The sequence below is a fragment of the Neovison vison genome, chromosome 1 (assembly GCF_020171115.1).
Source record: "Neovison vison isolate M4711 chromosome 1, ASM_NN_V1, whole genome shotgun sequence".
NCBI lineage: Eukaryota > Metazoa > Chordata > Mammalia > Carnivora > Mustelidae > Neogale > Neogale vison.
In genome coordinates, this window is record NC_058091.1 from 295,479,739 (window position 1) to 295,612,506 (window position 132,768).

The following is a 132,768-nucleotide window of genomic DNA, read 5'->3' on the forward strand; positions in this document are numbered from 1 at the left end:
AATCATTAAAACACATTTATAGTAAAGGACTTGTATCCAAAACAAAGAACTCTTAGAGCTCAACAGTAGAACAAATAACAAACAAAAACTTAAAGATCTGACGAGGACAAAGATTTAAAGAGATATGAACCAGAGAAGAAATACATATGGCAAAGGAACATACAAAAGATGTGTGATATTCTTCATTAGCAAAATACAAATTAGAAGAACAAAAGAGATACTGCCATACATCTAACAGAAAGGCTGTAATAGAAAAGCTGACAATACCAAATGCAAGTAAGCATGCAGAGCAACAGTGACTCTTATTACCTGGTGGCAGGAATACAAAATGGTACATCCACTTAGGATCGTAATTCAGTGATTTTTTTTTTTTTTACAACATATATAGTGTTGCCATAGGATCCATCAACCACAATGCTTGGCATTAACCCAACTGACTTTAAAATTTATGTCTACACAAGAACCTGCATGCCAATATTTCCCAGCAGCTTATTCACAATTGCCCAAAACTAGACATAATCAGGATGTGCTTCAATAGATGAACAGATGAGCAAACTATGATTACATCCATGTGATGGAATATTTCTCAGTAATGAAAAGAATTGATTTATAAAGTCACATAAAGACATAGATGGACCTTAATGTATATTTTAGTTGAAAGAAACAGGTCTGAAAAGGCCACATACTGTATTATTCCAATGATACAATACCTGGAAAAGGAAGAACTATAAACACAGTAAATGGTCAGTGAAGAGAAGAAGGGGTTTGACTATGTGAAACATAGGGGGTTTTTAGGACAGTGAAACTATTCTGTGTGAACATGTATTTGCAGGTAAATTATACCACATACTTGTCAAAGCTCTAGATCTTTATAACGCAAAGTATAAATCTTAATAAGTGCAAATAAAAACTATTTCAGAATAGAAATCAAAATATTCTAACTCTATTACAAATACATAGAACAATCTCCTGAACAGAGTGGGAAAGAAGTAGGAAGGTATTAATTGGTTGACCTAAGAAACTTTTTAAAAGAATGAATTCTGTAAGGCTGAAGAAAAAGAAATAAATTTAAAAGTATATAAGCACTGTTCTTTTGTTGATAAAGTTGCTTCTCATCAGGGTACAAGTTAACAGACCTAGTGCTACTAAACATGGGTACTGAAACTGAAAAGTTAAATAAATACATGGAAGCCAGATTTCTTACTGTTGATGTGGAACTTTGCAAATATTTAAGAAGAAGGCTTGAAAGATCAATGTGGTAATGGAGTAAAGTTGAGAGACCAGTGTACACTCATTTTTAGCTTACTTAGACACTGATGTAGAAATATATTTTATACAGAGGCTAAATGCACATTTCCTTGCTTTGTCAGCTTACAGGGTCTAAAAGCAAGATCCTAGTAGTAACTGGCACAACTAGAATCAAAATCTTGGTCTCTACTGTTATCCTCCAATGAAAACAAAAACAAAAACAAAAGCAACAACAACAAAAAACACTACTCCTAGGAGAAATGACCAATACTAAGACTGAGGCAAGAAATTTACATGAAGAACCTAAATATTTGGCACTACAAGTATTTCTTATAGTGCCAGAAAGCAACAAGGTGTTAAATAAATAAATAAATACAAAACTTAATTGATGGAAATATATAAAAGGGACCCAGCAGCAGCCAGCTAAAAACTACCTAATGGACAATGCTGGAAAATTTGAGTAACAAAATTAATAAAGAAGTATTGGATTATAACCCAAAAGATAAGCGAAATATCCATTTATCATACTGATAAATAAATAATTGAATAAATATATGTGGGAGAACAGACAAATCACTCTCATGCAGAAGAATTATAAATAATTTATATAGATACCCTGCCTTCAAGAACAGAGAATATAAACCCCCATTCCATAAATGTAAACTGTACTAAGTTACCTCCCTCCAAAGTGTAAAAATGGAAAAGGAAAAACAAGGTAACTTTACAGTGGAGAAACCAGACAAATCGTATCTCAGCCAGGTGATTAAGGTCAATATAAGCACTGATAAACCATGTTGATAGTAGATACTCTTGATAGGACATGCTGAGATAGACTTTTACCTCTCCCATCTTCCACCTTAAAATCCTTAACCCTAGTCGAATCAGAAGAAAAACATCTAAATTACAATAGAGAAATATTTTATAAGATACCAGACCAGTCAAGGTCATCAAACACAAGGAGATTCAGAGATATGGTCACAGCCAAAAATAGTCTAAAGAAAACATGCAGTAAGTGTAATGTGGTATCCTGTGTGGGATTATGGAACAGAAAAAAAGACATTAGATAACCTGAATAAGTATGACTTTGATCATACTTTATAATAATAATGTATAAAAATTTATTCAACATAATAATGTATCAATATGTATTCATTATTTGTAACAAATCCTATAATAATATGAAGTGTTAGCACAGGAAACAGGGTGCAGGGTATATGGGAACCCTCTGTACTATCTTTTCAATTTTTCTGTAAATCTAAAAGTGTTCTAAAAGTAAATATATGATAAACAACAACAACAGTGTGTCTACCTGTTAGTTAACAGAGATATTTTGAAGGCCTATGAATCACAAAACAGAAGGAACCTCAGTCCCTGAGTCAACACACAGACATCCTGAAGGAATTTTGCTTGCAAATGTGTAATTAAACAATGCATTATTACATCAGCGTGAAATAACTGTGTATTGTTATGCCACGAAAATCTGGGAATTTATTTGCTCTAGTAGCTACAATCACCCTATGAGATATAATCTTATTATGATGTTCACTTTAATATATCTGGCTTCCTGTATATCTGGTCTTAGAGTGCAGATACTAAAAAAGCAAGAATATATCCAATAACTGAGTAAATGTATCTGGATGTAAAAGATAAAAATATAAATTTTGGATTTACTTGATCTTTCAAAATATAAAATTGAGCCAGTTTTATAAGTTTGATAGGCACGATATGTTAGTCACTGGGGATACAGTAATGAACAGAGAAAATACTTGCTCTTACCATTAGTATAGCAAAGTCATCAGAAAAGAAGGAAAAGAATATGGAGCTGGAGGGAAAGAAAAAGAGGAAAAGGAGGAAAGAAGTGGTGTTGGAAAAGAGAACAAGGGCCCTGGAGGAATCTTATCATGGGTAATTCTTAAACAGGAGAAAATATGGAAGTAAAATCTAAAACACTTTTTCACAGTATTTCTTCCACAAATTCCCTGCATCAATTTCAAACTGTAAAAGCAATGATGTTCTGAAGTGGAAAAGCTTTAAATAGTATCAAGGAATATTTAAACACTTACTTCCTTTAGATTTTTTGCACCTGTTGGCATATCTATAACTTATAGAAAGAAGATATATACTGAATGGTAGTACAAGGGGAAAGGAGGAAAATAATAATTCGTCTTTAATTTACAAATGTGGGTCTCTCATAACATAGGCTTTAAATGCCTGTATTCAACAGATGAATAGTGAAATACCTCCTAGGAAGAATATGACATGTTTTTACAGTCATTTTAGGTAGGTATATATCAGGGAAAGAAAATAGACACCATTTTTACACAGTTGTGGTTTTTTTCTGCTTAATAGGGAAAAAACGATTTCCTCTAGCTAGAGCCATATTTCATATTAGGCAAACAAGTAAAATGGTTTGTCCATAATATCTAATTAATTGATAGAGTTTAGTTTGTTTAAGGAAGGAATAACTAACTTGAAAATAAAATAAAATATATTAGGGTATGAAGAAATTGAGGTATGATAGGATGATTAAGCCACATGTGAAAAATTAACTTTAAGCCACTTCCTATATGAGCTTCTGTTTTTCATGGCATGTGTCACTACATAAGAAAGGCTGTCTGTTTATAAAGACACATTTTTATTATACTTAATCTCTTAAGAGATAATTTAAGAATGGGAAGCCTTATGTTAACCGAGACTATTTATGAAGCTGTTAAACGTGAAACAAGAAAATACTACTTAAGTTCAGGTTTCTTAGGAACTTGTTCTAAGAAGAAGAAAATAACTGAGTGAACTTTTTTTTAATTGCTTTCATGAACCCTTCATACAGTGTTTCTGAATAAGTTCAGATAAATTTCCCAGAAAAAGAAAAGAATGACCTTACACAATCAAGAAAATGAATAATTTTAAAAATTTATAAGCTAAAATATGACAGTAATTTTCTCAAGCAGTCAGGCACACTGCCCTCTTATATTACCGGGCCCAATGAATTATGAATGTTGGCTGAATAAAAAGCCAGAGGGTGACAACAGAGCCACGTTTTGTCATTTGCACTTACAGAATGTCTACGGCTCTAGCAGGATTTCCGAATCTTACCATTATCACCGCTGCTAAGGACATTGGGAAATACATGACTACTACTTCAGGGGTGGGGAAGATGAAATACTAATTGCTAACTATGATAATGAGTCTAAAACGTGTAGACAAGTTAGTTTTTTGAACTACATGAGAAGCCAAACTCTTCAAACTCCCACTGTCCTAACCGGTCTGAACACAGAAACAAAAATCAAAACGAAAAGGTACTTTTCAGCGTACATCTCAGCTGCAGGAATTATGAGTGGGAAGAACAGGTGTTCTGAGAGATTCTGCAGTGCTTCTGTTGCTAAGGAGACCACTTTCGTCAGTTCAAAAAGGCTGATAACCTGGACTTTTACTGCCAAATTGGTATTAACAAAGGTTGGAACTGATATAAACACGCACACACAGATGAAAAGCACATAGGTAGTTTTAAAAATAACTTAATGATAAGGCTGTATTGAGAGATAACTGGTAAAATCTTCATATATTAAGTGAGAATAGTTGCATAATTGCTAAAAAATTTGAAGCAGATTAATCTGAGCACATAATTCAAAGCAGAAGTATAAAAATAAAGTTAATTTATGTCCGTGATCTCAGTGGAAACAGTGTTAATGGAGCTAATGATATGTATGCCTTAATAATGATGCAATAAAGTTTAAATTATTTTTTACATGAAGTTAGTTCTATAAAATAGAGAAAAGTGAATACTAGATAACTTTTTCAGATGTTAATAAATACTAATTCATAATTTCTTGTACACGTGTGTATGAGACAAAGAAGTATCTATTAGTGGTGTGATATAACTGTATTATAAGGAGTAGATATGATTAATATATGACATATGACTCTCACAAAGATTTTATACAAGTAGAATATTATAAAAGTATTACAATCATCTTTGTTTGACCATTGAACTATTGCTTGAATGACACAGTATTGCATTTTTTTCCTTTTAGTCCCCAGGTAACATAAAGATGTATCAGAGATTAGAAAAAAATAGGGAATAGCAAGAAAGTATGAGAGAAATAAGTCTTTCCTCCTCAGGTTTCACTACTGCAAGATTTACCTTTAAAATATCAAGAAATATTACCAAAATTTAACATTTGGAGTCTAATAGCAAAGTATGATTATATTGTATTATATTGGATTGTAATGTACTATGTTATGTAATCTTTTATGTAGAAAGAGACATTGCATTTTTTACTTTGTGCCATTTTCATCACAAAGTCATTTGTTTTAGAAATACTTATATAACTGGCAAAGTTTGACAGAGCTGGCACATCTGCAGACAATGGTATGATTTGATATTTATAAAGTATCAAATTTTCTAGAAATATATGTTTCTAGTTTCCATGGAAATTGAGTAATCACTAGAGCTGATTTTTATTTATCTTCTTTTACTGGAATCGAATCATGTTATTTATATGGCTGTTTTTTAAAAGTCTGTGACAGTTAACTCTTTAATTAACCATTTTATAAAATTAAAAGCTCTTCCTCCATTTGTAAAGTCAACACATATATTTTAAGCCTATAACTGCAAAAAAATAAAAAATCCCATATTTAATTTAAGTGCTCAAGTGTAGGGACGCCTGGGTGGCTCAGTCAGTTAAGCGTCTACCTTAGGTTTAGGTCATGATCTCAGGATCCTGGGATGGAGCCCCACATCGGACTCCCTCTTAGTGGGGAGTCTGCTTTCTCTCTCTCTCTCTCTCTCTCTCTCAGCCCCTTCCCATGCTCTCTCTCTCTGTCTCTCACTCCCCTTCAAATAAATAAATACAATCTTTAAAAATAAATAAATGTTCAAATGGAAATTACTTAAATTGGTGCATTTTTTTCTCTTCTTTTCCTTTGTCTAACTTGATTTACTACTTAGCAAAACAAAAATATTAATGTAAACTACTTCATAAGGTTGTTGGAAGAATTAAATGAGCTTATACACGTACAGATTTATAAATATGCCTTGTGTGTATTTAAGTGTTACATAAACATTCTTTACTATAATGCAAGCTCTGTGAAGGAAGAGACTCCTGAGAATATCTGGCATATTTTAGAGAGTCAGTAAAATTTGTTAATTGACTATATTATATAATCCTTTTTGTAGAAAGAGACATTCCATTTTTTACTTTGTGCTGTTTTCATCATAAAGTCATTTGTTTTAAAGATAATGATATAGTTTTGGCAAAGCTTGACAAATATTGAGTTTATCAATTCTTTTTCTTCTTAATGTTTTTAAAAGAGTAAATATAAAATAGAACATCACATTTTATACTACTGGTCTTCAAACTGGGAAAGGTGCAATTCTGCATTTACAGAAAGACTTTCCAAGGTATATGTTAGTAGGAAGAGACAATCATAGAGAAGGAATTTTCAAACAGCCCACTATAGTAACTATTCCATATTACTGAAAAAAAAAAAAATCTGCCTATGGTGACTTGGCATTTTTTTATTTCTACTTCACACCAAAAACGTCTTTATTTCTCCTATTCCAATTAGTAGCACCATGGCCTTTGCCCTTCATTTTAAAAATATCCTTTGGGGGCGCCTGGGTGGCTCAGTGGGTTAACTCTCTGCCTTTGGCTCAGGTAGTGGTATCAGGGTCCTGGGATCGATCCCTGCATCAGGCTCTCTGCTCAGCAGGGAGCCTACTTCCCTCTCTCTCTCTTCCTGCCCCTCTGCCTCCTTATGATCCTCTCTCTTTCTCTGTCAAATAAATAAAATATTTAAAAAAATATCCTTTGTATTACAAAAATGCTGACATTTTATTACTCAAATTATTCCTGCTTCGGTCATTAGGAAACCTTCAGTTTGGCTCCTGTGTTTCTTCAGTATGCTTGCTTCTCCTTCTTCCTTCTCACCCTTTCCCCTTTTCCCCACTTCCCCTTTCTTCCCACTCCTCCCACCTCCTCCTTTACCCATACCCCTTCCCTTCCACCCCTTTCATTTTTCTAATCATGTTCTTACTTTCTGGAACCAAGAGATGTTCCAGACATCCTATATTATGTATGTCTGTCTCAGCCTTAGAATCCACTACTTTGACAAGGAGCCCTTGTTCCTTTTACTGGATAATGGTGCTCAGAAACCAAGGTAAAATATTTACAATTAGATGAGGGAACTTGAGGAATATAAGTGAACTCTTTGTACAATTTTGCAATATTCTTACGTAACGTTTTACAACATTTATGTTAACTGCAAAGAACTATCCGAAACTTCAGACATAAAACAAGAGGATAACTGGATGAAATTTTTAAAATCTTACTAAGGTGTACAAATAGACTCAAGCAAGAATAGGAAAAATGCATCTTTGATTTGTTATTTTTAATTAATATTTTGGACACTGAAATTGCTTGATAATTTTTAAATTTTCTAATTGAAAATATAACCTGAAGTGTTACTGTGTATTACAAATAATGCATTAACAAGGTTCGTATCTATTAGCAAGTTTAAATTAGCATGCCTTTGACTCACTGATGATAAAGGCTACATCCTCAACTTCTGCAATTATCCAGTAAAAGGAACCACAGCTTCTTGTGGTAGCTGTGCTACCAAACTGATTCTCTAATAAATGAGTCAATTTTTGACACATACTCATTCTATTTTTATTTTTTAGGCCCACGGTTTTAATTTTTTGAAAATTAGAGCTTAATAAAATTTTTTATTAAATACGTCACTGTAAACCCATTAAAAATCTTACCTTTTTAACACATATTTTGAATAAGGAAGAAATTATCATTGAATATGTAGTACTTCAATCTCCATTGATATGTTACAAATTCAGTAACCTTCAAAGTGGGAAAACAGGAGTGCTAAAATTTTATTTTATTTTTAAATTTTATTTATTTAATAGAGAGAGATCACAGGTAGGCAGAACAGCAGACAGAGAGAGAGGGGGAAGCAGGCTCCCCATCAGGCAGAGAGCCCGATGAGGGGGTTGATCCCAGGACCCTGAGATCATGACCTGGGCTGAAGGCAGAGGTTTAACCCACTGGGTCACCCAGGCATGACATTCTCTGGAGGTCCCACTGAGATCCAGCCAAGATCTCCTTACTCTCACTAGTTCAAAAGGACCTCCAAGGGTGCAGGTGAAAAGGAATAAAAGTCATCCATTGGGTTTAAGTTGCAATATGGAATTCCAAAATGCTTAGTTCATTTTATCTCCCAGGAAATAGAAACTTTTTAAATAATTATTTGATTCAATGATCATAGTTTAAAAAGTTTATGTTGGGAAAAATTTGCCCTGTTTCTAACAATACGACCATCTGTCTGTTTATTCTAATTTTCATCTGTTATGAGTTTAGAAGGAAAGAAATGGGAGGAGCTCAGCAGAGGGCTGACAGTCCATCCTTGGACCATCCCAAAGCCCTGATGGGATCCCAAGATCTCTTTGGACCAATATTCTTTATACAAACCTCACTTTGAATAAACTTTTCAAAAACATACAGACACTTTCTTTAGTGGTATCACCTATTTCCATGAGAACTGCTTTATGTAGTTTCCCCTGACCAACTCCAGAGTTCATTGGACACTCAGAGTGTAATGACATCTTTAGCAAGGTTTTGGAGACATGAGCTCGTACAAGCACACTTCTCTTTAATAACATCACAATTCTGGTATGCATACCTTTCTGACAGGCATAGTTCCATCAGGCAAAATCTGAACATGCAATGGATATTTGGGGGGAACTTTTGATTGTTCATGTGAGAGATGATTTGGAAGAGAAAATGTAATAAAGCTCTCTTAAGAATATTCTCTTTATCTGCTCTAAAAGATCACATTGATCAACATAAGGAATGTCCTCTTTTTTTCATTTCCATACCTTGGAATACATTTCTGTACCTTGCTTTTTTGTTAATCATACAGCTGATAAAACTGTAAAGGCACGTGTTATTGTTTAATCTGGGTATCTCTCGCTCATTTTTAAATTATTTGACAATTTCATTTTTGCCAGCTTCATTGAGAAGTAATTGAAATGTGATGTAACTTAAAGGTATGCAACAACACGTTGATTTTATATATTTGTATATTGCAAAATGACTACCAACATAGCATTAGCTAACTCTTTCATCATGTACTTATTATTATTTTTTTAATGAGAACATTTAAATCTACTCCCTTGGCAACTTTAAAGTATATAATACAGTATTGTTAGCTACAATTAGCAGGCTGTACGTTAGATTTGTTAATATTATGACTGGAAGTTGATATCCTTTGGTCAACATCTCCCCATGTCTCCCTCAGTTCTTACTAAGTACTCTACTCTCTGTTTCTCTGATTTTGGCCTTTTCAGCTCTACATATGGTGATATCATAGAGTATTTGCCTTCATAACTTTTTTCATTTAGCATAATGCCTTCAAGTTCATTCATGGTAGGATTTCCTTCTTACTCATGGCCAAATGTGTGTGTGTGTATGTGAGCTTCTTTATTAATTAATCCATTGGCAGACACTTAGGATGTTACCATTGGCTATTGTGAATAACATTACAACATGGGGATGCAGGTATCTCTCTGAGATTCTATTCTTATTACCTTTGGATATGCCAAAAAGTGGAGTTGCTGAGTCATATGGTAGTTCTATTTTTAATTTTTTGAGGAATCACCGTACATTTTTCCATAATAGATGCAGTAATTTACATTCCCACCAAAAGGGCACAAGTTTCCCTTTCTATACACCCTCCATCAATACTTGTTATCTCTTGTCTTTTTGATGATAGCCATCCTAATAAAAGTGAAGTGACATCTCATTGTGGTTTTGATTTGCATGTCCCTGATGATTAGTGATGTTGAGTACCGTTTCATGTTTCTTTTATATGTCTTCTCTGGAAAAATGTCTATTAAGTTTCACTGCCCATTTTGAATCAGGCTGTTGGGGGTTTTTTGCTATTGAGTTGTATGAGTTCTCTACATATTTTAGACATTAACCCCTTATCAAATATATAATGTACAAATATTTTCCTCCATCCCATAATTTCCCTCATCATTTTGTTGTTTATTCCTCTTGATGTAGAGAAGCTTTTAGTGTGGTGTAGTCCCATTTATTTAGTTTTGTTTTTATTGTTTGTGTTTTTGATGTCATATCCAGGAAATCAAGGCCAAGAGGAGCTTTGCTCCTATGTTTTCTTCTAGGAACTTTACAGTTGCAGGTCTTATATTTAAGTCTTTAATCCGTTTTAATTTCATTTTTATGTGTGGTGTAAGATAGGAGTAAAATTTAATTCTGCATATGGTTATACATTTTTCCCAGTACATTTATTGAAAAGATGATATTTCCTCAGTGAAAGGAAAGAGGATATATTACACCCTGATAGCACAAAATTTCGAAGGATCCTGAGAGACTGCTATGAATAATTATATGCCAACAAACTGAATAACCTAGAAAAAATGGATAAATTTGTAGAAACATACCACCTACCAAGACTAAATCATGAAGAAGTATAAAATCCAAACAGACAAACAAGAGGGTAGATCATAATCAACAACCCTCCAACACAGCCAAGTCCAGATTCCTCTAGTGAATTCTACTAATTCCACTAAATCTAAAGATTAACGCCAACTTTTTTCAAATTCCTGAAAAAAAAATGAAAATGAGGGACTATTCCCCAAATCATTTTACAAGGCCAGCATTACCCTGATACCAAAGTCTGACGAGGATACCATAAGGAAAAGAAAATTACAGGCCAATATCGCTAATAAATATAGATACAAAAATTATCAACAGAATATTAGCAAACTGAATTGAACAGATTTAACAAAATACAACATCCTTTTATGATTTATGATTAAAAAGAAAATGAAAAACACTTAACAAATTGAGTACAGAAGTAACACACCTCAACACAATAAAGGCCATATATGACAAACTCACAGCCAAAATCATACTCACACTCAATACTGAAAGACTAAAAGCTTTCCTCTACGGACAGGAATGAGACAAGGGTATCCATTCTCACCAACTCCTCTTTAGCATAATACTGGATATCCTAACCCAAGTAATAAAGCAAGAAAAATGAAATAAAATGCATCGAATAGACAATAAAGTAGTAAAATTTTCTTTGTTTGCAGGGGATATGATCCGATACAGAGAAAATACTAAAGACTGCACCAAACAAATTAACAAATTCAGTAAAGTGGTGGGATTAAAAAACAACAACAACACACAGAAAACTGTTTTTTTTTTTTCCATATACTAACAGCAAAAATCAGAAAAGGAAAAAGGGAAACAAACTCATTCACAATAACATTGAAAACAATAATACTTGGGAATAAATTTAACCAAGGAAGTAAAAGTCTCTCTTTTTTTGTGTTGTCAAAATGCATCTTTCTACAAAACAAAAACAAAAACAAAAACAAAACAACAATGACAACAAACAAAACTCTCCCTGATTGCACAGGGAATTAGCTTTTCACAGTGGTGATTTTATGTAAGTCTAAAATAAATTCCAGGTACTACTTCCTTGTGTTTTTCCAGTTCTTTTCTTCTTATTTTGTCTTCTTTTGAGAAACTTTGGAGATCAGACAACATAAAAATATTCTTCCATCATTATATGCACACTCTGGGAATATCTAGTGTGGATAAACTATATATTCTAAACTGTTTAAAAAGGAATTTTTCCATTATTTCCCTTTTGGAACCATACTGTAGAAGAAAAAATTTAATAAAGAACTGGTAATGGGTTTTCTTCCTAGGTAAGAAGTAAAAGTAGACACAGAGCATTTGGTCTGACTAAAGAATTTAAAGAATTCTTGATGTAAGAATATAGAGTTTTATTTTTGTTAAGATCTAGTCAGTGGGGCACCTGGGTGGTTCAGTGGGTTAAAACAGTCTGAAGGGTTTGAAGTGGCGGGGGGAGGGGGGGGTGGGAGGTTGGGTTACCAGGTGGTGGGTATTATAGAGGGCACAGCTTGCATGGAGCACTGGGTGTGGTGAAAAAATAATGAATAATGTTTTTCTGAAAATAAATAAATTGGGGAAAAAAAAAAAAAAAAAACCCTCTGCCTTTGGCTCAGGTCATGATTCCAGAGTCTTGGGATCAAGCCCCGCACCAGTCTCCCTGCTTAGTAGGGAGTCTGCTTCCCTTCCTCTCTCCTTCTGCCTGCTTCTCTGCCTACTTGTGATCTCTGTCAAATAAATAAATAAAATCTTTCAGAAAAAAAAAAAAAAGAGTCTAGTCAATATTTCTGATAGACAACTTTTCTAACAAATTTGAATAATCTCATTTTAGTTTTAAAATATATCTTGCCTTGGGGCACTTGGGTGTCTTAGTCAATTAAGCATCTGCCATCAACTTGGATCATGATCCCACAGTCCTGGGATCGAGTCCCATGTCAGGCTCCCTGTTCAGTGGGGAGCCTGCTTCTCTATCTCCCCCTTGCTCATGCTCACTTTCTCTCTCTCTTTCTTTCTCAAATAAATAAATAAATATATTTTTTAAAAATAGTGGTGCCTGGGTGGATCAGTGGGTTAAAGCCTCTGCCTTTGGCTCAGATCATAATCTCAGGGTCCTGAGACTGAGCCCCGCATCGGGCTCTCTGCTCGGTGGGGAGCCTGCTTCCTCCCTCTCTCTCTGCCTGCCTCTCTGCCTACTTGTGATCTCTGTCTCTGTCAAATAAATAAATAAATAAATAAAATCTTTTGAAAAATAAAATAATAAAAAGAAAATAAGTAAAAAGAAAATATTTTATATCTTCTAATAAATTGTACTATCATTTAGAATTATTTTAGTTGATTTCATTGTATATCCATATATTTAATAAAGCAGAAGCAAGAACTTTATTTTATCAATTACAATCAGTTACAGATGTGTGCAAATCTAAACCCACCACACCCACATACACACTGGCATGTTATTAAATAGCATAGTAAGATTGAAACAAAGACAATAAATGATAAAAAAAATACAAATACAAATTTGAGGGGGGGTGGGAGGTTGGGGTACCAGGTGGTGGGTATTATAGAGGGCACAGATTGCATGGAGCACTGGATGTGGTGAAAAAATAATGAATATTGTTTTTCTGAAAATAAATTAATTAATTAAAAAGAAAACAAATACAAATTTGAAATCACAATTCAAATTTTAAATGTTAGATAAAATCATCTACACTTGCCTAATTTTGTCTTGCTTTCAAATAATGGATTCAAGAGAAATAGTAAATTTTCTTTTTAAAAAGTGAAACTAGTTTAATGTTAATGGATTTAGTCACATAAGGAATGTTCATGAATATTACAAATCATTACATGGAAGAATGCAAAAAGTAAATTTAGTATTTGTTTTGTTACAAATGATCAGGGTTTTTGTGCTCGAAAACAGTAATCCATTTTATTCACTGAATTATTCTGTTAGTGCTCCAAACACCTGGTGTACTCTTGATTTATTTAGACCAAAATTCCTTATTAAAAAAACCTTACTAATTATTATTTTTGCTAGTTTTTGTTTATATTTGAAAATTTCCAGGAACTATTTCTTGTCTTCAGGTATGAAAACATAAAAAATTTTCAACTTTTACTGTTTGTAGGCCCTGCTCCTAGGCTCTAGGGAAACTATAGGTTAACATTTATCAAGGTCAAAATGACTCAGCAAAGCCTGAAAGTATTGGCTCTATTTCTGATCCAGGCACAAACTGCACAACTGCTTCATTTAAAAACAAAACACAACACAACAACCAAAAAGTTACATTTCAAATACAAAGACAAAGAAAAGGAAAAAATCTCCCTGGTTCCCATAAGATCAAAATCATATAGCCCTGCATATAATAGAAGCTTAAGATAAGGGTTGCAACTTTCTGAAATGTCCTAATGATTTGTAGCTTTTTATGTTAAAATGTATATAACCATACACCAAATGTAGCTTTGCCTGAGCACTTTCTTCTTTTGAATTTTTTGTATTCTGGGCAGCTTTCTTAATCTGACCTGGAATAAAACTTTAAAAAGTTCTAAAAGGTTTGTTCAGTTGGCATCAACAAGTACTATGACATTTGTTCTGATCTTATCTCCTTACAGGTCTTTTTTACTTTGCCTGTGACAAATTAATTCCCTATTTTGAATAATTATATATTTATTGACTACTGATTCCACTCCAGATAGAATAAACCCACTACTGCCCATCTTTCTTATTGATCATAACTAAAATCTCTGGACAAAATTTAAATAACTCTATGAAAACTTAAAATAATAAGCAAAATTCAGCAGATGGGGAGGAGGATGAAAACAAAGAAACTCATATAAAAAGTTGCTGTCTGGTTTTAGTTTGTTTCTGCTTTGATTTTGTTTTGTTATTTATTTTCCCAGCACTCATGGGTAAGAACCTAGCAGGACTGTGTTGCACAGCAAAACCCAAAGGAAACTTTCATTTTGGCCAGAGAACTAAGAAAAGTGCTCATATGCACTTGAAAGTTTAGGGAGAATCTCCTTTTTTTTGTTTGTTTTTCCTTTTATTTTACATTTAAAGCATGTTTGAATTTCCTGGAATTGTCACAGTGTATATAAAGATAGATTCCTTCACTTTTTGAAAGGAAGAATTAAAAAAGTAATAGTCCAGCATTCTCCAAATTTTAATTAACTCAAATTTAATGTGATTCTCTTTCATTTTTCAAATCTAAGGAAAAAAGTATCAATATATTTAAATGACTATCATTTTTAGAAACATAATACAAAGAATTTGCTTGGATACCTGCAAAGCTTATTACTTCCAGGAAGTTGTCTCATTTGAAGCCACTAAACCTAAAAGTACTGTGTCTGAACCCACAAACTCCTGAAGATACTGGCTTTGCTTTCAACTATGACATCTTACTCACTTGAAACCTTCTTTCATTGACAAATTTTAACCCGAAACCAAATATGGGAGGGAATTCTGAGAAATGTAGTTCTCTGGTTTAGATGGAAGTGATTATGATTCTGTATTTTAATTTATTTAAACAATTAGAGTAAGATAGCACATCAATAATTCACCAAAGATGACTTCCTATTAGTTGAAATTTACCATGAACAAAGTTGATGACTTCCTTAAAAATAATTCAAGGCAATTAAATTTTTATGGCATTTTTAACCCTTGGTAGGTATGTATTACACCAAAAATGAAACTATTACATAACAATTTCATATAATTGATAAGCTAGAAATATGATTATGCAAAACAAGGTATTTTTTTTCTAAAAACAGAATAGTTCTTAACTCTTTTGCACTGTAATTAATTAAAACCACAACTATAATTTTAAATAATTATATTACTCAAAAACAAATTATAATTTAAGCATTTATGAATTGTAATTGAAATATACATATATTATATTACATTATATATGTATCTCTTCTAAAATGTACATACATACATATATTATACATATAGTATATATGTATGTACATATATATTACATATATACTACCTATTCCTCCAAATCCAGTCCTTAGGTACAAGAATTGGTAAGTCTCCATAACTGGTTATTTTTTCTTTTCCCTTTTATTTATTTTTTTTTTTTAAAGATTTTATTTATTTATTTGACAGAGAGAGATCACAAGTAGGCAGAGAGGCAGGCAGAGAGAGAGAGAGGAGGAAGCAGGCTCCCTGCCGAGCAGAGAGCCCGATGTGGGACTCGATCCCAGGACCCTGAGATCACGACCCGAGCCGAAGGCAGCGGCCCAACCCACTGAGCCACCCAGGCGCCTTTCATTTAAATAAATAAAATATATTAAATATATATATGTATATATATTAAATATATATGTATATGTAAATTATATATAATCTTTGTACTTTTCAAAACAGTAATGTATTTTGACTATCTCTGTAAGTCAGTACATATAGACATCCCAAAATTCTTGAATGTCAAAAACTATATTCAGTATTTTATTATTAACATATTTGAATTAATGGAACTAATCCTTTTTTGGATAGGTATTGGGGTTGATTTTTTTCTTTTTTTTAAATGTTAGAGAGTACATATTGATAAATACATCTATACATATTTGGCTTATTTAGATTACTAATGAAGGGATTCCTGGATTCAGTTGATTAAGTGACTGCCTTCAGCTCAGGTCATGATCTTGGAGTCCTGGGATGATACCCACATCCTGCTCCCTGCTCAGCCGGGAGTCTGCTTCTTCCTCTGACCCCTCCTCCCTCTCTAGATCTCTCTCATGCTTTCTCAAGTAAATAAATAAAATCTTAAAAAAATAGATTACTAATAAATAAAACTTTTCATTCTCATATTAATGCAAAATTATGACATTTAAATATGAACACATTTCTAATAATTGTATTTTTTATCTTGTACTTGATCAATAGAGAAACCAGGAATGTGAATGAATATGAGACTTGCCAAAGATAGAATAAAAATAAAAATTAAAACTAAGAGCTAACATTTTTATTGTACTCACTCAGTGACTGATATTCTCTTAAGTGCTTACAACTTCTTAACCTGTATCAACTCAATGAACTCTCATGAGAAACCTATAAAATAAGCATGCTATTGTTATCCTCAATTATAGAGGACAAAACTGAGGTACAGAGTGAAGTAGAACCGAGTACTAGTCATGGTAACATAGGTTATAGTTATAGTTGTGGCAACAGCTGACAATTATACTGTACTTACGTGCCAAGCATTGTTTTGATAACTTCACTTGGTTATTCAATAACAGATGATCTGTTCAGGTAATCAGATTCATTGAGGTAAAAATGATTATTATGATTATATTACAGGGGAATAACTGAGGCCCCACCTTACACATGCTTTTATGTGATACCTACTAGGATATGGATCAATTACCATGTATTACTCACATTATCAGCATTATCATTCAGAGAAGACATCTATTCACTCATTTATTTACTAAAAATTTTCTAAACACCTATGGTACATGTAACCACTTTTGCTTGGGAGTTTTGAATTACTTTTTCTTCATTCTATATAAAAAGTCTATAAGAAGGTGTATTAAAATTTCATATCAATTTAATTACTTCTGTAAGGATTATATACAACTTTAGAAGTCTACATATTTTTAAATTACCTATATTAATTTACTTATAGTTATTTATATTAATGATGCATAGTGTTGTGCCTATATATGCAGTTTATTGTGTAATATAAAAATTACAACTATTAACATCAGTGCTATGGATTCTTTCTCTCTGAAATATATAAGGCTATGAGAAATATAATTTTATCAATTTAAGTTCTTTCTCTTTTATCAGTCTTTCTCTTTTATCAGAAGTTCTTTATGAAGATATATACAATGTACCTTAGATTCTAATCCACTAGTTTAATCTATTCTGGAAAAGAGGAAAAATGGCTTGGTTATCTATATTATGAATATATTAGAATATTTTATTGCCACATTAAATCAAACTAAGGAAAATTCACAGCAAAATGAAGTTTGTTGATATAAATGGCAAATTATCTTACATAGGATTAGGTTTTCTTAAAGGCAAATGCTACATTTGTGTCAAAAACTAATTTAATTGAGAAGAAAAAGTTAGACAAAGTATTTATGACATGAAAATGTGATAAAATAATAACAGATTGATGTGTAAAAGAGAATTTAGGCATACACAGAAAATATCTTCAACCATATGTTTGTGTAATGAAGCCAGAATATCATTCAAATTGTTTTAGCTGTGAGGAAGCTATTATATTTAAAACAAGTATTCCTTACTTATTTCAGCTGAATTTAATTCAATATATATATATTTTTTACTATTTACCAAACATTATGAGTTACTTGGTGAATAAAAAATTATACTTATTTAAGATGCTTAAATCTGAAGAAAAGTATAATCATATGAGAAAATTATGAAATAATTTCAATGCAATTGTGTAAATTTTAAGAAAGTAAAGGGAATAAAATAACTAAGAACATGTAACTTATCCAAATTGCTGGATTGTTTTTATTTTCTTGTTTTTAAATTTTTAATTTTAGTATAGTTAACATAACACTGTTGCATTAGTTTCAGGTGTCGTCAAACCATGGAGATTATAGAGATGATAAACAATCCAAATCTGAAGAATGAGAATTATAATTACTTAGTGTGCAGAGTGGTAGAATTGTTGGTTCTGTTGATTGTGTTAGCGGTGATGCTGACAGTGTATGTGTGGGTGTAATAAAGATAGCACATACAGAATAAAATAGAGAGAATTTCAGGAAATGTCTAAATTACTGTAGCATGTGCAAGAAAGTAAACATATTTGTTATTTGAGCATGAAAGTATTGTAAGAAGATCAAGTTAGAAAGCTGGTAGGCAATCTTTGGTAATGAGAGCAGAGAAGGCTTGAGTGTAAGTTCTAAGAAACTTCATATTTTCCTGAAAAATACGAGAAATAACTGAAGTGCATGGAAATAAAAGTAGTGGAACAGTCTTATCTGTGATATTTACAACTCATTCTGATCACCATATAAAGAACAGATATTTTATTGAATTTATTGAGATATTATTTACATTAAAGTGCATCTGAATGTAGGCACTTGCATAGCTAATTGCATAATTCTAAATGTTCCCTCAAGTCCCTTTGTGATCAAACTTACCCATCATCAGCCCCAAATAATCAATTATTTATAATAGTCAAAACTTGGAAGTAATCTATGGATAAAAGGTAGGATAAACAAATTGTAGCACATTTATGTAATGGAATTTTTTTAGCAATAAAAGGAATCAACCATGATACAGGCAACAACGAAGAAGAATCCCAAGAACATTGAACATGTTGCATGAAAGAGGCCAGGCAAAAGAATGCACTTTTATGTGAAGTTCCCAAACAGCAAAACTGATTATAAAAAATAGATCTATAAGCATGCAATAAGACTGCTTGAGGTAAGAAGAGTATTAAGATGGCTTGTCAAGAAGAGCCTTAATTACGGAGGCAATGATAGTTCTTGCTAAACAGATGTGAAGTATTAAATTTCCTGAAGATGGATATAATAACTGGAACCAAAAAACATTGCTTTAGAAATCAAGGATACTTGAAATTCAGATTTGAAATTTATTCTACCATGTATTAATCATAAACTCCTTACAAAGTTGTATCTTACTGAGATTCAGAATCCTATATAACCAAAATTTGACGTAACTTTTCTCACTGAGCTTTAGTAACTATGAAAAGACATTATCTATTTTGAAGAGCTTAATGGAGTAACTGGCTCATGGTGAACTAATTTCAAGTGAGTAGTAGGTAGATATTAAGATATTATTTCAGTACTCTTATGTTATGATTTTTTTTCTTTTTACCTTTTTAAACACTGAGGAAGCATCTGCTCTGTCTTTATGCAGACAGAGAACTAGTGACACTTTCCCTCCTCAACCTCTTCCTGGCAAGGCATTGAGATGACAAGATGAACACGGGGACCCAAAATATGGCCAGTCACTCCCTGCCTCCATTTGTAGGCTGGGATCAGGTCTGGGGGTATATCAGTAGGTAGCTTGTGGTCTTCCAGTGTGAATTTAATGAAGTTGTTGTCTCATACAAATTCCTCATCCAATAGCCTGCTCTAGTCCAATCTACCAGCTTCCAGACCTTCCCCAGCACATAACGGGCAACTTGGATGTCACCATGTCTCTTGTGGTACTGGTAATAATTATCTAGTCATTATCTTGCTGTTGACAGGACAGTGTTTAGAAGATAGTATATATATTGTTATAGGTGGACAAGTCCACTCTATGTCATTAATAAACCTCTGCCCATCCCTTCCTGTATTCCTGCCTAAACAAGCCTGTTAATACCTCCAGTCAAGGCACTGCCCTTCACAGCCTGGACGGCATCAAGGATGCCTCTGGAAAACCATTACCATCAACCTGGGGATATTGTTGGTTAACATGTCAACCATCACATCTCGCAGTTCGGGTTTCAAGGCCTGGAATCCAGTAAAGTCCTGGGTCTTCAGGAGTTCTTGCATTTTGAAGAGGCTTGGGAAATCACTGGGCAGATCTGATATTCCCACGCAATATTCTGGTAGGCCTCTCCCAGGTTGTTCACCTATTCTTTTTGTTCTCTTTACTGAAGACATTGGGCATCTCCTCCTTGAGGGAGCTAATGATGTAGGTAGGCATGGATGTTGGCCAGCCACACCCACTTTCTTTGAGTTTTCTGAGGACAGTATTTGGGGGCAGAGACTGGATTTCTTTTAATAGGCTCTGCTCCCTGGCCTAGGAAAGCCAATGGTTGTCAGGGACTGAAAGCAGGTGAAAGCAAAAGTAGTTGACCACCTCAAGGGTGTTGATCTTCCCCAGGGACCACAAGAGGCTCCCCTAGCCAGTGTAAGCTGATGGGTCTTTGTGTGGTGGACCTTGCTCACCAGAGCCCATATCTTGTCCTCCTGATCCTTAGGGCCATGATGACTTTTGATAACTCTTCAAAGATGTCTGCTTAAGGATTTCAAAAAGCAGTATGATGCAGTTGATACACTCTGTGGCCTACTCGAGGACCTCCACAAGTTGTAACCTCTGCTGATGCACTACTTCTTTCCAGACAGCACCCCGGATATGTCATGATGCATATGCTGTCCTGCACTGGGTTGGGCAGTGGGCACACATGAACCTGCCCAAGAATCCATTGCCAAAAGTGTTGAGCTAGCACAAGAGGCACCGCACATCCACACCAGCATGTAGCTGGGCAACATGCCCCTGGTGAGGCCTGTGTACCACCACAATGAAGGAGTCAGTGGTGTGTAAGGCCAGATGTGAGTTCCTGGGAAGTCCTGTTCAAACAGGTGCCAGATGAAGGTGGCCTGCCAGTACTGCACTGGCCCACAAGAAGTAGCATGGGTTTAAGTTGAAAGTCAGCATCCTTCAATGTGAGCAACAAGGACTCACAGAAGGGGCAAGTGCTTCCTTCAGGGTCAGAAGTTTCTGAATCAGCCCCTCAGTCACGTGGAAGAACTTCAGCTCCTTCTTGTGGTGGATGTCCTTGTTGATCTAATTGAACAAGCTGCCAGAGATGCTGACTCTAGCATTGTTGGGCTGAGAAGGACAAAGTGGTGCAGAGTCTAGACCATGAGCTGCTGGCCAGCGGAGGAGGGGCTGCGGGATTGGGGACCAGAGTGACCTGCACTGCACAGGTGCACCGCATGGCCCAGGAAGGCGCACTTGCTGAACGAACAATTTGCTGAGATGGAGGAGGTTTCTTTTGTTCTGTGGTGTTTTTTGGGGTTTGTTTTTTAATAAGAGTTTGGAGAATTTCCATTAAAAAGCGCAAGATAAATTCATCTGCATGATCTTGGAACATCTGTCATTTTGGTGAACACTGTGGAACACTGGGGGGAGATGTCTCTGCTTTCACCAACTTAGACAGTAGGAGTCAGACTTTTCTACTGCGATCATTAAAAAAAGAAAAAGGCACTAAAGTGAAATTTTGGAATTACTAAAAATCAAGGAAAACATCCTCACTAAATTTCAGATGCTCGGTTTATGGAGATGTTATTCAAAATGTAAGAATATAACTCCTTATATTAGCCCTACAAACCAATTTGGAGCTGAAGAATGCATACATGTATATGTGACAGAATTCATAATTTATTGCATTGGTTTCTTAATTTATTGTACTTGACTCAATGAAGTTTAATTGCAATGTTTAGTTATTTATTATTTCAAAGTATTTCATAAAAAAAAGAAATAAGAACTGGTGATAATTTATTAGTCTGGACTCAGACCAAAAAGTCCCTCTAATGCCTTCATCAGATGGTCTATCTGGCAACTTCAAAATGCTCAGGTTTAGTTAAATATCGGCAATGAACAATTTCATAGTCAAAAATCAACTTGCTAATTGTTCCCTTATAATTCCATCTAAATTATTCTGTTCTGAAAGAAATTATGTGCCATCAACTACTTGTAAATCTTGCTTTTTGTTTTTCTATCATGGAATACAGTAAAACTATGAAGTCATAGGTGTTTAATTTTAATATACATTAAAATTTTATAGCTCATGATGGCATTCTTCTTATGTATTTTTACATTTCCCAGAAATGACTCAGTGATATTATTTTTAGTGTGCCCATAAATATCTAATGAACATTCAATGAACCATTAAGAATAAAGTATATATGCCCTACTGCCCCGAATAGCATTTTATCTAAAAATAGTGAAATGAAAAATTGATAGATCAATAGGATTTTGATACAAAATTGGAATGCACAATACATTGTCAATTCACATGAAAAAATAATAATTAATTTAAAATGCTACTACATGACAATTTGATTGCCTTGATCCTATTCATATATAAGACTACTGTTCTAAAAGCCCAGAAATGACAATTATGATTTGTAAAAGCTGAATATATTCTAAATCAACTCTCAGAATATGAAGAATTATCTTGGATCAATGTTGTACTATAGAAATTCCTTTGATGATAGAAATGGTCTATAATTCTGAGTTGTCTAACATGATAGTCACTAGCTACAGGTGGCTATTAAGCATTTAAAGTATGATTATCGTGACTAAGGAATTGGCTTCTAAATTTGAATTAAGTAAAATTCAACTTTAAATAGCTATGTGTGGCAAATTAATAGGATTTTTCATTTGACACAAGATTAATGAACTGATTCCTCTAAACTTAAGCACTCTAAAAAACTTGGAACATACTTTACAAAGTTTTTTTTTTAAGTCTTTATAATTCATTCATATGATAAGAATTTTCCTTTTTGAGAATGGTATTGAGAATTGAAATTACTTGCATTAATATAATTGCTTAGCAACCTTAACTGAGAACTGAACCCACCCTCCTACCATTTTGACTCTTCTTGACTTTTTTCCCTAGACATTATTGGTCAAGAATTTAAGGCTAAAGACCAGTAATTAGATTTTGTATTTGATTCAGGGAAATCCTGTAAGACAATGTAATTTGCTCATTTCAGCAAATAGTTCTCCTAAAAAGAAAATTTTTGTTCACCTGAACAAGCAGTTGACTATCAGAAAACTTAAGATCATTTCCTGTCTTTGCTCATAATCCTAAACTTTTATGTCACAATATTCCTAGCCCCAACTAGTATCCCACATTCATAGACTTGAGTCTTGACGGGACACAGACCCTAAAAGTTCTTCAAATATATTTCATTGTCCTCCCCCTTCTGAGATTTACTAAGCTTTTATCAAAGCCTTGTTCATCATACCTGTGTTGAGTTAATAATTAGTTTGTTTGATCAAGAAACTTTCTGGTTGGGGCGCCTGGGTGGCTCAGTGGGTTAAAGCCTCTGCCTTCGGCTCGGGTCATGATCCCAGGGTTCTGGGATTGAGCCCCGCGTAGGGCTCTCTGCTCCGCAGGGAACCTGCTTTCTCCCCTCTCTCTCTCTGCCTGCCTCTCTGCCTACTTCTGATTTCTCTCTGTCAAATAAATAAAATCTTAAAAAAAAAAAAAAGAAAGAAAGAAAGAAAAGAAACTTTCTGGTTACCTATTTAGGAGGTCACCACTGCACTGAGATCTTCATTGGAATTCCTAGCTACTAGCAGTTAAAATTCACACTTTGTTCTTTCTGGAAAGGAATAGAGAGAAGTTCATAAAAGTCCAAATTCAAAGTTAGCCTCCTTTTATTTTGCTTTTCTTCTCTATAAAATGAGAATACTAATAGTATACTAATAGTAATACTAATAGTACCAATATCACATGGTTGTTATTAGTGTTGAATTAATTGATTCAGAAGATTCACTTAATTTCCTCCCATGTAAGTCCGCCTTAAGAGACATTGATCACTTTCAATATTTATATCTAGAAAGAAATAGCTCATGAAATTTTAGTATTCTCCCAATAGAATGAAAAATATCATTGAATGTTCTGATGAAGTAGGATTAATATATTATCATATAATATAACATACATTTATGCTATTATAAATATATAATAATTATATTTATATAATATAAACTCAAAGTTAAATAGAACCTTCCTATTCATATATATATATATATAAATATATATATATATATATATTTCCTAGAAATAGAAAGACTACTTAACTACATTTCAGGTGTGTGCTCCAGTCCTGATAACCAGAAAATGATGCACTTCTGATTTTAGACACTGGTCCAGTACATCGTAATGGCCCCAAGAAATTCATGGGAGGAATAATGCAGGATTTAACATGGCCTTCCGTGCCATAATGACAAAACTCTTTCCTTTTCAGAAAATTATTTCATGTACCACGTGTCACAGAGTTCCTCCATCAGAGAAAGATCATACTGGCCAATATCACATTCAAATTCATATAAAGGTTATTAGTAAGATGTTGAAAGTAAATGGGGAAAACTGTGGAATGAATGTGCTGAAGACTGGAACTGATTATCTATTCTGACAAATGAGAATACATTTCAATTAACATTTGCCAATTATGGGAAATCCAAATTCAACTTACTCAACACCTATATTAAATCCTTCAGGCCTATAAATTAGCTCCCTGGGACACATAATTCCAGGAAAGTTTAACAGCGGCATTTGTAATGATGTGTTAGCAGTCCCACAGTGTGCCAGAGAGTGCATTTAGGTGTCATGGGTTGTTCCAGCACTACTAGCGATGAACAAATTAACCAGCTGCAAAGCCTATGGAGTTCCACAAAAGAGTCTGTTTTAAGTTTTCATATACTTTGAGAAGAACTGGGAAGAATGCATGAAATGAAGAAGTTATCCAGATAATGGTAACAAATTTTACAATGCAAGAAACACCATCACTTCGTCATCTATTTTTATCTATCAATATAAGCTCTTTGTCACCATAGAAACTCATAACAATATTGTGGAATTATTTTAAGCTTAGCGATTGTCTACATAATAACAGGGGTTAACAACAGAGTCTAACTTCACTTAATATTGTAAGAGCACCAAAATATTTAATTTTTCAGGAATATGTAGACTCTAGTTTGGATATAAACATAATGCAAATTAAATATAAGCTACTATGGGGGCACCTGGGTGACTCAGTTGTTAAGCCTCTGCCTTAGGCTCAGGTCATGATCCCGGGGTCTGGGGATGGAGCCCCACATCTGGCTCTCTGCTCAGCGGGGAGTCTGATTCTTCCTCTTCCACTCCCCCTTCTTGTTTTCCCTCTCTCTCTCTCTCTGTCAAATAAATAAAAATCTTTAAATACAAGCTACTATGGAAAGGTAAGTGAACCCAGAATAAATTAATCTAAAACTTACACATTTATACTTGCTCTTTCACCAATTAGCATCTAAGCCTTATTATTCTTGTAGTACTGAAATATATTTATCATGGACTAAAGAACAAATCTTACCTAGCTAATATGAACATGAAAACAATGTAATTCTAACAGCTTACTATTAGAGGTAATTTTGCAAAGACAATTCTTCAATATGGAGTTGACAAAGTGTTTTTCACAGATGAAAGAAATTTTTTAAAAATTGATTTATTGTATTCCCAGAAAATATCAACTGCAAAAAAAATTGACAGTGTTTGGGGGCGCCTGGGTGGCTCAGTGGGTTAAGCCGCTGCCTTCGGCTCAGGTCATGATCTCAGGGTCCTGGGATCGAGCCCCGCATCGGGCTCTCTGCTCAGCGGGGAGCCTGCTTCCCTCTCTCTCCCTCTCTGCCTGCCTCTCCATCTACTTGTGATTTCTCTCTGTCAAATAAATAAATAAAATCTTTAAAAAAAAAATTGACAGTGTTTGAAGGACAAACAACAGAATGGCAAAATAAAACTTGTATGTAAGTTAAAATAGCTGAACCATAACCAATGAAGCATCTCGAAACCCTAAATATTGTATCTTCCATCCTCATAATTATTCCATGAAATAGTGTAACAATCAGATATTTTCAATATTTATTAAAAACTTTACTTCTGAATATTTTCATATTACCTTCAGAGAATAATCCCTAGTAATTCATTTTACCAAATATATATATATATTTTTTAATTTATTTTTTTAAAGATTTTATTTATTTATTTGACATAGAGAGATCACAAGTAGGAAGAGGCAGGCAGAGAGAGAGAGGGGGAAGCAGGCTCCCTGCTGAGCAGAGAGCATGATGTGGGGCTCAATCCCAGGACCCTAAGATCATGACCTGAGCCGAAGGCAGAGGCTTTAACTGACTGAGCCACGCAGGCACCCCCCAAATATATAAAGAATGTTAAAAAAAATTCTAAGTAAGTAGAAAACAAACCTGTTTAATAAATACAGATATTTTAATATATTAAATAACAATCAAACCTACTTGGGTGACTTTGCTAGATGTCCACTTGGCTAGTCTAAACTGCAGTTCTCAGAAATCTCTTTCTTGCTAATTTCCCATTCGGATGGGTCATAGGAGAACTTCTTATACAAGGTATTTGAAAGACAGAAGTGAAGCGACAGCTGTTTTGTAGATCAGATATATTGCTACTTATCTACTTGTTTATCTTATTAACATGACACAGCTACTGGCCCTGTAAATACATCACCTTTCCTAGGATCTGCCTTTAGTTTCTTGGTCCAGCTGTGTGTGTTCAGGTGGTTGATACAAGACACCCATAAAATCAAGGCAAAATGCAGTAAACTGACATCGGTGTCAGCTTGTCCCCACGTGCTTCTGCTCATGTTTGTGGACTCAAACTTGTTCTTGCTCTTATTTACTGTGGCCAGGGCTGGAATGTGGCAAACGAGGCACATAGGGCACACAATTTAAGGAGGCATTCGCTGTCAGTATTATGCAGGCACAGGCATAATGTTTCTTTCAAATATTCCTTTCCAAATTGGTCTCTAATAGAAAATAAAATTTATCGAATTAAATAAAGCAGCATGTAACATTATGATGATAAAGTGGGTGAAATAGTAGATCACAATATAACAAAATATTGTCTAATTATTCTAGATTTGAGATGCTGAGAATGTTAACACTTGTTATTTGTTTTTAAATTCAACGTATTAATGATAGTAAGTGATCAGTGTATCATACCTAATAAATAAATCCAACTTTATGTTTTTATGAAATTATATCCATGGAAGACCTCTGACCATTTGCATGAAAATTACTGCACTTTTTCAATAGTATTTTAATTTGGGGGTAGGTAGTTTTATTTGACACTATTGTCAAGGCCCATCAATAAAAAGCAAGCAAGTGTGAAAGATCCCAATTTTGCTGTAAACGCTCAGATCCTGCAAGAGTATCGTTTTACTGTTTGACGTATTGCACAGGATAATTACAGGATCTGGCACAGGAAACAATGTTTTCTTATTTGTTTACTTCTTTCCACCATGAGTCTCATTCTTATTTTGCTTTAGAATCAGGAATACTGGACATGTTTAGTTATAGACTTAGATGAGCTAAGCCCCAGACCCCAACTATATTTGGAAATAGGGCCCATGATCAGGTGGTAAAGGTTAAATGAGGTCATAAAGTTGGAGCCCTAATCCTCTAGGGACAGTGCCCTTATTAGAAGAAAAAGGGACACTAGAGCTCTCTTTCTCTTCATCATATGAGGACACAGTAAGAAAGCAGACATTTGCACTGCCAGGAGGAGTGTCTTCAACATGAAAAGAACCTGCCGGGGCACCTGGTGGCTCAGTGGGTTGAGCCTCTGCCTTCGGCTCAGGTCATGATCTCAGGGTCCTGGAATCAAACCCCACTTCAGGCTCTCTGCTCAGCAGGGACCCTGCTTCCCCCTCTCTCTCTGCCTGCCTCTCTGTCTACTTGTGATCTCTCTCTCTGTCAAATAAATAAATAGAATCTTAAAAAAAAAAGAAAAGAAAAGAACCTGTCAATACTCTAATCTTGGGCCACCCAGTGTCCAGAATTGTGAGAAATAATTGTTTAAATCACCAGTCTATGGTATTCTGTCATAGCAGCCTAAGCAGACTAAGACAGTCTTACCTCCCTTCTCTTAAAACACTTACTTAACATTAACTTGTAATTGCACATTCATTCTCAACTCTTTGAAAAAGTGTATAACTCCACTGAGAAGTCACTTGCTAGTTTTAAGCCCAGGGAACGTCTTCCTCAAGAACTTGGGAAACATCTCTTTGAAATGTAAACATTGTAGGAGATACCTTCCCCATCTTCCAGTCTCCTTAGAATGGCCTGAGTTTAACTTCAGTGTGTAACTTGCTCTCAGTTGTAAAACTATCTCCTGTCATGAAGATATTGAAAGTTTTTTAAAACTGGAGGAGAGTCAATGAGCAAGTACAGGTTGTCTACAATTTCCCTCATCCCAGCTCTTAAAATTCTCCAGTCTTTCATTTCAGTAGTATTGAGTTCAGTCCCTCTCCCCTATTTCAATAATCTTTTGAGTAAAGTCTTTCTTGCCTGTCTGACTTTGACAAGTGCTATTCCTAACAATATTGTTGGACAAGACCATGGAGAGGACGTGACTACTAGATGACCCAAGAGCAGGACCTAGGTGATAGAATGTTCCTCTCTCCTTCCTTGTCCTTGGAATGTTTGTTCTGCCCACTGTTCCCACAGTGAGAGCTATTTTCTGGATGCACCCTTAAGGGAACAAATGTGTTTTGAGAGCAACTGGAAGGTACCTATGACTGAAGCCCATTAAAGTCTCTGTATAAACTTTTTAAATTCTGGTGGGCAGGTGTGAAGATCTACAGTATGGAAGTTCTGCTGCTTTTTTAAATCAGCTATTTACCAATCTAGAATGGCCTGCCCATTTCTTCTTCTGTACTTGCTCTCCATGTCCTGTGGTCAGTCTCATATTTCAACTGGGAAAATCCCGAGGTTTTAAGCCAAAGATTGTCTAAAAGTATTTTTCAAGTAATTTCTGAAGTATCTAATGACACCCTGACTTCATTGTTTATAAGACTTCATTTAGGTCTAATTAGATTTTAAGACAAAATTTCTGCAATCTCCTTGAAAATGTTTTGTCCTATCACTTGAGCTATTTAAAATCTATTCTCAGAACCCGAGATATCCATGTAAGTTTCAGTCCTTCTTCGGATATTTCTTTTCCCAGTCATTGTCTCCATCCAAGTTTTGGCTATTAAAAGATCATCTAAATGATGTACTCAATTTTATAAATTCAGAAGACCAGGATTACAAGCTCCCAGAAGAATTCAGCATTCCTCTGATTTTTCCCCCTTAGTCTCATGAGTTTGAAAGATTTTTTTGACAGTATATTTCATATCTTGCAACAATGTGTTAAGACAGCAAACCATAGGTCATTGACCTTAAAAATGTATGCTGGGGGATAGAAAGAGGATTATTATTTTGAATTAAAATTCCATCTTGGAGGTAGGAGTAAATGTGGGGGAAAAGCTGGTCCTTTGAGATGACAGTTTCTAAGAATAGAGCTGTCTGAATTTTTTTTGTTTGTTTTCATATGTTTCACTAGTCTGCACCAGAAAAAAATCATTTAGAAAAGTCATTTTGGAGTCTAAATTAGGTTTTGATTTTTCTACATACCAATCAAAAAAGGCTGACTGTTAAATGTTAGATATTTTGTTGCCTTTTTGTTCTAAGGCAACTATTAGACAGTTTAAATCATATCAGAATTTCCTCAAAATGGCATCACAGTGCTAAGTTATTGTTGGTAAAAGTGTGCAATTTCAAAAGATAGAAAAGCTATTTAGGATGATGATGAGAGTATATGTATAAAGATGAGTTTGCCTGGGTAGGGGTGAGGACTCAACTGAGAAAACCCTGTGAGAACTGAGACAGTTGGAAAAAAATGTGTTGCTTTTATATCTCGTGTGTCTCTATCTTAACCAAATGCCAGCTGCCTCCATCAGTAAGTCTTACTCACTGCCGCTTCATAGTAGATAGAATCATCAAACCAATTCTCAGGGAAACAAGAAGAAGAAAGACAAGAGTCCACTTCAGGTCTTGAGTAATGACCCAAAGCAAATGTGTCCAAGGCATACAAGTGTACTGAGACAGTCTACATACTGGTCTTTGGGGCTATTTCACATTCTTGGGCTTATTAAGCATATTCTCCTACTAGATGTCACTCTCCCACTTTGGCAGCAATGTAAAATTCACAAATATAAAAGGGAAGCAATAGTTGAAAATAAAGATATATAGACCAGATTTCATTAAGGGACATAGGAAATAGGAATATCTAGGAATCTGATTAGATTTCTGAATTATATACGTAATCTTGGGAATAAAGACAAACAGCAGCCCAGGGTTTAAGGAAAACTTAGAGCTTGTATTCAGCATAAGAGTTCAGTTAAAATTTAGGTAGTGTCTAACAGCTGAAGGTAAAGGAGTCTCACATGTAAGTACTATTATTAAGTTCATCAACAAAGGCCAAGGACACACCTATGTTGCAACCAAAACCAAATTTATTACCAAAACCAAGTTTATCCCCAAGAGAAAGTACAACACAAATGACCCTTAGGTGTGACTTCTACTTATTTGCTATCTATGGAGAGATATTTCTTATCGTTTTACTTCAGACAGAGGTCGATTACTTATTCAGTATGATTTTACACATTTCCTTAATTTCACGTCTTATGCTCTAGTCACATTATTTTTCCTTTTTGCTAATACAACATTTCTCTAAAGCCAGTGAATAAATTCCGCAGGGCCAAGCTACATCTATTTTTAATGTTCTCTGTAGTTTCACACTTCTGTGTCTTGGCTTATGTTATTTCATGTGTCTGGGATAGCTTTATCCACTGGTATTCCCTCTTGAACAAAATCCCATAAATTCAAGCTGTGAAAATATTTGAGTATCTTGACAATATTTGATCTTTTGTACATCCGCTATACTGTGTTCTATGCTCAATTACGGCATTCCCTACTGCATTTTACTTGCTAATTTTTTGTTGCCTCCGTTTTCTGAGATACCTTAAAGTTGGCAGTTGAGTTTAATCCATAGTGTAAGTGCATGCCCTAGGCACTAAATACCCAAGTATGTGTTTTCTTGAGTATAAAAATTTGACAAGTATTGAACAAGAATACATTTATATACAACTTATTTCACTTAGCCAAGTATGATACATCTTCTGGAATGTAACCCTTTTAAACTAACAGTGTGGTTGATTATATGAAGTGTATCATTTTAGTTATACTTCTTTTTATAAGGGCTTCATATTTAATAGCAAGATGGAAAATGCTCCTTCCTACCTTCTGATTCTATATCCAATATTTCTATAAATTCTTCTTCTCTCATTAAACTGTTCTAATAAACTATAAACTGATTGGCAAAAGAAGAAATTGATCACCTGTGTGACTATATATATCCTCATTTTCAAGAAGTCAATATTACTATGTTGAATCTTTTTTTTTCCACTTTTTAATATTACTGAAAGTGTCTAACAGTCAATGGCCTTTGAAACTGCTATCAGAACAGCGTGTGCCAACTTAGCTGAATTCTTGTGGTGTGACTGCCCAACTATAAACTCTGAACAATTTAGTCAACAAACTAAGAAACAGTGAAAGCAGATACATGAATCCTAGTTGTTGTATGAAAACATACACTTGCAGGAAACATGGATTAAGTAGAACAAGTATCAAAACATAAGAGTGGATGTCGACAGCTTGGAAAAATATTGAAGACTTTTGGAAGAAAATCCTTAAACAGAAAACACTCCTTTAAAAAAAAATCCCTATTCTCAGAACTTTTTATTGAAAAGAGATAATACTGAATGTAAAAAAAATGTATTTTCTATTGCTTTGACTTAAAAAGTGATTCAGAAAATTTAGACTCTGTAAAGAAGTTTAGAAAAAATATTGTTTATTTTTTTTCATTATCCATACATTTTTAAATGATATATTTTCAATACTTATACATAAGTAAACCAAAAATACCTTTTTAATATAATTATTTTTATGAACATTTGCTTAAATCAACAATATTTTGTGATGTATAATATATGGTAAAGTACCATAAGCTTATTAAACACTTATACTATTCATTGTTGCTATCACCCAGACTAAAAGTGACACTACTAATAGTTAACTACAAACTTAAAATCACATATTTTTGTCACTATAAACAATGTATAAAATACACATTTGTACAAACCAATGGACACACACATATATAATTTAAACCTTATTTTGGAAAGGATTTGGTTGGAGATAATAGTCTTTTATTGCAGTTTTCTACCTATCTTTTTGTTCTTTAATTTCCAGAATTAATATTTACCCTTAAAAATTGTCCTTCAACTCAATATTTATTCTCATAATTGCTTTTCCAAATTCTAATAGGAAAATCAAATATTTTGGATAGTTTGATTTTCATTTTTCCCAATTTTAGTGAACCTGACGGGTTTTGTGTATTTTTTTTATTATTATTCTTATTTAAGTCCCTATTGATTTCCATGGTTTTTTGGAAGATTTTCTTTTTAATCAGAATCTAACTCATGACTTCGCTTTTTTTTCTGTTCACTTGGGTTAAAAATACTACCTCCAGAATTTAGCCACATATTATCAGGCAAATGCCATGACCATTATGATATGCTTTTATAAGAATTTTTGTTTTTTTGATGGCTGTTCCTCTATTTATATGTATTGACAAATTTTTGTAAAACATATCTTTACTTGAATAAATATATCAGAGAAATATATACTTTATAGAAAATAAATGAGAACTTTCATTGTACAAATGAGAAATATTAATTAAGGAGCTCCTGTGGAGCTCAGTTGGTTAAGTGTTTGCCTTTGGCCCAGGTCACGATCCCAGGGTCCTAGGATCAAGCCCCACATCAACTCCCTGCTTGTTGGTGATCCTGCTTCTACCTCTCCCTCTGCCTGCCTCTCCCCCTGCCTGTGATCTTTCTCTCTGTGCCAAGTAAACAAATAAACTCTTTTTTAAAAAAAGAGAAAAAGGAAATATTATTTTAAAATTTTAATATTTTATTACATTTTCTTTAGGTAATGCAGTATACCATGCACGCAGATTTCAGAGGAGACAGTCTCGTATTTTTTGCCCCCCCCCCTTTTTTTTTAATTGCTTCAAAAGTAACAGTGGTTCACTCCTCAGTTTCAGCAGAAACTGCCTAGTTGTTCTCCAACCCACTTTTTAAAAAACTGCTGGACAGAGTCAGATTTTATTTCCTCTGTCCCTGTCTGTGACCAGGTTGTGGCAAATAGAATGCTCTCAGAATCTACATGGGTCTCTTCTAGGCCTAGGCCTAAATACTTCTCATACATGATTATCTACCTCCCCTTTTTTTGTCACCCAACATACTGCCTGAATTCAGAGGATTCAGAGTTCTAAATCAGGATGGACCAAATTAGGGAAGGAGCCTGGGTCTCTGAATAGCCACTTGCAAAGCCATCTACTCACCAGGAAAACCTATTTTGGATGTCATGTAAGTAAGAAGAAAAGAAACTGCTGTTGCACTAAGTCAATGTATTTAGGGATTAATTTATTAAAAAAAACAACAACAATATTTTTCTTACTAACATAAATAACACATTGCTATCTTACATTTTTCATCCGTACAGAATTATGTGTCCCTTCAATCTTCCCCTTGTTACTTGGAGCTCACCAAACGTATGACATAGAAATAAACTAATCCAGTTTGGACTCATTCGATAGGGACTTTATTTTTTTTAGCATTTTATTTATTTATATGACAGAGAGAGACAGGGAGAGAGGAATACAGCAGGGGGAGTGGAAGAGGGAGAAGCAGACTCCCCACTGAGCAGGGAACCCGATGCAGGGCTCGATCCCAGGACCCCAGAATCATGACCTGAGTTGAAGGCGGATGCTTAAATGACTGAGCTACCCAGACGCCCCTCAATAGGGACTTTAATAGGAAACTAAAGGAAGTAGTATTGTCAGGCTCTCCAAGAACATAATTTCTTGTCTTCTCTTTGACCATAAAGACATTGCTGATTTTTCTTCTGGCTCATGGTTGAGCTGTATTTCTGCTCGGTCACTGACATTCTTTGCTGACTTATTTTCTTACCTTCTATTCAACTGATTTCAACTTTGGTCACAATAAATTTTACATGACCTTGAGATTCGTCACCTAGATTTTTAAATGTGACCTGAATATTGTAATCGAAATAATTATGGCATTTTAGTATTAAGCAGAAACCTTACATATACCATGTAAATGCAGTAATGGACACATTGTGATGGCTAATTTTATGTGTCAAACTGACTGAACCAGAAATTTTGCTAAATATTACTCTGGGTATTTCTGTAAGAGTGTTTCAGGTGTGATTAACATTCAATTGGCATAGTAAAACAACTTGCACTCCATAGTAGAGATAGCCTCATCTATCCAGTTTAAGATTTTATTTATTTATTCATTTGACAGAGAGAAAGAGAGAGCACAAGCAGGGGGAGCAGGAGAGGAGGAAGCAGGGTCCCTGATCCCAGCACCCTGGTATCAGACCTGAACCAAAGGCAGACACTTAACTGAGCCATGCTGGTGCCCCTGGTCAATCACATTTGAAGGTAAGTAAACCAAGGAAATTATAAGAAGGGTTATCTTCCTCTTAACAAAAGGAAACTGAAACAATTGGCTTATGTAACATTGCCTGAATTTTCTGGACTTTAAATTTTGTATCTTTTTTTTTTTTTTTTTTAGATTTTATTTATAATTTTGACAGAGATCACAAGAAGGCAGAGAGGCAAGCAAAGAGAGCGGGGGGAAGCAGGCTCCCTGCTGAGCAGAGAACCCGATGGGGGGACTCAGTGCCAGGACCCTGGGATCATGACCTGAGCTGAAGGCAGAGGCTTAACCACTGAGCCACCCAGGCGCCCCTTAATTTTTTATCATCTTGACTAAAGTTTACGATGATTTTGGATAGTATGTTTGGTTTTTCAACCTACTCAGTAGATCTCACTTTGCAAACTATTGCTACACATTTAGTTGCTTTATAACAATAACATGGGCTTGGTTCCTGATACCAATATTCTGATTTAGCAAGCATAGTTTATGGGGCAGAAATACTAACAATGTCAACAAAATTCTCAATGGATTTATACAACAAAAGTTTTTTGTTTTGTTTTGGTTTGGTTTGGTTTTTGTTTTTTATTCATATATCATGTCAAATGTAAGTTGGCAGGGGATACTGGCACATCTATCCTTCTGGGACATTGGATGATAGAGCATTTACTAGCTGTTTATGATATCACATGGGACATAACAACCTCCCCTGCATAGAAGGAGAGAAGGAATGAAGTGGTTAATGATAGCTAACGATTTCCCTGATTTTGGAGTTGAAAAACACTATTTCTGCCTGTAATTTTTTTAAATTTATTATTATTATTATTATTATTATTATTGACCAGAACCTTTCATATGGCCTAGGGTAATTTAGAGCAGGAAAGGATCCATATTTCTGTTTTAATAGGTATCTTGTATATTTTATTGAAAAATAAAACAATTTTGTTATTTTTAAAATATTTTTGTTAAATATTATCTTCATTTCTGTATATCTAGGAATTGTCCCCTATAGATTTATTGTATTTCTTATCATTTTTGTGGTATGCTATATGCATATTTCATTATCTCTTAATTATAAATTTGTGTTTCTTTTCAAATTCTTATATGATTTATTTTATCTTAGTTTTTTATTATCTAAGAATACTGGTTAGGATCTAGAAAATAGTGTTAGTGGCAATTCCTCCTTCTTTGAAATTATTGGTTTTATACTATTTTATCCACTCAAAATATTGCCTTTCAGAGTGCATTTATCCACACAAAGATATCTGTTCTAACTTCCAACCTTATGCCTCCATATTGTTGATTCTTATATTTCCAACCTATGTCTAATTCAAATTCAAAAATATAGACCACATGGATCAGCAAAAACCCAGAGGGAGATGATACTTCCAATAAATCTCTAACCTACTCATTTTCTTTATGGCACTTTTTAACTTTACAGGGATAGCCTAATGTTTTATTTTCTTATCATTGAGGTTTGATTTTTTTTCCCAATTCTGAATATAACCATAGACAGAAGTGTAATTTTCAAATATATTATCTTATTCTATGATTATAAATTTTATTTGTTTTATTTGTTTTGTTTTTAAGTAGACTCTATGCCCAGCTTGAACTCACAACCCTGATATCAAGACCTGAGTGAGAGAGCACCTGGGTGACTCAGAGTCAAGCATTTGACTCTCAATTTCAACTCAGGTCATGATCTCTGGGTTGTGAGATCGTGCCTTGTGCTGGGCTCTGCGCGCTACACATGGAAAAAGACCCGAGCTGAGATAAAGAATCAAAAGTCGGACACTTAACCAACTAAGTCACCCAGGCACCCCCATGACTCTTAATTTTTATAATGCTTCTTGAAGAGCAACCTATTTTATAATTGATAAAGTCTAATTTGTTACGATTTTTTTAATTGTGTTTTCAATGTCATATCTAAATATTTTCCAACTATCCTCAGAGCACAAATGTTTTCTTCCCATGTTTATTCTAGAAGACTTGTGGTTTTAGCTTTCACATTTAGGAGAATGAGTTATTTTTAGGTATTTTTTGTACAACTCTGTTTTTTTTTTTTAAATTTGAATATTCCAACACAATTTGTTAAAAAAAAAGTATCTTTTATTTCCTGTCAAGTTGAATTTCATTGAATTTTAATCACTTGACAAATTTGGGTAATGTTATTTCTGGGCTTTCTGTCCATTTTTTGGTTTATATGCCTATACCTTTTCCAACCACATTATTGTGATCAGTGAAACTTTAATGTAAGTCTGGTCATCAGATAGTTACAATGTGAAATTTCCAATTCTGTTATTTTCCAATATTGTTTCAGGTAAAGTAATTCATTGTCATTCCCAAAAGCTTTAGGTTTTTGTTGTGAAGGAAAGATGAGAATAATTTGCGTGTGTCCATTCCCTTACTATGGTGGTCAGTATTCATGCTGCCCCCGAGCTTGCGCCAAGAGTGACAGCTTCTCAGGACTCTTGCAATATTGTGTGTGTGTGTGTTTGTGTGGTATCATTCTTCAAGAAAAACCTGAGAGAGACTGGCAATTTTCTCAGTGTATAGGGCATTAAAATATTGTACAGTATTTTTCTGAGTCCTCTTACTGATTAATTAAATATTTTTCCAGAATTCTTACTGGTGTCTGGTCACCTTGTAACTTCAGTTCTTTGATGGACAATAAAAATTTGAATTTTTCAATTGATCAGTGTTCCTAATCTTTTTCTCCCTCCCTCTGTGTGTGTGTGTGCTTGTGTGTGCATGTGTGTGTTGCTTTGCTTTTGTTGCTGTACTCATAAGAGTGAGAGTGATGCAGTGTTGAGCTTTTTACATCCTGCACGGAAGCCAAAAGTCACACACACAGCTCTTTATCCACATTTTGGAGATTTTCAGCATCCTGCTATGCTTCCAGAATTCAACTTGGCTCTCCTCTGATTTAGCTAAGTGGGATAAATCTCCAGCCAACATGGATCTCCTTCTTATCTAAGCTGATTTTCCTAAGACTCCTTATAAGACTAGTAATAACAATGCTATTGAGGGGCAGAGGACTAGAGGTAGAAACGTTTGTAATGAGCCCAGATAAAAAAAAAGTTAATCTTAATGAAAAATATGACAATATGATAGAAAGAAATGGTGAGTTCAAGAGGCAGAAGGGAATTAATTTAATGATTTATTTATGTCTGAAATATTTAATAGACAGTGAGAAATGTGTTCATGTTTTTTCTGTGTGACTATGAAGAGTGTGAAAATCTTACATGTGGCAAGTTGTACATGTGAGGGAAAAGTTTTGAAAAGAACTCTTTTTTTTGAGCTCTTTTTTATTCACTGACTGTTGTTTTTCAAATATTATTTTAGTTAATCTTTAAAATTATCCTTTAGGATATATGTAATTTTTATGTACTTTCATGAATGAGGAAATTCAGTCTTGATAAAATTGAGTAATGTGGAGATTGCACAGCAGAGAACATACTGTAACCCAGGGTTTCTAAACCTTGGCCCTATGAACACTAGAGGCCCAGATAATTCTTATGAGGAACTGTCCTGTGCATTGTAGAACTCCTGGCCTCTACTCATTCAGTGCTAGTAGCAAGTGTTTCTCCTACTCATTTGTGACAACTGAAAGTATCTGTAAATATTGTTAAAAGTCCCCCAGGGAAGAAAAGATTTGTCCCATTTTGAGACCTATCCGTCTAATCTCCCTAACTCCAAATCCTGTGCTATTAACTGGCATTATATATTGCCTCCTGGAGTTCAGTATGAACCTTTGATTTTGACATTAATCTATAAGGACACTAACTCTAAATGAAAACCATAGTGCAAAATAGCTTATAATTATTATCAGAATTTAGGGAAAATAAATGAAATTTTCTTGGTCTGATGGTAATTTTAATATCTCTAGCATATGCCTAATTAGTGATGGTTAAGAATTTCACCTAACCCATTTTGTTCCATATTAGATTTTATTGGCACAATTAAGCTGCTCCTTAAGATCCATAAAAGTCCATCTGTTTGTAGTCTAGAGGCAGGCACATCTTTTTCAAGGTCATTTTATGAATTGATAATTAACCTTCTAAATATAGATACTTCATTCTGAAGGTCTTTTGCCATATTTAATTAAATGAAAACAACTACGTTTATATCTCCCACAAGAAATGCACCTTACATTTATATTAACGTTATGATTAAAATGATGGTTCCTTGGTTTTCCACAAAATAAAATGCTGGATGGAAACAACATCTATTATGATGTCAAGAAAGTGTTTTTAATTATATTTTTAATAAGCCTTTATTAAGCATAACATTGGACTGGATCAGAGATCTATAGGTTCCAAAAGAGATCACAGAGAAAAATATTGAATTAGAAAGACATAAGCAAACAAATGCTAAACATGAAAACACAAAAAGAAAGTCATTGGCTTATTGATAACATGGAATCTCAGGTTGGCTTTACATTGAAAAATTGGAATATAAAATATTCTGTACTATTGAGAAAAAAGCCAAATAGGCCCAGGTTAAAGAAAGATTAATTGGAATTCCTGTGGAAGTCTTGTTAATTGAACAACATGGTGAAATAAATTACCATGCAGGAATCAAAATGAAGATATAAGTAATAAATGTGCTCCCCTTTGGCTGTTAAGGAATAAAGCAAAGGTCTGGTTATTGTAGAATTGAAAGAATACAGTGAAAATATAAGGGGCCAGAATACAAAGAATACACTTTATTCTTTGGGTTTTAAAGTTGAACTGCCTTTATATTCAGGTGGGTCTATATATTCTAATTTAAGGTAAAAAAAAAAGTGATAAGTGTAGGAACTTGAAGAGTTGAAATTAGAGTTTCTTCATTGATAAATTGTGATGTCCATATATATCTTACAAGATTTCTATAAGGATTAAAAAGATTTATTGTTCCTACCTAAGGTCAGTTTTCACCTTAGTTTGGTGGGGATGAGGGGGTATGGAAAAGGATCAGTTTAGTTGCAGTAATTATAAGTGTTCAAGATAAAGGATATAAGCAATGCATTATATTTTCTTGACTACTTGCTGGTTGTAGGATGGGTAAATGTAAATTATTAAGTATAGGTTGACAGTATAATTTATACTCTAAACTAGGAAACATTTTTAATTCTTTTAAGAAAAATAAATAAATAAAATGTAGAAGGAATATTGCAATTCACCAACAATTATTATGCATGTTCAGTTTGCTTCGTCTCTATTCCTATCTAATTCCACTTCCCTGTTCCCTAATTAAAGTAAAATAAATACAAATGGGAGAATTATTATATTTTATTTAGATGTCTCTAAGAATAAAATGTAGCCTTAATAAAATTATCACATCAAAAAATAAACATTTCAATATAAGCAATTATAGAGTCATTGTCCAAGTGACGCAGATTTCTATTATAAATGCATTTTTTAATTTCTTTTTTTTTAAACAGTTTGAAGACAAATCTAAGGAGATCGGTGCATATAATTAGATTATATGACTCTCAAGAGTTTATTTTTATGGAAATTTTCTTTTTCTCTTCCATTCTTAGCTCTACCCAACTCCTATGATGATATCACTTATCCAACATGTATGTTTTCTTAGTTTTTTCAAGACAATTTTCATGCGATTCTAATAAGTTTTATAGATGTTAACATTCATTTTAAATAGATTTTTTTCTGGGTTTACTTAGGTTCCTTTCTAGTCATGTTTTAAAATTTTTCTTTACTGTAATTGGGGATTTTCTCTGTATTTTTAATATGCTTTTGTTTGCATACATATGAACTATCAATTTTTTAATGTATTTTTTCATTACTATTATTTTAGTAAGTTTTCCTATTTTTCATGGTGTTTTTCCTTGATTTGTTCAGACTATTACATTCTCCTATAGGGAATGTTCTTTTCTCTCAAATTTGTGTTTTTTTTTCTCTTGTCTAACTGCACTGACAAATGTTTCCCACATTGTTTTTAAAGAGCAGCGAAAAATGGGCCATTATGTATTTGACTTTAGCAGAAAAGTTTTTAATGTTTCTCTGTGAAACAGATCTTTAGCTGAAACCATATTATTCTATCAATTATTATTTAGTGCTTTTACCATAAATGGATACTTTTAATTTTTATAATTTATGAAGATTATCATATGATTCTTATGTTATTATGGTTGATTATATTAAAACAGTTAATATTTTCGAAGCCCTTGGATCTCTTAAGTTGTAGAAACTCCATTTGATCATAATTTTTAATCTTCTTACTCTTTCACTATGCTATCAATTTGTGTTTGCTATTTTTTTTTAAGATTTTATTTATTTATTTATTTGACAGAGAGAGATCACAAGTAGGCAGAGAGGCAGACAGAGAGAGAAGGAAGTGGGCTCCCTGCTGAGCAGAGAGCCCGATGAGGGACTCGATCCCAAGACCCTGAGATCATGACCTGAGCCGAAGGCAGCGGCTCAACCCACTGAGCCACCCAAGCGCCCTGTGTTTGCTATTTTTATTTAATTTTTCTGAATTTATATTCATAAATGATCATTGGTATATAGCTTTTTTGGAGTAGTTTTTCACAACTTGGGGACAGAATTTTATCATTTCATAAAACTAACTTAGAAATTTACTTGCTTTTCTGTATTCGAAATAGATAAAGTCCCATTGGAATTAACAATTTTGTAAAGGTTTTTACAGTACTTCAGGGAGCTAATTTGGGCACAACTAATAAGTTTGTCAGTTTTGTAACACAGTAATATGATGAAATTAATAATATACAAATATAAAATCCTATCAGTAAATTTGTAATGAACTGATCATATTTATAGACATCCTTGAGTATAATTTCTTCAAATTGACCACTTTGGAAATATATATGTGCTGTTTTATAATTTCTTGTTAAAGTGCTATTTAAGGGGTCCCTGTTTAGCGTAGGATAATTGTACACCTTTCGCTTAGGTCATAATCTCAGGATCCTGGGGTTGAGCCCTGCATGGAGCCGCACATCAGGCTCTCTGCTCAGTAGGGAGCCTGCGTCTCCCTCTACCTCTGTCTGCCACTCCCCCTACTTGTGCTTTCTCTCTCCCTCTGTTAAAAAAATAGACATAAATCTTTAATAAAATAAAAAATAAAAAGGCATTTAAGTAATTTTGGAATGGCATAAAAATATGTTTTATGTTATTTTTTAAATATGTCCATCTATTTATATATATAATACATTTAAGTTAGTGGATTTTTATAAATTATTTATAACTAATTCCATTATCTCATTCCTTTAGTCATGGATGTTTATGCTAATCCAACACACTCTGCACTAGTGTTATGTTATGGTCATGTGATAAGCACAGTTAGGATATTTAATGTTTATATCTTCTTTTTCCTGTTTTGAAGAATCTAAAAGTAGCAGGATACAAATTTATAGGCAACTCTATGGCCCCTAACAGTTGGTGAAAAACATAATGATACTATATTTCAGGTATCATATATTAATGAAATGATCCTCAGAAATGTTAATAATTTAAGCAATTTAGCCTTATGGGATGCTCTGCTGACACCAAGTTCAATACTTTGGGAAAGCATAATACTGTATCTTTTAGATTTTTAGCATGAAATTAAATATGAATATGTATAAAACCTTCTTGTTTTCAACAATATATTAGAAGAATACTCTCAAGGTGTTTAAATGTGATTGCAAACTCAGGAGTGACGAAATCATGAGTGTTAAATTTAGTTGGCTTGGGTTATAATAAAAGTTCCATCAATCTTAATTATACTAAAGACTTTGGCCAAGATATTTAACCTTTTCAAACATTTGATTTCCAATCATGAAAAATGTGACCCTAGTGAAAACTAGCTTACAGAGCTGGTATAAGAAATAAATATTCCTACCCCTTCGTAAGCAGTCAAGTGTTTGCTATATTTTTTCTTAATAAAAAGGCAAATGACTGATAAAATTTAACCTCCGTGTTCTAAGACCTTCAAAACCCAAGGAATTTTTTTTTTCTTCTTCTTCAGGTAAATTCTGCAAATTCAATGAATATTTCCAAATTATCAACAAATGGAATTTTACCTTGGGCACATTTCCCAGCTCCCCCAACTCTCACATGGCCCATTTGAAACAATTCTCTGAGGAAGATATTTGAGGAGAAGATCTAATAAAATACACTTTGAAAGTGTACAGCCCTCGTCACATCTGAGTTTGTAGTAAATATCTGGGATGGATACAACCATGTTTTTTTCTCTCCTTTCCTGATTTTTAAGATAAATGAGTCAGGAATTCTCCACTGCCTGCCTCCTCACTCCCACCATGATGCCCTTCACTTACCCACCTCCTACCGGGAGTGATTCTCCAGCTATATGAACATATAAGAGATAAGGGAGAAAATAAGGATAATACGAATTCATTATGAAGATTTCTTTTTTAATACAGTTCTTATCCTTACATAAAAAGCAAGTTTTCTGTCCAGCTATAGAAGAAATATGGTGATATTTTTATTCTCATTTGAAGAATATATTGATTAAATGAACTTCTAATTAATCAGAATTCATTAGGGAGAAATGTTAATTAATTAGGTTCCCCTGGACCTCCTACTGAGTAGAAATTAATTAAATAACAAATTAAAGACTGTTTTTTCACATTTTCAAGGTGGTATTACCACTTTGTAATTTTTTAGTAAATTACTTTCTTCTTCAGTAAATTACTATTGCTGCTTAACACACCTGTTACACCCCCACACCCAATTTCTAAATACCTCTTAATTTAATCTCCATTACAGACAAAAAACTTATTTCCCACAGGATATGTATTGCTTTTCCTCTCAAATTTACATGCTGAATATTTTTAAAAATTTTTTTATTAACATACAATGTATTATTTGCCCCAGGGGTACAGGTCTGTGAATCGTCAAATTTACATACTTCACAGCACTCCCCATAGCACATACCCTCCCCAACGTGTTGAATATTTTTAATGACTGTTCTAACTTTATTAAATCTTAGTTTGTGTTTCTTTCTCATTTTAGAAGCTAATATTGAAATAGTATATGCTGACAGAATGGGAGAAGATATTTGCAAACGACATATCAGATAAAGGACTAGTGTCCAAAATCTATAAAGAACTTAGCAAACTCAACACCCAAGGAACAAATAATCCAATCAAGAAATGGGCAGAGGACATGAACAGACGTTTCTGCAAAGAAGACATCCAGATGGCCAACGGACACATGAAAAAGTGCTCCATATCACTCAGCATCAGGGAAATACAAATCAAAACCACAATGAGATATCACCTCACACCAGTCAGAATGGCTAAAATCAACAAGTCAGGAAATGACAGATGCTGGCGAGGATACGGAGAAAGGGGAACCCTCCTACACTGTTGGTGGGAATGCAAGCTGGTGCAACCAGTCTGGAAAACAGCATGGAGGTTCCTCAAAATGTTGAAAATAGAACTGCCCTATGACCCAGCAATTGCACTACTGGGAATTTACCCTAAAGATACAAACGTAGTGATCCAAAGGGGCACGTGCACCCGAATGTTTATAGCAGCAATGTCCACAATAGCCAAACTATGGAAAGAACCTAGATGTCCATCAACAGATGAATGGATCAAGAAGATGTGGTATATATACACAATGGAATACTATGCAGCCATCAAAAGAAACGAAATCTTGCCATTTGCAACAACATGGATGGAACTAGAGCGTATCATGCTTAGTGAAATAAGTCAAGCGGAGAAAGACAACTATCATATGATCTCCCTGATATGAGGAAGTGGTGATGCAACATGGGGGCTTAAGTGGGTAGGAGAAGAATCCATGAAACAAGATGGGATAGGGAAGGAGACAAACCATAAGTGACTCTTAATCTCACGAAACAAACTGTGGGTTGCTGGGGGGAGGGGGGTTGGGAGAAGGGGGGTAGGGTTATGGACATTGGGGAGGGTATGTGCTTTTGGGTAAATTGGAAGGGGAGGTGAACCATGAGAGACTATGGACTCTGAAAAACAATCTGAGGCGTTTGAAGTGGCGGGGGGGTGGGAGGTTGGGGTACCAGGTGGTGGGTATTATAGAGGGCACAGCTTGCATGGAGCACTGGGTGTGGTGAAAAAATAATGAATACTGTTTTTCTGAAAATAAATAAATTGGAAAAAAAAAAAAGAAATAGTATATGCTAATTATTTTGTGTAGTAGTGAAATTTATTCTATAGTATATATATTACATATACATTATTACAGTACATATACAGATTTTATTGATATACAATTGTGATAAGATATTCATCATGTGTAAAAAAAAAAAAGGAGTATGGGCTATGGAGTTTGAGTAACATGCATTTCCTACTCTGCTTTGTCACTGACCATACAGATTGATGAAGGCCAATCACCAAGTCTTCTTATAAGTACTTCTACATTGATTCTCTAGGGTTAATAATCATTACTTAATGGTCTGCTGATACTATGTGTGACTATCTTGAAATAACATCTGGGTGGCTCAGATGGTTAAGCATCTGCTTTTGACTCTGGTCATGAACCCAGGGATTGAGTCCCATGTGGGGCTCTTGCTTCTCCCTCTCTTTCTGCCCCTACCTACTGCTTGTGCTCTCTCTTGCGCTCTCTCTCTCCCTCTCTCTCTCTCAAATAAATAAATAAATAAATAACTTCTCAAAAAAGAGAAAGAACACTGTATCCTGTCATAGAATTCCAATATTTAAATTGTCAAAATTGAATATCTGCTTTTAGATAATGAAAAGTGAAAATCTATCATGGAAACACTTTGGAGTGGTGTAATCTAGGATCATTTTATACCAACATGTGTAACATTTTGTCTGTGCGGAAATTAGTTTGTAATTGGATTTGAGAGCACGATTTTTTTTCTCTATATAAATTACCTAAAAATACAGAATACATAAATTACAAGAAAACAATAGATTCAGAACAGTAACTCCTAATAGTCTATTGCTTAATCATATAGGGGTCAGACTACAAATTGAATTACTAAACAAAACTTCTTGATTTAAAGTTAGATAAGCTCCTTCCAGACAGTAGGCCCCTGACCTAGCTTTTCTTAGAGCATTTACTTTTAAAAACAAGTTGAAAATTCATTCTTTGCCCCTTTAAGATGTAAATCTTTTGAAACTTTCTGGCCAGTTCTACAGTCCAGAACTGCCTTTTTAAAGGACCTGGGTGCTATCCCTTTGAAATATAGTCATCAAAGAAAATAATGTTCCCCCCATCTCCCAGGACTATTCTACTCAGCCAGAAGCTAGGTGACTTTCACACTTTATGTCCTAAATACAAAAATTCCAAATGGCAGAGTTTTTATATGTTGGTAAAAGCTAACATTTATCTTTTAAATTGTTTTATGGTCAAGCAAGAAATTAGAGCCTAGTGACACCAAGTACAAGGCAGCAAACTTTGGCACGCCTCAGTGGCTCAGTGGGTTAAGCATCTGACTCCTGATTTCTGCTCAGGTTACGTTCTCAGGGTTGTGAGATCAAGTGCTGTGTCAAGATCCCAGGCTTGGCATGGAGGCTGGTTAAGATTCTCTCTCTCCATCTCCCTATGCTCCTCCCCCTCTCAAAAAAGAAGGAGAAAGGGAGCAAACCTTATATGTTGCAGAATTGGGGGAGATGGAGCTTTAAATCTTAATTTATCTAATTATAAATAGACATTTGAAAGTCTTACTAAAAACTTATTAGTTATTTAGTGTGTGAATTAGTCTAGTAAAATATTAAGTATACATTATATTTAGACTTTTTTTTCCTAAATAGAGACATTCAGCTTTGGAGGGGTCGAATTCTTGATTGGTAAACATTTGCCATGTCTCTAGAACAAAAGTATTACTCCAGATAAGCAAATAAAACCATGATTTTTGTTAACTAGTACAACATGGATATAGTAGGCAATAAAATTTAAATTGTGGCTTGAATTTCTTAAACAAATTAAACAACTTCAAAGAATCTTTGAGTCTACAGAGCACTTATTTATGCTTTTGGGAGTACAATTACACCTTCCCCTTTCATTCGTTGGACGTTAATACATTAGTTTATTCAATAAATATATGCTGAGTGCATATAATTTGACAGAATGAACATGGTCTTGACTTTCTGACGGTAAACAAAATATATGCTTTTCATGCTTCTGGCCCTTGTAGTTTAGTGGAGACCAAGAATAACTTATTGATTATATACAAAAATATCTTCAAGTACTAAGCTCTAGGAAAGAAATGAATGTAGACACTGTGAGAGAAAGTAAGGAGTGGAGTGGTCTATGTAAATAAAGAGAGGAGGTAAACATTACAGGTTGTCTATCATACTCTGAAGTGTTGACTCCCTGTTTTTTATAACTTCTCTTCCACATTGTTTTAGTTCCTTTTTTGTATTCTACTTCTCTTGCCTGGAAAATCATTTAAGATTTTTTTTTTCCAGAAATGTATGTATTTCTAATGATACCTGAAGCCTTTCATATGCAAGAATGTCTTTCTAGCCTCATTGTAAGAATGACAACAAAAACACCAACTACAAGAAAAATGATTTTTATTCATTTGCTGGGAATGAAATTATTGGGTAATAACATTTTACAAATAAAACAGAATGGAAACTCTTCCCATTCTTGTGGTATTTATTATTGTTTACGAGTCTGAGGCCAGTAAATTTTGAAATGACTGAAGAAAATCTCCTCCTTCATTGAATACTTACAGGATATATTCTTCATCCTTATAGTTTAACACTTTACCCTGATAATATTCAGACTATATTGGACTCCTTTTGGATACCACTATAATTGACTAGCACAGCTAGCCAATTTTAAATCGACTGATTCAGAGCAAATTCTACTTATTTCACAGGGTCATCCTGCCAGCGTCTTGCCTTTGTGCCTCTTGCTTCCAGATTTATGGCCTCTCCATGTGGCACAACAGCCATTTACATGAGAATCCTCTAAATGCCACACTTACCCAATGAGGTAATGGTGGACAATGGATAAGTGTTTCCCTTTATTAGGCTCACCTCTGCTCAAAGTTCTGGGACTCCTTTCTGAGGGCTCCACAGACTGTCACACAATTAAACATTAGTTGTCAAGTTGTAGACCAACTTCCGAAACCATCTTCCATACCTAATTCTTGAATTTATCTTTTTGTTTTTGCTCCCTCCCTGCCCCACTTCTGTATCTCTCATTCCCGCTCCCTAATACATCAGGAAATAAGCTAACAAACCTTTGATTCAAGTTCTACCTTGAGGGAAGGAAGGGCAGTCATTGGCTAAGATAAATGTTCACTTTAGAAAAGCCTTTTAAATTCACACACACCAAAAATTTTGATCACTTATATTTGGGAATTGTTTCTTTTCAATGGTTTTGGAGACTGCTTTGCCACCGTCATTGGTTGGCATCCTGCGTCTTGATAAATTTTACTCATCGCTGCATAAGGCAACATCTGTTTAGAACAACAATTACCTAAAACAAAATGAATTACACTTTTTAAAGTCTACTGGCTTGCTGGGTGAATGGTCCTTCAAATCTAAAGGGGAAGGTAAATTAGTGTGAGCATTCTCTTCTTATTCCTCCTCTCTGCTAGTTTTTTCCCTTTGTAATCATGCTTTATTTATTTATTTATTTATTAAAGATTTTATTTATTTATTTGACAAACACACAAAGATCACAAGTAGGCAGAGAGGGGGAAGCAGGGTCCCCGCTGAGCAGAGAGCCTGATGTGGGGCTCAATCCCAGGACCCTGAGATCATGACCTGAGCCAAAGGCAGAGGCTTAACCCACTGAGCCACCCAGGCACCCCTGTAATCATGCTTTATTTAAAGTAATCCTACCTTCTAGCCTTGTTACATTTCTCTGATACTATGATTCAAGTTCAAGAGAAGCTACAACGTAGCCAATGTATTGTATTGTTGTCATGGCGAATAGGATTAAAACTGCAATATTTGTTTGTTCGTGGAAACTGCATCTTTCATATTCTACTGTGATTTTATTATCGTTTTTCCTATTTTCATACCGAGCTACCTTTTAACAACTAGACCATCTCTGAGGTTGCTGAGCAAGCCTGTACTCACTTGGGTCAAAGAATTATTGCAGGACAAGGGCAGAGAGGCACAAGTGCCCATCTCACTAATCAGGATAGACCCAGGACTCTGGATCTCTCCGTATTTGCTGAGCGCTGCTCTAAGTCCTTTGCATGCATAATCCTTGCAGAAAAAAAAAAAAAAAATCCTTGAAGAAACTGAGGCAAAATAAACTTAAATAATGTGCCTCCATGACACATAGCAAATGAAAAGTGGGTCCTTGAACATAGTCTGAATTCTGCCTTCAAATACACTTGGATTCCAGAGCTGATGTTCACTACCATGTCAGCATGTTTCCTCGTGATCATATTGGTCACTTATTGAGGGCTTTTTTGTGTTTCAGGCACAACTGGTAACAAATAAGGCAATTTGTAATAAAATAATTTATACAAAATTGTTGATGTCTTCTCTGTACAAGGAAATACATGAGACACTGGGAAAGATGGGGTGAATGTCTCTGCACTAATGCTCACTTAGGAATTATGTAACTCTTCAGTTCACTCCTGACCACCTCCACCTCTACTAATACAGCCCGTGATTTTCTGTCATTCATTTTACTGTTAGAGTAAGTTAACCAGAACACACGCTTCCATGTGCCACTTCCCCGATTAGTTCTCCAAATTGTAAAGACATAAAGTCAGATTTTAACACAGCTCATAAGGCCTTCAAATAGATCCTGTCTCTCTCTTTAAAGTAACGTATCAACATTCTTACTCTCAGGTTCTACCTTTTACCATAGTAAACGTATTCCATTTCTGTTTCATGCTCTGCCAGATACTGCGGTCTTGGCACATACTTTTCCTTTAGTAGACTGTGAAACTTTATCAGAGTTGGGACTACATTTCTAAAACAATGTACCACAATGCCTGCCACATATTAGGTACTCGTGAATATTTATTACCCAAGAGATTAAATGCCTAACAGCTAAACTCCTCCTTGTTATTCCTTTGCTCAGGTTTTAGCTTGTATGTCAGTTACTCCAGAAAGCTTTAAATCTCTTGCCCTAGAAGAAGCTCACATACCTACAAAGGCCTCGTATTCAAGAAAACCTAGTATTTTATTTTGTTCTTTTTTTCTCACTTTGTGTACTTTTTACTTTTTAATATATAAAGTAAGTTTTAACCAGCTGGATATCAAATGAAAATATCAACTATCGACCCCACTGTCCATATGTAAATATGGGATAGTAGGATGCATAGATCCAGGCTGATGTGTCCCTTGTCTATAGGAAGCAACCTTTGTCGGGCCTGTCGACCAGTGCTACGTGGGTGTTTGCTCAGTATTGTCACATCTTCCAGCTTTTCAAAGCAGTCTGGAAAACAGACATTCTCTCTAATATTAATTTTTAAATGTTAACAATTTATTCAAATTTTAAATAATTTAGGCCACTTTCCCAGTTTATAACTTCCAACGTAATTACATTAGAAGCCTAAATATTCCTTCTTTTTTGATCCCAGTTGTTCCTTTATGTAACTGTGGCATGTGGAATATTTCCTAGTGTTAAATTTTCTTCCTGCTAGACTGAAAGCTTTATGAGGTCAGTGGGATATATAGACAAGGTATCATTGATATAGATAATACATATAGATGTAGATAGTTAAAAATGAAGATACAGTCACAACTTTAGATTCAGTGCATAGCCAACAACCTAAAAGTAGTATATCCTTGATAAAGGACTCTTTAAAAAGTCATTAAAAATTGCATTCTAACACATCAATCCTAAATACATTATAAATTGATTATATATAATGCATTGGTAGAAGGTCCTTAAATCTAGTAAACTGGATAATATTCATTAGCAATTGTATAAAATATATACTTTCCACAGAAAATGTAATAGTTCTAATAATATTTATAACTGTCAATGTGTAATTTACTATCCTCTTTAGGCTACGCAAGTATAAAAGAATATGAAAGCTTCTCATTCCCTCTCCCCCACTCTTAAATGAATAAACTACTTTGAATCTTTTTTTTTTAAGATTTTATTTATTTATTTGAGAGAGAGAGAAAGAAATATGGAGGGGCAGATAAACAAGCAGACTCCCTGCTGAGCATAGAAGCTGATTCAGGGCTCAATCCCTGGACCCCAAGATAATGACCCAAGCTAAAGTCAGACACTAAACCGACTGAGCCACCCAGGTTCCCCATCACTTTGAATCTTTAGCTTATTTATTTTGGTCTAATTTTTGCAAGAGTTAAATTTGTAATTCTTTATTACAAACCTTGTTTTAACATTATTGAAATATTACAAATATTACAAATATTGGGGGAAATGTAAAAGATCAGTAAAACAAAATTGTGAATTATAAAAGGACTATTTTTTTTAAAGATTTATTTATTTTTTTGAGAGAGAGTGCATGCATTGGGGAGGGGCAGAGGGAGAGAGAGTCCCAGGCAGATTCTGCATTAAGCACAGAATCTGACATGGGGCTGGATCTCATGATGCTGAGATCATGACCTGAGCTGAAACCAAGAGTTGGTGGCTGAACCAACTGAAACAACCAGACAGACACCCCCATTTTCCCATGATTTAAATCATCTCTTCTACATACATGGTAAGTATCTCCTCCTAACCAGTATTCCAGCTTCTTGGCTCTTATTGGTTAAATACATGTTTCATTAGCTGCTACTGTGAGGAAGGAAATTCACTATTTTATATTATGAAGTGTCATAATATCTTCATTTCTATCTAAAGAAACTTTTATATCTTCAGCTCTAATCAGTAAAAGATTATTTCCAGGCAAAGATGTTGAGAATCTCTTCTATTGCCCTGCTACAGTAAAGCACATAATAGGAAGGAAGGAATAGACTTAACTCAGTCAAATATAGGAAAAGGTATGACATGAGTAAGTGAACAGCAACAAACTTAAATAAGAAGTCTACCTACGTCCAGAAAAGACACTGAGAGGATTTTACTAGGATAATTTTGACTGGTTGACTTAGGATAATCTGAAAATAATATATTTCCTGATTCAAGGGCAGGACTCTCCATATACAGAATATGGTGGAGGTAAAAATAACTTAGGACATCAAAATAGATGGTCAGATTCACTTGAAAGAAAGAAGGAAATTTCTCATGGACCAAAATGGAAAGTGTCTGTTTGGTCATGTTGCTTAATTGTTCTATTATTTTTTCTTTATAGAAATGCAAACATTTGAAGTGAATTTCATCATATATTATTTATAATTATGTTATCTATCTGTAAATATAGAAAAAATCATAAAAAATTCTCATATCATCAAATAATTCCAGACATCTCACACATTTCAGTCCAAATGCCCAAGATACAGAATTCCAACCCCAAACAGAATTTAACCAATTATTACAGTAGACAAGTTAGTCAAAAAATGTAAAATGCATAAACTTTACAATAGTCTTGCTTCATGAAGCTAATATATATTTATTTAAGCTGATTTCACTAATTCACATAATTATAGAATAAAGTGTTTCATGTGATTTTCAATGTTGTTTAGGCATAACTGAATAACTGGGAAAATCTGGAATGAATATTTTCAAGTAATAAAGAAAACATACTATTGGGCATTATCTGTGTGTACAGAGGCTCTCACTCTCAAAAATCTTTCAAGAAATTGGTCCTGTTCTGTTAAAGCCAAGGGCTAGTTCACAACTTACCAAATGGTGAAAGGTAAAACCACTAAGTAGTTGAGAAAAGAAAATATATATATTTATATTATTCAGCAAAATCATCAGGGCTTTAACATGGACAGCAACTCCTGTAATTACTTTTATGACTTTTGGATAGAAAATCAGAAGTATCTTTGCTGTTATAACATCTTTTTCCAGGCTAGTTTTATAAAGTTCAAGACCTCTGGATTATATTTTATTGGAAAGGCAATATAGTTTCAAGAGCAATAACTACTATTAATAATAATACTTTCTCTAGAGGTTTCATTATAGAACCATAATAGCAAAAGCAATACAACATATTTTGATGTATTTTTTCCCATTAGAGTTTCTTGCATTGACAATAAAAAGCTGATATGTAAGAATTCAGTATTTATTTACATATTTTTTGTATTTTATAGTGAAGCCACTTTCTCTTTAAATGTAATAATTGCTTATTTATTCATTAAGGATAATAATAGATCTCTAACAATAATAGATCTTTGACATCTTGATGTAGCAGGGAATAAGCTATCTCTAGGCAGCATTATAAATTTGAAAATGTTTTCAAAGTTGTTTCTTATGTTTCAAAATAGAACATGCTAAATTCTGCATTAAGGCAGTTAGGGAAATATAACTGTGATATTAATATAATCTGGAACTATTTTAGTCTAAAATTTAGTCAATAATTTTAATACATGTCTTCATATTAACCAATTATTTATATAGGGAAGATGCAAGGCAAATCAGTTTTCCCTGGAAGTGTTTATAAGTGTACATGTTGGCCTCATCTGAATAGGAAGGTTGACCTTCTGAATATAATCTGGTCTTTCCTACTGTGGCACCCTTCTTAATGAAATGGGTTTTTTAGACAATCCCATCAGATTTTTCAAATGTTATAAGTAAAAAATAAGTACGTGTGTGATATTATTATTTCTTTTATTCTATAATATTTAATTGTCCTAGTCATGCAAATTTACAGAAAAGAAGCATTTGAAACATGTTGAAGTTCATGGGAATATGAAGTAGAATTTAGTTAAATACATTGCAAATAAAATTCATCAGTTTAATATTTTCACCCAATTAGTGTAGAGTCATGTAGCCATCTCAAAACTTTGGTTTTTTGCTATCTTTGATGGGCCCAACTTTGTCCCACTCTGAAATAGTGACACTAACTTGAACTTCCCAGAGACAAAGGACACTGGATAAGAACAAAACTATTTTCTGGACACTAGGCTTATTACTCATTTTCTTGAATCTCCTTTGTCTATAACACATCTAGCTGGATATGATTCTCAAATATTCCTGCCTTAAAGTGAGACACTCCTTTTTGAATCAGCGGTCTTCTACCACTCAGATCTTAATTAGATACTTCCCATAAAGAGCTAATTACGAAGTCTCTTCATCCTTAAATAATACTTTGTACATAAAATCCCCTCTCAGTACTATTGTTTTTCTTTTCTTACCCTTTACTGGTAGACCTATTGAAAAAATTGTCATCTTATTGTGTCCTAATCCTATTCAGCCTTAAACTGTGAATTTTAGCCACTGCTTCCAAAATGAAATAAAACAGACTTAGCAATTATCTTGGTGAAGAATTTAACACTCTTTATGTAAATTGTTCTTATGCATTATTTGGGTCTGTGGACTATATCCTCACACTTCAAGCATTCTCATTGCTTGCATTTCATGATATCAAATTCCCTTATTTTTGTCCAAAATCATTTATTTTGATCTTCTTTGCAGGCTCTATTTTCTTCTTATTTTGTTTTTATCTTTAAATGTCTTAAGAACCTTATTTTCTCTCTTCCCAGTTCTCTCTTCAGGCAGGCTCATTCAATAGCATTTTTCCAGTTGCAACCATAAAAGAAGATGATTGACATAAGTTTAGCTTCAATTAGATTGCTCCCTTGAGCTGCGTATCATTATATATTATAGTTTTCTGGACATTTTCACGTATATGTCCAAAAGGTACCCAAAATCAGGTTGTTTACAACTTCCGAAATTTAAAATTTTTCTTTCTTTGTTTCCTTTCTTAAAAATAAAAGGGCACAATTCACCTCATTTTCGGAGGCAGAAAGTTTTTCCATGACTCTTCTATGCTCCACTTATTCACCACATCCAATCATTTAAAAAGTGCCATAAATTATATGCCTAAAATACCCTTTCAAGCTATGTATATCCCCACCATTCTCCATATTCCTAGACTTTGCTACCACTATCTCTTCCCTGCTTAATGGGATTACTCTGTCTTCCAATTATTTTTTTGTGTTTTTAAAGAAATGGTCTCCAATCCATTTACATACAGCAGCCAGGCAAGCTTACAACTTGTCATTTCTTACTGAGTCATTATTTAAATTTCCTCTACTCATTCATTCAAGCAAATATTTACTGAGAACAAGCTGCATGCCAGTCTTCTTCCTACCTGCTGATCATATGGTGATCAACAAAATAAATAAGGTAAATTCCCTGAGCTTCCAAGTGAGACCTGGTTGAAAGTAAAATATTGAAGTTGAGAATTAAAGGTGCCAGCCAAAAGATCAGGGGAAAGGGAGGATTCAGGATACAGGACAAATAAATTTGAAGTCTCTTACATAAGAAGGATTGTCTTGATCCTGAATAATTGAAAGATCGCTGTCGTTAAAATATGGCAAATTGAGTATTATAAAGAGATGAAGCTTGCAAGGAAGACAGGGTTCAAGTTGCCTTTCATAAAACTGTAAAGTACTAGATGACTTTAAGTGGGTAATTATTACCATATAGTTTATGTATTTTCAAAAAGCTCATACCTTTTGCTGTGTAAGAGAAAGAGGAGAAGTTAAGAGGCCAGTTGGAAAGCTATTGCAGTAGACGAGGCAGGGAAGAGATCATAGATTTTGTCATAGATGACAGAAGTGACAGATATGATTTACATGTATTTTTGATAGAACAGCCTTATCTCTTGCCATCTCTTCACTCTCTAGCCATCCAATTTATCCTGCAGTCACATACTTTATTCAAGCCCTAGAAAATACTCTTTTCTTTCATTTGTCACATTTTTTCTTTACTTGGACACTTAAAACTATCCATTTATACCATACTTCCTCTGGGAAGCACCCTCTTCTTCCATAATATCTTGTGTTTACAATATGATGGCCCTAATCACCCTTCATCACATCACTTGCAGACCTCTTCACTTTACAGTACGTTCTATATAGGTGAACCAATGGCCATACCGAATTTGTTCCATCTGGTATCTCTAGCATTTAATAGATTCCCTAAAACAAGGCAGATATGCAATAAATATTTGTTGAGTAATGTTAATAAAGTTCTTCTTTACTCTCCTACCCTCAATAAACCTATCAACTCACCTACTTGATTTAATAGCATTTAATGTTCATCATTTAAAGTCAAAATATTGTCTGGAACTAGAGTTGATTTTTTTTTCCTTTTAAGTAATACTTTTAAGAATTAAAGTACAACAAATATTTTAATGGTTCAAAACTTACTTTAATTTGATGCCTGAGGTAAATGGATATAATTTACACCAAAGGTAAATTAGAGATAACTATTTGCCTTTTAAAAGAAGTATTTTTGGATGAATCAAGTAATAAATGACAATCATTTATCAAAAACTGTGCTATTTATTATGAAAAAATGAAGGGGAATACATCATAACCTTTGCTCTCAATTAGTTTCAAATCTATTTGATGAAAGAAAATTAAGGATAAAATAGTAAATAGAAGGTAACTATTAAGCAGATCCTGAATTAAATGCTATCATGGTTTTTAAAAAAAATCACAGGAATACATAAAAAGATAGAAGAGCTTCTTTCACAGTTGATAGAGAAGGCCTTACTTTTTGTCTTGACCATGGCATTAAAGATTGGAACAGAAGAACAGAAGGTGGGAAAGTGGTAAATTATTGCTTGGGGACAAAAAAAAGATAAATTAGCATGCTCTCTGAAACATTGTTTAAAAGCAATATTGGCCAGTTAAATTGGCTTTTTTGATGTGAATCAAAATATGTTTGACAAATGCAAAAGAGCAATATCACAGTGAGTCTAGCTGATGAAGACGAGCACTTTAGATTTTATACCTGAGGCACTGAAGTATCCTAAGTTTCATCAGGGACGTTTATTTATTTATTTATTTATTTATTTTTTCTGCTGGAAGATGAGTAGATATCAGGTAGACGGGGAAAGAAGAACTACACATCCTGGATCATAATAATGGGTAGGAAAAACAATAACACAAGATACTTTATGATGAAAGTGTATAAAGCATTTAATGAAATATAGTATATTCAAGTACCTATATTGAAACTACATTGAACATTTTGCTCCTACAACCAAATCTTCAGGAACGTGACATATTTTATCTTTAGTTTTCTTGGGAGGAAAAACAAAACGCATTCCAGTTTGTAAAAGTGATATTCAGCACTTGCAGAAGAAGGAAACTGGACCATTTTCTTACAGCATACACAAAAATAGACTCAAAATGGATGAAAGACCTTAATGTGAGACAGGAAGCCATCAAAATCCTAGAAGAGAACACAGGCAGCAACCTCTGTGACCTTGGCTGCAGAAACTTCTTGCTAGACAAGTCTCCAAAAGCAAGAGAAACAAAGACAAAATTGAATTACTGGGACTTCATCTAGACAAAAAGCTTTTGCACAGCAAAGGAAACAGTCAACAAAACCAGAAAACAACCAACAGAACAAGAGAAGGTATTTGCAACTGTCTTATCAGATAAAGGGACAATGTCCAAAATTTATAAAGAACTTATCAAAATCAACACCCCAAAATTAATAATCCAATCAAGAAATGGACAGAAGACATGAACAGATAGTACTCCAAAGAAGACATACACATAGTCAACAAACACATGAAACAATGCTCAACATCGTTCAGCATCAGGGAAACACAAATCAAACCACAGTGAGATACTACCTCACAATAGTCAGAACAGCTAAAACTAAAGAACTCAGGAAACAACAGATGTTGGCAAGGGTATGGAGAAACGGGAACCCTCTTACACTGTTGGTGGGAATGCAGGCTGGTGCAGCCATTTGGGAAAACAGTATGAAAGTTCCTCAAAAAGTTGAAAATAGAGCTACTGTTTGGCCCAGCAATTGCACTACTACATATATACCCCAAAGATACAAATGTAGTCATCCAAAAGGACACCTGCACCCCAATATTTATAGCAGCAATGTCCACAATAGCCAAACTACGAAAAGAGCCCAGATGTCCATCAATACATGAATGGATAAAAAAGATGTGTTATATACATATATATACACACACACATATACACACATACATATACATATATGTGAAATACTACTCAGCCATCAACAAAAATAAAATCTTGTCATTTGCAATGATGTGGGTAGAACCAGAGGGTATTATGCTTAGCAAAATAAGTCAATCAGAAAAAGACAATTATCATATGATCTCCCTGACATGAGGAAGTTGAGAGGCAACATGGGGGGTATGGGGGTAGGAAAAGAGTAAATGAAACAAGATGGGATCAGGAAGGAGACAAACCATAAGAGACTCTTAATCTCACAAAACAAACTGAGGGTTGCTGGGGGGAAGGGGATAGGGAGAGGGTGGGGGGGTATGGACACTGGAGAGGGTATGTGCTATGGTGAGTGCTGTAAAAGTGTGTAAACCTGGCAATTCACAGACCTGTACCCCTGGGGCTAATAATACATTATATGTTAATTTTAAAAAATTAAAAAAAAAGAAACAAAATAGAAGGTCACAGGGGAAAGGAGGGAATTATAAAACAAGACAAAATCAGAGAGAGACAAATCGTTAAGTGACTCTTAACCACAGGAAACAAACTGAGGGTTACTTGAGGGGAGCAGAGTGGGGGGATGAGGTAACTGGGTAATGGACAGTAAGGATGGCATGTGATATAATGAGCACTGGGTATTACACAAACTAATGAGTAACTGACCTCTACCTCTGAAACTAATAATACACTATCTGTAAATTAATTGAGTTTAAATTAAAAAAAGAAGTGATGATCGGATTAACAAAGAGTAACATTTAAATATATGTTATTGTTTTCTTGAGCATTCTTTTATTTTCATGCCTGGTGATTGTTTTATTTTCAGTGTTACCTGTTGGGATGACTTCCTTTTATTTTTCTAACGTTTCTATACTTTATTTTTTGAAATTACATATGCTTATCAGGAAGTTTTCAAACAATATGGCAAAACACAAAGAAGAAGAAGAACACTGAAAATAATATCTGAATTCATACAATCTATATAACACTGATAAAATGCATTGACATTTTTCTATATTGCTCCTGAGGCATGTATACAGATGGACATGTGAATCAATGGAAATAATCTGGAAAAAGAGTTATATGCTCCGTATTATTTTTTTAATTGATTGTTTTTTATTTTTTTAATTGTGGCAAAATACACATCACAAAATTTATCATTTAACCATTTTTAAGCAGACCATTCAGTGGTATTAGGTACATTTACATTATTGAATGGCCATTACCACCATCCGTCTCAGAACTCTTCATCTTGCAAACTGAAACCCATACATACTAAACAATAGCTCCTCTTTCTCCCACCTCCCAACTGCTAGCAACTTCTACTTTCTGTTTCTATAAATTTGACTACTGTAGGTATCTCATATAAGTTGAATCATACAGCATTTGTTTTTGTTTTTGTTTTTGCAACTGGTTTATTTCACTTAACCTATCTTCACATTTCACCTATGTAGCATGTATTGGAATTTCCTTCCTTTTTAAGGTTGAATAACATGCCTTTGTATATAAACATGCATTTGTTTATCCATTCATCTGTGGATGAATACTTAAGTTGCTTTTGGCTATTGTGAATAATGCTGTTATGAATATGAATACAAAAATAGCTCTTCAAGATCCTGCTTTCAATTTTTTTGGGGGGACAGGTGTATGCACAGAAGTGAAATTGCTTGATTATATGGTGATTCTTTAATGATTCATCAGTTGTATATAACACCCAGTGCTCATAACATCAAGTGTCCTCCTTAATATCCATCCAGTTACCTCATCCCCTTACCTAGCTCCCCTCCAGCAACCCTCAGTTTGTTCTCTATAGTGAGTCTCTTACAGTTTGCCTCCCTTCCTGTTTTGTTTTTTTTTTAAGATTTTATTTATATATTTGACAGACAAGAGATCACAAGTAGGCAGAGAGGTAGGTGGGGGGTGGGAGGGAGGAGACTCCCCACTGAGCAGAGAGCCGGATGCGGGGCTCGATCCCAGGACCCTGGGATCATGACCTGAGCTGAAGGCAGAGGCTTTAACCCACTGAGCCACCCAGGTGCCCATCCTTTCCTGTTTTTAATCTAATTTTATTTTTCCTTCTCTTCCCCTATGATCCTTTGTTTTGTTTCTTAAATCCCATGTATGAATAAAAATATTATGGTTTTGTCTTTCTCGGACTGACTTGTGTTCCACCCATGTCATTGCAAATGGCAAGATCTCATTCTTTTTGATGGCTGAGTAATATTCCATTGTAGCTATCTATTTATTTATATGCCACTTTTTTTAAGGGATTTTATTTATTTATTTGACAGACAGAGAGAGAGAGAGCACAAGCAGGAAGAGTGGCAGGCAGAGGAAGAGAGAGAAGCAGGCTCCCTGCCAAGCAAGGAGCCCGATGCAGGACTCAATCCCAGGACCCTGGGATTATGGCCTGAGCTGAAGGCAGAAGCTTAACAACTGAGCTACCTAGGCATCCCTTTATATGCCACTTTTTTTAAAAAAAAATATTTTATTTATTTATTTGAGAGAAACAGAGAGTGTGTGCATGAGCAGGCAGAGGGGCAAAGGAAGAAGCAAATTCCCCACTGAGCAGGGAGCCCAACACAGGATTCAATCCCAAGATCCCGGAATCATGATCTGAGCTGAAGGCAGGCACTTAGCCAACTGAGCTACCCAGGCACCCCTACATATACCACTTTATCCATTCATCGGCCAATGGGCAGCTGGGCTCGTTCCATATTTTGGCTGTTGTGAACATTGCTGCTATAAACATTGAGGCGCATGTGCCCCTTTGAGTCACTATTTCTGTATCCTTTGGGTAAATGTCTAGTAATGCAATTTCTGAGTGGTAGAGTGGTTCTATTTTTAAATTTTTGAGGAACCTCCATACTGTTTTCAGAGTGACTGTACCAGTTTGCATTCCCACTACAATGTAAGAGGACTTCCCTTCTCTGCATCCTTGCCACCATCTATTGATTTGATTTTTAATTTGGAGGGGGGATAACTACCATACTGTTTTCCTTAGCAGCTGAACCCCATTTTACATTCTGACCAGAGTTCAGCAGTATTGATTTCTCTGTATCTTTATCTATACTTATTTTCTGTTTCGCTTTGCTTTGTTACAGTACACATTCTAATGGGCAATGAATATGAAGTGATATTCCCAAGCTTTTTGTTTTTTGTTTGTTTGTTTGTTTTTTAATATCTCCCAGTTCTTTTGAGATTTTTAGATATACTCCATACAGATCAGGAATGACAGAGGGTAGAACAACAAATGTAGACACTGCAAATTATAAGAATGCCCCCACTTTGACATTTATAATCCTCATGGGCTATTTTCTTCATTAGGTTTCCTCCAAGTGTTTCTGTTTTTATCTAAATTAGCCTTCATTTTGGTAATTTCTTCTCTATTTTTTATTTTATTAGTTTCTGCTTTTGGGGGTAATATACACATAACATAAAACATTACCTTTTTAATTATTTTATAAGCACAGTTCCGTAGCATTAAGTACATTCACATTTCTGTGCAAGTATTATTTTTAATATTATTAAAAAAACAATGCAAAAATGCTTAAAAATAATGTAATTATGAAAGGAAAACTTATCATCCCATTACCTTCAGCACTCCTTTCCCCTCACACATCTTAGCCACAATCCTCTTTTTCCACCATATTTAAGAATTTATATTTCAATAATTTTTGTGGCTAGGTAACATTATAACCAAAGCTTTATATTCACAAATCCCTATTAGTCCTTCATTAAAGAACAGAATTATTATGAAAAAAAAAAAATGAAAATCTGATCCATTCAGTTTTTCCCTAAAAAAATTATTTTTAATGTTTTTTGACTTCCTTTTCTCTCATCATGTTTGTCTATATTTGCATTTTTAATATGTATGTTATCATACACTTTCAGGTATGATAATTCCAATGTATAGTAGGATGGTGGTCTGAGGGACTTCCTCACACCAACAAAGAACTCTTTAGGATACTAGCAGAGTGTCAGATTCAACTCAATTTTGATACTATCTACCTAGAGCCTACAACTGAATCCCCAGATTAAAGGTTCAGTCCCACCAGGCTGTCCCCACCTACTTTATAGGCCAGTCACAAGCCCAGGTTATTAACTGTACTTCTGACCCAGCTGGCTATAGACCGGAGATTCCCAGAACCCCTGTCTTGGGTTTGATTAATTTGCTAAAGCAAGTTATAGAAGTCAGAGGAACATTGTACTAATTAGATCACTGGTTCATTATAAAAAGATATAGGTCAAGAACATCCAGAGGAAAGAGATGCATAAGGCTTGCAAGGCATGGGGAAAAGCACACATGCCTTCTTCAGGGGTGCCACTTTCTCCCAGGTCTTGCCATGTTCACCAAACAAGTAGCTCTCTGAACCCCATCCTTTAATGGAGGTTTCATTAAACAGGCAAAATGATTCAATTTTCCGCCCATATTTGTACCTCAGAAATCAGGGAATGGGACTGACTCTTCCAACACTATAATCCCATGTTTGAGTGTCCTGGCAACAATGGGCTCCCAACCTTTTTGCCAAAAGCCACCTCATTAACATAACAAAAGATCTATCAGGTCTCCTCAGGAAATTCCAAGGGTTTTAGGAGCTCTGTACCAGAAATGGGAGGAAGACCAAATATACATTTCTTATTTAACTCATAATATCAAAATACTATACTCATTTGTTTTTCTTTTACCTAATTATTTAAAATAACTCCATATTTTTAGAGTAAAATAAACAATAATTGTTCTCACATTAGTAGATATAAAAATGTTTACAATTTTTTAGTTAAAAGATACAAAAAGGATATCTTTGCATATACACTATCATGGGCATTTTGTTTTTTTACATTAAAGGGACAGTGTAATGAAACAGTGAAGAATCTAGATGTCTTGAGACTAATCTATCTGCTACTGATTGGCTTTGTGAACAGAGGTAAGCTACTTTAATCTCTCTGTGCCTGTTTTCTCATTCATAAAATGAGGCAATGCTAGTAAATATTTCATGGTATCATTCTGGGAGTTAAATAGAAGCACATAGAAGCACATGTAGAAGCACATACCTCAGATTACTTTCGGCCCAGAATAAATACTCAATTAATGATGGCTATTATTTTATTGTTACTTCTATAGATTTCTGTAAGTAGAATTGAGAGATTAAGTGGAAAATTATGTGAAATATAAATAACTTAGAAATACTTGTAAAAGTTTTCTCTAATTTATACCACTATACACTCCTGTACAAGTCATACAATAAAAATTCTCATTTTCTTGCATTGTATATCAGGACTCTTGTTATTTTTTGCCAAGCTTATGAGAAAAAGTGAGGTTTCATTTTTGATTCATTGAAGCTTTCTGTTCACCAATGATGATAGGCATCTTTCTTTTTTTATTGATACTTTAAAGTGATTTTATATATTTCCTGTTTATAGATTTGGGAGATGGTTTTATTTGTTTTTTCTGTATCAAACAGGCTTACAAGAACTTTTTTTTTCTTGTTTCTGCTTATTTCCAATTTTTCTTTTAAGTAGGTTTTAATGTGCCACTCCCATTTTGTCATTCTTTTTAAACTTAGACTACAGTGCCTTATCTATATTTTATTGTAAGTTTCAGGTTTGTGTCCCCAATAATGATCTTGCTGACTGTTTACCACCACTATTTCCAGTCACGTTCTCTCTCTTCCTGTTCCCCATCTCAAAGATGGTGAAAGTAGATGGCTTCAGTTGTTTTTCTGGAACTTTGAATAAGACTGTGATGTCTGCACCTGCAACAGCTAATGACTATGGTGTAGGAGGCATTAGGAAAATGTCACAAAAACCAGAGACATTCTGATATTAGGTTCTGAAATAATTCTAACAGCTGCTTCCTCCAGTCATATCATTATGAGATAAAAATTTATCACTCATCTTTTTCTTTTTAGATTTTATTTTACTTAGAGAGAAAGAGAGAGAGAGTGCACACAAGCACGGGGAGCAGCAAAGTGGGGAGAGGGAGAAGCAAGATCCCTGCTGAGCAAGGGAGCCCGATGCAGAGCTCCATCCCAGACCCTGGGATCATAACCTGAGCTGAAGACAGATGCTAACCTGACTGAGCCACCCAGGTGTCCTTATCACTCATCTTGGAAGAATTAAAATTTTCACTTTTATTTATTTAAGTTTAAAATTATTCCAAACAATGTACTTTGAATTATTTTCTCTTAACAATGCTTTCTCTATATTAGAAAAATTTCAGCCAACAGTTCTTCTAATATTTAAAAGGTTTTTTTTAAGGGGTGTCTATGGGCTCAGCAGGTTAAGCCTCTGCCTTCAGGTCATGGTCTCAGAGTCCTGGGATCCAGCCAGAGCCGTGCATCTGGCTCTCTGCTCAGTAGGGAGCCTGCTTCCCCCTCTCTCTCTGCCTGCTACTCTGCTTACTTGTGATCTCTGTCTGTCAAATAAATAAATAAAATATTTTAAAAAAAGAAAAAAGAACGTAAATTCTTTTGCTAAAAAAATTTTGTTTTTTTTTAATTGAGTTTGTGATATTTGGTCATGCATGCTTCTCTTTTGAAAAAAAAAAAAAAGACTTATTTACTTATCTTAGAGAGAGCGTGTAAGCAGGGGGAGGGGCAAAAGGAGAAGGAGAGAAAGAGAAGCAGTCTCCTCACTGAGTGCAAAGCCAACCCTGAGCTCCATCTCAGGACCCAGAGATCATGCTTCTCTTTTTAATTGAAGTGACAATTATTAGTTCATAGGAGAGGAGAACCCAGTTACATTCTTCTTCTGAATGTACAGACAACTTTCTAAGCAAAATTTAATCCATATCTGATTTGTTTAGTCTGCTAATTTGAGACATCACCTTTGATGTATACTAAAATTCCATACATAGGAAATCCTCCTTTTGTATTCTAACAGTTTGTATGATCTATAATTCTAGCTTTCTTAAAAAATCACAAGATTTCAATGGAAACCTTGTAGTGTATCTTATCTAGTATGGCAAGATCTCCTCCATTATTTTATTTTTTGTATTCATCTTGGACTCTGTAGTTAGAATACTTGTTTAAGAGAGTTAGTTGGTTTACTCATGAATTTTTTTGATTTGGATAAATTTAATAAATATATCATATATATACTGAAAATAACACAATAATTATATATATATATATATATTGCATTCATTATCTCATACTTTCATTAATCTATAAGTAGATATTTACTATTTTTTTCTATATGTATCATTATACACACAGAGAATACTGAGACAGTCAAGACAAACAATTCCAGTCTGTTTCAAGATCTTCATTGTGGAATGAAATAAACTGCGACATAGGCACACACACACACACACACACACACACACACACTTATTTAATATAGTGATAAGTAAGATACTGGCTATAAAATAAAGATGCATGGTATCAGAAAGACTTGGAGTCAGTGGCAATTTTTGACAGTAATGTCAAGGAATAGTTCGTGTGAGGATATGATATTTGAGCTGAAATTTCATGGATGAGAAAGAGCCAGCTATGTAAAGATCTGCGTAAACTTTAATGGTCATTAGTTTAAAAAAATTCTTTAACTTCTACTTATAGCTATGACAGATGAGCTTATATCAGAACAACCCTCCAAACTGATTATAGAAACAGCATAAAATGCATGAAACAGCTGCTTAAAGTCATGGAAGAGCAATCAAGGAGGCAGGATTTTAGGATCTGATTTGGGGGAGAAGGAAAGAGTTTGTGTGGTCACTTTCCCTCACTGCACTGGCTGATTCATAGGTGTGTGAGGCTCAGCCATGGAGAAACAAGCAGCGGTTCAGAAGAGCTCAATTGTGGGTAAGGGAAGAAAGGATTTGGACTTCAGTTTTCCACTGACAGCCAGTAGATTGATCCAATCGGAATGGATCAGACCATCAGAAATGGGTGCCAGATTTCTTTCGCTTATTTTTCCATTCAAAACACTTTCCAGATCTTATACCGTACAGGGCAAAAGCCAAATTAAGTGAAGCAGAAAATAGAAATGGAGTCAAAAATGAAAGCAGATCTTGGACAGTCTTATTGTACTAGGAAACAAAAATTGGAATTCAAGAACTCCAATTAATGGGGGCCACCGTATATACTCTAGATTTGTAGTTGACAGGCATAAACAGATAAATCCCTAAACTACAGACATATTAGGCTTAGAACAACCTCCATGAGGACTGAAACCCTTCTCTAAGAATCCCAAACTATGGTTAGACCAAAGTGAATGGCCTTATTCCACTTTACTCTAGTTGCTGGCAGGGTTTAAAAAATAAATTAAGAAATCATTCAGACACTTGTTAAAAATTTCTGACAACAAGTCAGAAAGTAGTATGAAAGAGAGGTAGAGTTCTGAATACAATAAGGAAAATGTGGGAATTTATAGCAAAAAAAAAAACAACAAAACAGAATAAGAAGGGATCATTTGATGGAAAATTAATAAAAAGGAACAAGGTAAGGGAGGATTATAGCTGAATTAAAGTGACAGGATTCTTGCAAAATTGGACTCTAGAAGGACAGAGATGGAAGCCCAAGTTTGGGACTAGTCAAATAGAAAGTTCAGAGGATCTTGACTAAAGTTTGGTCAGGAGAAAATGTTTGTCACCAGAAAATGGGTAACTATTTTCTAGAAAGATAAAGTCATGTAGAGCCTTTACCTTGTTTTTGTACATAGTATAAAAGTTAACAAATGAAAACAATGAGAAAAATTAAGAAGAAAAAGGCAGGGGTGCCTGGGTGGCTCAGTGGGTTAAACCTCTGCCTTCATCTCAGGTCATGATCCCAGGGTCCTGGGATTGAACCCCACCTCAAGCTCACTGCTCAGCGGGGAGCCTGTTTCTTCCTCTCTCTCTGCCGGCCTCTCTGCCTACTTATGATTTCTCTCTCTCTCTCTCTCTGTTAAATAAATAAATAAAATCTTAAAAACAAAAGAAGAAAAAGACAAAACTTGGAAAATAGACCTAGAACCAAGGCAATTTCAGATATTGATGTTATGTTAAAAACTTTAAATTATAGTGATTTATATACTCAAACAGATAAAAAGGAAAAGATCATTAAAATATTAAAATAAATAAAAAAATGAAATGGAAATATTAGGTTTTTAAATTATAATTAAAACTAAGAATTCAACATATCAATTAAATACAGTCAGAAAGAAGATGAGTTGCCTGGATGGCACATCAGTAGAAAACATCCACGCGAAAACACCGACAGCCAAGAATGGATAGAAAATACAGAAAAGGGAGTGAGAGACATACAGAGTATTATGAAAGTTCTAATGTATATAGCATTGTCATTTCTAAAGGATAAGAGAGAGAGAATGTAGACAATGTATTTTGAAAAAAATATTAGCTGAGACATTTTCAAAAGTGTGAAACACATTAATCTTCAGGTTTAAGAAGTCTGCATGTTTTTCAGATTATGAATTCCAGGAAACCTTAAGTAGAGACATTATCATTAGATTGTAGAATGCCAAAAAGAAAAATAAAACTCAAAGACAGTTAGTGGAAACCACAACAGAATACTTTTAAAGAGTCAGCAGTGAAATGGGCAAACGACTTAGACAAAATCTCAAAAACTAAACAAACAAAAAACTAAAAAAAAAAAAAATCTGGACTAAGCAATAAGGACAGAAGAGCTAATTCAGATTTCTGTATTCAGCTAATATGATTTATAATGCAGGGCAAAAACTATGCTAATATAAGCAAAACCTGATAGATGTTCTAATTCTGAGTCTCATTCTGAGAATATAAATTTGCAAACAAGAACAACAAAATAATGTTTTTATGTCTATTATTAACAGTCCAAATCTAGATTCAACCCATACTTTCGTCGATAGCGTAACAGCTACACGGAGGATAGTTACGCAGTGTCATCATCTGTGCCTACACTGATCTTGTCTGAGTTATCTCGATTTCACATTTTTTCAAATCTTTCTTCTCCAGGATAGCTTACACAGGTATGTTTTCCTCATGTTACTGGAAAACTACATACAAATGTTTCTCAAGTCATTATGTCAGGGTCACTCACACGGCCAAAGTAAGAATATGCCTTCCTCAGAGCCTCTTTGGTAAGAGCAACTAGAAAGACACCTGTTGGAGGGGATTATATAAACCCGGTTAAATAAATTGAGTCTGTAAAAAATAATCTGGTTTTATGGAATTCATTTTTTCTTTTTTTTTAATAAAACTATAATTCCCTGATTAGCAGTAAGTATAGAAGAATTGTGGTTATAACAAATGTAGATAAATTCAAATCTGTGTCCTTTTGTGAAGCATTACAAAATATTTTATAATCTTACCCTTGATCTTCACAACTTTATCCTCATTACTGACCTCAGTAATAAAGTTTGATGTGAAAATTCCTTAAACACTTAAATTGCAGGTATTAAATACTATGCCCACCATTGCCCCTGTCTTACTGGAAGAATGACAGATTCTCAATCTTGTCTACATCCAATCTCAATTTATCTGTTTGGATTTCCTTTTACCTAGCTTTATAAATTAGTCTATGGATTATACATTCTTTTGTATGTTAAAAAAATGACTAAGCTGTTTGCATCAACATAGAAACATCAATTTTCTTCTCTTTTGTGTGTCTTTGTGTTTGTGTAAAGAATTCCTAAAGAATTTTCATAAAGAATTTTCCTAAAGAATTTTATCTACAAAACTCAGTTCAGTATCTATTTGACATACTTGCTATTGTTATTTTTTAAATCTTGGTAAATGATATCACAACCCATCAAACTTCCTAAGTTAGAGAACTTAAATTAATTATTGACTCCTTCTTCTCCTCATCCAATGAACTGTTGGAACTTACCAGTTTAATTGGCAAGAATTAAGAAACGGTACCCATTCTTTCCTGTTAATTCTTTGTTCAACTAATGATCTTACCACCCAACCTGCTCCTGGAACCCTGTATTCAACTTGCTATTTCAATGCATTCTTGAAATTGATTCTGATGTGATCTTTCCAAGACACCACTTTTGTCATATTTTTGAAGTCTAAGCTCTATTAATTATAAAGCAACCCATTATCTAGACTCTGCAGTCACTTAACATCTTTTCTTCCTCACTACTTCTAGATAATACTGATTCTGAATCATTTGATTAGGTGGTACTCTTTACCCATAAAATAACCTTACCTGCATAAATTCATTATTATTCACCTCTGCCACATTGGAAAGAAAGTAATTTTACGTGTGGAAGGGGGAATAGTAAGACAGGGACAGACAGAGAAGTAGAAGAAGAATGAGAAGGAGAAAAGGAGAAGGAGAGGGGCCGGGGGAAGAAGGAGGAGAGAAAGAATGAAACAATGTCCAGTGAAGAAGTTGTCTTAACCACTCTTAATGTTCTTAGCACTTTACACAAAGCCTGAAGTAGAACCATGGTAGAACCATGCTTTAGATTGTCTTGTGCATTGGGCACCTTCATCATTGTCTTTTTAAGTCACTGCTGCATTCCCAAGGGGAATAGAGTAATTCCAGCTTCCAGACTTCTGTCACTTGTTTTCAGGTTAAAGAAGAGAAACTCTTGGGGCATTGGAAAAGTAGACAAAAAAGAAATTGTTATTATCTGAAGTAATCATTACTAGATATGGGGACATACTTAAGTTCTACAAACACTTTGCAGGGTACTATGTGAGTAAACTTCCATTTTCTTGCTGCAAACACTCAGGGAAAGCTTTCTCAAAAATTTTTGAGAACTGCATCATTTTCAGAAAAACAGTATGTCACCCTGAGGTTTTCAGAGTCTGGTTCTATGACCTGGAAATTGGTACTTCTCTGACTTTCCTTAAGGCATGACTTGACATATTTCCTTCACACATGTCTTCTCTAAACTGTACATTAATTCCTGCGAAGTTTTTATTAACCAGTATTCCTGTACTATAGAACATGTGGAGGATTTATTTTTTTATTTTTGAGCATAACTGGTACAAATAGCATCTCACATAAATTATTTTACATTGAACTAAACTATCCTGATCTTATCAAATTTTTGGAATTATTTTATTTGTTGTGAATACATGATGAATCCAGAGGTCATAAAGATATTAAGGTATGTATGCATGTGTATGCAGTTAAAATTTAGATAGGTAAATAGATGACAGATAGATATATGATAGATAGATGATAAATAGATGGATAGATAGATAATCTTAAATTTTACTTCCTAATTGTACATGAAAAACTATAAATTATTTTAGTCCATAGCTAAATTGAAAAATTGATAAAAATCACATAATTTAATACTTATTTAATATTTATTGCCATTTTATACTTAGGCATTGTAACTCCATAATTTATAATGAATATAACACTGTATAATTTTTTATTAAGCATAAGCTTCCAGCAAGTAGTATATCACAAATTATAATACAATTTAACATTTTAGTTTGGTAATTCCTGAAGTTTTACATATCAAGCATCTCAATTTTACTAGCACTATGACTATGTGCTTGACACTTACTTGTTCACACTTTATTATGAATAATTCTTCAGATATAGCTAAGCATAATGGGCAAAATGAGCCCACCCCTCCACAATGATGTCCACATCTTTTTTGTGTGTTTTTAATCTCTGGAACCAGTAAATACATTAGGTTACATGACAAAAAGATTTAAAGTTGCAGGTAGAATTATCATTGTTAATCAGCTGATCTGGAAATGGTGGTATTATCCTGAATTATTGAAGCGGTCCCAATGTAAGCACAAGGAGACTTAAAAATGCACAAGAGACACAGGAGAGGGAGAGAGAGTTAAAGAGGTGGCAGTGTGAAAAAGACTTGACCTGATTTTTTTTGGTTTCAATATGGGAGGATGAAGCCACAAATCACCAATTGCACTGGTTCCTAAAATCTGGAAAATGAACATATGGGATTTTCCATAGGAGCATCCAGCATTCAGCATCCTCTAAATATGGAATTTAACCCAGTTAGATTTGTTTGACGCTTTTGGCTTCCAGAACTTTAAGATAAACAATTGTGTTGTTTTAAACTATGAAGTTTGTTGTAACTTCTTAGAGCAGGAATAGGAAACTAATAACACAGGATTTATTCAGAGTACATAAAATCATATACATATACATAAAATCATACACCAATAACATTGAAGTGCTTTTTAAAATTACTAAGATTTCAAAACACGTAAGATACTGGTCAATAAAAGGCATAATAAAGTCTGATATGTGACCCTTTACATTTTTCCTAATGTGCATAGATTGTTTAAATAATGTATAACTGGCTAATATTGCAAGATGAAATTGGGTTTAGTATGGGTGGAAAAGATATTTGACTTTAAAATTGTATACTTCTACGTTAGTGTACTGCCAGAAAAATAAATTAACACTCACTTCGTTAAAAGTCACATATCTTAAAAAACTAAGTAAAAGGGTGCCTGGGTGGCTCAGTGGATTAAAGCCTCTGTCTTCAGCTCAGGTCATGATCTCAGGTCCTGGGATTGAGCCCCGCATCAGGCTCTCTGCTCAGCGGTGAGCCTGCTTTCCCCTCTCTCTGCCTACCTCTCTGCCTACTTGTAATCTCTCTCTCTCTGTCAAATAAATAAATAAAATCTTAAAAAAACTAAGTAAAAACAGTTATTTTAAATGAATTAATTTCTTTTTTTATTATGTGTCCCAAATTAACACATCTTATTACTAAAGTTGGTATGTATTTCACTGAATTATGGAGAGGCTATCATTAAATTCCCATTGTCATCATGTGATGTGTTTGTGTTTAACCAAACTGAGACATAATTGGGTAGAAACTAATCTAAGTCCATTTCAAAACATTTGGTTACATAATCAAATTTGTAATTATAGAAAAAGAACATGAATGCAAGAAATAGTATATGATTATAGGTGCATTCAGCCTGGAAACAAAGTGGTGGAAAGCAATACCATATATTTGCATTATGATGGAGATTTTTTTTTTCTCTTCTCAGGCTATTTCATTGTAGCAGTATAAGTGCAGTAATACATCAGATGTCTATTCAGTTCATTAGACCATGCCAATAATGATAAAAATAAAAACAGAGAGCCAAATGGAAATGGGCTCTATATAATGTTAAAAGAAATGTCTCCACAAATTCTACCACGTAAATTTCCTCTTTAACCAATTTACAGGATCTTCAAAAAAAAAAAAAAATGCATCCATGAATTTACAGAAAGAAAAAAAAAAACCCTAGTTTCTATTCAATCTTCAAAATTACACATTTATTATTGTTGGAACTGTTCTATCTATTGTTATTAAATAATATCAATTAAAATGTAACTTCTTTATAATATGTGATTTTGTAAAGCATACCACACAAAATTCACTGGGAGATAGCCTCAGAGTTCTAACTTAATACATTTCCTAGTTAAATGATATCTCAAAATATACCTTCCTTTGGTTGGATTTTGTCCTCTCATGAATTTCTTAGGTAACCAATTTTATGAAAACATTTCATTTAGTACTCCTGAAACTATTGTGAACAAAATGCAAAGTGTTTAATTTAAGGCCCATTTTATCGAAATCTAAGGCCCTCTTTATCTAAGCTCTTACCAGTCTCCCTTCTCAAACTCTGCGCTTCAACCAGTAAGTTATGGGAACCCCAATGTATGTCTTTTTTTTTTTAATTTTTTTATTTTTTATAAACATGTATTTTTATCCCCAGGGGTACAGGTCTGTGAATCTCCATGTCTTTTTTTATTTTTAACCTCTTTAGGTACATGCCATTTCCTTTGCCTATTAAATGACCGAACATCACTTGCATGCATTCTTAATCCACATCTGCTTAGGTCAATGGCAATAGATCCGTGACTCTATTTTTAATTATTTTTTAAGAATTTGTTTATTTATTTGAGAGAGAGAGACACAGCGAGAGAGGGAACACGGCAGAGGGAGTAGGAGAGGGAGAAGAAGACTCCCTGTGGAGCAGGAGCCCAATGTGGGGCTTGATCCCAGAACCCTGGGATCATGACCTGAGCAGAAGGCAGACACTTAATGACTGAGCTACCCAGGCGCCCCTTACATCTTTATGTTTAGTCACAAAATCCAATTCTAATTCTGTCTTAAATCAGTAGGAAATCCTACCCCAATCCTAGGGATGCAATCCCTAATTTCAGTGTAGTCTTCCTTAAAACTGAACCAAAGTATTGGCATTACTTTAATTTAGGACTGAATATTTTTTTAAAAGATTTTATTTATTTATTTGACAGAGAGAAATCACAAGTAGACTGAGAGGCAGGCAGAGAAAGAAAGAGAGGGAAGCAGGCTCCCTGCTGAACAGAGAGCCCGATGCGGGACTCGATCCCAGGACCCTGAGATCATGACCTGAGCCAAAGGCAGCGGCTTAACCCACTGAGCCACCCAGGTGTCTCTAGGACTGAATATTTTAGATCAAAAGAGCATATAGATTTTATTTGATACTCAATAAAATTTATTTTCACAAAGAGTTATGAAGGAGTGTTTGCAGATATGCCATTAATGCTTCAAATATTTAAAATTCTACCTCAAAGAAATTTTCATAAATGTCTGCCTTAATCTTGCCTTAATCATACAAATTTTCTCATGCAAAGAAAGATATATTGAGACAAGACCATGTACAGTTTTCTAAGATACATATTTTATCTTACTGCTTTATCTAACTAAAGCAATATTATCAGTACTTATACCTTTCCTAATATGTTCTACAGTACAAGCAAATTTTTGTGGGATTTAGAAGCACAGGACACACATGCTTAAAAGGTGAATAAAAGAATTGGGTGAATTTATCCTTACTGGACAAGACTGAGGGAAATTTAATGAGTCGCTAGGGAGGCTCAGACTGAGTTCCATTTTTATTCTATCACATATCAGAAATTTTTTGTATTAAAACTTCCAGACTATTCCTATCTAGATTTTCCACCTTATGTTATTTTAGCCTCCATGGTTTCTTCATAATTAACATGAAGAAAACGCTTAAACAAAATGAAAATAATAAACAAAGAATAATGGCGGCAATAAAATCTAACTGTCAGAAAATGGCAAATGAATGGTGTTTTTATCTCAGGGCCAAGAGAGAAGAGAAGAAACTAGGTAACTATCATTTCACACCACTCCTGTCAAGGATGGAAAGTGATCCTCCTAATCTCTTCCTTTTTGTCTTCCTTCCTTCTTCCCTCCCTCCCTCCCTCTCTTCCTTTTCCCTCTCAACCTCCGTCTCTCCTTCCCTCCTTGCCTTTCTTTTTTCCTTCTACAAATAGGTAAACTCCCATTGAATTAGAAAAATATTTTGAAACATACAATGGAGCAGAGTGTTAGGAAGCCAACAGGATCAAGTCAGCAAGCAGAATTACACAATAAGGAAGTCCCATCAGAGTCAAACCACAGGTCAGGTACCACATATAAAGACTATTCGAGTAAAACAGGGATCTACATGAGATAAACCTTCCTAGGAGCTTGTTTTGGAATAAGACATTATTTACTTTGACATGGGGATTTAGGTAGAGAATCTAAGATAGGAGGACAGAATCCATAATTGAAAAATTTGGTTCTTCCTAAAGCTTTGTTTAATTTCATGGATGATCAAAATTTTTTGTTTCAAAGTACATTCAGCTCTCCAAGAAATATACTTGTCTATAAATTGTTCTGTTCTGTTAACATGAACAAATAGAGATCCACAAAGGTTAGCTACATATATAATTATTAAAACAAAGGTAATTTTAGTGGGCTTAAAGATGGATGATTCCATTTATGAGACTCTGAGCATACCTGCAATTGAGAACAAAGCAATCTGTATTTCTGACAATTCTAAGGTCATTTTAATAAGATTTGTTTCACTTCATTAACATTAGCATTTTTACTTAAAGCTGAAATTGAATAAAAGAATTCATAATACCTTTTTTCATATGCACATATAGTATAATTAACCATATACTCAAAATATTACCCAATTTTATGGAACTCATATTCCAGTACTTTATGTTTATCATGTAATGATCCCATTATAGATAGGAAAGATTAAAATTGTCAGTATTATATAATAGAATTATGATTTTGGGCACCTGGGTGGCTCAGTGGGTTAAGGCCACTGCCTTCGGCTCGGGTCATGATCTCAGGGTCCTGGGATCGAGTCCCGCATCGGGCTCTCTGCTCAGCGGAGAGCCTGCTTCCTCCTCTCTCGCTCTCTGCCTGCCTCTATGCCTGCTTGTGATCTCTCTCTGTCAAATAAATAAATAAAATTTAAAAAAAAAAATAGAATTATGATTTTTGTTGTGTTTTCCCACTATTTTAGGTACTAGACACGAAACACATTTAGTCCTTCAGAGGTATATAGAAGAATCTGACTTGCAGGATGTATGTTGTATTTAGTAATGTGTCTCTTCATTTTCTTGTTTTACATAAATTTTTAGTGAACTAAAATATGCATTAAGAAGTACATAAATCTTGGGGTGCCTGGGTGGCTCAGTCACTTAAGTGCTGGCTCTTGATTTCAGCTCAGGTCATGATCTCAGTGTCCTGAGATGGAGCCCTGAATCCCAGGCCACACTCAGGGGAAAGTCTGCTTGGGATTCCTTCCCTCTACCCTTCCCCTCCTCACACGGGAGTGCATGCCATGCTCTCTCTCTCTCAAATAAATAAATAAATCTCTAAGAAAATACATAAATCTTATATGTAAAGACTGATGAGTTGCAACAAAGTAAACACACATAATGTTACTATTATCTAGATTAAAACATAAGACTATTACCAGAACCACAAAAACACTTTAGAAGGTTTCTCTAAACACCACCCTAACTCTGGGTAACAAGCATTCTTCTATCTAATCTTCTAATCTAATCACCACAGATTACTTTTGTCCTTTTCACTTCATATCAATAGAGTCATACTGTGTATACTTTTATGTATCTAAGCAGTTTCTGTACAAATGTATGACATGAAATTCTTTTCCATTAGCTCATTTTTGATTGCTGAATATCAATTGTTTGGCCACCAAATAATTTATCTATAAACCTAATGATAAGCATTTAGTTTCTCCTAGGTTTTATTTATTCCATGATCTTTAATCCTTTGTCTTTAAATGCATATATACATACATTTTTGTTGGATATATTTCTTTTTTTTTTTTTTTTTTAGATTTTATTTATTTATGTATCAGAGAGAGAGTGCGAGAGAGCAAGCACAGGCAGACAGAAAGGCAGGCAGAGGCAGAGGGAGAAGCAGGCTCCCTGCAGAGCAAGGAGCCCGATGCGGGACTCGATCCCAGGACGCTGGGATCATGACCTGAGCCGAAGGCAGCTGCTTAACCAACTGAGCCACCCAGGCGTCCCTGTTGGATATATTTCTAAAAGTAAAACCTTCAGAACTTAGAGTATGCATGTACTCAAATTTAGTATATTGCTGAAGAGTTTTCTGAGGTGTTTCTACCAATATAGGCTCTCATCTCCTGAGTGGCTCTCATCTCCTGAGTGTAATATTTTCTATTATTCTACTTCTTCAATGGCAACTATGAGTTTTCATCTTTGGAAATAGGAACCATTTTGGTAGGAGCATTTATTTCTCTTTGGCTTTAATTTGTTTAACCTGTATACAAATAAAGATGTGCAACTTGTCATTTCCTTATTGGTTATTTGAATATTACTGTGAATTGCTCATTCACATCTTCGCTTTTTTCTCACATTTTCCTATTGGCTGTTCTTTTTATTGTGATTTGAAGAAGTCCTGTATCTACTTAAAATACTAGAAACTTGTTGGTTACATACACATTGAATATTATCTCTAACACCAATACATGCATTTCACTTGCCTGATTATTCAGTTAGATTAATATTCTTAATTTAATGAATCTAATATGTCAATCTTTTGATTCAAGGCATTTTGGCGCCCTGTTTTACAAAATTTTGACTTATATCAAGTCATAACAGTATTTTTCTATCTTAATGTTTATAGTTTCATTTTCCACATTTAGAGATACAGTATATGTTGAATTCATTTTTATATATGGTTTGAGATAGAAGTCAAGTTTAGTTTTTTTCTTCCTTTATGTATCCAGTAGGTCTTATACTATTTATTGAAAAATCTATCGTTCCCTGAAAATTTCAATGTTACCTGTCACAAATTCAATGAACATATATGAAGGAGATAGTTCTAAACTCTGTGTTGTTTTCCTTGTTTTTATCCTTGTGCCTACATGGTGTTGTCAAATTTACATTAGCCTCATAATGATTTTTATAGCAGATCATGTTATTCTTCTAAATTTGTTCTTCCTTAAGTGGTTTTCCTATTTTCAAGTTTTTTTACACATAATATTTTAAAATCAGGTCACCAATTAACACACATATACAACCAGACATCCATATATATCTGCTGGATGGTGATTGCATTTACTCTCTGTCTAGTATAAATACAGCAGTAATTAACATACTCAGATTATTGAGTCTTCCAGTACATAAGCACAATATATTCCTATATTTATTCAGTTCTTATATTTCTCTCAACAGTTTTGTATGTGCATGTGTATGTGTGTAGATGTCTTACAGTGCTACATTTATTTAACTTGGGGTATAACATTGTGATTGGTTTTATTTATACTACTTTTATTTTCTGTTTACTGCTTTCATCTAGACAAATGATTGGTTTTGCATATCAATTTTGCAGCATGGCGAATTCTCTCATCAATTGCAAGAGTTCTTCGGAAGATTCTTGGATCTTTTTTTTTTTTTAAGAAATTATTTATTTGTTAGAGAGAGAGAGCATGTGCAGGGGGAACAGCAAGGAGAGGAGAAGAATGCTCCCAACTCAGCAAGAAGCCCGATGCAGGACTTGATCCTAGGACTCTGGCATCATGGCCTGAGCAGAAGGCAGACACTTAACCTACTGAGCTTCCCAGGCATCCCCTGGGTCTTCTAAATACACAGTTATCTTCCCTGCAAATAATGGCTATTTTATTTCTTTATTCACTTCCAATAATTTATATTTCTTATTATTTCTTTATTACATTGGCTGAGTTCTCCAGTACAATTGGGAAGGGACATGGCTATGTGGTAATAGAGAGTAGGCCAGTCTCATTCTGGAATAAGAATATGGTTCTGACTTTTGCTGTACATTTTCAATGTCACTGGATACTTCAGTCTTCCACCTTTTTTTTCACACTTTTAAAATCTACAAGATTAGTAGGAGCTTTAGAATTTACATAGTAGGGAGACATATAGGAAATTATTACCATACTATGTCTTTTTATTTTTAAGATTTTTTTTTTAATTTATTTGACAGACAGAGATTACAAGTAGGCAGAGAGGCAAGCAGAGAGAGAGGAGGAAGCAGGCTCCCTGCTGAGCAGAAAGCCGATGCGGGGCTTGATCCCAGGACCCTGGGATCATGACCTGAGCCGAAGGCAGAGACTTTAACCCACTGAGCCACCCAGGCGCCCCGCCATACTGTATGTCTTAATTTATTTTGAAAAAAATATTCCACACCATTATACCTGTATGCTGATGTAGAAAAAAGTTCAATCAATCCTGTGAAAAGAATTCATCTCCTGAAGTTCAAGATTTATAATGCCTTAAAAGCTTGTGATAGAGACAAAGAAACTGATTTCTTATTAAGGCTTCATGTTAGCCATCTTTCAAACTTATGGTTGATTTAAGTAATGAAAAACATCCTTAAAGAGAATTGGGGATTAGAAGAGATACTATTCCTCTGGTGGAAAGATGAAAAAAGCTAACAATCTGTTACTGATTATTTCAACTTTTGATAAATAAATAAATAAATGTAACAACTTACAACTTGTCTCTGTCTTAAGAAAAATATAACTTTCAACTGTTTCATTACCCAGCTGTTTAATATTCTAGTTGCCCCAAAGTGGAAACGTTTTATACGAGTGAGTTTTCTATGATTAAATAAAAATATCACCTACACAACATTCCTTCCTCTTAATAGTCAAGTTCTAGAGTTTTCTCAGGGCTTGCTGTGGTTATTGTTGTTAATGTGCTCTTTTTAAAATTGTAAACCCACCTTAATTTCTTGGAATACGTGTAAATTGGGTTTTGGAATGGTGGGTGGGGAGGGAGGCATTTACGAACATGGGGGTTTGTCTGATGGTTGGTGTGACCCAGATTCCTTACAGATACGTCCGGGGAAAGAGGAAGGGCCTGGGCATTCTGGGCACCCAGGCCTTTCTCATCCCAGGATTCTCTTGCCTTCCCTGAGTCCTCAGAATTCACAACATTCTGGGAGATGGGCTCCATCTGGGAAGAGCAACTACAGTGTCTTTTGCCTGATTCTACAGTTCTCTGAGCAGTCCCTGGTCTCTGATGAGACCAGGTCTCTGATGAGCTCATCCCAGCTCACTCTTTTGTTGCCCTTCCATCAGGACCACTTGGGAGACAGGCTTCAATTTTTTTTTTATTAATTGTGATGTTGCTATCGGCTACTTGATAGATGACCCCTTATCTGATTAGGACACTACTCCTCTATTCCTTCTTTACCTAAATGTTCTCTTTAAAGCATGAATACCTATTGAACTTGAATGAATGACTTTTCCTCACCTATTAATATTCGACTGTACACCTTCATCCCCTACTTTGTTGTCGTTAATGCGGTGATTTTAAAATTGGAAATACACCTTGATTTCCTCAGTGAATAGAAATTGCTCCTTTTGTAGTATGATTTTTACATATTACTATATTTGGATTGCTGTTATTTTTTATTTGAGGTTTCAAATTTTTGTTTCTTGAAATAGCCTGTCAGTTTTTCATATCAAAGTTATGTTGGCTTCATGTATAAGTTGGGAAGAAGACCTTATTTTTCTGCTCAATTGTGTAAAATCAGTATAATTTATTCTTTAAATATTTAGAAAAATTTAATGGGAGCTGGATTTTCATTGAGGGAAAATTTTCAATCTCAATATAGGAGTATACAGATTCATTTTTATTGTAATATAATACCATAATGGAAAGCTTGCCATTTTAACCATTTTTAAAATGTACAATTCAGTGGCAGTAAGTATATTTTCAGTGTTTTATAACCATCTCGACTATCTATTTCATTTAATGACCCCAAAAGGAAACCCTGTAATCCATTAAGCAATCTTTCTCCATTCAATTGCTCCCCAGCCTCTGTCACACACTAATATGCTTTTGTCTCTATGGATTTTCTTATTATGAATATAAATGGATCCAGTGTACAATAGGTCACCTTTTGTGACTGGCATATATCACTTGACATGTTTTTAAAGATCATCCGTATTGTAGCATGTATAAACACTTAATTTCTTTTTTTAGGGCTGAATGCTATTGGATTATATAGCTAAAAGGCACTCGGTTTATCTATTCATCGACTGAAGAATATCTAATTTCTGCTTTACCTCTTGTGAATAGTGTTTCTATAAATTTTCATGTACATGTTTGTGTTTGACTAAATGATTTCAGTTCTTGGGGCATCTAGATGGCTCAGTGGGTTAAAGCCTCTGCCTTCAGCTCAGGTTGTGATCCCAGGGTCCTGGAATCAAGCCTGCATCAGGCTCTCTGCTCAGCAGAAGTTTGCTTCTACCCCTCTCTCTCTCTCTGCCTTTCTGCCTACTTGTGATCTCTGTCAAATAAATCATTAAAATCTTAAAAAAAAATTATTTCAGTTCTTTTGGATATATCCATTTAGTAAAATTGCTATGACATAAGGTAATTCTATGTTAATCTTACTGGGGATTTGCTAGTCTGAACCATTTTATTATTATATTCCCACTAGCAACAGGAGAGTGTTCCTATATGTCATATTTTGTGAGCATTTGTTATTTTCCTTTTTATTACAGTTATCCAATGGGATACAGATATCCAAGTGAAGTGGTATGTCAGTTGTGGTTTTGATTTGCATTGCCCTAAAAACTAATGACATCTTTCCATGTGGATATTGGCCATTTGTATAACTTCCTGGAGAACTGTTTAGTCCTTTACTTTTTTTTTTTTTTTTTGAAATTGTGATTTGTCTTCTTTGTTTTTAGGTTATTAGAATTTGCTTAGATTCTTATAGGTAGAGATTCACATTTTTCACCTGATTTATGGGTATCTTCATTATCTCCCACTATCTTTTGGGAATTTATCATCATATTAATATTTTCAAAGATCTAATTTTGGTTTTGTTGAGATTTAGTATGCTTTACAAGTTTTAATGTTTTTGTATTTTTACTCTTACTTAGTTAATATATTTTATTAATATCCTTGAGATTTTTTTTCTTTGACCTGGTGGGTTTTTTAGAAGTATAGTGTTTAATTACCCAGCGATGAATTTGTAGCTTTATTCTATTGGGATGAGAGGTGATATTTTATATCTCCTCTTTGTATTTTATTTTATGTTTGATCCTTAAATAGTGTTTTAGCCTTATTTACAGAAAAGCACACTTTCAATTTTGGTAAACATGAGATAATAGAAAGATAATGTTCTCTGCCCCCAGTTTCTGACACAGAACTCTTAAAACCCTCAGAAATTCTTGGGTGGTAAGAGTTCAAGGAGCATCTTTTGCTCTATTATTTGGTCTTTGAGCCTGGTTCCTGATGTAGGGCTACTGAAAATCTTAAATTTCCTGGGTTGCAGGAGTGTCTTTTGTTCTAACAAGGCAACCCTGGGTGAGCCCCTGGATGGCTCCTGGAAGAGAGCTGGTCACCAGAAGTCACAATTAGAAGGGTAAAATTTTCAGCCCAGGCTTTCATTCCTTTGGGAAGAAAAATGGGCTGAAAATGGAGTTAATGATCCATCTTTCCCACATGATGAAGCCTTTATAAAATCTTAAAAGCAAGGGGTTTAGAGAGTTTCCAGGTGGGGGAACATATCCATACCGGGAATGGGATGTGCCTTAACTCCAAGGGGCAGAGGCTCCTGTGTTTTGGACCCTCCCTGACTTTGCTCTAGTATCTCTTCCTCTGGCTCCTTATTGCATCCTTTATCATATCTTTTAAAAGAAACTGGTAAATGTTGCTGTTTCAACCAGTGTTTGTCTATCGGTTTTCTTCATTATTACTTCCTTAAAGCCTTTTTTTTTAGCCCTTTTAATCCTAATCAACAACCTGTAAAACTTGAATACCACAAATACAACACATCCCTGTTTATATATTGTTTAAGTATATCCATGCTTCATACATAGAAGGAATAAGATTTTTGCCATCAAGAAAAAATTTTTACCAAGAATGTATGGTCTAAACAATGAAAGGTTTACTGTCTTAAAAGGTTTTTTGTTTGTTTGGTTTTGGTTTTGGTTTGGTTTGGTTTGGTTTTTGAGGATCAGTAGGGAGAAGAAATATTTTAGCACTTAGACATGTAGATTATTTCCAAAATAGTTTAACACTCAACCACCTAGTTCTATAAAAATTAATTTTCCCTGTAGTAGGCATTGTCCCCAGCTATAGGCAGTCTTTGCATTGCACAAGAGTGCCAGGTCATAAAACACAGCTATTCAAAGCAATCTTAATAATTGGTGGGGAGGGATGCCTGGGCGGCTCAATCAGTTAAGCGTCTGACTCATTTTTTTTTGTTTTCAAGATTTTATTTATTTATTTGAAAGAGAGAGTGAGCAGGGGGGTGAGGCGGGAAGGGGAGGAGCAGAGGGAGCAGCAGATTCCCCGATGAGCAGGGAGCCTGACCCAGGGGTTGATCCTAGGACCCTAATATCGTGACCTGAGCTGAAGGCAGACCCCTAAGTGACTGAGCCAGCTAGGTGCCTCAAGTGTCTGACTCTTGATCTCGGCCCAGGTCTTGATCTCAGGGTTGTGAGTTCAAGTATCCCACTGGGCTCCTTGCCATGGTGCTTACTTTAAAAAAAAAAAAAAAGTATTTAATAATCAACGGGAAAAATAATTGTTCTATGACTTTTAAAAGTCTGTCAAAATATTAAAAACTCTCACTGCCAGTTATAAGTATAAAGTAAAATGATAAAATTGTAAAAAGTAAACAAAGCAAAACAAAGCAAAACCAAAAACACTGGTAAATGTAAACAAATGTTTCCCTGAGTAGTTTGAGCTGCCTTAGGAAATTAATAGAACTTGAACAGGGTCTGGTGGGAACTACCAATTTAAGCCTAAATTGAACAGATGTTGCAGGCAACCTAGGGACCTCCTACTTGCAATTGGCCTCTGAAGTGTGGTAGGAAACAGTCCTATGGGACTGAGCCCTTAATCTGTGGGCTCTACTTCAGGAAAGAAGAAACCTGAGGTTTTTCAATGCTATTCAATTTAATGTACAATCTGTAGGTGCTGAGTATGCTATAAAATGTTATGTAAATTAAAAGATGGCTACTTATATATTGCTATGGACTGAATGCTTGTATTACCCCTAAATCCCTATGTTAAAACCTTAACTTCCGATGTATTTTTCCGATGTATTTTTATCAGGAGGTAGAACTTTGAAAGGTTTAGATGGTCATTAGGTCATTAGGTTTAGATGAGGTCAAGAGGGTGGTGTCCTCATGATGGATTGATGACCTTATAAGAAGAAAACAGAGGGCTCTCTTTCTTTTCTTTCTTCCTCCCGCCCTCCCTTCTTCGTTTCCTCCCTTCCTTCCTCCCTGCCTTTATTCCTTCCTTTCTTTTCTGTTTTTCTTTTTTCTCCTCTCTCTATCCCTCTCTCCATGAGATGAGGATACAGGATGAAGGTAGCCATCTGTAAGAGAGTTCTTAACAGGAGCCAAATCAGCAGGCATCTTTATCTTGGTCTTCCTAGCCTATACAACCATGAAAATTACTTTTTTTTTTTTTTTTTTAAATAAGCCACCTAGTCTGTATTATTCTATTCAGGCATCCCAAACTAAGACAATTATTTCATATTCTTAGAGACATTTTTGATGCTTCCTTTCAGTTAATGAGATCTGCGTATTTGTTGTTTTATGATTATTTTAGTCTGTGTGAATTTAGAAGTGATATTTCCAAGTGTATCCAAATCCATATTTTGAATTAAACCTAAGTTGTATAAGCTACGATTCACTCCCACTCTCCCATTCCATCATTGCTGAATGATTCTCACTCAAACTCTTCACGCTGTTACTACAGGAAAAGTTTGATTAGTTGAATCTTCTGTTGACAGAGTAATGGATGGATTCTATGTGATTAAAGGATATTCCCTCATCTCAGCTTTAAAGAAAGATTTCTTAAGTGATGTGATACTATTGTACTAAAATAGTCTGCACGTGGTAAAGCTATAGAGAAAACATAAATATCTGATATTTATATGAAATACTTTAATGACTAAAGAAATAGATTTAACAGGCACCAGGCATACTCATTTTATCGTTATAACTCAGTAGGACAGAAAATAACCTGCTATAAATGTGAAGTGTCTACTGATTTTTTTTAGACAATTACCAATGTTTAACTATTTCCATATAATTGTCCCATATGGCACTTAGATTTTTACCTATTTTTTATGTAGCATGCATAACTTTTTACATTAGATAAAAAAAGGTATATTAAAAGAAGAAAGATTTTGGAGGGCACCTGGTTGGCTCAGTGGGTTAAAGCCTCTGCCTTCGGCTCAGGTCACGATCCCAGGGTCCTGGGATCACATTGGGCTCTCTGCTCAGCAGGGAGCCTGCTTCTCCCCACCCCACACCTGCCTCTCTGCCTGCCTCTCTGTTTACTTGTGATCTCTGTCTGGAAAATAATTAGTAAAATCTTAAAAAAAAAAAAAGAAAGAAAAAACAAATATTTTTCAATATTAAATGTTCTGTGGGCTTTTTCACTTTATTTTATTATTAATGGCTCAGGTAGCTACATAACTGCTCTTGACTTAAAACTATCTTAGTTAAAAAAGATGTACGTATGCTATATGAATACTCCGGTCTGCCATCCATCTGTACAGCATGGTGGATTAGAAACTATGCTCAAGAGATCTTTCTTTACCCTGCCTACAGGCACTCATTCAAGTACCACTGAACCAATGTCAGATAGTCTTTCATTCAGGCACACATCCTGGCTAGACGATTCAATTTCCACAAGAGAAGGTCAACTCTATTCCAAGCTTCACTGTCTGTTAGCACATGTAGGTCAATATTTATCTGGCAGCATAGAATTGCTTTATTCCAATTACTTGCCAGGGAATACAATCTCAAATTCCCTTCTGCCCGATATCCATCAAAGGTCCTTCTGAGAGACGAGTGAGAAGAGTATTTGTGGAGTGTTCCTTCAAGCTGTCCTGTTTATCAGTTTTCCACATAATATGAAATCTACCACTTTAATAGTTCAGACATTAACAAAAGTGAGTAATTGCATCGTGCAGTATTTTTCTGATTGCTCCCCAAATAATCTGTTATTGAATTATGCATTTGTGTGTATGTATTACCATTAAAATAAACAAACATTCATGTTATTTATAGGTAGGATTCAATAAGGAAATAAGGGATATTTTCTTTGAAGAAAATTCTTTCTTGTTTTTGTTTGTTTGTTTGTTTGTTTGTTTTTACGATTGCTTGCATTTTTGAGCAAGTAGATCTGCTTTGATCTTATGGACTCTGTATATGGGTACACAGACCAGATTTCTCATTTCTGTCTTGCTGCTAGAAAACTAAGGACTGCATTGAAGCTTATCCTTGGCAAGTATGTAACCATTTCATATAAACATTTTATGTTATCCTATTCTTCAAATCATTTAATATACTTCTTTGTTTTACTCTTTACTCAAATAAATGTTATACACTATCAAATGTAGCTTTAAATTATTCCTGGAAGAAAACTATAACAGAAACAAGTTCATAAATAAGTAGAATAAGTAAATTTTATAACTAATGATATTTCAGTTTTAGCTGGAAATGACTCTATAGGTTTATTTTGTGCTAGTAATATTTATAAAAAATGTCATTCAAGATTTGAGTCTTGAAAATCTTTTATTATATTAAGACTAAATCATAACAGAAGAAAGTGATTCATAATACTGTAAAGCCCTTGTTTCAAAATACATTTGTTTTTTCTTCCCTTGATCTAATAATTTGAGATACATTATCAGAGGCAGACAGGAAATTTAACCAGATTTTTTTTTTTTTTGCCAGATTCCATTAAGAGGGAGCACACTACTCTAAAGATCTTTCTTTTATAAATTCAACATTTGGTTTTATAGCTAAACATATCCTGAACAGTAACCACTGTTTGATAATAATTCTATTTTGAAGTTGCTGTAGCATAATTCATTATATATGAACTTCAAATATCCTTTTATTTTACTTAAGAGACAATAATTTTTATATAAGTTATTATGTCCTAATTTTGTCCGTTTGGTGAATGTAATATTTGAACTTGACAGAAGATGGGTAATGATATTCAATATAGAATTTGCAATCATGTCTAAAACTAAAAATATTATCTAAGAATTCTGTTAAATTTTCTTACAACTCTTTTCCAAATCTTATCCACATCTTTATAGCTATATTTATATTTCAGGTAAAATATGCATTTTTAAATATATATTAAGAATATATATATATATACACATGTACATGTGTTGTATATACATATCCATATACATAAATCTGCAATATAATATAGAAATATAACAAGTATGGAGTCATAAAATATGTGGGAAAGGACTAAGAACAGTGAGAGAAACATTGAAATATTAAATGACAAATAGCATTCCTTTCCTTCACAATTCTGTTCAACAATGAGGCTCAAAGACTTCACTACTTTATATGTCTATATACTTATATATGTTTCCATACATTTTATACATAGTATATTTATGTATACAAATATATACACACACATATGTATATTCACATGCACATACACACCTTTAAAGTATTTTAAATGTATGTCAATTCTAGGAATACACCCTCTTCATTTGTATTATAAAATCTTACATTGGATGATCTTTGATTTCAATATATTAGTATTCAAATCAATAAGATTTATCTACTGAGGCATAGCATAGCATTGTAATCTTTTAGTAGCAGAAAATTAAAGACTAAGTCATTGAATATTTTGGAATCATTAGTAACTTCTGATTTCTCATATATTATACTTATAATACATTTTATACTTGTTTTCAATAAATGGTTATGTACTGTGTATTTTCTGGCATGATTTTAAATGGTGAAATAAGGCATAATCTGTATGAATTTTTCTCCATTTTTTTGTTTGTAAAGAATTCTTACAGAAAACAATAAACACAGTTTAAAACTAGTATCCTTCCCAGGCAAAAGCTTAACAGTCTTTCACTAATCTATGATTATATTTTTTAGAGCATATCTGGTTTTGAAAATCCCTTATTTTAGGTAATTTATTAAATATCAGCCAAAAACAAGAATACTCAAGAAAATGTACGGTTTGTAAGATAGATTTTGGATAGTAATTTGGAAATATCATATGTGTATTTTATGAAACTGTTCTGGGTCAGCATAATCATTCAGTTATAACAGATGAAGAGGCAACACAAAATTCCGCCTTCTTTGATTAAAAAAAAAAAGCATATCTTCAGGTTAAAAATAAACGACGTCTCTGAAAAGGTGTTCTCTACAAAGTAGGAAAACCTACTTGAAACTAGAGAACATGGTGACCCCCATACTATTAAATTGCCAATGGCTGCAATATTAAACTGCAGGGAAATGCACTGTCAAGGTGTAGTCCTTTGCTGATGGCAAGAGGTCATTTAAAAACTAAATCTGTGTTTGGCCACTTTGTTTCCAGCTGAGTGAGAGCAAGTTTTAAAATTTACCACCAATTTCTTTCTGTCTATATATATATATATATATATCTCAACAGCTGGTATGGCTCTGTGAGATCAGGAGAAGACACACAAATCCTAAAAAACATCTCTTTCAAGCAGCAGGGAGAGGTACAGGACTCACCAACATTGTCTGAGCACTTCATAGCCTTGTCGATGCCCACTTGTTCTACATGATAGGCTCTCCAGCTTTACTGAGTTAAAAAAAAAATACAGGGATGCCTGGGTGGCTCAGTTGGTTAAGCCACTGCCTTCGGCTCAGGTCATGATCCCAAGGTCCTGGGATTGAGTCCCATATCGGGCTCCTTGCTCAGCGGGGAGCCTGCTTCTCTCTCTGCCTCTGCCTGCCACTCTGCCTGCTTGTGTTCTCACTCTCTCTGACAAATAAATAAATAAATAAAATCTTAAAAAAAAAAAAAACAGACGTAAGTCAGACTTTTATTGAGGGAAATATTAATAAAGCAATATTCTAAACATAGAAATCTCAAGAGGATAAGGAAGGTATTTTGGTCTCATTTATTAACTGATCAATTTATTGATAAATTTATGATAAAAATTTGATAAATGGAAACAAAAATGCATACATAAATAGATTTGTAACAATTCTTGTTCAGAGGGCCAAATAATTACAGAGAAATGAAAAACTGAAAAATAAGACTGATTTATAGACTATCACTTGGTAAGCAACCCACAGGTGTTATTCCTAAAAGAGACTAAATATCTCTTTGGGTAACTTTGTGATCTCAGCTGTTTGTAAATTTACTTACTCTATACAGGAGTAAGAATGGTTACAAAAAATGCAGGGTATGGTAAGCACACTTCTCCCTAACAATTGTGGAAACTAGAACAAAAGTATATATGAAAGCCTACATACATATGCATTAATATTTAAAAGTTGAGAATTAAACTTTGTTCAGCCTTTAAATACAGCGGTGTGAAGAGACAGAGACATCAGACTCTTGGCCATTGCATCTTCTGTTTCTTCTCGTGGCTCTGTTCTGCACCAATAGGGGCTTCACACATACACAGTGATCACCATAAACCTCATGCCCTGTCTGCCCAACCCTCTGCGTGGAGCTGCTCCTTGTCAGCCCCTTGGGTCTAATGATACAAACACTGTTTGGAAGATGTGTATCCCACAAGATGAACTCCGGGTAAAGTCTCCACGGACCCTGAAAATGGACTTGAGATCATTTGGGAAGGAGATCCCATAGTCTGGGTACTTGAAAAGTGTATGAAAGGCGTATGTGAACCATGGATGTTCATATCCCCTTTGTTTTGTGGATTCCTCCCTTTGGACAGAAGAGATGATCCTAAAGGTGTTCTTTAAAGAGCAAGACCCAGGACACATGTGCTTGGGTCTAAGGCTGATATTGAAAATAGAGCAAAGGAAAAAATATAACTGAAAAAATCAGTAAAAATAGAATAAAGAGAAATTAGGAGTAAAAACATGATGAAGCCACAGGTGATATTAGTGAAAACCTTAGAAATATGGGGTTAAAGTTCTATAAAGGAAAAAATGTATATGAGATATACATTATCCGTTTTTCAATAGACACATTTTTTTTTAAATATAGTAGAGCAATAGAATAATAGGAATAGGGATTTTTTCTCTTGGTTCCTCATAAATGAGATGTGATGAAACATGGTGAACAATGTCTATAACAAAGGTATTACAGTGAGCACTACAATTATGTTCACATTTTTTCTAATTAATACCTTTCAGATTTGCTCATCTATGGCAAAAAAATCAGAATAATGCCACTCAGATTCAAAGACTTCCTGTTACATTATTTTCTCTAATTCTCCCTCCCAAATTAGCCACTCGCTGCTGCACGCAGCACAGTGAAATTCTACTAAAGTTCAGTGAACCCCAATGGCCCAGGAGAATTATGGTAGTGAGGACCAGATCTAAGTCCAGAATTCTTTTATGTTTGTGCTTTGCCCTAACTCTGCCATGTATGTAGGCATAGACACAACACTTCCTCCACACATATATAATAAATTTCTTTCTGGACATTGTTTGCTACTGGGATCCATAATGATTTTGGGGAATCTAAAGAAGACTCTTCAGAAAGATTGGTTATATGAAAATAAATAATATTTGAAGGTCTTACTTATACCTAATACTTTTCCCCCTAGGGGCAGAAATATTTTAAAAACGTATTTAATGCATTTATTTTATTTTTTTCTAGACCACAAAACCCAGTTGAAACAGTAATATTCATGCTGTTGAAACTGAATATAAAATGCTCCTGACATAGAAAAGTGATTTACACTCAGATGCAGAACAGACATTGAATCAAATTGTGGTTCACTGTTAGTAACTGTCTAACACTGGACAATTTTGCCCCCTCCATTCTTAAACATTAATGTCTGTAACAAAGGAATTTAAAATGGTATCGACTTCATAGCCTTGTATGACTTAGAATAGTTCCAGGCGTGCATTGAGCAGTACATGAATAATGATTTCATGCTATAGTAGTGTCTAATGACAAAACAATAGTAAGCAATGATAAAACCAACAGTATAATAATAGTTTAAAAAAAAAACACAACTTACAAAATTTGGAAATGAAATCAGGATTCTGAAGAACAACAAAATCTGTTTTGATATAGCTCTTAACTATGCAGGCATTTCTCCAGTAAAAGCAATTTAGATATGAACATTCAATATAATATGGGTCTATCCCAAAAATTTCATGTGCTGTTTTTGTTATAAAGATATTGATTTTGCCCTATGTGCTGTTACAGTGAGTTCAATAGTGGTTCCAAACAGTACATTCGAGACTAACACCTGGTACCTGTATATGTGACTTTATTTGGAAATATAGTATTTGCAAATATAATTAAGCTAAATATCTCTAGATCCTAAGTCCAATGATAGTTTCTTTATAAAAGATAGAAGAGACACAAGAACACAAAAGAGGAAAGTCATGTTAAGACAGGGGCAGAAATTGGAGTGATGTGTCGAAAGCCACCAGATTTTTGGCTCATTTCCCAAATGCCAAAAACTAGGAGCAAGGCATGGAATGGATTCTCCCTCAGAGCCTCTGGAAAGAACCAACATTACTAACACTTTGATTTCAGACTTTTGGCCACCAGAACTGTGAGAAAATAAGTTTCTGTGGTTTTAAAGCCACCAAGTTTGTTGTAACTTACCATGGTGGCCCTGAGAAACTAAGACAGCTCTCTCTTCTATATTTGCCCTTTTGGAGACTCTTTTATTCTTAAATTTTCAACCCTGCATATACAATTAATGTCAACCGTTAACTTGCATTAATAACTCTTTACAAAATTGCCTTTTTAAGAGTGAAGTCAGTGTCTCTGATGCACTTTGATCAAATTCTAGTAACCGACATTGCTAAAAACTCTTTACTATATAAAATGATGCCCTTTTCCCCTGAATTGTTTCTTAAGAAGCCTATCATCTGTCATGGTTTCTTTCGTGAAATAGTATCATCTATCACAACTCTTGTCATGAAATGAGTTAGCTGGATGTAGGCCTTTATTTGGTGGAAGCACACAAAAATAGGTATTTGTTCTTAATCAGTGTCAGAACATCCTAATGAGGAGAAATGCTGATACTGTCTTCTTATTTCCCTACAGTCTGTCTCTTTGACTCTAATTAGGTGAAAACACACACAATTAACCACTTTAGTTGGTTTCATGGGGGAAGAGAAATTACAAAGGAAATTCAAATTCTGCTAATTTTCATCAAGCCATTCCTCAGGTGAATCTTTAAGAGACTGGTGATTACAATTATTCTATAAATGAAAACTTAACAATGAACTGTTTTTAAGAAGGCTATTGTTTCAATCTCCTCAACTGTGGTCCTGTTAGAATAAATAGTATAATATGGATTTCCCATGGAAGCATGTAATGGATTAGCTTTGGAGTAATTATAGTATTATTTTGGCTTTTTGTTTGGCTTTTGTTGTTGTTGTTGCTGTTCTTATTGGCAGAGGATATAGATCTAAAAACTTCCCATCAGTATCATTTCCCTTAAAAATAAATTACATGATTCAGTACTAAGTCGCTAGAAATCCCCAGTTAACTATGAAAATTATCATAATGAAATATGTGTATTCTAAGGATTTTTTCTTTTTGCCAAGTTTTCTTAAAGCAAACTATGCCTGCATTTATTTCCTAACTTGTTCTATGTGACCACTGAAAGATACACAAAGGTATGGATTTATTAATGACTGCTGCATGCAATTATTTGTACATAAAGGGATGGTTCACACAAAATATGTGTTATTGTAATTACCTGCTTTTTATAATCCAAAATCATTTTAACCTATATAACCTTATAAAATAAGTTGATAATATGTATACCCAGAAATATCACATACATATTAGGACAACTATCAATACTCTCTTAGAAAATAAAGTTATATAGTATAGCAATTTACCAATATAGCACTTCTGCTCTACTTCCTTCTTTTCATTTTGTTCTCACCTACTTTTGGGCATGTGTCATGGGGGAGATATTTTGGAATTTCAAGGAAGTAGATGATGAAATAAGATTCTATCAATAGTCCCAATGTATTTTAACCTCTATGATAAAAGTGATTCTCTGCTTATTTGGAGAACAATGCTTCCATATGACCAGTATTGAGAATCTCAGTCACCTTAAGCATAGACAAAATGGTATGAATAGAATAAAATATCTTTGGTTAATTTGTCCTTTTTGAAAGCTGGAAGAAATCTGACCCACATTTAGTAGAGATAAGTTTCCAAGACATCAGTTCAAACAGAAGGCTTCAACTCATTGTAGTCCTATTCATACTTTTAAAAGGCTGCAGGGATAACAGCAAGCCACAGGCAGTGTGCTTCCACACAGTTGGCAGTGCAAGGTCTGAAAGAACACATGCTGTCTCCATCTCGCCCACTAGATTTCTGCTGCCAGCTTGGTGTAAGTTCTCTGGTCATTCAGCATTGATTTCACTCTGAGTTCTGTCACAGAGAAGCCAATCAGGAGTGATTGTTAAATTGTCTCACTTCTAAACAGACAGTGAGCCTGAAATAAGTCCAATGTCCACTCAGTCTTTTACCTTGAAGTGTGGAAAGAAAGGGTCAAAAGCAATAGCCACTTCTGAAATACCTGAAACCTTTGAGATTAGTTTATTAGGAAGAGAAAAATTAGCTTACAATATTTTAGTTAGAGTGGTCTCAATCCAACCATTACTGTGTTCTGTCTTGCTCATCCTGTGTAGTTATGTGATAATGTCAGACTACACTATTAAAAAAAAAAGCAAACTTGAATATATGTACATTATTGGCCTTCTATTCTTAGATAACAATCAATTTTATCTTATATCAGTTTACTTATCAGTTTATTTATATCATGCCAAAGTAATTTTAGATTGTGTCTGATAAAAGTTTATTTATTCATTTATGCATTTTACATACAATCATTATTTTGAGTTTTTAGTAAGTCAAGAAAAGTATGAACAATGTTGTTGATATTTATTTCAGGTTCCAGATTATATCTGGACCCCATAAAAATAAATGTAAAAGTGATTTCTTTCTCACACGATACTAAAATTTACTTGAGAAGTTGTGACTATTTTCATAGATAATTTTTGTTGTGTTTCTTAAGCAGTCTTTGTCATGATTATGGAAGATGATGCCACGATTCTCTTCCTGTTGACACCTTGCTGATATCTTTTACAGACAGAATCATCCCTGGAACCTAGGATACCTAAGCTATAGTTGAATGTTTGTGCACAAAACCACCATTGCCCACCCCCTCAAAATTTATATGTTAGATCCTAATTCCAACTGTGGTGATATTTGAATGTTTGGTCTTTGTGATTATGTCAAAAGGATGGAGGTCTCATGAATGAGATTAGTGCCTTATAAAAGAAACCCTAGAAAGCTTCCTTGCCCTTCTACCATGTGAAGATACAGTAAAAAAAATGGCCACCTGTGAACCAGGATATAGGCCCTCCCCATATAACAAATCTACCTGTGCCTTGACCCTCGACTTCCCAGACCCAGAACTGTGAAAAATACATTTCTGTTGTTTATAAATCACCCAGTTTATAATATTCTCTTAAGGCAGCCCAAACAGGTTAAGACAATATCATATCCATTCCACTATTATTCAATACCTTTAAACTCTATCGGCATATATGTTTTCCAAATCTTGCAAATTTTTTTCTCATGTCTAACAATTCTTCACCAATTATACTTTGTACCTTACCTATGTGTTCAGCTGAGACTTCAATCTGATGATTGATCTAGGAACAATGAGAGAGGGTAGGAGTAGGTTCTCGGAAGTACCAGCAATTCTTTGCAGGGCAGTGATCTTCAGGAAAGGGAAGATCAGTGTCCTCAGAAAGAGAGACAAGCTACACTATTGACAAGGAAGGTTTGGGGATACTGGGGGCTCAAGGTTTGGATTCATCAGAATCTTCCCATATATGGCCCCTTATGTATGTATAGCAAAACAGGAAGACATACGGGGAAAGAGAAGAACTGTTCAGACACACATAGCTAGGAAAGTACGATAAGATAGGACAATAAAGAGATTCAAGGAGGAGAAAGTGAGCAACAATGTTGTTCTGCTGCGCAGAGGCTACAACCTCAAGAACTCCCTGCCCAGGGTTCTTTCTGCTCCATTTTAAAGCCCCCCAGTACCCCCAGTTTCCTCATTACCCACTCACTCTCCTCTGAACACTTTCCACTTCTCCGTGACCTTCCTAACTCATACCATACAGAAGTAAATGTAGCTCTATGTTACTGTATGTTACATAAACTAAACAAGGAGAAAAAGATTATTAGCAGCAAGATCAAGAGCAAGACACACAAACTTGCTGAGAGGCAGGGCACGCATCTATAAAGGATGTTAATAATTTCTAACAGTATTTTGAAGATTATTTCAGGGAATACATGTAACATTCAATATTTTAAAACTAAATTAATATAATAAATAAATTAATTAAAATATAAAATATTGCTATTATAATGCTAAAAGGAATAGAAATTATCTTTTTGTAGCTACAGCACATTGATGATTCATATTTACTGCAGTGTTTATGAAAACCAGTCTGTCTTTCTTAGTCCTTTGCTAACTCACAGCTTAATGTCTTATGTACTTTTTTTTAAAAATATTTTATTATTTATTTATTTGACAAACAGAGATCACAAGTAGGCAGAGAGGCAGGCCGGTGGGGGTGGGGGGGTGGGAAAGCAGGCTCCCTGCTGAGCAGAGAGAGCGATGCAGCGCTGGATCCCAGGACCCTGAGACCATAACCTGAGTCATAAGCAGAGGCTTAACCTCTTGAGCCACCCAGGCGCCCCTCTTTTGTACTTTCAAGAATGTTTCTTTAAAGAATTTCAGACACTGGGCGCTTGGGTGGCTCAGTGGGTTAAGCCGCTGCCTTCGGCTCAGGTCATGATCTCAGGGTCCTGGAATCGAGTCCCACGTCAGGTTCTCTGCTCAGTGGAGAGCCTGCTTCTCTCTCTCTCTCTCTCTCTGCCTGCCTCTCCACCTACTTGTGATCTCTCTCTGTCAAATAAATAAATAAAAATCTTTAAAAAAAATAAAAAAATTAAAAAAAGAATTTCAGACACTAAAATATTTTCTATGTACCTGGTAATAAGATGGTATCGTAATCGTGTTATATAGATAACTTGCGTGCACTTATCATCATGTTATTCATACCGGTAATTCAATATATCCAATGAACCCATAAAATGGTTGGATCAAATTTAGGGCAAAATACAGTCTCAAACGTGTAGAAACCACTCCCCAATATTAGCATCAGTGTTTTATCCCTACTCATTGTGTAAAATCCAGCAGTTATATGTAATTATATCTGACTTTTCTACCATTCGACTAAATATCTACCTCAAGGAAGTAAGAGAATTTACAAAATATATTTAGGAAAGTACATTTCATGCATGCAGTTTTGACCTACTCATTTGGTAATGTTTTTTCTCATATTGGAAAGAAGAAAGGGTACAGTGTTTATCTGACTGTAAAATGTATTTCATGGTAGAATTAAGAATTATTTGCATAAAGTGCAATGCTTTGATAATTGATTTCGTGTTGAAAAGAAACATAGGAGAAAGACAAGAAATTATTCCAAGTACTAAGGTTATTTATAAAGTATGTAAGAAGATGACAAAAGAACAGATGAAAGTAGTTAAGAAGTGGATATTTTTTATAGGAAATAAAAAGAAGCAAGCCTTACACTCTATTCATTTTCAAGTTATACAAAGTAGCAAGCTGAAAATATTTTGAAGAATGGAAAATAACTATGTATTTGTGTGTGTGTGTGGTGTGTGTGTATGTGTGTGTAATATAGTGTATATGTGTGTATGCATGTGTGTTTGAAATAATTTTTTTTAATAATAAAGAATTGTGGGATTTATTTTTAAATAATAAAAAGTTTCTTTCTGCTGCCTTTAACTAGTTCCCTTCCATGTAAGCCTTATTTTGTTTTAAATCTGCCCATACGTCAACCCTAGGCTTATCCCTAGTCTGTCTTAATTTATAATAATTGATTGATACTGAAGACTTCAGGAGGAAATTATTTAACTGTGATTGACTGGGAACATTTAACTTTATTGAAAAGAAACAGCAGGAGGAAAATGGAGGAAACAGTAAATGTGCTCATTTGGACGAAAAAGACTTCAGACACAGTTTGGCTCCTTGTGCTGAATAAAGGCTTATTGAGATTAAGTTGACATAATTAATTAAATAGAAATTTTACATCCTTTCTTGTAAAATGGAATTAGAAATGAAGATCTTCTTTGAAATTTAATAAGACATGAATGTGTTCAGAGACTCCATAATGAAATACGCACAAATGGAATAAAAATCAGCAAGATAATCATATTTTAGAGACATTTCAGAAATATTTACTTCTGAAACATATTACCTTTGAAAGACTTAATCAATAGGGTAGACAATACATATTATGTATTTCATATATATAAGTATAGTCAGAGAAGATCTCATAACCATTCACTGATAAGAACCTTTAGGTTCAAAGGAACAAAATCATAGCATTAGCAAATGGTTGGTCTGTCAGTTCACCCAGGTTTTCACACTTTGAATTCTATTTCATTGTTGTTGTTTTTCTTCAACATTTATTTTCCATTATGCTCCTTTTGCTCTCTTCAAAATTTAAGATGGTGCTAATTCCTCTGGTAACAACTTCTGAATAGACTATTGAAAATGTAGGGGAGGAAAAACAATTTTCCCTCTACCCTTCCAGGTTTTTGGCTGAAACCCCTGTAATATAAGATTAACAAGAAAAAAACAAACAGAATTTTAATAACATGTATACCCTCTATATACATGAAAAAATACACAGGAAAACCAAGTAACTACCCCAAGCAGCCCAAGCTGCTGCCTTAGAAACCATCTTTAGTAAAGACAAAAGAAGATGTTGGAGTGGGAAGTAAGTTATGGGAGGTTACCAGAAAAAGCAAAAGGGTAAAGTAAAAAGGTGTAAGGTTGTTATGCAGATTTAAATCCAGATTTAAATTGTTGCCTTCTCCACTGAGAAGAGTTTCTGGAGATTTAGTCATCCTTTTCTCCTAGTTAGAGAGACATCCTTACAAATGGGATTTCCTGTAGAAATGTTAATGTCTCCTACTAAAGGGAAACTTTCACTTGGTTTTCAAAACTTCTCCTTATCTGCTATTTCTTAAAAATAACCAGCTCAAGATAATCCTTATGTTAAAAAAAAAAAAAAGAAAAGAAAAGAAAGAAAAGAAAAAGGCGTATTTTGGGGCTGCAAATTCTGCTTCCTCTCAAAAGTAATGAGCCAACAGCTAAATCCCTGATAAAAAATACTTATATAAGAATTGAAAGAAAGCTACTTTTTCACAACCTAGTGAGTAGATAAATAAAATTTGGGAGAAAAAAACAGTTTGTCTGCATTTCTATTTTATGTCCATTTGACTAAGCTAATTTAAATTAATTTGGAGATATCCACATTCCAAATTCTTTAAAATTACCAGTTTATAGTAATTTCTATCAAAATTTACTTAAAATATCAGATATTGAAGGGAAGCTAATATTGTTTAAATATTAAGCTTATATTATATTATATATGTATATTAAACATAAGGTAATATTGTTTAAATGTGGTTAAACTTTTGTTTAAAAGTCTCTGATGTTAAGCCCCGTTGAGACTTAATACCTAACCTAAATGGAGTTTTAGCCTCTCCCATGAGTGGAATTTTAAATCAGTGGCATTTCCTGATCAGTACATCCACGCAAATTGACAAATCTTAGAATCTCTAAAAGTAAGAAAGAGAGGTTCATTTGAGCCCACGTTAGGACAGCTGCCGGGGAAACACACTCTCCACAGGAAAGAAAGTGTTCCATTGTATGAACAGTTTTACAGGATTATATATTTTTTTACATTTTGTTAAAGCTCAAAAGATTATAGATTAGCATATAGGCGGAATCGCAAGTTTCATAGTAAAGAAATGCAGGGAGTAGGAGCATTGATCCGGTATCTCAAGGACAAGATGGTTTTCCTTCAGGCACTCGTTCACAAAGCAGATGTATAATGCATGCATGGTAGGCCATAAATTGGGCTTTTGGAGTGAAAGAGGCTTATATACAGTCCTGTTGACTTAGAAAGAAATCTAAAATGTCTTCCCTTGAATAGGAGGCCTCTGAGAGTTTTTCTCTCATCAAGCATTACTGAGAGAATCTACAGGTCAGATTCCCTGCCCTTCCCTCTCAGAGAAAAGGTGATCTTGCCTGAAATAATCCTTTCTTTTCTTTTGCTAGTAACTTCCTGTCTTGCCCTGTTTCTGTCTATAAAAGCGTTTCATTCTGCACCGCTCCTCCAAACTCCCTTCTGTTTGCTTGGTAGGACGATGAGATGTTGCCCAATTCATGAATCCTTGAATAAAGCCAATGAGATCTTTAAATTTACTCAGCCGAATTTTGTTTTTTTTCACTATGAGTTCATTAATTACACTATGTAAGTTTATAAAGGTGTAAAGAAAAAAATCTTAGAACATGGCATTACTTACTAGCCAAATCATAAGTTACAGATCTTGATTACAGTGAGAAGACCCAGAGAAAACAATAGGCAGAAAAGGAAGGACCAACATGAAGATTGTTTCACTACATTATTTAATCATTTCCTTATCTCCAAAAATACAGTCTCTTTGTTCTTTCATATTTTAATTTTCTAAATCTCTTCTTAGGTTTGAAGCCCATGTTGACTATCACCCTTATATTTTTTCTTAATTACTTTTTTTTTCCAGACAGCTCATTCCTTCCAGTATTTCTGCAAACAATGCCAGTGTTAATCTCCTGTAAGTAGGGATACCAGTAGACTACTGAGTTCATAATACATTTAATACGGTTACATCGAGTTATGGATACAATCACCTACCAGCATGGCAGAGTTATGTATTGGTATATGTGATGAAAAGAATTACACAAATACCAATGTTAGCATTAAATAAGGAAATAAATTAAGAGTAGAAGGTTTTAGGACTGAACACACTGACAGTTTTGCATTCATGAGCAACCCCGGTTTGCTTTCCCAGGATCATCACTCACCAGAGTCTGTAAATATGGCATTTTGATGAAGGTTGTCTTTATGTGATTGGTTGCTTTCATTTTTTAGATGTTTGAAACAGTCTAAGAAACAAAATAATATATCAAACGGTGCAAGAGAAAATGAATCCAGGAACTTTATGCATAGTATTTTGAATGATGAGGACAAACTTGCAAAAAACAAAATTATGCTAGCTAATATATAGTCAGCTAGTAAAAAAGAAATAATTCCCCAAATCCAAGTAATATTTAGAGACATAAAATAATATTAATATATGCACCTATTTGGTCAATGAATGTTATTTTTTATTACCTTATCTCCTAAAACAGAATCTTATTCAACAAGGCACAGTTTCCTCTCCATTCTGTACACACTTAGCAAAATCTTTGGCAAACAAAGATAATGGTAAGTATTATCAAACCTTGAATATTTTTTGAAGTAGCCATTTGTAACAAGTGTGTGCACATGTTCCGTAATGCTTGCTGTCTGAACTGAGTTACACATTCTGATTTTTAGTGTAAATCAAATGAATAACACTGCTAATTTAATGTGTCTATCTTGAAATAGTCTCTTAAAATTATTGTTCCAAATTTGTCATTTTGATGAAGGTATATAAAAATTTCTGATTGTCAAATTCTTATTATAATTTTAAGAACCGAAAAGATCTTAAAGATCATGTTGTAGTACTTTATCTAAATGATGAAATTAGTGAGTGGCAAAAAAATAGGTGACTCTCCTACTGCCTCATCGTTTGTAGTACAAATACTCAAAGTAAGGTGAAAAATCTACTTTGTCAGCTATCAAGACAAAATGAAAAAAATTGTCTTCTCTTGAAAGTCTTATTTGCACAAATGAATCCTTACTCTCTTTGTAGTCCCATCCATAAGTAAAAAGTGATTAATTTGTAACTTACTGGCTAAAATTTATTAAATTTACCATAAAATGGTAATTAATTAATTTGATTTTACAGAATTAGAGAAACATCTCAATTCCAAGTTTGTTCAAGGTACACACACACACACACACACGAACATGCATATTTAAGATTTAACGGGAGAAAGCATTACTTGCTTTGAGAATATTTTGCTGTTGTGATAGATTGTTACTAGAGAATGCACCAATCTCTTCTACCTTCTCTTACCTTACCTGAGTAGTGCCCTTACTAACGGATCTTTACTGACCACATCCTTTCAAATCAAATTTTTTACACAACCATGTTTAGCAATTTTTATACAGTTTTTCTACTTCCTTAATAAGAATGTTCATATAAAATCTAAGTAATTTAACATCTCATTATTGAGCTCTCTTTAGTTTGAAATAAGAGTATTTTACTTCTCATTAAGACCAATTAAATTTAGCAAATGTAAAGTACATAAGTCTTAGTGAAGCACATGTCTTGGGAAAGGACCACAAGAATTTATTATGCTTTATGGTTTATAAGCTTGGCTGCTAATAAGAATCACCTGGGAAGTTTGTTAATAATGCAGATTCCCAAGACACAACCCAGACTTAATGAAGCAGAATCTCCAGAGAAGGGGCATGGGGATTCTGTTTTTTAATAAGTGTCTCAAATGAGTGGGATTACCTGATTATTATGTTTGAGACTCAAGTTCAAGGATAGATGTGCAGGATGACTAACAGTCATAAACAGGAGTCCTCTAGTTGTGCTAAACATTTCGTTTTCATGGTAGATGAAGAATCATTGACATAGTTTAATTATGAATAAATGAACCCACATGTATCAGGAAGATAACTCTGACAGCAATGAGATAAATGGCAGTGAGGCAATAAATGATATTTATGACTAAGATGTCCAATGAGGGGGACATATAATAGGATTGACTGTGGCACTTAGAAAACAAGGGAAGGCTTTGAAAGATATAAGGCAGTTGTCTTAATCCAATTTACTGATTAAATATTAGGATTAAGAGTAATCTACTGCAGTATTTTGCTCAGGCTACCATAACAAAATACCACACACTGGGTGAGTTTAACCATAGAAACTTATTTTCTCATAGTTTTAGAGGTTGGAAGTCCAAGATCAAGGTGTCTGCAAATTTGGTTCCTATCTCTCTCTCTCTCTCTTTTTTTTTTTTTTTAAATTTCATTTCTCTTGAGACTTCTCTCCTTGGTTTGCAGATGGTCATCTCCTTGCAGCTTCCTCCCATGATGTTTCCCCTGGTGTCTCTCTGTGTGTCCAGAGTACTTATAAGGACACTGGTCACACTGGACAAGGACCCATCCAACGGGCCTTATTTTAAAGTAACCAGATAGTACAAGGCTTTATCTCCAGATACAGTCACATTCTGGAGTACTGGAGGTTCGGACTTTAACATATGAATTTTGGAAGCAATAATTGAGCCCATAACATTTATGAATCACAGAAGACACCAAGTATGATGATTCTGATAACTGATAAAGAAGGCGCCCTTCTTTAAGATAAGGAATACATGGTACATACAAGCTGTGTGGGAAGTGAGGTCTATTTGAACAGGGCCTGTGTGAAATGCTTACAGTAAGTTTGTGCAAATACGTAGAGAGACAACATATGTATGTACATGGATGAGGAATGCGTGCTTGCATGCATGTGCGTTCACACAGGTTGGCTGTATATAATAATGTTACCAAATTTAAAAATGTATGGTAAATGGTGGGAAAATTGGATAACAAAGAGTTCTTACAATTTTACTTCAGAATATCCAAAATTATTATAATGGATTAACTTTAATTTTTTTTTTTTTTAATTTAACAGACAGAGACCACAAGTAGGCAGAGAGGCAGAGAGAGAGGGGGAAGCAGGCCCCCTGCTCAGCAGAGAGCCTGATGCGGGGCTCGATCCCAGGACCCCGGGACCATGACCCGAGCCGAAGGCAGTGGCTTAACCCACTGAGCCACCCAGGCGCCCCATGGATTAACTTTAAACTAATTCCTTTTTCCCCTTCTATCCATATTGTGCAACCAACAACTTCAAACCGCACTCTCCTTGGTGAGAAAGGCTTCCCCGGACGCTTCATTAATTTAAGCTTGGGCATTACTTAGCACTTCTGAATCTCTGCTTTTGCTGCTCCTCCTGTGTAGCTGGATGAAAAATCCAGTGGTTAGTTAGGTAGTTAGTTAAAAACTAGTGCAGTCTCTATTGTCTTGATTGTCTTTTCTGCAGAGAAACTTTTCTTAGATACTTGAGACATTTCAAAATTTCTACCTTTTAAAAAAAATTAATCCTTCTTTATGTGATTTAATAAGATTAGTTCTTTCATTCAACTAGAATGTTCAATTAGAACATGAACAGCTTTTCCATATGAGGTACTGTTACAAATACATGTTACATGAGATAATAAGATGTCCATAAAAAAAAAATGACTCAAAAATATTTTAGACCTCAGTCTATGACAGAATCAGACCAAGCAATATTAAACAGAAGGAATTCAGGAAAATCTCTTACGAAAAATCATGTCCAGTGATTTTTTTTTTTTTCTTCCTAAATGTATGAGAAGGTCGTCAGGATTTTATGAGTCCCCAGTTTGCAGAGGAATCCCAGCAAGGCAAATCTGTGCACTAATGCTATACTATTTTAATAGAATATCTCCATGCACATAAATACTAATTTATTTCTAGAAGCAGTCTATTGTCTTCAATTTACTATGCTATATGTTTTTGGTCAAAACTAACATACATTAAGTGATTTTTAGAAAACTTTAATAAAAGTGAAATACCTCTTGTTTAAAAATTTTTACATTATTCCTTATTTTCTTTTCTTGAAACGAAGTATCAATAATAGTATCTACATTATTATACCAAAAAAGTCTAATACGTTACTCATTATAGTATATTATGTATTATATAATGTACTCAGTATATTATGATGGAAATATATATCTATGTCTAATATAGATATATATTTACTATCATAAATGTTTACTATTGTATGTGTTTATTATCATTTTCTTTGAAAATATTGTTCAGTACTTATAATTCCAATTTCATTAATGAAGAATATTTTTGTTGACATAGACTTTTTGGACAAGAGTAACTCAAGTAAGTATAACAACATAAGAATTTATTATGCTATTAATGGAAGTAACACTTGAATATTCACATTCATATCTTTTCCATGAAGGAGTTTAACAATTATCAAAATGGGGGGGGCTCTAAGACTTCAAGGGCACCCCACACATGTTTTGTTATGATTCATCCTAGACCATCTGCAATGATGACAATAGTTCAAAAAAAATATGCTCATATGTTTCTTCAGTTCTGTCCACCTCCTCCCCAAACTGTTTTTCACTTCCCACTGATGTTGATTATATTTATTACATAAATATGGTAGAAAAGATCATTGTGTCTTTCCACCTGCAGTTACCTGGAAACTAGTCCTCAATTACAGCTCTCATGAGGTTAGGGCCACCTTCCTATGTCTGGTGAGCCAAATCTCTCACTATCCTTTTGAATAAAGTTGTAGAATATATTTTTTTTTCTTTTTCTTTTTCTTTCCTTTTTTTTTTTCTTATATTGAAGTACAGTTGACACACAATGTTATGTTCATTTCAGGTGTACAACAAAACATATTTTCTTCTTACTGTTTAGTTAGTATTCTCCTCATTCTTACAAAACAGAAGACCCATCCGTAAAGTCTAATTTTAAGCAGTGGCACAAATGCACATTCTTAAGCTTTGAGTTGCCCAGCACCTGGACAAATTGTCTATCTGGTTGTCTCCAAGATGTTGCTGTATTCTAGTTAGATACAAAATCGTACATCATACATTTTAGATATTCTAGTGTCTGTTTGTTTTGTTTTGTTTTGTTTTCTAGGTACTTTTGTGTTAACATTTAGTGGAGCAAAATGTAAGCTGCTTTTACTAAAAAAATATATATATATCAGGTTTAACAGTTGTTTTAGTCAGTGTTAGATGTGCACACACAAATTGATGTTCAGAAAGGCTTGTAATATGCTCAAAGTCGTTATGTCAGCGTTAAAAAATATACTTACCTATTTTTACTTCCTGATTCCTTTTCTCAGTAAACCACAATGCCCCTAAGAAAGGCAAAGTTTCTTTGCTGACAGAAGTTAATACGATCCAGAATCTTATTTTTAGTAGTCTGGGGTTATCATTTAATGATACTTATCTATTGATTATTTTGAGTATTGTGTTATTTGGATGACTCTACTAGTTCTTGGCCAGACCTACACTTAGGCTATCTTTAAAACTAATATTTTTTTTTTCCTAAAAAAGATTTCATATATGTTCCAAAATTTAAACTATGGATATTAACTTTATATAGATCCAACCCAATTTTTTTTTTAAGATTTTATTTATTTATTTGACAGACAGAGATCACAAGTAGGCAGAGAGGCAGGCAGAGAGGAGGAAGCAGGCTCCCTGCTGAGCAGAGACCCTGATGTGGGGCTTGATCCCAGGACCTTGGGATCATGACCTGAGCCGAAAGCAGAGGCTTTAACCCCTGAGCCACCCAGGCACCCCGATCCAACCCAATTTAATTGGTAGCTAATTTTTGTTTTAGCTTACAAAAAGTTTCATTGTTATTCACTATTTCTAATTTATAGGGTTATTAAGGCTATAATTACTTTTGTTCTGTAAAAATCTGATGATAATAAGAGTTTACCTTATTTTTTACCTACTTTTATCTACTGGATATTGACCCAAATATTATTTTTTCTTTGTTTCTAATTTTTTAACTTTTGGTTTCTATTTAGTTTGCATATGTACAAACAATCCCCAAATAAATTCCTCCAAGTCTGACATTGTCTGATTTCAAAACTCATGTAGTAAATTAGCTTTTTGATATCTCTACCCATGTATCTACAATGCATTTTCAACTTAACATGCACAAAATATAAATCCTCTTTTTGCCATCACCACTTTATTTTCATGGGGGAAAAATAATAATTTCTTCTACCCCTCTAGGTCCTTTACCGAGACGTCCCTGTAATGAAAGAAGTTTAATAACATGTATAGCTTCTGCATACCTGGGAGATAACCAAGAAAACTGAGGTGTTCCCCCAAAATGGCCATTGCTGTTACCTTAAATACCATCTCCATCTAAAGATGAAAGATGTTGGGGGCAGGCTAGTTTGGGGGGAAAAGGCAGAGCAAAGAAGGAATTTATTATGTAGATTAGGTCATTGCTTTCTCCTCTCATTAAGAGTTTTTAGGGTGCAAGCTCTGCTCCCCTTCATCACTGAACAGGCTTTTCTCCCCTGCTTCAACAATTTGGTAAATGACAACATTATTCACCCACTTGTTCAAGCCAAAACTTGGGACTCAACTTCGATTTCTTCTCCCAACACATCTCACTTCTCATTATGTATAAAGCCTGTTTGCTTTACATTAAAATAAATCCAAAATTTGACCAGTTGTGTTCTTTCATAGACACCTCAATATTTTTATGGCTTGATAATGAGATCTTTTGTTTTCTCCTACGTTTTTCACCATAAGGACAAGTGTGCACTATCCAGCTGGAGTTTCAGAGTTTACTTGTAGCATAGCTAAGACCGAGCCCCGGCAAGACTACCATAGACCGACCAGCCTATCAACTAACTACACAAATCCAGCTGAGATCGCTGAGCCTGTACCAGTTAATAACAACGTCTTAGACAACCCACAGACATGTGGAAGAAAGTTGATTGTTTTTTGTCACGACATGTGTGTGTTTGTTTTTGTTTGTCCACAGTGATACAAGATAATTTAATGTCAGCAGAACTATCCCACACATTTTAATAGATCCTTAAGTTAATGTTTTATTACAGTACAGTAATTGATTATCATATTGGTTATACATTTTAGATATTTGAAAACTAAGATTATTTATAACACACCTTGGAGTGAAATTACAAATAGCAAGCCTTTTTAAGCCCAATTTTAAAGAATTCTTTGTGAAACTTCAATAACCCACTTTTGGCCATTTAAATAATAACACAGTGTTAAAGCTTATTGTCTTGAAAAAAATAACTGTAAGTTTCAGAAGTAATGCTCCAAAAATTGAATTAATATATATCTAATTGATGGCTTTGGAAGTAAAATCCATTTAAAATGTTTCAAATGTAAATATCTTTCTTGGTAAGTGGATTATGCACCTCATCACTTAGTACCCAACCATCAATTCTGCTTTCATCTTTGAACAGTAATGCCATTTATGACATATAAGAAAGCTTGCATTTGGTTAGTAAGTTGGATGAGAGTCATCTATATTTACTGTCAAAAGCAGCAGCAGAACACTTGCATCTGTAGAAATAAATTCACTTCCAATATGAAACTATAAATCTCTTCAAAATAGGCGTTTACAAAAGAATGAAAAAGAAGTCTAGCATCATACTGTTATGTTAATTATGAAAGTAGTAATAATTAGCTCAACTGCACATGGTTAAGGGTCATCTGGGTATAGTCTTGGTAAACTCTGACTACGGTATATCAGTAGAAACTGATATTGTGACAAGAAAGTAGGCAAACAGGAAGAGGATCAAAGTACTAGTTTATTAGTACTAGTACTAAATAATTTGACCGTCAAAGAGAGAAAATGATTCTCCTAGGTATTGTGTTGGGTTAAATGCAGTAGGGCTGGAAGACAGAATAGCATGGTAGTTAAACTCAAACATACATACTTATTAATGCAATAATATCTAGGAGCATTGGAAACAAAGATATGGACTGTGCTAATAACTGAAATTACTAGGAGAAATATGTAGGATTTTCGTCGAAGTGACTCTGGAAGTTTATACACTAAGTGACTTATTTAGTGATACAAGCAAGTTGTTTTGTATCCTGAAAATGCCATATAAAGTCTCCATAAAAGGAGAAGATGAAATGTTTGAAATATACCTATTTTCCCCTTCAGATTTTTTTTTTTTATGGCAAATAAAATCTTTCAAGCATGCCTGGAAAAAAAGATTTCTGGAAACACTGGAGGAAAATTTTTGTCACATAGTGAAGGGAATTCAAAAGACAAGACATTTAAGGAAAGGTGAATGGAGAAATACTGTACACGGGACTCTACAAAAACAATGTGGAGGAGAATAGAAAGAAGGGGGAAATGTCAAGATAATTAGAGTATAGCCGTCTATAATTTGCTTTTCAAGGGAAGCAAGATGTATGCTTTTAAAACATGAATCAGATCAATACCCTCAACTATTCTAACCCTTTCAATGTGCTTCTGCCTTCACTTAGAGTAAAAGCCAAAAACATTACCTCTAATGACATTTCTAATTTCATTGTCAAGTACCCTGCTTATCACTTACCTTTTTCCAGCCACACTGTTTTTGTTGATCTTCCTCAAACCCATTCAGCATTGTCTGTTTTGGGACCTTTATATTCTTTTTTTCCTCTGCCTGAAAGGCTTTTCAGGCATCTTCAGGACCTACTTACTCCCTTATTTCCAGTCCTCCTGGATCAAATTTTACCCTCCTGAAGAGTCCAGTTCGGACCACCTCAATTAAAACTGCATCCCACTGTGCTGGCTTCGGCCGCACATACGCTAAAACTGCATCCCACAAATGCTTCCTTTCGAATACTCCTTAACCTGCTTTATTTATTTCCACAGCACATACCTCCTTTCGATATATGCTTTTATGTACTATCATTGTTCAGCTAAAGGATCCAGAAGAGCACATTTCTTGGAGTACTCACTATACCAATATTTGTTGAACTGAATTGTTCCAATGCAAAGCTAAATGGTCATAGTGGTGGGAATATAGATTTATCAAAGGAATAACGAACACCTCATTCAATGGAAGAATAGTAAAGATATCACAGAAGTATAAAAAAAATCATATTACCTTATTAATGCATTGAACAAAAAGTATCACACGGAAGATGGTTCGTGACAGTCCTTCACAGAATATAAAATGTGATCTAACCTAAGTATTTCTGCTTGGAAGAGGATATATTTTGGGGAAAGGGTGAGAATTTACAGGGACTAGCTTAAAAAGCTATTTATGCCAATCACTAGCTATTCCCTAGTGTTCCATATTATATTGGGAAAAAATAATATAGTTAAAAGGAATGAAATATTCAACTTTAGAGAATGAATATTTAAGGAGGAATTACAAGGGTTTACATCATGTTCATGCTGGAGTGTATGTATACTCAGTGAGGGTGTTTGAGTGTGTATTTTTATACACATATGCTTATATGACTGAGTGTAATACACAAATAAAGAAACTACACAAAAGGTGGCAAACAAGGCACGCCTGGGTGGTTCAGCCCTTATAGCACGTTAACTCTTGATCTCTGGAGTCATAAGTTTGAACCCCACATTGGGCATAGAGAGTACTTAAAAAAAAATCTTAAAAATACAAAATGGCAAATGTTATATTTGGAAAAATTTTAAAATGAGAAAATAACATGAGGTTGAGTTTATAGAGAACATGCACAAAGATCCTGGAGATATAATTCTGACCTAATCAAAAACAGGTAAAAGTAAAATTTGAAGACAGTGATGCTGTTAAGCCAGGAAGCAAGTGGGTGTGAAAACAACACTTTGGGCTTTGTAACTTTGTGCACAAGTAATACAATTTGAGTTACAAATTAAACCTTAATGCAATATTATAGATAAGACCTCAAGGAACACAATAGTAACTAGAAAATAACAATAGGGCAATATTCTATGTTTTCAAGAAACATATTTAATAAGATGCAAAATAAAGTGAAGTAAGTGATAGTTTTACAAATAAATATATCACTACAGAAATCAGCCTATGTGTATTTGGCTACCATAAACAAAGGAAGGCGACACTAATTGTCTAAATAAGAGAGTTACGGCACACAATTTGCCTGATGAATATTGTAAGTCTAAGACTAGATGTATTTTTCTGAAGCTTCTTAGACTCCTAAGGAACTCATACTTTAATGTTCCTGCAATTATCACTAGTTGTCACTAGATTCTCATTAGTAGTGTGAACTTTTGTGTAGAGTTCTAGGTTCCAGAACTACAAGTAGCAAGACAATTTTTATTTTACTTTTGATTTTTTAAATTTATTTATCTGTCAGAGTGCAAGCAGGGGGAGCAGCAGGCAGAGGGAGAAGCAGGCTCCCGACTGAGCAAGGAGCCCGATGCGCAACTTAATTCCAGGACCCCGGGATCACAAGGCAGATGCTTAAGAACTGAACCACCCAGGCATCACATAGCAAGACAATTTTAAAGATGCATTAAATACTTTTTTTTTAATACTTTTTTTCCTTCACGAATTCCTCCATGCTGTCATTAATACAATCTCAACTGTTGACTTTTTATTTATAGGCTATCTCTAGAAACTAGACTATAATGCAACTTTTCAAGTCATTTGCCAAATTATGTGTATAATGATTTATAAATTAATCATTTCCCACTTTATAGTGGGAATAATACCTTTTGCAGTATAAACCATAAAAAGAAAATAAGAAATATAACCGATCTATCAATTATTCCCTTTAGACAAAACTTTGGTAAAGACCAAAAGATTTTAGAAATTATATCAGTATGAGGTAATGATAGAGATTTGTTCTGTGCTACAGAATAAAATTCTGCAGACATGTGAAAAAGTGACTTATTAATTTAAAGATAACTTTTAAATCACTTTTCATCCACTCAACTAAGTCACTTTATTTCTCATGTAATGTACTCAACACTTTCTGAAGTGGTTGGTATTATATTTTTAATATTAAACATAGCCTACATAATGTAAAACATATTTTTAAGTAAATGTATTATGTTCATAGCCAGTGTTTCAGCTTTTCCTAATATGTATTTGATAAAATCAGGCATATAAAAGTAACAAAAAACAGACAAGAAAATGGTCTACAGCCTCATTAGTTAATAATTAAATAAAAGCCCTAGCCATACAAAAATACAACATGAAGAAAGCAATTAAGAAAATACTTCAATAATTCTGACATTCAATAATTCTGACATTCAATATTTGAAATATACTACTGTGATATTCTTATGCCAGTAAATTCTGAGAGAAACATTTAATTGTATTTAATCCACCAATAAAGAATACAAATACTAAAAATTATTAAGAAACCAGAAATCTTGGGGAGAAAATTATCATACAAAATCAGTATCTTTAAAAAAAAGCCCTCAAAATACTTATTGTTCTGCTATGTAATAACATTTGACAACTCACATAAATATTTAACAGTGTTTCCGACTAAAGAAAAAAAAAACCTTTCAACTGTGTTACAGAAGTCTCTCTACGTTGAACGTAGCAAGTTCATGTCTAATGCCGAATGAGTACCATTCTGTCCTGGTGGCACTGGAGTCCTCCATGCCCATTTTCCAAATACAGACGGTGTACCGTGGACTTCTGTGAGGTTTCACCACCAGACATCTGCCAGTTCTTTCTTCCTTTTTTTTTTTTTTTTTATTAAAGATTTTATTTATTTATTTGACAGAGAGAGATCACAAATAGGCAGAGAGGCAGGCAGAGAGAGAGGAGGAAGCAGGCTCCCCGCTGAGCAGAGAGCCCGATGCGGGACTCGATCCTAGGACCCCGAGATCACGACCCGAGCTGAAGGCAGCGGCTTAACCCACTGAGCCACCCAGGTGCCCCCAGCTCTTTCTTCCTTATAACGTCCTATTTCCTTTCGGAGAATCATCTGCCTCTTTCCAATTTTTGTTACTCGTTGGGAGAGTAAATTCCAACCCCTTCAATAAGTCAAGGAAGACAAAGTCCCATATGATTTCAGCCACAGATCCTAAAAAGGATTGAGAATACAATACATATCCAGATTATTACTGTTATCAGAGGATTTTTGCTTCTATATTCCGGATCCCCTGGAATTTCCTCAATCCCATTCTCAGACCGGTTTCCCAGGCTCCCATCAATCCATTTAACCCCTTACATTATTTGGGTAAACTTAATTTTACTTATTTTCGCCAGCATGATTTTTCCATAGATAACTACCAGTTATCCTCAACTAACTAGGGTAGTCTCGGCTATGCTGTGATAAATTGTACTACAAAATGTCAAAAACTTTTATTTCTGGCTCGTGTTATATGTCCAACACAGTGCAGGGCTTCTGCTCATCACAGAGGAGCCCAGGCTGATGGAAACTCTACTTTCTTAAAATGTCACCATTATGACATGAGGCTTCAAGGGATGTCCCAGCAGGACAAGAAGTCTCCTATAATAAAGTGCTTCAGAAAATTTCCTGCGTCACTCAGAGCTCACTGATCAGAACTAGTAGCCCTTTCCTCAAAGGGGCTGAATATGGACTCCCAAGTGCCTGGAAGGAAAGGGGAACCAGGTTAGTCTAAGAACTGGAAATCATTACCACACATTCCTAAACAATACACTATAATTTAACTATCCTAATGAATAATCATGACGAAAACCCAACAAACATGGCCCAGATTTTTATGAACTCTCCACTTTATGCATAATGCATAGTGCGCATAGACCACATTATTATTTCTTTACTAATTTTTTAAATAGAAAAAATAATATTGATGCATTCTCTCCCCCCAAAATTAAATACACTGAATTCCTGTTGGACTCTCCCCCCCCTGCCCCATTCTAAGTCTGCAGCCCAAGGGTAAGTCTGTTTTTATTAGGCTGGATCTGCCAAAGTGCTAGAGAACAGAGATCAAGTAGCAGCATCAGCTCTTAATGGCTCTATGGGTATGCTTTTCACACAGGCAGTTTGGCCATAATAGTCACTTCATGGTTTGAATTAAAGGTTGCCTGGGCTTAGTCACACACGTCTCTATAATTCAAATATACAGACAACCTATGAAAGTTCTACCTCCTGGGTATAACAGCTATGTCAACAGCAAAAATTAAGTGGATGCTAGATTGGACTGGATAACAGGAAGTAATAGTCCTATGCCTCACGTATGACTTCAGTAAATCTAGAAGATACAGAGCACTTTGAGTGACCAGAATGCTAATTTCCTGCTGTTTAATATGGAAACTATAGCAAGTACAAATATCCTAAATGTTAAGGGATTAGTGGGCACTAACCCTGAACTAAAGTTACTTCGTGAAGAGGAGTATCTCCATGGCTTTCTGGTCAAAGGGGTCTCTGATAGCTTTTGGACAATCAATGTGATTTCTGCTTTGAGTCTACTTAATTCAGGTTCAGTGTTAGTTTGCACGGATATCCCAGCACGCACACCCAAAAATTCTAACTTTAGGTCCCAAAAAGCATGTTTTAAAAAAGAAACTTTTGGGGCGCCTGGGTGTCTCAGTGGGTTAAAGCCTCTGCCTTCAGCTCAGGTCATGATCCCAGGGTCCTGGGATCGAGCACCTCATCGGGCTCTCTGCTCAGCAGGGAGCCTGCTTCCTCCTCTCTGCCTACTTGTGATCTCTGTCTGTCAAATAAATAAATAAAATCTTTAAAAAAAAAGAAACTATTATCATGGGAAGGAAGGGTAGAGATGCTTAAGCTGCACACTTTTCTAAAAATATAAATAAAAAGGAAACACGTCTTTAAGGAGAATCACAGAGATAACAGTCATTCTCAATGATTTGAAAATATATTATGGTAAATCCTACTATAGCCACATTTAACTCACCTCCTTGTAAAGATAGACCTTAGAGAATTATAGTTAGTTAAGAACTTCAATTGAGGGGCGCCTGGGTGGCTCAGTGGGTTGAAGCCTCTGCCTTCAGCTCAGGTCATGATCTCCGGGTCCTGGGATCGAGCCCCGCATCGGGATCTCTGCTAGGTGGGGAGCCTGCTTCCCTTCCTCTCTCTCTGCTGGCTTGTGATCTCTGTCTGTCAAATGAGTGAATGAAATCGTAAAAAAAAAAAACAAAACACTTCAATTGATGCCAGTGTCCTATCTATGGTCTTTTTCCTAGAATACATGCAGAACTTCCACTCTCTTGTGTAGTTGTTGATTTGTCAAAGATTTCTTTTTTTTCTATCTCCCTAAAAACAGTATACCACAAGTGAAAAGGAGTCATGGGGAAGGCTAATTGCCTTGTCCAGCCCTATGCTGCAAAACTACAAGAAGCCTGACTATCTCGGTGTTCTACAGAACATCACACGGATCCAGCATGCCAGTATCAATACGCTGATGAGTCCTGGGGATCAGGAAGTAGCAGTCACTCAGGTTAATCTGGGGAGAGCTATTTCTATCATGGGATGGGAGATAAAATCTATGAAAATACAAAGGCTCTACACTTAGGGTAGTATCTGATGGTACATTTGATTGGAAGCCTATTAAAATATTCCCTGCAAAATAAAGGCCACATCATTGCGCCTTGCATCTACTACTTCTAAGAAAAATGTAAAATACTTTGTGAGCTTCGTCAGATATTGGCGAAATGAATAATAAATGTGTCTCTGCTGCTCTGTCCAGGCTCTAAGTTTTGAGTAAACCTCAGAGCAAAGGAGTGTTTCTCTAACTCAATTCAGGCTTCAGTACAAATAATAGCTTGATCATCACGTGTGAGTGGTTCCAATGATTTTCAAAGTGTCTATAACAGATTGTTACTTTTAACAAAGTCATAGAAAGCCATGAAGAGAAGTCCTTGGGTGTTTTCAATCAAAATCATGTCTCTGTAGTAATTTTGGGTAGATTGCCTGTACTGAGCATCTGATAGAAGCCTCATCATGGTTCCCTAAAAGCTGAAGCATGCTAATTATTACATAAAGAGTTAGGCGGGAGTCCCTGAAACTGCTTCCTCAGTCCTACTCCAGAAAGCAAATCAAAAGCAGAAACGCTACTGCTTACATGAGGAACGGCAGGGATAAGCACCCCGTCTCACATATTTGAAGAATGCAGCGGGATACATGCTCTCACTGTTTTCAATTCACCTTGTCGGTCCTTTTGCAGCAATCAGAAGGGACGTGACTAGGAAGATGTTGCTGCGGCTGAGGTCGAAGAGGTTGCTGCCTGTGTTCTCCTCAAGGATTTTGATGGATTCCTTTCTCACATTGAGGTCCTTAATCCATTTTGAATCTATTTTTGTGTGTGGTGTAAGGAAATGGTCCAATTTCATTTTTCTGCACGTGGCTGTCCAATTTTCCCAACACCATTTATTGAAGAGGCTGTCTTTTTTCCATTGGACATTCTTTCCTGCTTTGTCGAAGATTAGTTGACCATAGAGTTGAGGGTCTATTTCTGGGCTCTCTATTCTGTTCCATTGGTCTATGTGTCTGTTTTTGTGCCAGTACCATGCTGTCTTGATGATGACAGCCTTGTAATAAAGCTTGAAGTCCGGAATTGTGATGCCACCAACTTTGGCTTTGTTTTTCAATATCCCTTTGGCTACTCGAGGTCTTTTCTGGTTCCATATAAATTTTAAAATTATTTGTTCCATTTCTTTGAAAAAGATGGATGGTACTTTGATAGGAATTGCATTAAATGTGTAGATTGCTCTAGGTAGCATAGACATTTTCACAATATTTATTCTTCCAATCCAGGAGCATGGAACATTTTTCCATTTCTTTGCGTCTTCCTCAATTTCTTTCATGAGTACTTTATAGTTTTCTGAGTATAGATTCTTAGCCTCTTTGGTTAGGTTTATTCCTAGGTATCTTATGGTCTGGGGTGCAATTGTAAATGGGATTGACTCCTTAATTTCTCTTTCTTCTGTCTTGTTGTTGGTGTAGAGAAATGCAACTGATTTCTGTGCATTGTTCTTATATCCTGACACTAAAAAAATGAACTTTTGGGATTTCATCAAAATCAAAAGCTTTTGCACAGCAAAGGAAACAGTTAACAAAACCAAAAGACAACTGACAGAATGGGAGAAGATATTTGCAAACGACATATCAGATAAAGGACTAGTGTCCAAAATCTATAAAGAACTTAACAAACTCAACACCCAAAGAACAAATAATCCAATCAAGAAATGGGCAGAGGACATGAACAGACGTTTCTGCAAAGAAGACATCCAGATGGCCAACAGACACATGAAAAAGTGCTCCATATCACTCGGCATCAGGGAAATACAAATCAAAACCACAATGAGATATCACCTCACACCAGTCAGAATGGCTAAAATCAACAAGTCAGGAAATGACAGATGCTGGCGAGGATGCGGAGAAAGGGGAACCCTCCTACACTGTTGGTGGGAATGCAAGCTGGTGCAACCAGTCTGGAAAACAGCATGGAGGTTCCTCAAAATGTTGAAAATAGAACTGCCCTATGACCCAGCAATTGCACTACTGGGAATTTACCCTAAAGATACAAACGTAGTGATCCAAAGGGGCACGTGCACCCGAATGTTTATAGCAGCAATGTCCACAATAGCCAAACTATGGAAAGAACCTAGATGTCCATCAACAGATGAATGGATCAAGAAGATGTGGTATATATACACAATGGAATACTATGCAGCCATCAAAAGAAACGAAATCTTGCCATTTGCAACAACATGGATGGAACTAGAGCGTATCATGCTTAGCGAAATAAGTCAAGCGGAGAAAGACAACTATCATATGATCTCCCTGATATGAGGGAATGGTGATGCAACATGGGGGCTTAAGTGGGTAGGAGAAGAATCCATGAAACAAGATGGGATAGGGAGGGAGACAAACCATAAGTGACTCTTAATTTCACGAAACAAACTGTGGGTTGCTGGGGGGAGGGGGGTTGGGAGAAGGGGTGTAGGGTTATGGACATTGGGGAGGGTATGTGCTTTGGGGTAAATTGGAAGGGGAGATGAACCATGAGAGACTATGGACTCTGAAAAACAATCTGAGGGGTTTGAAGTGGCGGGGGGGATGGGAGGTTGGGGTACCAGGTGGTGGGTATTATAGAGGGCACAGCTTGCATGGAGCACTGGGTGTGGTGAAAAAATAATGAATACTGTTTTTCTGAAAATAAATAAATTGGAAAAAAAAAAAAAAAGAAGGGACGTGACTTACAACCGTGCACTTATACATCCTTAACCATATCCCTGTCCCAATTGCAGCCGCTCTTCTAAATATGATACCTTTAGAGTACTAGATTAGTGTAGCCCCTAGTATTTGGCACATGGCCATGACAGTATGAATACTTTCTTCTCAATCTGCATCAATAGATAAAAGCAAAAGCATATCTTTGCATGAGAAAGATGTTTATAGTTATATACGTTTTTTGTTGCCTGATGACGCTGTAAATTCTCCTGGGCTCTGCCATAAGAGGGTCCATGGGCAGAAGAGCACATCGATACATGCAGATTGGACATGATATTCGGTGTTTGGCAAGTGATATAAATATCTCATAAAACAAAGGCAGAATGGAGGAGGGAAGATAAGTGCCATGAACACTCGGGGTACTTTAATGTTAGTGAAGAGCTTAAAGATCCAATGATTTGCAGCATTCTGAGCATCCCACTGTTGGGAAAAGGGCATATTTTTTCATTTCAGACTTCCTCTACTAATAAAAAGTTAATATGTTCAGTAGAACTCCCTGAAATTTAGAGGCAGACTATAGAGCATTTAGAGAAATGGCTTCCTTTCCAAATATCAGATCTCTCGTACAGCTGAGTTTTTTTTTATGCATCTCAGAGCACGAGTCCTCTGCACCAGGGTAAGTCTGAAGTGGAAACTGTTCTACCACTAAGTCCAGAACCCCCACTGCATAAGAAGGGGTTGGAGGTAACAGTGATGGATAACAGTGTGTGCCGTGTTTCTAGCAAGCCAAAGTGGCATTGGAGCAAAGATCCCCCTAGGGTTGTGCTATAAGACCATGCCATTGAGATCAGAGAAATTCACTCTGCCCAGGGAAAGGAAAGCCATTTGCTGCTTTTTTATTGAGCCCTGGTAGGGACAGAGTGTGAAGGGTCCTCATGTGACTGTGTAACGTGAGCTGCCTGAGTCAAAGGACATGCCTTATGTAAATGCAATCCATTTTTACAATGGGAGCTTTGTATCAGGATAAGCCTGAGCAGGTCCAGAAGAAATGAGAAAATCGATCACCATTTGCTCTAGACTTTCATGTTGCCCACCTCTTTTGCAAAACTGCCTCGAACTCAAACCATATTTAGAGACTCACAGCATTTTCTAAAAGAGGGAGAAAATTTGGGTCTGATGTTTTGTAGAATCAGTATGATACGATGGCAACAGTCCAAAATAAACGACACTACTGGATTCCACTTGGCCTATAAAGATAAGGAGAGAGCATTGCTCCCTCATCACCAGGCTAGCCAATTTCAAGTGTAAACACTAGTGGAATACTGCTGAGAGAATTAAAGCACCACGGAGAAAAATATTCTTAAGACAGGATACATAGAGAAGACACAAAACCGAGGGTGGGGCAGGGATTTATAAATCCCGAGTGGCAAGCCGATTTCCACCCTAAACACGAAGTTGGAAATTCAAAGCCTGTAGTACACGGAGGGTGAGCAGAGCAACAACAGACCCCAGATAAATTCAACTACTGAATAAATTGACTTTAAACTCCACATTCAAACCTAACAAGAGGAATGATGTGCAAAATGTCACACAGAAAATCTACTTACTTAAGTATCTACTGCCCTAAAAAAGATGTCAAATTGCAAGGCATACAAAAAAGCAAAGCGTAAAACAAAAACATATTGCTAAGAGACAAAGCAAGCAAGAGAAAAGGAGTGGGGCACCTGGGTGGCTCAGTGAGTTAAAGCCTCTGCCTTTGGCTCAGGTCATGATCCCAGGGTCCTGGAATCCAGCCCAGCATCGGGCTTTCTGCTCAACGGGGATCCTGCTTCCTCCTCTCTCTCTGCCAGTCTCTCTGCCTACTTGTGATCTCTGTCTGTCAAATACATACATACATACACACATATAAAAACAGAACAGGAGTAATAAAGGACACCAGTACTATAATATTTAAAATAACTGTAAATGTTGTGTTAAAAGTTGTAGTAGAGAACGTGGGCATCATATAAAATTGGGTAATGGTAGCACAAAACGAAAATTATAAAGAAAATCCAAAAGAAAGGCTAGAAATGAAAAAAAAAAAGGAGCACAGAAATGAAAAAAATGCTTTTAATGGATTAGGGAAGGAAAGGATTAGCAAACTGAAAAACAGAAAGTATTCCTTCTGAAGCACAAATTTTTAAAAAAGTGATAAAAACAGAACAACGAATGCATCCATGAGCTTGGTGGTGGGTGGGGGGTAGCAAATGAAATAATAAACAAATAATTAGATCCTAGAAAAAAGAGAGAAAACAAAATCAATACTTGAAGAAATAAGAGTTTCCCAATATTAATGGCAGACACCATTCACAAAGCTCAGAGAACACCAACTGAAATAAAAACACAGAAACGTGCACACGCACATATGTATATCGTATTGAAAATGCTGAAAACCAAAGAATTAAAAAAAAAAAAAATTGAAGGCAGCCAGAGTGAAAAAAGAATCAATATACATGGATATACAGCAGAACCAAAAAAATAATTACATAAGATTTTCATCAGGAATCTATACCCAGTGAAAGTATCTTCCAAAAGTGAGGAAGATATAAGTGGTTTTTCAGAGGGGTGGCTGGGTGGCTTAGTTAGTTAAGCCATTATTAGAATTAAGGCTAAATTTTATCTTTTTAACCCGTGTAAGCCTTTTTGCATATTTGAGTGGTAAAATTGTTTAGGAAAGGAGTAAGTGTTCTCTGGATGGCACAAGCACGTGAATAAAAAGTCATCAAATGATTATGTTGTTGATGCGCAGGACATAAATGACCACTATTCATATGTATTCATATATATGCAATTTAGTAAGAAACATTGATTTATACATGGCAATTATTCTTTGCAGCAACAGAGAATGAATTCACTCATAATATTATAGTGTGTATTGTCCCTTGAAGTATTTGTTTCCTCCATGCCATGTTAAAGAACCTCATTTGCCTTTTAAGTAGTTAAGTCAAGGCTCGGTAGTATTCCCGTGTTCATATCGGGCCCCTCTGCTCACCCGCTAGAACCCATCCTGAACCTCTTGAGCTATTCTGACATTAGTACTTGGGCCATTCAGATAATAGCGTGTAAATAATAACAATGCACTCAAACTAGTTTTGCTTTTGAGTGGTTGTGGGTGGCAGAGAAATTATGTGCAATCTGTCAGTTTTCTAGGTTTAAAAAATGCTGTTCAGACTTACTAAACATCCTTTTGCCAAAAACTCTCAGTTAAATAATTTTGAGAAGAAAGCTGCTAACATGATCAAAAGCAATGCTGTGTCCTAACATTAAAGGAGAATCTAATTTAGTTGGAAAATGGAAAAGGCTCAATGTATTTTTTTTTTCCTGAAGGTGATGTTGACCTCTTTGGAAGGTAATATTGTTGGGCCCCAGAATTTGTATGGTTCCCATAGAGAATCCATATGGCTCACTTGGTACCATGTCATTGTTTTAGTATACAAATCATACACACATAATGAAGCCATCAGTGGTCAGTGGCAGGTGTGGCCACCCTGGAGTATTTTAAAGTATTCCCCGGAGGCCTTCAGTCTGGATGTGGCTACTCAGGTGCCTTCTGGTAATGTGAGTCTCTGAGCACGTAGTTCCTATTTGGAACTTGGATGACAGCCCAGCCAACAGAGGCAATCCTATCCCTGCTCCCTCAGTAAGTAACTTGGTTGTGACCACCCGCCCAACAACATCCAGTCATGTCCAGGCTTTCAGACTCACGATTTGGGGAAATATATAGAAATTTCTCAGTATACAGAAGACTGGCTAAATAATATATTGTGGTATAAGAAATGTAATTCTGATGGCCTGTGTTTCATTACTGCTGCACGCCTAGGGAAGACAATGAAATATAAATTCTATGAATCATTTGATGTATGTCCTGTTTATATGAGCGAAACTATAAATATCTATATATCTGTGATTGTTATCCTGAAGTGTTTAAGAAAAATGTAATCTATTTCAATTCTGAAACCATTTTCAAAAAAAAAATGGAAAATAGTTTGAAACCTATTAATTCCATAACAGAAGTTTTATTTATCTAGAGAAAAGCCTTCCTCCACTTGCAGAATTTTTTTAGTGAATTACACTGAAGAAACATGATGATTTCATTTTCCTTTTTTGACATCATTCATTGATACTAGCTTATACTGTGATCTACAATTATATCACATTTCTTATGATCATTTTTAATTTCTTACCACTGTCTTATAAATTAGATTCCAAGTGATAAAAGGCCACCAACTTTAGTGCACTTTTCTTTGCTGTGTGTTCTAGTATTTTATTTCACAAGCTGTCATTAGGCACAAAGGCATGTACTTGTGAAACTGACTTTCCTCTGTGGTGGGAGAATTATCTTGTGTGGGTTGAAGTGGTGTGGTTCACATCACAAGTGAAGCAGGTGGACAACAGTTCATGTAGGACCCAGCAAAATGAGAGGACCCCTTGAGCTAAATTATTTGTTAGGACTCTGTCTCTGTTGTTCATAGCAGATGGAAGCAGTGTGTGCTCTGAAATTCCCCCAATCAACCTGAACACACAGTATAAAATTTATATATGTATATATTCTAGATTGTAAACAGCATTTGCTTTTATTCGTTTCACCTGTCATGGCAATAGGAACTTGTGGCTCAATGGACATAGCTGTCGAATATACACTATATTTTGTAAAAATGCTAAAATATTCATAATGTAAAGTGTTCTGTTTGTTTGTTTTGGTATTTTGGTTTTGCTGAAGCATATGTTCCAATGTGTATGATATGCTCACTTGGGTGAAGTAAACTAGAAAGCCCAATGGGATTTGTTTCTATCAAGAACTTCTTGACATCAAGTACCATGCCAGCCTGTAGAAAATAAAGCAGGGCTCTACCCCAAACAAACCCAAACAAACAAAACAAAACAAAAATAATGTAAAACCCAAAGTCCAAAACCTCAGCAGATGCTTTTTCAAAATCCCATATTCCCATCCTGCTATGATTTACATTTGAATTAAATTTTTAATTTTACTGAGTGACATAAAATCTAATTAGATCCTCCCCCTACCAAGGAAATGTCAGTTATATTAACACTATGATTTATCAAATTAAAACCATAAGGTTTCCTGAAGAGAATACAACTGTGAATAACATAATTATGTTTCATTTTTAATACAAAAATATGTTAACTTTTGAAAATATAATATGTAAACAACTGGAACATCTTCGGGTAACATTAATAAAAGTATAGTATATTATTTCATCAAGTTGGAAAAAGTAATTTAGTGTGGAACAAGGAGATGAGGCCTTGTATGGAAATATAAAGCAATCTGCTGTTTAATGTCATGAGAATAATTGTCCATTAGCTTTGAATAAAAACACTTATATAGTAAAACCACATCATGTGACAGCTTTAGAAACTATTTTAATAAAATTTAGCTAATGTTTATTTAAAACCTGTTAAGTATGTTTGAAGGATACTTCAAAGAGTACTAGTGATTCTGGAAAGACTGTGAAAGGAGCAGCATAGTCCTTCACACACACAAAAATACAGGACTCCCATGGAAAATGTGATCAACAGAACTAGGAGACAAGAAATCCCAAAGACCCATAATAGCACCAGGGTGTGACAAATCACCAGCAACTATAACGTCTTCATTAGAAAATCTACTGCCTTAACAAAATGATAAATTTGGTTTAAAGATTGATCTGGATTTTCTTAACTTTATTTTTTTAAATAAAACTTTTTTTATTTTAGATAAAATATTTTTTTAATAAAACTTTTTTATTTCAGAATAACTTTCAATTTCTGAAAAACTGTGAAGGTTGAATGGAGAGTGACACATACCCCAACCTCGTGCTTTCTCCTACTGACATCTTACCTTAGTATGACACATTTTGGTAGTTAATTAGTTGATATAAATCTTATCAAAAACAAAACATCTTGCCCAATAGTAAACTGTCATTGAATCTTTATTTCTTTTAAAATGAGTTTTTTTAACCTAAAAAAACTTGGAGTGTGATTGTCTTTTTTTTTTTTTTTTTTTCCTTCTAGGTCTTTTGCCTCCTTCCTTTTCTGTAGCAGTAATTTTCTCTGAAAGAATGAGGAAGGGAGTACTCAGAAAGGCCAGACCATGCTCCACCTTGTTGAGGATAGGGTGTCAACACAACCTAATGATTTCTCTGTCCTCCTCCATTTATTACTTGACTCAATAATTTATTCATATCATTATGGACTCATGGATATTTACTTCAACATTAACATATATTTCAACACTAATTTATTTATTTTGGTTCTTAAATTGCTCCCTTTTGTCCCTGGAAACTCTTTCAATTGGTGGATCCTACGTCTGTTTGACATAAGCAATCTTTTCTTTCCTTCTTTTTTCTTTTCTCTCTCTCTCTCTCTTTTCTTTTTTTTTTTTTTTTTTAGGGGGAGAGGTGAATTTCCTTAATGTCTGGCATATCTTGTGTATTTCCTGCCTCAGGTGTAGAATTAGTCATTTCTCCAGAAACCCTGGTGCGTTTCGCTGGAGAATAGTATTAGAAACCAACCCGGGTGCTAGTTAGGTTATTGCTCTTTGGATGTCATTGCTTCCAGGCTCTCCCAGCTCAAAGAGCAGGGAAATACATGTGTTGTTAAAAAATAAGCTGAAGTATATCAACATTTTTAATAGTTTATTCGAACAAAAATCGATTCCAATCAGGCAGCACCAACCAGAGTGGTTGGGCGCTATCCACTAGCAGAAACCTGGGAGGGACTTCTGTAGAAACAGTGCCAAGGCAAAGTAAGGAAACTATTGATTGGTTATAGCTTAAAGCCTAGATGGCTCTTTTTTTTTTTTTTTAAGATTTTATTTATTTATTTGATAGAGAGAGATCACAAGTAGGCAGAGAGGCAGTCAGAGAGAGAGAGAGGAGGAAGCAGGCTCCCTGCTGAGCAGAGAGCCTGATGCGGGACTCGATCCCAGGACCCTGAGATCATGGTCTGAGCTGAAGGCAGCAGCCCAACCCACTGAGCCACCCTGACTGGTTGTCCTTAGGTTTCAACTTCTTAACTTTGAGGCATTTGCAGGCTTTGATTCTGATGCGCTTTGTAAGCCATTGAGACATTATAGCAACTCAATCTAATGACCTCCTTATTTAAATAATTTAACAGTGTGCGTACTAAGTGATGTATATACACATATGCATGCATATTTCTATATGCAATTGTTTGCATCTATATTAAACGAAATATGATTTCATACCAATGATATTATCCGTTATCACTAGGATCAGCCTAGTCTCTTCCCTTTTTTTAACCTAGAGGTTCCCTCTCAACAGTGTAAATTGGGATCCCACTATTGTCTAGCCGTTTAATTAACTGCTCTATTCCACAATGCATGCATAGCAATATCAGAACTGGTAACCTATACCACATGGGAAACTATTAACAAATATAGTGCTTATGCATGGTTTGTTTTATTTTTAGTCTTATGAAATCCATTCTTTACCAAAGTTATTTAGGTCAGCATCTCCTCTCTCTCCATGCCAAATACACTCCTGTGTGGCTGTTTCACTGTAATATCCTGTAATACAGTTCCATTGTTTTATCACAGTCTCCATTTCATAGTTTACCCAACTCCTAAATGATCTTTTAAAAATTTGTGTACACAAAGGCTCACTCTTTGTGTTTTAAGGTTCTGTGGGTTTTAACATGTACACAGTGGCTTTCTATTTCTCTTTCTCTCTCATTCTTTCTCTCTCTCCTTTTCTTTCTTCTTTCCTTTCTCCTTCCCTCCCTCCTTCCCTCCCTCCCTCCTTCCTTCTCTCCCTCCCTGCTTTCATGTTTTCTTCCATCCCTCTCCCTCTTTTTTGTTGTAACTGTAATTTTCTAGTGTATATGCTAACAGTCAGTTTATTGAGTTAGTGCTATCGGTACTATTATAAAGGTCACACTAAATATTTGGGGCCTTTTGTTATTTATTCTCAATAATTTTTTATCATTAGATTCACCTTCCTCATTCTTTCAGAGGAAATTACTGTTACAGAAAAGGAAGGAGACAAAAGACATAAAAGGGGGCAAAAAGATCACACATTCTGAGTTTATAGGCAAAACAAAACAAAACAAAACAAGAATGACTTACTTTAGAAGAAAGTGGATGGCAGTGTTGAGGGAACCAATGGGTGGTGACCCACAGAATTGGATACTCCAGTGAAACAAGCGAGCATGGGACCAAACATGCCCTCCTGCCAAGTACCCGCCCTCATTGGCATATCACAAGCTCAGCCCAAATTAAGAGATGTCTCAGAATAAGGATCACTTTGAAAAAGAATAAGAGAGAGATTGAAAGCACAAAATCCTCAAATTCACTGTGCTTAATACTTAAAAATAATTGAATTTGACAGAGTCTACATGGAATTGATTAAAATTTCTATTATCATGTAGAAATGAGGGCTTGGGATACAAATTAAGTCCTGTTATATGAAAATAATGTTACATGTTTGCAATCCGAATTTAAGTTGTACCTATCCTGTACTTTGCCTTTGATAATGAAATCGTTCAATGTGTGCTTTAAGTCTTACTATATAAATTCATTTTTAAGGTGAGCTGGCTTTTCTTCTGGATGCTTAGTGAAATGCTGACTGGATGCTTTTCCATTTAACCTTAGAAAAGCTTATCTCTCCAACTTGAGTGTTCTTTGTGTGTCTATGTGTTATGCGGTGATATTTCTCTGTCACATTGTGGCCAAGAGAAGGACTAAATCACATTATCTCTGACAGAGAGACTCACTTCCTTATTGAGGTTAGATCTGAAAATGGATCTCTTATGGTGTAGCCAGGGTTCCTCCCCAAACAGAAATAAATTGCTCTTAAACCATATCATACCCGTTCTTGTAGCTGTCAGCATTCCAACTTGAAAGATAATTGAGCAACCTTTATATTTGTCTTAATGACTAACATGGTTGATTTTCACATTGTAAATTGAACTGAAAGTATGTTTTAAAAGAGAAGAACTCTTAAGATAAGCAGCTCTATTTCTCATATTTATATAACATTTAGCTAAGTCCCCCTCCCCCCCAAAAAAAGTGACAGGAAAACGATGGGATCTAAATATTTTAAATTTACAGCACATGACTTCTAATTTGTTGAAATTAAATACATGTCTATTTATGATCGAAAGGCAGAATTTTTGAATAAAATTTGTAAATTTTATAAATTTGTAGATAAAAATTATAGAAGAAAAATTACACAAAGAATATCAATTTTAGAAACCCAGGAGTTATATAATCTCATTAAAATGCTAATTAAAATGTGGAAAATCTGAAAATCTAGAAAAATAATTTACAATATCTCTGTCAACCTGCAATTGTGTTCCAAATAAAGACTATGTTAAATCTAAGAAGTGGAGTAAAACTAGGCATCCTTTAAACACTTTTGTGGAATGCTTATAAATAACTTATAAACAGACCAGTGTGTCATCCTAACTTAGGCTTTATAAGAATGAGTCTTGACTGAATTTATTGTTAAAAATTTGGACCCACATGTTCTCATCTATTTGTTATGAATGAGAACAGATACTCTATGTTTATTACAATGTATCAGAGCCTTTTATTCATGCCACCAGCCTGTTGCCTCTTCTGTCATTAAAACAATTTTATGGGCCCCAGGAATTGGCTATGAGAAAGGAGACACTGATCTTTGGTTTCCAGTGTGTTATGAAATGTGGTGTGATATTGTGATTTATGATAAGAGATATATATGCCCTCCTCATCCCCATTTCCCTCATCCCCCAAAAAAACTCTTGGTATTTCCCAGGATGAGAGCTATAAAGTTGTCTGTTGTTATGTTAATGAGGTAACTTCTGGAGCACACCTAAGAGTGGGAGCTGCCTTCAGTAGAACCAACCAAGTGATTAGAGGATAGGAACTTTCCAATTCTGACCTGGGGAGAGGTTGGAAATTGAATCAATCGCCCGTGATCAATGATTTGATCAATCAGGCCTATATAATAAGGCCTTCATAAAAACTCAACAGCACTGGGTTTGGAGAGCTTTCAGGTTGGTGAACACGTGGAGATTTGGGGAGAGTGGGGTGCCTGGAGAAGTTCCATGCTTTTCCCCCATATCCTATGGGGAATGCATATCCTATGAATCTCTTTTATCTTGCTGTCCCTGAGTTATACCCGTTTATAACCAACTGATGATCTAGTGAGTAAATCAGCTTCCCGAGCTTCTCTAGCAAATTAACCAAACACATGGAGGGAGTCATGGGATCTTCTGATTTATAAACAGTCAGAAATACAGGTGGTGATCTGGACTTGTGACTAGCATCTGAGGGGGTTGGGGGCAGTCTTGTGAGGCTGAGCTCTCAACCTGTGGAGTTTGATGCCATCACCTGGTAGATGGTGTCAGAACCAAGTTGAATGGTAGGACACCCAGCTGGTACTGGAGCATTTCTTGCTTAGTGGTATAGGGGAGACAACCCCCACCCCCCAACAAGCACACATAAGGAATTGAGTGCAGAACCAAAAGTTGAAAGACTTTTCTTTCCTATACACATAATAAAGACTATACTTGGACTTATAGTAAAGATTCAGTTATAATACAGAATGAAATACAATACAAAAAAATAATTTTAAATTACCACAAAGCTTATAGAATTCTAGTATCCTTTGCAAGTTACCTTACTTGTAAATCTCACCTTACATTTAGAAAAATGAAGGCAGCTTGGCACTCACCTACGTTACCAGTGAAGAGGGGCAGAATATACCACCCTAAAATATGCTCTTTGGGCATATTGATCATTTTGAATTAAAAGTAGTTGAGCAAGAGGGGCATCTGGGTGGCTCAGTGGGTTAAAGCCTCTGCCTTCAGCTCAGGTCATGATCTCAGGGCCCTGGGATCGAGCCCAGCATGGGGCTCTCTGCTCAGCAGGGAGCCTGCTTTCCTCCCTCTCTCTGCCTGCCTCTCTGCCTGCTTGTGATCTCTCTCTCTCTGTCAAATAAATAAATAAAATCTTTAAAAAAAAAAAAGTAGTTGAACAACAGATGGTGCAAGATGGGCAGATGACCCTCCTTTATACCTTGAGGGAGAAACTAAACTCCCATGTGAAAGGTACCTTCCCTATAACAAGACAGTAAAACTATTCTTATCACCAGAAATAAGGCATTTAGGGTCAAAAAGGTTGTCTAAACAAGGCTTGTTACTTCACTAATTTCCTACCCCACGCCCAAACTTCTTGGTTTTTTCAGCTTTTCACAAATTTGTTTCTTTGTGTAAAAGACACAAAAGTCCTCTGCTCTGGTCATTTCTTTGAGTCTCATATTTTTATGGGCTCCCATATATACAAAATTAAATTTGTTTTTCTCCTGTCAGTCTGCTTTGTGCCACTTCAATTACTAGGCCAGCCAAAGAAACTAGAAGGGGAAAAGGGGTGTTTTCTTTTTTCCTCCCAACACCAAAATTAGAAGTAATCTGAGTAAACATGTGCCTTTTCTCCCCAGTGTTATTGAGATATTGTAGACATATAACATTGTGTAAGTTTAAGGTATGCAACTTGATAATTTGATATATATATCAGATATAGATATATATCATATATATGACACATATATTATCATATATATATGATATATATCTATGTAGCAAAATGCCTACCACAACAAGGCTAGTTAATATATCCATCACCTCACATAATTACACTTTTGCGGTGAGAACAAACATGTGGCCTTGGGCACTGGACCAAAATGCCCTAAGTCCTAAGGAAACAGATTTTCTGTCACCCTTGTTTCAAAGTTTCCCCAGGAGTCACCATTCCCCATACAGCTGACAGTGTGATCATCCCTGTCTTCCAGGGAAAGCTGATATACACCTAATGAATTTGCCTATATGCTGCCAACAGTATGTTTCTACTACAGTTTTATACAGAACACTTTCTGAAATTGGAATAATGAATCCTAAACATTACCAAAGTCTATCATCAAATGTTTAAGTCTATTGGATCTTCACAGAGCTTTTCTTTCTTTCTTTCTTTTTTTTTTTTTTTAATAAAGTTTCATTGATCACTCTTTGGAAGATATACTAAAACATTCAAACCCATGTTAATATCCATTGACCCCTGGAAAAAGTACAGTGATGTTGCTCCAAGTTGAATATGTATTTTGTAATTAAAATTTTGCTCAGTCACTTAATATCAACTCATGATTTGCCAACCTACCACATTTTTAAAACTGCCTTCTCCATTGTGAACAAATTTGGGTTTTCTCATACTTTCTTTCTCAATTCTGGAGAAGACCTTAATTTAATAGTGTGCTGTTAAAAGTCAGGCCTGAATTAACTTCACTCCCCCAGACTAGCAATTAGAAGCAAAATAAATGTAACCCTAATTTCCAGTTGGCTTTAAGTATTAAGGCAACTTCTGGTGGGAAATCTATTTCTTTTTCAAAATATAAAATCCTTTGAGAAATCACTTTCTCCCTGTGGCTTCCCACTAAATGTAATTTCCATTTTTATTGCTCTAACAAAAAAAAAAACAAAACAAAAACAAAAAAAAAAACACACATTCCTATCTTTTCTCCTCTAAATTTAAACAATTATACTCACTATACTCAGCATACACTCATAAGAGTGTATGGATCTTTTGGTTTATTTTGTTTTGTTTTACCTGTATAGTTTACATTTTTTCCAGTTGGTTCCCACTTTTTACAACAAACATCTTTAGAAACCAAATAACTGTTGTGCCATACTCCTATTGATATAGAGGAAACATGAAAATGAGATTTTTATAGTTTAGCACTAGAGATCTTGTAATCAGTTTAAAATCTAGCTAAATTACAATAGCATCTTAACTATTACTTTAATATCTCTTTTAAAGCTATAAAGAGAATCTAATCTGAATTTTTTTTGTAATACTTGTGGTGATTTGTTAAGCAGCAATAGAAAACTAATACAACATGTTCTCTCATCACTATATCTGTGTAACAAAATATAATACATTTTTTAAGGTGTGGTTCAACTGTCATATGCTTGATCTCTCCATTCTGATAAATTATTATTCCTACATTACCAAGTCCTGTGTATTTGCATAACCAGTATATGCATACCTGTATTTCTCACTAAATTTTGCCATTAGAGATGGTTCTATAATTGCTTATTCACTTATTTATTTCACATAACTGTCTCCTGTGGAAGCTAGTACAGTGTCTGGTACAACATAGACTTTCCATATATATGTGCGTGTGTTTGTATATATATAAATGCATGTATATTTCCACATAAATATATATGTAGGTTACATATTATAATATATAATATAAACAAATAGATATTATATGTTATAATATATAATATATTTTTATATGTGTGATATAATTATAATATAGAATATGTTATATATATTTTTCCATATATATATATATAGAGAGAGAGAGAGTTAAAAATGAGCTCATATATTTGTCCCTTCAGTCCCTGCATTACTTCCATATTTTCTAGAAATCTTCTATTTCATTCACTAATCTTTATTGTGGGCTCATTACCAGACTACATATAACAGGGGAAGCCCATGAATAGCACAAATACTTCTTTATCTTGATTGGAATTCTGGTAAGTTCCTGTTGAGAGGATCAAATTATCAAATAAATGAAGGTTCTAATTTTAGGCAGGGATGATCAATCAGGCGGTCTGATTAAATATGAGGGAGGAGACATTGGGAGGGAGGAGCAGGACAGACTTCTCCAAGGATACGACCTTGAAGTTGAGACCAGAATGGTTTTAAGAAATGAACCTATGAAGGACCTATCAGAGACTACTCTAGTCTCAGGGAATAATAATTATAAAATGAAGTTGAGAATAAGCTTGAAATGCTTGAAGAGAGAAAGACTTATAGTACTATGCAAGCCTTATGCCAAAAAGAAGATAGAGTAGCCTTTCTCATTAGATTTTTAAAGGGACTAATTATCTCTGTGCTAAAAAGGCCTAACGTAGAGAGGAGGACCTAGATTACATATTTAAACTAATTTAATTGAAAAAATAAATAAATAAAATAATTCAATCTGATTCTCTATAGAACCCATATATGAGAGCCGAAATAGCGTGTCTGTTTAGCAATATCACGTTTCCGTCAGAGTTTTGGGATAGAAACATAGAACCCAGGATATTGTTTTACATGTAGTTTCTGTTGCATCTTTTCCAATTACAGGAAAAAAAAAAAGTCCTAATCAATATGCTATGTCCAAAACTGCCTTATAATCACATTTTTAAAGAAAGTATGCCTCTACATATAATTGTAAAAACATATTTGAATGTATTACATTAGGATAATTAAACTGAAATATTCTAGAATGTGACACTAAATAGTTTTGTACTGACCAATGGCTTCAATTTCCTCATCTACAGATCATGGGAGTTGAAGAAAGTACTCTCTGATCTTTTTTCAGCTTTACAAATGTGTGCCTCTTTAACCATATTTTAGCAAAAAGCTCTGTTTTAACTATATACATATGTACACATGATAATATAAAAAAATGCTGCATTCTTTGAAGAATCTTTTCTTAAAAAGAGATACATTGGAGTGTTTAAAAGGAAACAGAATCACAGATTTCAACCATTCAGCCATATTGAGAATTTAAACCTTTTTGAGTTATCTGTGTATTCAAAGCTATAGTTCTATGAATTCTTGACAAAATAGATGATTTGAGAAGCTCACCTTTAACTTGTGTTTGACTATTCAAACTTACAATAGTTCTATCAAAAAAATTATCATATTAATTGTGTGGTCTGATGGAGCCAATCATAAGACATTAAGGTAGTAATTGTAGACTTTAGAATATCCACATATTTTCCTCCCTTATCTACATTTGTCTTCCTCCAAATTTATTCATATATTCTGCCTTAAAATTTCCTTTTACTACAAAACATAAGACTTTTGACTTTAGTGGCAGAAACCTCCAGGGGAGAGGAATACAATGTCTCAAAAACTTAAACTAAGAAGATCATTTCATACCCTGACTTTGTGGCTGTCACATTTTCCTCTTGGAGATAGGCCATGTAACTTTTTACGAAATGAACTATTTCTGGATTCTTACTCTCCATATCATTTGGTCCTCTTTTCCATTTGAAATTCTTGGAATAGTTAAAAGGATAAAAAACGTCCACAGTCCAAACCTCGCTGACTTACAATTGCTGTAATTCTGCTACTGTGAAAACCTTTGTCTAAGTTTCAAATATCACCTCTTCAGTTTCTGCTGGGTTGATGTACAAGAGTTTGTGCACCACATGCTGAATACCAAGACTGTATTTGGCCATTTTACTAACTGGGGACATTTGGCATTTCGCCCTCATCTTGAACTCAAAGCTCCACTTCATTCCTTGTACGTTTCTTATCTAAGCATTAAAAATTGCTTCGAATCAAAAATTATATATAGCGTTATAATACATATTACATATATGGCTCATATAGCTAAACAACAAAGCATTCATTTTCACGTCTTTTTCTCCTTCCTTCTGTCCCTCTTTCCTTCCTTCCTTCCATCCTTCCTTCCCTCCCTCTTTCCTCCCTAGTTTTTATTAACAAAACATAAGACCTAACTTTTTAATTTTTAATTTCAATTTCCCTAGAAAGCATCTGCTATTTATTTTCCTGTTTCCTCTCAGAAAAATTATCATCATCCTTTTATGCTTAGCGTTAAGTGTAAGGGTTTCAGGCAATATTTTACTTTTCAATATTGCCTTTTAAAGTATTCCCAAGTGGAATGAGTCTGTTAATGTATGACTATTAAACTCAAGTTTCCAGCTCCCAGAAAGTATACTACATGTGAAAATTAGTACTCAAGAATAATAAGAACAGAGTCACCACTGTTAATATGTGTCAACATATTTTTCTAACATAAAACCTAGGGTGTGCCTTTATGTTACAGCTCTAGACTCTAAAGTTTAGCTATTCCTTTCCTGATAATTATATTTTCTGGTCCCCTAAGTGGAATGAAAATTTGGAAAACATTTTTGAAAGGCATTTATAAACTGTAAAAAAGAAATCACACCATCTGTGCAGTTAACAACTTAGTTTTATTGTATAACTAGTTGTTCCCTGGTTAAGAGCAAGGACTCTGGAGCCTAGAATTGACATCTCAGCTTCAGGACCTGGTACAAGCTGGGTGTACACTACTGTGCAAAGTAGTAAGCTTCTCCTTGTTTCCGTTTCTGCTTTTGACAAATGAAGTTTTATCACTAATGAGAACTTACCACTAATTATAGCACTAATGATACATATGTATTTTATACACATACACATGTAGAGTGAATAGGAGGTGTTAGTATGTGTGTGAGGGGGGCGGGGGTGGAGGGGTTTCCTTAGCACTGGGCAGAGGAGACCAATGGCAGTTTGTTACCCACAGTCACAGGGGAGAAAGAGAATTGCTCCTTCCTTTACATGGCCACTGGCGGGGGGCGCACCAAAACGTGTCCTTCCGTGTGAGGCGAGCTGGGTGGTGCAACTGAGTCCAGTGAATCATTCCGATTCACTGTGGACGTTTGGGAGCAGCTCCTTCAAGATTCCATAGGCCTCTCTTCCTGGGGAAAACCTAGAAGAAAGTTAGTATGACTGCGGCTCCTAGCTTCTGTGGCTCTCAGTAAGGGCCTCACCTGACACTCATCACTCACCTCCGGTACTACTTGTCCTCAGATTTTCTTCTCCCACTGTTTCCATTTCTGATTGGCTGGTGACTTATCTACGCCCATTTACTTATCCCTAATTACGATTGCTACCACTCAACCAAGTTAAAATGCAGGTAGATGAGAAAGAACATGTTATTTTATGAAGAAACGACCCACAGACATCTACCTGTATATTTACTAGAATTCAAAAGTTTACATTAAAGAAAAATGGGAAAATGGGAAAGTAATTTTAGAGCAAGGAAGGAAGGGTAAAAGGAAAGGAGGGGAAAAAAAGATCATCAGATGTTTTATGCCTTCAGAGCATTGATGTATTGAAGTTTAACATGTTTAGTTGTTGAGTTTCTTTCCTAAAAGTGAGAATTGCCCGAACAATATACACAACGCAAAGGCATTTATGTCACATACTCAAGAAAAGGTTTGTTATATTCTATATATGTACTTTATAAAACAGACTACACATGTAAGTGAACTACAAAGTGACACTTAAGCTTTTTGATCCGGACATTACATTCTCTGGGAAAGTGGTTTTGTTTTCTTAACAGAAGTCTGCTCATTACATAAGACCAAGCTGAGATGTGTTGCTGTATTTTTTTCCGTCCTCACTGCTAGACTGCAGCATTCCAC

The 132,768-nt window shown here is 34.8% G+C and overlaps 1 pseudogene; it reads right to left on the reverse strand.

The window, feature by feature from the left end:
* Nucleotides 1-20,060: 20,060 nt before the first annotated feature.
* LOC122895205 lies at nt 20,061-107,006 on the reverse strand (annotated as a pseudogene).
* Nucleotides 107,007-132,768: the final 25,762 nt, after the last annotated feature.